We start from the raw sequence: 144179 nt of genomic DNA, 5'->3' as shown, positions 1-144179 counted from the left end.
ATGTAAATATATGCTGTATCTCACGGGACCTATTCTATATCTAGGTTTTGGGACTTTGTTAGGAAATGAACCACCTAGAATGGAATTAGAGAATACTATGAAAGGAAAGCTCTCACCCAGGTAATGAAGCTGAAGGGTTGACATTCCACATCTGCAGTCTCTGGAGACAGTCTGAAGTGAAACATGCTGAGGTGGTACTCATTGCATTGATTAGGTTGGTATTGGCAAATGCAGTATTATTTGGAATGCGATATTATTTGAATTGAGAGAAGCATGCAGGAAAGTGCACCCTACCCTAAGGTTCTTGGACTGGGGGAAATATAGGCTTTATAGTGGAAATGTGAGGTTCCTGCTGTCTTAGGGTTCAAGAAGACAATAGATAGTTATTGTTATAATCACATTATTTGGTAATTGGGTTAACTTTGAAAAATCCCTTTGTTAGGATTTGCTATATAATACCCAACATGACCGTAATTTATGTCCTTTGACATTTTTTGTATATAGCTGTATCACCAGTTGCTTCTGTTCTCCTTGGTCTAGGCTTTTGAGAAAGTCAACATAGCAAAGACTCAGTCTATGTATTAAAAAGACTCAGTGTACTCTAAAAAGTTTGAGACATACTATCAATTTTCCCCTCTCATATTAATTAAATAGTGATTTATATGACTACAAATTAATAAGAGTGTACATAAACACCATTCCCACCACCAAAAGACTGTATCTCACCCCATGCATTACATATTAATTTTGAGTGTACAACACTCCTTCATCTGAAGCAGAAGTAAAAACTGATCAGCTTTTACACCTGTGCCTTTACAAACCAAATAAAAATGGGAAAGTATGTCTCAATTTTTCATTTCTATTTGTCTTAGCCTGCTATAGTCAGACATCATTCTGATTGACCCTTGGTTGATTATCTTACTGTAAGTTTGAACATGACCTTTTTCCAAAGTGGAAGCAGAACACACACACACACACACACACACACACACACACACACACACACGAATTCAAGAAAATGGTCATTTTAGTCTACAAATAAAATCATTAAAGATAAAATATTGTATGTGTCTGTCCCTGGTCACAATGGCTATGATCATACCTGCTACTTTCCCTAGGCCACCCAGGACTCAGGAAGATGAAATGTTGCTAGTTTCCTTTTGCTACTAAAACAAATTACTGCCAACTTTACAGCTAAAACAATAACCCCTTATTGAAACCCTGCTGCCCCTGCTGTGAGACAGAGCTCTGATTGGGCTCTAGGTCCTGTGCTCCATTTCACAAGACCAAGATTAAGGTGTGGACAGGGTTGTGTTCCTTACTGGAGTCTCTAGAGGAGAATCTACTTCCTGGTCTCTGGTCAGATTCAATTTCTTTGGCCATAAGACTGAGATCTTATTCCCTGCAAACTATCAGCTGGGGTTGGTTTTTGCTCTTCTAAGCTACTAAAATTTCTTGTCATGCTTTCCATGTGGTCCCTCCAACAGTGGGTCAAGGCACAGTCTTGCTTCAAATTGTGTGTTCCTTTCTACTATATGTTTGACTCCAGCCAAAGAAAGTTATTTGCTTTTAAGGGCTCATGTGATTTAAGTGCCCCCCACCTGCCAGTCCTCCCTGGAAAGTGTGGATAACTTCCCATCTTAATGGAGAATGAGGACAGAAAGGTAGAAGGTAGGCTGGGAAAATGCACAGGGACTGTGGGAACAGTCCAGAACAGAGACCTGAAGCTTCCTGGGCCCTCTGAGCAATACTTAGGGCAAGGAAGAACCAGGTCTCAAAATTAGTCTTCTTCCACGTGGAATAATGTCTTCAAAGAGAAATTAACTTCAGTTTGATTTATGTTCCTAGAATGTCAAACACAGTGAATTGAAATTCACACTTAACCATGGACAGAGAATTCATGTAGTCCTTGGGTAAAGTGGTCAACTTTCATTGATTTAGGAAGTCTCGGTTTCCACTGTGTTACCCTCTGATTAGGAAACTAGAGTCCTATGGGTTAAGTCTCACATACTATCTGTTTTTATAAATAAAGTTTTACTGGAACAGGTATGCCATTTTATTCACATGTTGCCCATGACTACAACAGCAGCACGGAGTAGATTCACAGTGGGCGAGCTGGCACTCACTGCAGAAGGCACTTATTGTCCTTTTGGAGAAGTTGGTCAGCTCTTGCACCAAAATCTCCTTGACTTTCTTACCAGCTGCAGATTCCAATTTCCTATTCACTTAGCCCTGCTTCCATTTGAGTTAACTCAGTGTACAGCACCACTAGGAACAAAGTTGGCATTCAAAAAGGAAGCCAAACCCTTGAGTAGGCCAGGGAGCTCTTTCTCACATACCACAAAAATTCTGCAGACTTCCCCCTCCAATTAGCCAAGAGGACGTGCTCCAGTCACAGGGCACTTGTACCCACTGCTGTCCAAGAAAAACGACATTCTGATTCCCTCCTATCACTCCATGGTCTGCTGGAGTCCCTCCCTTCCTCCAGCACTTCTCACAACCCTCCCTTATCCTGTGATCCTCAGAAAAGGCTGAAATGTAAAGAGAAGTCTCGGTTTGAGTTCCACATGGAAATCTGCTCCAGCCGAACCTCCACCCAAAAGCACGGATGCCAGGAGAAAGCCCATGTTTGTCTCTATTAATCACAGGCAGAATCTGCAACTTGAGCCCCGTGCACCAGAAATGAATGGAAAAAGTGCAACCTGACCACAAAAGTATTATTTTATAAATAAGGCCCTTCAGTAGTGGTTAATTGGATACACATTTTGCAAGATTTGGGGAACATTAAAACTATCATACTCAAATTGACTGGCTGGGCTCAGATTACTGCAGTGGGCATTTTCTGTGCAATGTCAGGCCCTGAGTTGCATATATTTAGCTCAGAAACTTTATTTTTCCCTTAAGGATGTCACTTCTCTACCCCCACCATGAAAAAGAGAGAGAGAGTGAGAGCAAGATTGATTTAGTGTATGTTTAATGGCTCCATAAATCACTCAACATACTTGAATCTCATCAAAATTCTGCCAGAAATGATATTCACTAAAGCAGATGGCCTGTTTGGGAAATTCATTTGGCAAGCTCTTATTTCTATCATATTTCCGTGAGCTCCTACTGTGTGTCAGCAATACACCTAGCACTGGAAGGAACCCAGGAAAACTGTGTCCAATACAGAGCTCTCCAGCTCAGAAGTGAGAATTGCGAGAAAGGGGTAGGAAAAAATGCTCAAGAATACAAGAAATCAGCCACACAGATGGGAGACCAAAGTCATGTTCCTGCTTTTCCGAGGCAGTTTTTTATTCCTTTCTTTCTTTTTTTCTTTTAGATAAAGACATATAGGGATAGAGAGAGAGAGAGAGAGAGAGAGAGAGAGAGAACACAGCTCTGAAGCTTCCTTCAACTTAGTGGGGATTGGACTCAAGCCTCTATCACACACAGCAAAGCAGCACTGTGAGCTATTTCACCCACCTTTTCTGCAGCATTTTAAAGTTCTCACCTTGGGTGCTGAGTGATGGCAAATCTAGCAGAGTGCACACATTACTATGTACAAGGGCCCAGATTCAAACCCCTATCCCTACCTGCATCTGTTGTGAAGCAGTACTTCAGATGTCTTTCTTCCTCCCTCTCTCTCAGTCTCCATTTCCCCCTTTCCTCACAATTTCTCTCTGTCTCTATTAAAAAAAATACTACCAGAGGCAGTGGATTCATTGACTTATCATGTAGGCACTAAGCCCCAGTGATAACCCTGATGGCAGTAAATTTTCTCTTATATAACATAGCATACATAACATAACATAACATAACATAACATAACATAACATAACATAACATAACATAACACTCACTTTCTCATGGAGACAGAAAGTACAATCCAGATAAGCTTTGACTGCCACCTCCAACTTTCTTGTGTGTTGCAAGGTAGCATGGAGAGAGTAAAGAGGCCAAGCTTCGACACACCTGCAGGGAAGAAAACTAAAAGAAAGGGTGTCAGGCGGAGGAGACCAGAAACTTTATGGGCATCACCTCCCTGATTGCTCAAAACAACCCAGTAAGGTGAGTGTGATTGCTATACTCATTATACAGATGAGAAAACCAAATCTTTCTGGTGTCTCAACTCTTCCATCAAAGCACACCTGGTGATAAAAGACGAGAGGCATAAAACTGCCATGGTGTGGGTGGAGGGTGTTAGGACAGGCTTTCCAAATCCACCTGATGCAAAAGAAACATTTCATTGACAGTCTGCTTTTGATGTTGATTTGTTTTTCACATTCTGATTTGTGAAATATTTGTTTCAATATAAAATTATTTTACTTATTTGTGAAATTCTATTCCCCACACCTCCCCATGCACAAATCAACTTCTAATAAAATTAAGCTTCCCAGAAGATGCACTTTATTTCTTTGGGGGGTTTTCTTATTCCTTCACACACTGAATTTTATCTAGAGGGGATTTTGGCACTTTTTTTTTTTTTGTTGTTGTTGTCATTTGCCTCTGGGGTTATTGCTGAGGCTCAGTGCCTGCACTATGAATCCACTGCTCCTGGAGGCCATTTTTTCCCTTTTGTTGCTCTTGTTGTTGTTACTATTATTGTTGTTATTGCTGTAATTGTTGTTGGATAGGGCAGAGAGAGATGGAGAGAGGAGAGGTAGACAGAGGGGGAGAGAAAGATAGACACCTGCAGACCTGCTTCACCACTTGTGAAGAGACCCCCTGCAGGTGGAGTGCCAGGGGGCTCGAACAGGGATCCTTACAATGGTCTTTGAGCTTTGTGCCACGTGTGCTTAACCCACTGTGCTACCGCCCGGCCCCCTATGTATAGCTTTTTAAAATTCTTTCTCTGTCTCTCTCTATATCTCTGTCTCCCTCTCCCTCTCCTCTCTGTCTCTCTCTCTCTCTCTCACTCTCTCTTTCTCTCTCTCTCTCACACACACACTATCATTATATCTCCAGATTCTTGTGAAAGAGTCCTCTCAAATAGCTATTTGATTTTTTAAATTTTTTTAAACTTTACGTATTTCATTTGAGAGAGCAGAGAGGAATTGAGAGGGGGATTAAGAGAGACAGAGAAATATTGACACTGCTTCACCTTTCTTTCTTTCTTTCTTTCTTTCCCCCTGCAGGTGGGAACCAGGGTCTTGAACCTAGATCCTTGCTCATGGTAACACATGTGTTTAACCGAGTGCACCATTGTCTGGCAAAATGGCTATTTGTGACTCTGAGCAATGGCAGCCCTTTTTGGAGGGGCACAGTTTTGGAGCTGCCACAGTCTTACTTTCTGGTGTTTTATATTGAGTCTATATCATTGACTTATATACTCATTTGGAGCCAGAGGTATTTAAGTATGTGTTGTTGTCTTAGAGACATTGATATTGGGGGGGTGCTGAAAAGCCATGAAGACAGAAGGGACCCCAAAAGGAAGAAAGCAAAGTCCATTCACAAAACAAACCTTCAGGGCCATGTCAGCATGGAGAGGGGAAAAGTTCCAAGGGCACTCAATGAGGCCTTTTTATTTTTCACTCTGCCCCTGATGCTGCTAAAAGTGATGGATTAGAGAAACTCGTTTCTTTGGGGTAAGGGGGAAAAAAATCCCAGAATGCTGAAGAAAAAAACCAGTGTTTGGTAAAACATGGAGGAATGACGCAACTGTATTTGGATCCCCAAAATGGAGTCGTTAATTGCTTCCTTTCCCGGGATGCTGAGGAGACCCCCCTCTCATGGACTCAGTGTGTTTGTCAAAGAAAGTATCAGCCCCTCCATAACTCTCTGAAATGATACAATACATCACTTGAAAGTAAGCTAGGATCAACACGTTGTTAACTGTTTGATCTCACAAGTCAAAATTAATGATAGGTATTTTGCACAAAGAGGGGGGAAAATGAATGTTAAAATCCTATTTACATTAACTAAAGACATCCCTGCAGCATCAGGGTTGAGTTGGAGGCGATTTCCTGAGGCACAGCTGGTCCACGTTTGTTAGTCTGCGGGTGGGTGGCAGCAGGCAGTAATCAGAGCCAGACTTGAGGGTGCAGGAGCTGAAATAATGGGGCACAGGAATCTTCAGAGAGAAAAATCCCTGTGACCCACTGGGAGTAGGGCTAGGGTTCAACACACACTCATTTAGAGCTTTAGAGTGAGCCAGGCATCAGTTTCTTTGTCTGAGAAATGGATTTCGTTCATTCATCCTGAAAATGCTCAGAGAGCTTGGCCTGGCCACAAGAGATACAGTGGGGAACAGACCAAGTAAGTATCTACCCACATGGATTTTCCCTTCTGGACAGAAAACCTGAACTCATAAGAAACATATTAACAAATAAAAACCAGGTTGTGATAACACTGAGAAGAAAACAAGTTGAGAGGAATATGCCCAAAAGGGACTTCCATAGGTGGTCAAGGAAGGGCTCTCTGAAGAGGTGACACTGAAGTTGAGCCCTGAATGGTGTGAGAAACAATGAGCTGTGTAAACACTCCAAGAAGAATGTTCCAGCAGAGGTCAAAGCTCATAAAACTGTCCTGAACCAGGCAAAGGTTTCAGGGTGTTCAAGCTAAGTGATCCCTGTGCTGAAAGCAGGAGAAGGAGCAGAGTGGTGGAAGAAGCTGGAAAAATGGCTCATTCATTTGTGGAGGCAATGAGACTGGTGGTAGTTCTGAGTGTGAAGATGCCATTAGAGGAGTCTGAATTCCAGTAAGGAAACTGAGTTTGCATTTTAAAAAATCTCTATAGTCCTCTATAGTTAGAGAACAGACCTTAGATTCTAGGAAGGGCAGGGAGAGAAAGAGTAGCTTATTAGAATTGTCCAGGCACACAGGAGACTAACTGACATGAGACAGACCACCTGGCTGCCCACACTCACCATTTCTGGAATGAGGGGCGAGCCCAGGGAGGCACTGAGTTCAAACACAAAGTTTAATTTAGGATTGGCATGGCCCAGCTCAACCAGGATCAGCATGTGTTTCTCCTTGTTACTAATGTTCCCAGTGCTTTGGGACCCATGGCGGCTCAGTACAGCACCCATCCTATTTTTATTTAAAGTTTTGATTCAGGGTCATGGTGGGTATTTTTATAATACTTTCCATTTTAAAAAAATATCACATTAAAATACAATTTAACAGATGACAGAATTTGGGGGTGACTCTCAGTCTAATCCCACCCCTACTGTCAGCACTAAATAAATATTAGCAGTTGCTATCTCTCCTCTTATAATTTGACTTACAAGCAAATAACCTAATGCTTACCTGGCCACCAGGCAAGGCAGATACAAGATGGTTCCCCAACACCCTTGCCCAGCTGAATTTACTGATGGAGAGTGAAGCCTTGAGAATTATCTCTGTGGGGAGTCTCTCTCATCTGCAAATGACTCAGGTGAAGGGAGATCTATGGAACAGAGCCTAAGAGGGAGTTGGACCTGTGTTGGCCCCACCTGAGTATCTCCTGGGGGAACTTCCAGGTAATTCAGCTGTTCAGTCACACCTCAGGCCAATGAATGAAACCCTCAGGGATCTAGCCTGTGTTCCTTGGTAATTCCAACTCTCAATCAGGTTGGAATCCCATCAGTCTGAGCAAGCCCTGGTGAGGATGCATATATGGATCTCCACTCAAAGACTCAAGGGAAGATACAGCCAGAAGATGATCACACTAGGTAGAGCCTTTCTGACTGACCCAGTAAAGTTCACATGTTTGGGATGCAGCAGGGGATGCAGCAAGGGATACAGTCCAAAAATGGCTGCCAAGGGGCTTCAAGGAAAGGTGTGGGATGATAAGGTGAAGTGTATTCCCAATGCTGTCTGATTTCATTATATTCCTCATCTCTGGGAAACTAGAAAAAGTCTCAAAACATGATACGGAACAGGCACTCTCATTTAGGACCTTCCCAATTCTATTTATTCTGTTATCAAGTGTTGGTATAAACTCATGAAGTTCTACCATGCATTCAAAATAACATTCTTATATTGAGAAGGATTTACATCTGTGTGAGTTTATTTTGATGCTCCCTAAAGACTGCACTGAGCATTGAATCCCTCTGGTGGTATACATAATGGTTTTAAGTTAGACGTAGGCTATATTTTGTATGTGTTTACTTTTAAATGCATTAGAAAAACTGTATAACAAGCATGTCAAACATATCTTAGAGATATTTTCTTAAGTTGAGGTTAAATTTGGCATTTACATGAAAAGAAAAGATATGAGGGTAGAATTATTTTAAAGGTAAAATTATTATACAGCTATCTTATTAGTATAGATGGACATCATGAAAATGAGTGGCTGAATTTTGGAGAACGTTTTCTCAGTTGATGGCTTTAAATTCTTTTATTTTTTTATAATTGGATAGGGACAGTGAAAAATTGAGAGGGGACAGGGAGATAGAAATGAAGTGAAACAGAAAGACACTTGCAGCCATGCTTGTGAAGATTTCCCCCTGCAGACAGAGACCAGGGGGCTTGATATGGGGTCCTTATGCACTGTAATGTGAGGACTTAACCAGGTGCTCCACTGCCTGGCTTCCATGGCTTTGAGGCCTCAAAAATATATATGATGTGTGCTATTGTCTTCATGCGGTAGATTATGACATAGACAGTGGGCAGGGGGTGCGGAGTGGTGGCGCACCAGGTTAAGAGCACATAGTATGAAGCTCAAGGACCCATACAAGGATTCTGGTTCTAACTCGAGTCCTTGGCTCCCCTCCTGCACGAAGGGTCACTTCACAAGTGATGAAGAAGGTCTACAGGTGTCTTTCTCTCCCTCTTTCTATCTCTCCCTCCTCTCTCAATTTCTCTCTGTTTTATCCAATAAGTGTGGGGGGGGGCAGGGGAGAGAGTCTTCTAGGAGCAGTAGACTCATAGCATTGAGCCCCAGTGATATCCCTGGAGGCAAAAAAAGAAGAGAAAGAAAGAAAGAGAGAGAGAGACAGAGAAAGGGAGAGAGAGAGAGAGAAAGGGAGAGAGAGAGAGAGATAGGAAGGAAGGAAGGAAGGAAAGAAGGAAGGAAGGAAGGAAGGAAGGAAGGAAGGAAGGAAGGAAGGAAGGAAGGAAGGAAGAATTCAGGGAGAAGCATGTCATCACACATGGTGATGACAACCCAGGACAAAAATGCTGAACTCTTGGTTCAAAATATGATCACCTCTACTAAACTGAGATATAATTTGTCACTTTAGCATGTGATTTTTAAAAAAATCTGCCTATTCTAGTGTTTCTCAAGATTTTCCTAGAAACAGAAAATATGGTAAAATGTGATGTTCATCACTTTGTTCTCATCGTTTCTTCTGAAGCAGTGGTTCTCAAACCATGACTGATTTTGCTCTCAGGGGGAGCTTTTAGCAATGTCTGAAGACAACTGAACAAGTGGGTGAGAAGGGACATAGTGAGGAGAGGCCAGGGACAGTGCTAACCCTTCAGTGCAGATGACAGCCCCCAGATCAGATGAACATTCAACCTCAAACATCCATAGATCATGCCAAGATTAGGAAACTCTGGCCTCTAATAATCAGGACCCACCCATCTCACTTCACTAAATCAATCTCAGGCTGCACAACCAAAAATCTTTTCTTTGCTACACTTCTAAAGTTTTCCCTAAAATTAATATTTTTGATTGTCAAAAGAATAATGAATATGTTTTCATGAATAGCTGTCATGTAATAATGCATTTAATAAGAGTTAATGTTTTATACTTTAAGGGTTCATGTTGTCCCAAACACTGTCCCAGTGTCTTGGCATGCAACCCTCACAACCACCCCAGCAGGTAGCTACAGAAGAGAAACTGAGACACCGAGAGGTGAGAGGTGAAGTCACTTGCCTGATGATTTACAGCCTATTTGGAGACAGAATTTGAGTCCAGGCAATCTGACTCTGCAATCTTGACTGTGCTGTTATTCAAAACGGTATGTAGTATAAATTGTAAGCTTATATATATATATTCTATGGGACACACTGTAACAGCTTTCATCATTAAATAGGGAAAAAATGCCATCCATAAGATTTTTATTTTTCCTGAGTTGGTCTCTATGAAGCAAGAGGACACATCACAGCTCCCTTTATTCTCCTTTATAGCAGTTCCTTCTCAGTAATTTCTCTGTTTGGTCTTCATTTCCTTTCATTTCTCAAGTGCCAAATAAATGAGTCTAAAGGAGTTCATGGAGAGGGCTTCTGTTCAGCTTCCCAAGCCCAGGACATACCAATAGCTTGTCGAGCAAGGTTTTCAGGCTTCATGGTGTGCATGGAAGTGTCTAGAAGTGTGTACAACTTTTGCTTCAGGGAGCTTGATTCAGCTAATATGTTATATATTCCAAGTTCAAGTTCAGCCTTAGCATTAAGCACAGCACCAGCCCACAAAAGGATTCTTCTATACACATTAAAATTGAACAGGGGTATCTGTGCTGATTTGTGACCCTCTTTGTTTTGTTTTTGCTCATCACCAGAGCTTCCTCAACAAACCAACTTTTTACATTTTTTTAAATTTTTATTTATAAAATGGAAACACTGATAAGACCATAGGACAAGAGGAATACAATTCCCACCACCAGGACTCCATATCCCATCACCTCCCCTGATAGCTTTCCCATTCTTTAGCCCTCTGGGAGTATGAACCACGGTCATTATGGGGTGCAGAAGGTGGAAGGTCTGGCTTCTGTAATTGCTTCCCCTCTAAACGTGGGTGTTGACATGTAAATCCATACTCCCAGCCTGTCTCTCTCTTTCTCTAGTAGGGCAGAGCTCTGGGGAAGAGGGGCTCAAGGACACATTGGTGGGGTCATCTGCCCAGGGAAGTCCAGTTGGCATCATGGTAGAATCTGGAACCTTGTAGCTGAAAAAAGAGTTAACATATAAAGCCATACAAATTGTTGACTAATCATGAACCAAAAGGCTGGAATATTTCAGATGAAGATTTGGGGTCTCTATTTTGGAAATAGCTAGTAGGTCTATTTCAACTTTTTAAGATAGGAAGATAGAGACAAATGGAGCGAAAACTACCACAGCACAGAAACTTCCTCCAGTGCGATGCAAGGGGTCCTGCACATGACAAAGCAGGCATATTAGCCCCATAAACTGTCTTACTGACTCCAATGACCCATTTTTAAAATTGAAGTTGTGAAGTTTCTCAAGTTGATGCATGATTTTAAGCCTTGGTGACTGAGAGGACAGGCTCTGCAGCCAAACTACTTGTGTTGTTAATCTCAGTAGTTGAGAGCTGAGTGATTTTAGGCAAGTTGCTTAACCTATCTGTGCCTTGGTTTTCACAACTATGAAATTAGACTAAAAATAGTACCTAGCTCAAAGGATTGTTGGGAAAATTAAATGAATGAATGTGAAAAGTGCTTTGTCCATTTCCTGGAACACAATAAGCTTTTTTTGATGAATTAGTTATTTCTTTATTCTTTTTACATGGACCAAATATGTCTTAATTTATTTAGTTTAACTTTTCATTAAGCAAATTGCCAGGAACTGGGATTTGAAACCAAGACTGTCTGCATGAAGCCAGAGCCCATCAAGCTAATCAGGTTGAAAGCTAGTTGAGCTAATAAAGTCATGGGTCCTTTGGAACATACCTAAAATAGACCTACTCCTAGCTATGTCCCAAATCTTCATCTGAAATATTCCAGCCTTTAGGTTCATGATTAGTCAACAATTTGTATGGCTTTATATATTAATTCTTTTTTCAGCTACAAGGTTCCAGATGCTACCATGATGCCAATGGACTTCGTGAGCAGATGACCCCACCAATGTGTCCTTGAGCCCCTCTTCCCCAGAGCTCTGCCCCACTAGAGAAAGAGAGAGAAAGGATGGGAGTATGTATCAACTTGTCAACTCCCACGTTTAGAGGGGAAGCAATTACCGAAGCCAGACCTTCTACCTTCTGCACCCCATAATGACCCTGGTTCATACTCCCAGAGGGCTAAAGAATAGGAAAGCTATCAGGGGAGGTGATGGGATACGAAGTCCTGGTGGTGGGAATTGTATACCTCTTATCCTATGGTCTTGTCAATGTTTCCATTTTATAAATAAAAAATTTTTTTAAAAAAGGTAGTTGAGAAGCTCTTAACAGCATGGGAAGTCAAAGAGACTTTTGAGCACCTGACTTGCTACCCTAGAATAGTCTTAGACTTAGCATCATAGTTGACACATACTTTCACCTTTACCCAAATCATCTCAGTTTAATCACTCGTTAGCCTCAGTTTTCCTTTCTGCAAAGTGGGACTAGTAAAAGCATCTAGTGAGAGGATCATTGATAGGATCTGGTGGATCCAGATATATCCACATGGATGGACTTGCTGTGATCATCAGGTCTATCAAGGAAGAGTACAGTCAATAAACTGGATTTTTAAATATAAATATTTTATTTGTTTACATTTTAATGAAAGAGAAAGAGGAGAGAGAGAAAGGCCAAAGCACTGATCAGCTCTGTATTATGGTGGTGCTGGGGATGGGACCTCAGAACACTGAGTATGAAGGGTAGGCAGACCTAGACACCCATCCCTCCATGTGTAGGTCAAACACAGGGCAAGAAGCAAGAACCTCATCTGAGGGGACAGGGGGCACCCAGGCTGTAGTAGGAGGGGACCATGGAAATGTACATAGTGCAGATAGAAGCCAAAACCCCACAGAACTATTGCAGTCTATGGTGGTGGGGGAGGGGAACAGAGAGGCAGCCATGACAGTGGCTAGAACTGGACCAAAGCCACATGACCCTGAGAACTTGGGCCTTCTGTCCTACAGGTGAAACATCAGTCAAATCCTATGGTGTCAGCTGAGACCATAGGGTAGAGAGGTCCCTAGTAGAGTGTTTCTCATCCATAAAATGGAAATAATAGTAGCTACCCAGTGGGGTGATTGTCAAATTTCTATGTGTTCTGTGGCACCTACCTTAGACACTGGCACAAAATAACCACTGAACAATGTCAGCTATTATCTTTACAGTCAGCTAGACAAAGGGATCTGATGGCTGAAAGAGCTGTTCTGGCTCATAGATGAACTTAACACTCTTTCACAGCAATCTTCATTTTCTTCATGAACTTTAGGCCAAGGTTCCATATTTCCCTTGTGTAGCAGGATCTGCTAATTATGCAACCTTCCCAGTGAGACTTCACAGGTTTCAGTTTCCTGGTTTATATGACAGGTGGTACCAAAGAAAAACTACCTAGCAGTAGTGATAACACAAGACCGTAATCATGAGGTCACAAAAGCATGTTGCATATAGAAAAGGTAAATAATTCCATCAAAACAGTGACAGAGGATCTGAATCCACACTTCTCCAAATGGGTTGTGCAAGTGAGCACCAGCAATTAAAAAGAGATTCAGCATCATGAGTCATGAGGAGTGAGAGCTGCAGACACACTGAGGAGCCTTTCACACTCAATACAATGGCCAGAACCCGAGACAAAAACTAGATCAAGTATTGTCAAGCATACGGCGAGATCAGACCTCTCAGATGCTGCTGATAAGGATACCAAATGGCACACTCACCTTAAAAAAAAAAAAAAAAGGAATGAAACATAAAGTTATTATCTGACCCAGCAACTCCACTCCTAAGTATATACCCAAAGGTGTGTGAAATCCATCCACACAAAAATATGTACATGAATATCTGAAACAGTATTTTCCCCCTTTGTTTGATAGGACAGAGAGAAACTGAAAGGGGGGAAGGGAGATAGAGAGGGAGAAAAACAAAGAGATGCTCGTTTCTCCTCTTGTGAAGCAGACCCCTGCAAGTGGACAGCAGATGTTCAAACCTCTCTGTCCTATCAAACAAAGGGGGAAAATACTGTTTCAGATATTCATGTACATATTTTTGTGTGGATGGATTTCACACACCTTTGGGTATATACTTAGGAGTGGAGTTGCTGGGTCAGATAATAACTTTATGTTTCATTCCTTTTTTTTTTTTTTAAGGTGAGTGTGCCATTTGGTATCCTTATCAGCAGCATCTGAGAGGTCTGATCTCGCCGTTTGTGTACATGATAATGTGTGCACTTAACCAAGTATACCACCCTCTAGATGCAGGATTGTTGTTGTTGTTATTATTATTAAAAGGATTGAAAGGCAAAAAGAGTGAAAGAGACCACAGCAGTGAGCTTCTTTCAATGTGGTGGGGACCAGACTCAAACCTCACACACATGGCAAAGCAATGCATTATCCAAATGATCTATTTCAGCAGCCCTCCATACCAGTACTATTCATAATTGCACCAGAGTGCAAGTAGCCCAAATGCTCAGCAGCTGATGAATCAGTAAACACAATGCAGTCTAGCCATACAGTAAGCATTACCCAGTGATTATAAAAATGAGGATAGAACAGGCTACAACACAGATGAATCTTAAAAAGATTATGCTGAAGGCAAGACACCAGTCACAAGAGACCACCTCTGGTCCAGCCCACTTGTCAGAGCTGTCCACCATATGAAATTCATAGGCACAGACAGTAGGGGAGTGGTTGCCAGGCATGGAGGGTGGGCTGGAAAGGAATGGAGAATGACTAATAATGAGTACAAAGTTTCCCTTGGGGGTGATGAAAATGTTCTGGACATAGCTGTGATGCTGGTTGCAGGACGCTGTGATGACACTAGAAATAGTGAGTAGTGTACCTTCCGTGTGAGAGCTGTGTGGCAAGCAGTGGTTTTGAAACGTGCTATGCGAATCCCAAAGAGTTGCACAGTGACCATGATGAGGATTCCAGTCCACTGCCCCTACCCCCAGCCCCCCGTTCAGCCACCCTCCTACCCACTCATGCGAATGCATGCACATGTGCACACACTCACTTGTGGGCCTGGCCGCCTGTGAGTCTGCCCTGCACCACTTCCTGCTGGATTCATTCACTGTGTTTATTTTTTATCTTTAGGAAAACATACCCCATGCCAAATCTTCCAGGGAGAGGCCCCGAATAAATACACCCACTAGGAGGAATCCCTCCTTCCGACTGCTTATTCCAGTCTATGTTCCAAAGCAGACACAAGTCAGAGCGTCTCTGGCCAGATAGCACATGGTGTGAGCCCCCCAGGATCTCTCTAGGGCAGGGACAGCTTTCTGACCTGACCATGATCCTTCTCAGTTGACAGAGGACTCAGGGCAGTGGTACCTGAACAGGGGCTTCCCAAGACAGTCAACACTCAGATACAGTGGTGGTGACTCCAGTGGGATCATCTCTGCTCCTCCTCTCTTTGTGTAGCTTGCTCCCCGCCTCCCTCCAGCCACCTTACACTTGTCCCTCTCTGACTATTTTATTCTCTCCCACCATCCCTATGGTTATCACCTCATTACTGCTTGATACTGGTTGTAGCTCCAGGCATCACACCTGTAGCTCTAAGTAGGAAGGAAATACAGAATATAGAAAAAAGAAATATATAAATTTTTCTTAAAAGATTCAATTTACTTACTTATGTAAAGAAGTGAGAGTGTTACTCTATCATATGCAGTACTGGAGACTGAACTCAGGACCTCATGCTTATACGTCCAGTGCTCTATCTGCTGCAAGACTTTGTAAATAACATGCAGAAGAAACTCTGATCATGCCTCAGAATATCTTTTCCAGATATTTGTGACTGAGACACAAGTGGATAAATGCTTGATTACCCCTTCTTTTATCTGAACATCCCAGAAACACCATCACTGCAGAGGAGCTCAGATTTTATTTACACAACTATCTCCCCTTCTCTGTGCCCTTAAAACAGCCCAATCTGAATCTGACCTTTTATGAAAAAGCAGTAGGTGTCTTGGCTGAGGAGATAGTGCAGCTTAGAGTATACCAGACTTTTCATGCCTGGGACTCTGGAGGTCCCAGTTTCAATGTCAATACCACCATAAGACCAAAAAACAAAAACAAAAAAGACAACATTGAACCCCCCCCTTTCTCATCTTAATAAATAATGTTTTCAGAAAGGAAGTAGAAGTGTGTTGATAGGGCTGAGGGTAATGCATGAGACAGAAGAGGGGAAAACAAATTCAGCTTGGAAAATCTAGGAATCAAGTTCTGTTCCCTTAGTACCAAGGGTTTCCACTAAATCTTCACTTAAGTCCAACAATATCTAATGTTTTGGTTCGTTCATTCATTCATTCATTCATTCATTCACTTCACCATTACTTCCCTCCCTCATATCAACAAAAGTTAAGACTCATCGGTTGGATAGCCTCATACCTCAGTCCCTCCCCCACAAGTATGTAAGCCCCTTGGGTCCCTCCAGAACCAGAGGTCCAACAGCATATATGATGGACAGATGAGGGCACACAGTGGGTATCACTGTGTGCTTTCTCTGGAGGATCCTGACAGAGAAGAGTCCATTTACTCATAAACCCCTGGACCAAATGTGAAGGAAAGAATGAATATTCTTGGTCAGCAGTTTCCATGACCCCTGGGCATGGCAAACCTGCTATGACATCCTTGCTGGGTCCCCTCCACAGTCAAGACCTACAAAGCTTGGCAGGTTCTCTTCTAGCAGTTGTGACTCTTACAAAACCAGAGCATTACCTTGGACAGTGGAGACAGGTGGAGATGCTTTCAGGTGTGTGACTGGACTCCACCCTTGGACACACATACCCTAGGACCTGCTGAGCAGCCCCCAACTTGCTGTGCATTCAGGATGGCAGCAGTGCCTGGACACCACGTCTGTCTAAATGGGCAGACTGCTTAGCTGAATTTCACTCCACTGTGGGCTCTCTTAGCTGAAGGTTGGCTAAGGGTCTGCTCTTCCCGGTGCCTCCCATACCAGTTGGTGACAGTTTCCAGCAGTGTGGAGCAGTTTCCACCAGCAGTCAGGTGGAACCCTTGAAGAAGGGCCAAACAAGCCTGGTAGTTATAATAAGTGTGATAATATCTGTCATTTCCCACTGATTATGCTCCTTATTATCAGACTATGCTAAGCATGTGGTCTTTATTTGCCTTTCTCATCCTCACAACAGCCCAATGAAATCAGTGCTATAATTATACCCATTCTGAAGATAAAGAAACAGGCTCAGGGAGGCCAAGTAACATCACCGAAAATTGAGTAGAGCTGGGATTTACTGTAAAGGGCATCCACCATCAAGGACACTGGAATGGCGCGTGGTCCCCACTGGCCCATCAGCTATAAACTTTGCCCCCACCACCACCCTTCTTGTATGGTTCTCCACTCTCTCTTTGTATAAATTCATTTATTCTAATGTGTGAATGGCTGCTAAGCTCAGCTCATCCTAAAATCATTTAAAAGCTAAAATTATATGCCTCTTTGTTGTGAGTTCATACAAATGCTACTAAAATGTGGAAAAGCATCAAGGAGAAGACACCTCCATGTACCACCATGTCCAGGGAAATCCCGAAGGGTGACATTAAAGCAGACCTCCTGGTTCCTCTTCCATCTACAGGCCCTGTAGCAGCAGAGACGTGAGCACCTCACCTCCAGCCCTGCCCTTCCCCTTGAGTAAGCTCTTTCAGGCTCTTCCATGACAGTTGTTCATCTCTAGCAGTCAGGTCTGTTCACTGCTCTTTCAGGTCTTATTTGGACTGGAACAATTTTAAATGCTCCGGTCTAATTACAGAGGTGGTAGAGGCGGGAACCACGGGGCTTGCACATGTCTGCTGCAGCCAGCAATTTCAGTAATGATAGTCATGCCTGTTGTTTATCTTTGGGGTTTCCAGAAATACAGGGACTTTTCCAGACACTCATGAGTGTCTGCAACATAAGTGATTTGGTCCACATCATACTCTGAAGTCGCAAGAACTCACTCCCTGCATGAACCAGATTGCCATCAGTGTGCAGGGGACTTGGAGCTCACATGGGGCCAGGCAAGTGAGAGAGCAAGGAGGTTCTGAAATGGCAATTAAAGAAGGGTAGTTTTCCCAGGTCTGGGGGTTTCCTGATATCCAGGACTTTCTATTTTAAAACTAAGAAAGTTACTGGTAAATGAGAACATCCCATTCCCAGTGAACCTAGGGAACTGAACAAGTGCACTTTTTGTTCTGTATAGAGACCTTTCTAATAAAATGAATGAGTTTCTAACTAAAGATATAAGCCTAGGAATGATAGGAAAAGAAGAGGGGGTGACTACAGATGAAAGACACCCACACAATATCTAATAGATGGAGACATTCCATGCAGCTCAGAAGACCTGACTTCTCAGAAGCATGGGGGAGGAAGCAGGAATCCATAAAGCTAAGCTCTTAATTCCATGCCCACCCCAAAAGGAGATGGGAAGGGTTCTATCCTACAAGGAGATCAAACCTCAGATTCTCCTAAAACAGGGCACAAAGGTCAGTCCCCCACCCCATGGAAACAATACTCAAGAAGTGCAAGTCACAGAGTCACAATGGACACAGTCTCCCATTCTTCTGTCACAGGACATACCTACCCATTGAAAACATAGCCACAATACACAAGAGAAAACAGCAGAGGACAGAACAAATGAACAGAAGGTCTGCTTAAGAAAAACACAGTTAGTATACTCCTAGAGGGGATGAAGAAGATAGTGTATAATGCAAATTTATACGAAAAGAGGTCCATGCCTGAAGATCCAAAGCCCCAGGCTCAATTCCTTGCACTGTCATAAACCAAAGCTGAACAATTAAATCTGGTCTCTCTATATATGTACCTTTTTCTTTATATCTCCCTCCCATTTGTTTTAAAATAAAACAAATTAAATGTAAAAGTATTTACTTACAGAGATAAAGAATAAATGTGCAAAACAGAAGAAAATACTAGAGCATGAACACTTTCTTATAAGTTTCAATAAAAAGTCAACAGAATAAATAAGAGATAAAGATAAAGAAATAACCCCAAGAAAAGTTGGCATAAAAACACTAAGGTTGGGGTGATCTCCGTTCTGTAGATAGTAGGCATATTTTAGTTATATTCCAAAGGGCCTATGACTATATTAGTTTTTTTTCTCCTGAGCCTGAAATCTGACATGCAGGTGGATCCTAGTTATTGTCTGGGGAGATGATGTCATGACTGGAAAAAGGACCGGAAAGCTGGATCTGGGAAGAGAGTAGCCCCCAACTCTTCAACTGCACTACTCCAGCCTTTAGGTTTATGATTAGTCAACAACTTGTTTGGCTTCATATGCTAACTCTTTTTTCGGCCACCAGGTTTCAGATGCTAGCATGATGCCAACCAGACTTCCCTGGACAGATGACCCCACCAATGTGTCCTGGAGCTCCGATTCCCCAAACCCCCAACCTACTAGGGAAAGAGAGAGGAAGGCTGGTAGTATGGATCGACCTGTCAATGCCCATGTTCAGTGGGGAAGCAATTACAGAATCCAGACCTTCCACCTTCTGCAACCCACAATGACCTTGGGTCCATACTCCCAGAGGGTTAAAGAATAGGAAAGCTATCAAGGGAGGGGATACAGAGTGCTGGTGGTAGGAATTGTGTGGGGTTGTACCCCTCTTATCCTATGGTTTTGTCAGTGTTTCCTTTTTTATAAATAAATAAATAAAACACTAAGGTTGGAAATTAAAAGTAAGAAATAACAAAATGAGGAATTTCATCCTGATACCATACTTCCAACAACCAGGAATCTTAGAATGAATATATAATGGAGGGAACATTATAATAATTTTAAACATTTTCAGGTGGCTGGAGATAAAGAATACACTCCAAGTGTTCAAATTAAAAAAAAAAAAGGAAAAGTTCATCCAGATGAACAAGAATCAGAATAATCCTGAATTTCTTAACAGCCCTACTGGAAGTACTGCAACTATGAAGAGTATAGAGCCAAGTCTTATAGTCTTCAAACATCTGGAGATAAATTATTCTGAAACTAGAAAATCATATTTGGCCAACAAATCAAAGTATGAAGTAGAATAATGATGTTTTCAGATATTAACTTTCAAAACTCCCACATAACTCATGCCAGACATCTCCTGGAGAATTTGTTCTGGCCACACAACAGTGTCAACCTCTTCATGGAATCGGGGGGTCGGGGGAAGTCTAGGGATAGGGGATAGTGCAGGAAAGACATAAGAGTCAGCTCCACAGTGGTGTGAAGAGAAGTTCTAGCAGGATAACAGGCATTGCCATCTCAGAGCAGAAACCAAGAGTATAACTTTAAAGATCAGTGCAGAAGGGCCAGGCAGTGGTGCACCTGCTTAAGTGTATACATTACAGTGCTCAAGGACCCAGGTTCATGCCCCTAGTCTCCACCTGAAGGGGGAAAGTTTCACAAGTGCTGAAGCAGTGCTGCAGGTGTCTCTCTGTTTCTCTCTCTTTCTATTTCTCCCTCTCCTCTCAATTTCTCTCTGTCTTTATCCGTTAATAAATTTTAAAAAATCATTGTATGAAGACAAGGTAGTTAACCTGCTGACCTGGTGCATATTAAAATTTTAGAGTTCTTTCAGAGAGAGGTGGAAAAGGACATAGTGATAGATACAAAGAAAACTAACTACCCAGATTATTTTCTAATTTTTTTCTGTAAGTGCCAGGAAAACGAAAGATCATACTATAATATACTCCATGGTGTAGTGGCAATATTTTCATGGTCATCATTTTCTAAACAGTATGTATTCATTTCATCAAAATTTAGGGTCAATAGTCAAGAAGATATGGTGATAAAGAACTATGTAGGGAGGTAATATATATGGAATAGAGAAGGAAAAGAGAGAAAATAAAATAATCACTCTAGCCCATGTGATGCCAGGGAACAAACTCAGTTCTTCAACCTTCTAAGCCAGTACACCACCATCCAGGTCAGATAGTCTTTTTCACATGAGAGGTCAATGGATACTGTACAAAATAAGAAGCCCAGAAATAATAATGAGGGCACTATTTAGAAACACAGAGGCATGATCTGGGTTGATAGTATAGTGGTTATACAAAAATACTCTCATGCCTGAGGCTCCAAAGTCCCAGGTTCAATCCTCTGCACCACAATAAGCCAGAGCATCTCTGGGAAAGAAGAGAGAGAAAGATAGATCAATAGAAAGAATGGAAGAACAGAAGGAAGAAAGAGAGAGAAATATAGAAGCAGATGGGCAAAATAGTTCACTTGGATAGTGAACTTGTTTTTATCACATTCAGGACCCAAGTTTGAGTCCAGCCTCCACTACCCTAAAAGAAGCTTTGGTGATGTGGTGTCTTTATGACTCTGTATGAAAATGTCAGCCTAGAATGGTGATTTCCCAGTGAATAATAACAACAAAAATACAGAATCATATGTAAAAACAAAAAAAAAAAATTTAAGTAAAAAGCCTATCTGTGACGTTGAAAGAAATAACTGCAGTTGCAGCTTCCAATGGAGGGAATGGGGACATAAAACTCTGGTGGTGGGAATGATATAGAATTATATCCCTGTTACCTCATAATTTTGTAAATCAATATAAAATCACTAACAAAAAAGAAGTCAAGATAGAGTTGTGGTGAGTAGTGAATCCATTTAAATGTTAAACTAATGCTATGGATTGTGGGAATTATGCTTATGAAACTGAAAATAAAAATTTTATGCCATGTTAAAAAAATAAAAAAGAATTTATGCCATGTTAAAAAAATAAAAATAAATAAATAAAAATAAAGATGGCATAACTGGTTGAGTATACATATTGCCATATACAGGTTCAAGCCCCCTAGTCCCCACATGCAGGGAGAAGCTTCCCTCTCTCCTTTTTTTAATTTTTAAATTATATTTTATTTATTGGATAGAGACATCCAGAAATCTAGAGGGAAGGGGTGATAGAGAGGGAGAGAGACACCTGTAGCACTGCTTCACCACTCACAAATCTTTCCCAGGTGGGGACCAGGGGCTCAAATCCTTGTCCTTGTACATTGTAACAAGTGCACCCAATCAGGTGTGCCACCAGCCAGCCTTCAAAGCTTCCTGCTCTATCTCCCACTTCTCTCTCAATTTTTCTCTGCCCAATCAAATAAAAAAAGTAAGGGGAAAAAAAAAGAAAGAAAATAAAAAGTGGTTTCCGTCAAGAAAGCACAAGTATTCAGATTTAAAGTGTTCATCAAGTGCCCAGTGCAATAAATTTCAAAATGATGGCTACTAATCTCTATATGCCCTCACTGGAGTTAGGAATCCCTGCTGAGAGGAGGCAAGACTGACTACAGATGCTTTTTATTAGCAACTTTGTATTGCTGCTTGACTTTTTATTTACCTCCACAGAAACTGAAAAGGTAACAAAAGGACAGTTTTCTACAGAAAGGAAACAGAACAAAAGAGACAATGGGGATCATTGTTATACACAGATGACGACCCCAGAGATGATCTGGTGACAAGGAGAGCTGAATCCAGGAGCTCAAAAGAAGCCACCAATGGCTAGAGTGACAACATTAGCAAGTATAAGACACATGTTTGGATAAGCACAGAAATTCCTGCTCTCTAAGAAAATCTATCAACCTAGTCAAAGCAGTGTGATTGATCACTATAGGGAAAAGATCTAGGTTTTCTGACATTCTGAGCTGACTTCTCTGTTGTTTGGCGTCCTACTTGGGTCTACCAGATGGCCCTTCTGATGTCAATGTGGTTGTCCCGTGCTGGGTACCCAAGGTGATGGGTTTCAATGCTCCTTTCTGAAAGCATATTCCTCCAGTTTTGCTTCTAATCTCCTTGTTTTTCATATGTTTCAGGTCTTTTATTAAATCTTCTACAGAACTTTTTTTTTTTCTTTTTTGGAAGTTGTCCACATATAAAACCTAAATAAATAAATACATCACTTGCTTTCCTACAGCTGGCACGGCCAGAGTGGTCTCCATGGCACATCTGCCAAGCTTCCCTGTGGGCTGGGACCCCCAGTGCAAAGTGCATTCTCTAGCCTGAGTTCTCTGAGTTCCTGGGCTGGCCAGGGAGCAGGACCACTGCCAAACCCCTTCTTCTTGCTGTGCTTGGCGTGACCATCAATGAAGTCACTTGCTTTACCCATCATTCATCCACATGCAGATTTGGACAAGAAGAGGTTTTTTGGGATTCTGGTTCAAGTTCTCAGATGCTGGACTTTTTCCTTTTTTGATGCTTAAGACCTTGGACAGATGCCAAGAAGGACAAGAACCAAGCACTGGTCTGTGGGAGAAGGCTCATCTGGGTCTCTGAGCAGAGGATTGTTCACTGAAGGATGAGTGGCTTGGGGGGTGGGGGGAATAGCAGCGGGATTTGGACTAAGATGAACCTGAATTTAAATCTCTTGCTCCTGACTATAAAATACTGACATGCTACTCACTTTGGAATCCAATCCTTTGCTTCAGGACCATTCCCATGTCTGTCCAGGGCCAGCGCATTAACAGAGCAGGGATGACTCCTCCACAAAGCTGGGGGAAGTCAATGCTACAATGGAAGGAGCTTTGGGACTGTGGTATACTTCCCTCTTTCTCCATATATATCCACCATCCCAGAAGTTTCAGCAAGACCAAAAAGTGTGGTTTATAGTTAATAAGATACTGTCTCAGATCCTCTGAGATCACAGACTCACTTTTCATGGTAAGAACATTAAGGGTCACAAAAAATATTACCAACCTAAGGTCTATGGCAGAGATGCTAGCCCTAGCTAAGCTGCCTTTTATTTATTGATCCATTGTGGTCAAGTTCTACTCTTCCTTGGCCTTAGTGTGTGTGTGTGTGTGTGTGTGTGTGTGTGTGTGTGTGTGTGTGTGTGTGTGTGTGCGCGCGTTTGATGGAGGGGAGATAGATACTGGATTGGATGCTCCCCCAGTGCCCTCAGCAGCTTATCTGGGACACATCAAATTTCCAGGTCTCTATCTACTAGGCAGGGGAGAATAAAAGCTGTGCCAGGCCACCCACCACTCAAGTGCAACCATACTTCAGATATGACCCTTTGACTGTGTTGCTCAGTGTGGTCTCCCTTCCCTGCCCCAATGTCACTGAACAGCTTCATAGAATAACACATATAGGGAAGGTATCAATAATGATGGTGGTGATGATGGTAACAGTAATAGTGACAATGGCAATGTTGGTGATGTGATGTAAGTTCTAGTTCTGGTGATGGTGGTGATAAGTGATAATGGAAAAGTGGTGGTGGTAGTGGTAATGACAACAGTGGTAGTGATGGTGGCAACAATGGTTGTACTGATGATTGCTGATTGTATTTACTCAATCTACCCTTTGTTTGAACCAAGCACTTTATTGATTTGTTTAATCCTCAAACACTCCTGTGATATTGAAAAGCAATCTAAGTGTCATTTTGCAGCTGAGGGAATCATAAACAGTTCTCAAACTATGAATATTAACTTTTTTGGTCCAATTTTCCCTCTACATTTTCATTTTCTCTCTCCCTCTTCCTCTCTCCCTCCTTCTCCATCCCCCCCTCCACCTCCCTCTCCCCCCACCTCTCTCTCTCACACAAGTATTTTAATATGAAAGAGCTTGTAGTTAACTTTTGTAACCTCCTGTTTTCACTTAAAAATCACAAATTCTACTTGCCCCAGGTCACACAGCTGCTAAGTGATGGAGCCAGTATATAAACTGAGGCAGGTCTGGTGTTTGGTATCAAGGTGTATGTTTAGTACCTATAATAGGTACCTGTAACAGACAGCCCCCAAAGAGAGTGCTATGGGGGGATTGAGTCTGGGGTGAAAATTTTAATTTGTAAGTGAAAACTTTTTATAACTTCCTAGTAATAAAAGTGGATTATGACCCACTTTGTATTAGAGGGCAGGGGTTCAGAGAGAGGCAGAGAGGCAGAGGCACATGCTAGGGGAAAGTCAGACAAAAAGTCAACTAGTCTTCATAGTTTTATATCCAGTAAAAATGAAAAAAAAAGTTGAATTTTGAGCATCTTTTATGTGTGCTGATCATGATTTCCATATCTAGAATCTGGAATAAACCATATTAGACAAAGGAATATTCCTGATGCTGAAAGTCTGGCATTGGAAGTGAGCACCCTCAAGCCGACAGCAGAGCTGGGGAGGTCAGAGCTGGGCAAAGTCCCCTTCTAGCTGTCAGAGGTGCACATTTGCCTAATGGTTCCCAAGCTGGCTGAGAGGGAGTTCTCAGAAGTGGAGGCAGGTCTCTGGACATGTGAATTTTGCTGAGTGTCATGGCTGGGGTGTGCCAGGCTCCACCACTGACATTTCACCTGCATAATCAGCCACTCAGCCCGCCAGGCTATTTATACCCATGGAATGTCACCAGGCTGGCGGGGAACCAGGGACCCTTGCAAGACATCCAGCATCTTGTGGCCTGGGGCTTCCATGAGGACCTGTTCAGCTTTATCAGCAGACCCACTCCAAAGATAAGGAGCCTCTGCTCAGCCCCACTAATGGTATTATTTTAGGGATCACTCAGAAAGACGGGATGGGCTGGCGGGCCCAGGTCATCTGTCATCCTTTCCTTCATCAACACACCAAACAAGGGTTGAACAAAGACTGGTACTTATTTCAAGCTGAAGCTAAAAAAAAAAAAACCTCTCTCCCCAAAGGCATCTGGGAAACTAATTTGCCCAGAGTGATGATTTCCATCCTTCTCATCACACTTTTTGGGTGACCTCTCCTACCTACCCATCTGTGGGTCAAGATGAGGTCAAGGTGGAGGGAGAAAGCCCTCACCCACCAGTTTCAGGCTAGACAAAATGTAAGAGGACTGCTGCTACACCCTCCTAAAATAGAGAGAGATCAGGTCTGGATTTGGTTAGAAAGGGTCAGAGCTCAAATATGTAATTTCTCTGTTGGCTTTAAGAATTAAAACCATTTTTATTCCTCATTTCTATAACTGAATTAAGTTGGAATTATAACATTGAGGGTCAAGTGCAAAGGTGGAAACTCCTAAGCAAAATAGTGGCCAAGAGATCTATTCCTCCTGTCCCTGAACCCTCTATCTTCACCGCCACTGTCCCTCTCTCACCCCACCTCAGCCTTCACACACATAAACTTCTAGTAGGAATTATTTAGTCTGTCATCCAAAGACTGTGGAGTTAAATAATGACATGAGTTTGGAAGAAGACAAACTAAGGTCAGATTCATCATTTCCAATCCTCCCCTAGTCTCTCCCACCACTTCCAGAGGAGGAAAAGTAGAGAAGACAGAAACAGCTACAGGGATGTAGATGAATGCTAGCAGGTGGGGTTGCTGCCCCTGGGGACACCTGAGGACTGGTCTCTCTGATGATCCCCAAATGCTGCCCTGCTGCCCATATACCAGTCAGCTGAAATCATCTGGATAATTTAGACATTCAGTCTGTGGGTGGTGATAGACATCCTCGAGAGAAAGAGAGAGGCTGGGATAGGGACAGCCATGATCAGGGGGGCTTAGAGCCCAGGTCTGTGCACAAAAAGATGAGGGGCAACAATCAGAAGGAGCTTAGTGACCAGCCCTGCTCTGTCTGGAGGGGCAACATTCCTGGCCTAGGACAGGATGGAGCTGGGACAATGACTACTTTGTCTGGTTCAGGCTGGACAGTGCCTGAACCGGACAAAGTAGTAAGGAAGGGGAGGCAACAGAGAGCATCTGAGCAGAGAGGAGACAGGGTTGGGTGGGGAAAGGCCCAGCAATAACCCTTCAAAGATGTGATGTCTTAACACCTGGGACCTGAGCTCCATTCCCCTATGAGTAACAGATGCTAGTTAGCATCAACTGTTTCCACTCACACTTCTGACACCGTGTGTGTGTGTGTGTGTGTGTGTGTGTGTGTGTGTGTGTCCAAGAAATTCTCCACTTTCCCAGATATTTCTGGTTTTAATCCAATTCATTGCAGTTGTTATTCAAATTACCTAGTGTCAGCAGAGACTTCACAGTTCAGGACTCAGTCTCCTGCTTCTGAAACCATCTGACAAGCACAGTTCTCATACCAACTTCTCGCCACCTGACAATAAATTGTGATTTCCGTGACTCTCTCCTCAGGCTTTATAACTTGCTAGAACAACTTACAGGCTTTCAGAAGACATATTACTTACAGTCATGTAAAGAAGGGTGCAACTCAGGAGCAGCCAAACAGAAGAGATGCACAAAACAGAGAATGAGAGGGTGATGTAGTGCTTCATGCCCTCTTGTGGTGCACTACCCTCCCAGCACCTTCATTTGGAAGTTCCTCCAACCCCACTGTTGAAAAGTTTTGATGGAGGCTCCATCACACAGGTGTGATTGAGTACATTATTGGTCCTGGTGATGAACTCTCCAGCCTCCAGCTCAGACAGTGAGGTAGGAAGTTCTAGTCTCCCACAGCTAGTCCATTCTGCTCGTCAGCATAAGATCAAGTGTGGTTATAGTAGCTAGTTCTGAATTTCAAAAGATACTCCTAAACTTTCTTCTTTCTCACCACTCAGCAAACTTCAAGGGTTTTAGGAATTCTTTATCTAGAACCTAGAACAAAGACCACACCTTTATCTCTCTCTCTCTCTCTTCTTTTTTTCTTTTGCCACTAGGGTTATTGCTGCTCAACTCCAACGTTCTAAGCAACACATTTTTCTTTCTTCCTTCCTTTTCTTTCTTTCTCCTTCTCCTTCTCCTTCTCCTTCTCCTTCTCCTGCTCCTGCTCCTGCTCCTGCTCCTGCTCCTGCTCCTGCTCCTGCTCCTTCTTCTTTTTGGTGAGAGCTGCAGCACTATTCCACTACTCGTGAATCTTTCCCCTGTAGGTGGGGACCAAGGGTCCAAACCCATATCTTCACACATGATAACATATGTACTCTACCAAGTGCACCACCAGCCAACTCCCACATTCTACTTCTTTTTATATCCTAAGCAAAAGGGTGGGGGAAGGAGTCATGAAGAAGCACAGGAGTCCACCCCTCTGGTCTTGCAGTGGTGAAAAGGACTCAGTCCTGGAGTGAAGAGGGTGAGACTCTGGACATAGAAGCAGAGGCTTCATGCAGAACCTCTAGCCCACTTTAGATCCCTGATTTTTGAACTATGAAAACACATACATCCTGTTTCCAGGAACCCTTTTTGTGGTCACTTGTTGCAACAATCATTGGAGATGTGTAGGAGACATGGATGATAGAATGTTTTTGTTACTTTATGCCAAGCAGGGTGAGGTTCTCAGTGGACCTCTTGTTTAATAGATTGCCCTGGTCGCTGCCACCAGCTAGGTGCAGGGGATACTCCTACTCTGCTTCCACTAACTTGTATAATTCTCCTGACACCCTTGGATGTTGTTTTCCTCCACTTTACAGAGGAAACCGAGATCTCAAGGAGTTTAAGTGAATTGCTGAGTGGCTTCGTTCCTATGTTCTTCTTTGCAGAAGAAACCTGAGGACTTCTCTCCAGTTCCCTCTCACTCTAGACATGCCTTTCTTTCAAATGTCCCCAAGAACTAAAGCCTCCTGGCACCTCCTGCAGCCCAGGTAAGGAGGCAGACCCACCAGAGGACAGCTCTTGGTCACCTTGTGTCAGGCTGGATGTCACTAAGGGTCTCCAGGATAGAGTCCCAATACCAGCCCACTGTAGTCCTTAAATGCTTCCCTTTGCTCCTAGGTTCCTGCCTCCCTGGCTTGATTTTGGCTCCTCCCACTTGACAGTTCTCATCTAGAAGACACTGTGTCCATGGGAGACATTTGGCACCACCTGGGAACATCAGTGGTTGTCACAATGAAGGACACTACTAGCACTATATGGTGAGGGCCAGGGGTGTGATTAACATCCTACAATGCACAGGATGTCCCCATAGCAGAGCAGTCTCAGCCCCACATGAGAGCAAGATCAAGAAGTCCACTTGTAGGTTAAGCGCACGTGGCACAAAGTGTAAGGACCCGCGTAAGGATCCCAGTTCAAGCCCCTGACTCCCCACCTGCAGGGGGGGTCGCTTCACAAGCAATGACGCAGTTCTGCAGGTGTCTTTCTATTCCCCTCTCTGTCTTTCCCTCCTCTTTCCATTTCTCTCTGTCCAACAATGACAGCAATAACAACAATGACTACAACAATAAAAAGCAAAGGCAACAAAAGGGAAAATAAACTTTTTTTTTCAAATTTTTTTTTTTTTTTTTTTTTTTTTTACCAGAGCACTGCTCAGCTCTGGCTTGTGGTGGTGCAGGGGATTGAACCTGGGACTTTGGAGCCTCAGGCATGAGGATCTCTTTGCATAACCATTATGCTATCTACCCCTGCCTGAAAAAAATAAACTTTTTTTTTTAAAAAAAAAAAAAAAAGAAGTCCACTTACTCATCAACCTTCCCCAACACAGCTCTGCCTTGAATTCTGCCCACATCCCTATAAGCTAGACCACTTTCTTCAACCTTGGGTCCTCACCTCCTACTTTTCAGAATAGCCTTCCTACCAGAACACGGTCTTCTACATCTAGATGCTCACAGTGTACTTAAACAAACTTAGTGGCACTTAGGCATGATGCTGTAGTCCTTGTTTTGTCCTCTGAGCACAGGATAGGTTATAGAATCGGTGGGGCCTGGCCCAAAATGCTGACTTGTTTCAAAGTTTCAAAGGCATCATAAATTTCAAGAAAGAAGCAGAAGTATGTTTAGGCCAACTTGGGCTCTTCTGAGCACAGACAAGGCCCTGTGAGGCTGTGCAGACCACACACTGCTGGTTTCTACCATCTTCAGCTGCTGGTGCTCTCATCTGACCTGCGTGCACACTGATAGTGGCCACACTTGGCTTCACAGGGCTGGGTCTGACATTCTGTGGAGTTGGGGATTGTGCCCATTGATAGGAGTGTCTGGGAAGGTGGATGCCAGCAGAGCCAGTGGTGAAGGACACTCACTCTTTAGCCCCTTCTCTCCAGGTGCACTTTGCCTTCATCCAAACAGCTGTCGCAACTCCAAAGAGTTTGGAAAGTTTTGTGTTTTTCCTCTTCTATTTTTAATTTCCTTAAATCTGAGACCAAGAGAAGTTGGTGCCAGAGTCTTGAGAGGGTCTGAGCCAGGAGGAACTGAGCTGGATGTTAAGGGAGGGATATCTGACAGAGGTCACTTGATAGCAGAGTTTTGGGCCTGGCAATATAGCTCACCTGGACAGTGCACTGACCTTGTCACATGTGGGACCCAGGCTAACCTCTATCCATCCAGGGGGAAGTTTTGGTGCTGTCGTATATTGCCGTCTTTTCTTATGTCTTCAAGTAATCAATAGCTCAGGTGGTTCTGGCAATAGCTCAGTGGCTAGAATATTGAATTTAAAAGCATGAGTCCAGTCCCCAGCATCATATACAGAGTGATGCTCTGGTCTTCTCCTTCTCTCACATCTTAATAAATAAATAAATTTTTGAAAAAAGTTATTCACTGGGAACCTTGAGTAAATGTCTTCACCTCTGTGCATCCTTTCAATGTAGCAGGCAGTAACACTGGGGCAAGAATTAGAACGACAGTGTCTGATACATGTGCTTGGTCTGGAGAAGGGACATTGGAACCACATACAGTCCACAGTGAATACGACTGGGAGGTGGGAACTAGGAGGACAGAAAGGGAAGGTTAGATGTGGATGTCTTTGTTGCTGCTGTCACAAAACCCCCTATAAACAGGGGCCCCAGTTGAAGCCAGGCAGGATAGTAAGCCTGGGGTGAACAAAGGAGTGTCTTCACTTCTCCTTTTTGAAGCATGTGGTCCTCTTGGCCCAGCCCTCAACTGCCTGCTCTTAAGAGAGACACAGGTACAAATAATAGCTACCTACAAGACCAAAACCAGTGACCGATATCCGCCTCTTTGCCTAAGAGATGATAGGGAGAAGTGTAGACTACAGCAGCAACAGCCCTTCAGTTACTGCCAAGACCTTCCACACAGGAATGGGACTCAGAAGGGCCAGATTTGCTGATTTCTCAAGAGAAGACTGATTTGGGGATTTTGTTTCTTCACCCCATTCTTTTGACTGCCAAAAACATGCTGCCAATAAATCCACTTTATAAACCCCATGCAGAGGGAGTATAAGACACATCTGCAGGCCACATCTGGCCCTCTGGTTGGTCGTTCCAGTCTCTGGCCTGGAAACTAGAACAAAAGTACAATCGCCCATCAGGACAATGACAGAAAGGTTTGGAAATCACAAGGGCTGGAACTTGTTATAGGGAGCAGCCCCTATGGTGGAGGCAAAAGGGGAGGAGTGAAGGGCCTGGCAGGCAGGGACATGGATTCGAACATCTGTCAGGCAACCTTGGGGTACACTTCAAAGCCAGAGGAACCTGAGATGGTGCACTGTAATGTATGGCTGAGCACTGCTCTGTACAGTTAGTTAGGCAGAGGTTCCCAGTTGCCCTCGTGGGCATGCTGTGGCTCAGGCAGGGCTTGTGCTGGGAGTCAAAGGCAGCTCCCCACATTCCCTGCCCCCTCCAACCAGCTCCAAACCCATACACATACCTCTAATTTTTATTGGACAAGGTTGGCTTTGGATGCCTGTGCTGCTTAAAAGTTTTGGGTGTAGACTCCCCCCACCCAACCCCACCCTATCCTTGCCCCCCTTTTTTTTTTCCTCTTTTTTGGTTGGGCCTCTATTTTATTGGAATGACTAAATCTTTCAACTATGTTAGCAGTAAACACAGCTAATTTACCCCCTGCCTCTCTGAAACAGCTGCTGACAGCTGCACTGTAATTCAATCAAGGATCTTTGTAGTCAAGCCTACCAAATTCACATTTGCTGTTTGGCTCCATCTCCCTTGCCCGGAACCCCAATGCAGCTGCACCCAAGACTGCAGAGCACTGTCCCCACCCACCATACCTCAGCCACAAAGCCTGGATGACAAAGGGCATAATAACTTGAGGTTTGTGTGTGTGTCAGTCAAAGACCTTAGCTGCCTGAGAAAATGCTAATGTCCAGGAATTGAGGGAGAGAAAGAAATAATAATAATAGTAATAATAATAATAATAATAACCAACAACATACACAGGCCCAAGAACCAGAACCAAATGTCTCCTTTTATTATTGCAAAGCCAAAAAAGCCTTTTTACTTTGTCTATTTATACATGATTTTCACTGAAGGCTGCTCTGTAAAACAGCTAAAGGTACATTTGTCCAATCATTAATAAATAGTCTTAAATAAGAAAACAAACAGGTTGAAGGGAAGCAAGCTCACTGTGCTGAACAAGGAACTGAAGGAGGGTCTAAAGGGCACTTCCAAGGGATATAAATTATTCTTTGCTTTGTAACAACTATTCACATGTTTAAATGTACACATGGCGCTGCCAGAGGCCAGCAGGGCATAAATGTGAGAAAACTTGCACCAGAAAAGGGAGTCACAGCAAAGCATCAGATCTGCCAATAGACTAGACAGTACAGAAAATGGTGACACTTTTCTGGTAAACTGACTGAATGAAGACTGCAGCCCAAGCTACTGGAGAAGAAAAAAGAAAAAGCAAACAGTACCCCAGTATTTCCAGAACCTAACTTAGTCAGGGGGTAGCCACAGCTCCCCACTAGGCTGGATTCCAGGGGCCACAGGCCTCGCCCAGGTAACCTCAGTCCTGTATCCTTGTGCTACATCTAGAGGTTGGGCACATACCATTTAGGAGTCCAAGGCAAGGGAGCCAGGTTGAGTCAGAACACTCAATTAGAAAATTGGCCTCAAAAGGACTTCTTGGTTCTTCCACTTGAAATTTTCTTCTGGCACATCCTGCAGCCAGCAGACATCCCACCAGGTTGTCTTTACCTCAGGAACCCAATGCATTTTTTGCAGAACCCTCTACTGAGGTTTGCAGATGTTAGAGGCACTGGTTGGAACCCAGATTTCAGAACATTGCTATCAACAAACAACAGGAAGTACTCATTAGGAAAGTACAAGAGTACCTTGTCCACTCAATCTGAGAGCTGGCTTCCTTGACATTTCTTTAAATTGGGTTAGATTTCAGAGTCAAGTTGTAGCCATTTTACATTGATTCCCACCACAGAGAGGAGCTGGGAAGCCTGTGCTTCTAGGTCCATGAGATTTCAAATTCTGCCGCCACACAACCAACTGAATGACAAAACATTTTCCATTCTAGGGCAACACAGCCCTTCGTCCAGCAGACATTCTATTTCCCCTTACAGTCACAGCTTGAATTTGGGCAAATCTCCGTAAGCAAGTTCTGTAAGCCTCAGACTGAAACTGGAAAGGAGTGGAGAGGAATCCCTCCTCCCTCTGCTGGCCTCAGCTTCTGTTTATGAAATCAGAATAAACCAAGGAATGGGGATAAATTGTTTAGGAAATATATATCTGTAACATCCTAACCATTTTCATTCATTCGTTTTATTGTGACATTTATTACAGGAACTTCCACGTCAGCTTTCCTTTAGCACAGACAGCAACATGCCCGCCCCTGGCTGCACCCCCTTCTCCCAGCTGCTGGGTGGCCTGGCTGGATGATGCTCAGATCACCCCCAGAAAGGAGTCTATGCATGTCTGAGATGTCACAACTGATGACTGTGCCCAGGTGACTTCTCTTCTCATGGACTGCTTATCTTCTTAGGTTTTGCCTTCAGGAATTTGTAGAATCTTGCCTGCAGGATGCTCTTGAGGGGGAAAAAATGATCAAAAGCCACTGACCTCTCAAATTCCTTAATGCTCCTACACCATTAAAGGTGGGGGGGGGGGCGGATGACGACATAGGGACAGTCTTGCAAAGGGTGATTGGTCTACTGGCTCCATGCCTACATGGGGTGTGGGAGATCAAGAATGCAGAAACGCTGGCCCAACAGGGTCTGACTCCCAGGAGGGGCTAGTGGCAGCCACAGGCTCGTACAACCATGTTTCGGTATTTCTTCAGGATGACGTTGGAGCTATCATCAAAGTAGAGGACAGAGATAGCATTGAGTTGAGTGGGAGCACAGCAAGGCTTGGGCACTGTTTCTGGGTTGATAAAATGGACCTGCGACACACAGAAATGACAGTTAGTGAGAGGCCAGGAAGCCATTCTTCTCAAGCTGCAAATGACAGGTACAAACACATCATAGGTAGTTTACTCAGTTCACCCCCCTCCCCCTTAAGCAGACAGGGACTCACAACACAAGCTGCACAGAGCTCACAGCTAGTGACTCAGTGAGCACATCACTATATGGGGGCATCCTGAGCAATATGTCCCAGTATCACCGAGTCTACCCAAGGTAAGTCAAAGGCACTCTACCCAAGCACCTAGTCCTGACAATCCCAGGCATTATCAAATGTCCATTGATGGTCAAACTGAAAAGCAGTGAGTTAGACCAGGGTCAGTCTGCCTCCTCTCCTCCACCACACAGTCCTGACTGTTTTTGTGAATAAAGTTTTATTGGCACAAGTACATGGCCACACCTTTACATATTACTTATGCTTTTGCATTACCTAGCAGAGTTGAGTAGTTGCAACTAACAGAGACTTTAGGCCTTTTGAGATTGAAAGCATGGAATATTTACTCTGACCTGTTTCAAGAAAGCTTGTTGTCCTCTGGGCTAGATTTTATCCTGGTCAAGTACAAAACAAATCATGTGAGTCCTTTAAAATGTTCTAGTAGGAGCCCAGCAAAATCAGTTAGATAATTGGCTGCTTTGTGTGTGTGTGTGTGTGTGTGTGTGTGTGTTTCTCTGTCTCTGCCTTATTTTGTCTCTATCTAATAATAAAGAGATAAATAAATAAATAAACAATAAAATAAACTGTTCTAGTAGAAGATGGGAAAGTAAGTCAGCAGTAGAACTCTGCACCCAGGAGGACCTGAATTCAATAACACAGGCCACTTGACAACAACAAAGGTACAGTGTGTGGAACTACATGGATAGTAGAACAGTGCTTTGGTCTGTCCCTCTTTCTCATGAGTAAAACAAATTGACCCAGGAGTCGGGCGGTAGTACAGCAGGTTAAGCACACGTGGCGCAAAGCACAAGAACCACCGTAAGGATCCGGTTCGAGCCCCATCTGCAGGGGAGTCACTTCCCAAGAAGTGAAGCAGGTCTACAGGTGTCTATCTTTCTCTCCCCCTCTCTGTCTACCCCTCCTCTCTCCATCTCTCTCTGCCTTATCCAGTAACAATGACATTAATAACAACAACAATAATAACTACAACAATAAAAAAAAAAGGGCAACAAAAGAAAATAAATACTTAAAAAGAAAAAAAAATGGCCCAGGGAGATAGGTCAGTGGTAGAGTAAAATATTTCTGTGTGAAACTCTGGGCTAAATCACTCCCTGATCTGCATAAGAAAATAAAATGAAATGTCTTATAGTTGGTCGCATTTGCTCTTTTAAACAAAAAACAAACAACAACAACAAAATGAGCTAGGGGTCTCACATGCACAGTTTTGCTGATGACCCCTCAGGCCCATTTTTCAACTCATTCATTTATTTATCTACTGAGGGAGGGGAGAGAGGTACCACAGTACCTTTCTACCACCCACAAAGCTCCCCTCGCACCCCACCCCCCCTGCACTGATGCTTCCATGTGGTATCTGGGCTCTGAGACCACACACATGGTAAGCTGTAGTCTATCAGGTAAGCTATCTACTGGTTTCAACTAGCCATATTTGAAAAAGAAAAAAAAGTAATGTGAATGTAAATAATGTATTTAACATAATGCAATATTTCAAAAATATTTCAACATGCATGACATAAAACCATCATTAAGATAATATTTTACTTTTTTTTTTTTGGTGCTGAGTCTTCAAAATCCAGCCTGTGATTTATAAGACTTCTCAATTCAACCAGGTCATATCTCAAGTGTTCAAGAGTCAAATGTCAAAGTGGCTACTCCATTGGGTGGCACAGACCTATATTAGATTAGATTAGCTAGTTCCTTGAACAATTGGGCAAATCCTTTATTGTAAGTCAGCAATAAAAGGAAATCATCCAAAAGGAAAAAGCTCAGAGGTGAAGATAAAGAAAGAAGCTAGCCAGTGGCTCAGAGTTATGGATCTGTTTCACATGTGGGCTTCTAAACACCTTACAGATGATGGGGGTCAGGTACAAGAGCTATCAAGAGGCTAAGCTGGTCAGGAGCACAACAGAAACTCCTGTTTCCTGGGACTAGCTCCAGGGATAAAGGACCAGCTGACTTCAGCCAAGCAAAGCCAGTGTGGCCATATTCAGGTGTGTGGCATGCTCAGGACCCTTCAGGCATCCGATTCTCTTTTGTTCTGTTTTCATATAGCAAACAATGTGTACCCAGTGGGGGAAAAAAAAAAAACAGTCTGTGGATGACCACCTGCTCATAGCTTCTGGTCTGTTGCCTCTGAGGAGACTGGGCCTCTTGTAAACTGTTTTTATGATAGACAGTTTCAAAGCTTACAAATCTAAACCTTCCCTCATCTCTTTTACTCTTCAATACTTTCAAAGGAAGTCACAGACGTTGTTCATTTCCTGTGCTTTACTAGGACTTTCGAAGGCAAAGATTCATTTCTTTTTAAATATTACCACAAAAGCTTAATTCAATAATTGGAGCATTTATTCTGAAGCCAGAGATCTTTAGTGAAGTGGAAGTAGTGTGGGTGATCCTGGGGTGGTTAGACACCTATCCCATGGACTGCAAGAGCAGAGCACCCCTGTCACTTTTCAGGGTTCTCAGTGCAGGACCTTATAGGAAAACAATCACAGAAGAGCAGACGTGAGACAGGAACAGTCTGGGAATGGCCTTTCAGGCCCAATTTTCAATTCTTTACTTAGGTAGAGAGATTGTAAGAGGGATAGAGATACACGAAAGAGAGTGACACCATAATGCTTCTCCACCACCCAGGGAGGTCCCCCAGTGCCAGTCATGGTGCTTCTGTATGATGCCCAAACCTGAGGATGAAAGATATGGGTCGTTCAACTCTATTCTGAAACTTTCAGTCACAAATACGGTTTCTGAGGGACTGTTGAGGAGGAATGGGAGCCTGTAAACATAATGCTAATAAAAAGATTTCTGTCCTCAAACACGTGTGGTTTTAATCTACAGATTTAATCAAAAGCAACAGGTAAGTCTTCTTCTGATCATAACACACGGGCTATAGACAAGATAAGAGGGAGGCTGATGACTGAATAGAAGGAGTGTGAGGTTCCCTAGGAAGAAGAACTGGAAGAGATGGTCCTGAGCAGTGAGCTCTTTGTCACCAGAAGGCAGCTGGATGACCAGTTGTCAGAAAACAACCAGAAAATATTTATGGCTGGGAACTATATAACCAAGATCCTTGAACCCCAGATATTAAGCTAAAAATCTCTAACTCATCACTATTGCTTGTGGTAGAATAGTAAAAAGAGCATCTCTCAAGTGTCATCAGATCTGGGCACACTGTTACGAGATTTCATCTTGGAGTCATACTGAAAATTTCAATGAATGGCGCCAAGAATGGTCAATCTGAAAGATCCCCATGGCCAGCCACTACATATTTCTCTATGTCATCTGCCCTCTTCCTAGCATTTTTACCTCCTCTGAAGCTTTCTCATTTGCTTACTCCTTCCCAAAGCCAGAAACCACATCTGTGTTGTTCTCTGAAGTATCCTGAGCTCCCAGCACAGGGTCTATACACAGTAGGTGTTCAATAAATATACCCTTGAGTGAATGAAGCATGCCAGTCAAGGATGGGAGGCAGAGACAAGAATCCTGGGAGATAATCGTGGCACTGACAAGTCTCGCACAAAACCCAGAGAAGTTAAGATATTGGGGAGCACAGGGGCTATTGACCAGAACAAAGTTCCTTCCCTCCCCGACAGAGACAAGACTAGGAATGGCTTTGTCAATAGGCTCAGGGACCACTTCCCACTATACCTCTAGCCCATAAGACTGTTGTAACTTCTTTTATAATTAGAAGAATTGAGTTCACTTTAGGGTTAGAGATTAAACTCAATTTTATGGCAATAATTGCAACATACAATTTAAAATATTTTTTATGAAGTATCCAGGACTCATGAAAGCCATGGAGCAGACTACATGTACTCTGGCTCTAGCTGGGAGAAGTAGGAGACAGGACACTGTGATCCTTTTGGCCTGGCCCAGCCAAAAGATGGCATACATGTCACACTCACCAGTGTCTGCACAATGGCGTGGTTGGTGGCATTCATGTAGGAGTTGAGTGGGAAGGCACACTCCCCCTCACAGTAGTAGGCAGCATAGCCTTCGGGAGCAATGATCCAGTCCTGCAGGAAAGAGGAGAGCAGTGAGTTGGGGCCTGTATCCAGAAACATATCTATAGATAGCATGAGCTCAGGGTCCCTTTTTCACACCCCACCCCACCCTGAGAAACCATGGGGCCTATAGAGGCAGGGGGAAAGGATAGTAGCCTGTCAAGGCAAATCAGAAGTCTATAAAGACCATGGTGAGGCCACAATGAGTCCAGTGTGGACACTAGCATGAAGTGGCACAGAGAGGAATGACCAGTGATGGCATCAAACTTGCCCCTCCTAGGCGATGAGACACTAGCAGCTGTCTTAGGGAAAACATCGTTGTGTCAGTTCATCTGCCTGGGAGAGACATTAGTAACCCACAGTTGCTCAAGTTGGAATTAAGTGACTGTATTTGAGCCAGTACAGTGCCTCATATATATATATCTACTGCTCAATAAAAGGGGCCAGGCAGTAGCACATGCGTGCATGGCACAAAGTGCAAGGACCAGCTGGTTTGAGGCCCCAGCTCCCCACCTGCAGGGGAGTTGCTTCAAGAGCAGTAAAGCAGGTCTGCAGGTGTCTATCTTTCTCTCCCCCTCTCTGTCTTCCCCTCCTCTCTCGATTTCTCTCTGTCTTATCCAACAACAATGATAGCAACTACAAAAATAATAATGGCAACAACAACAATAAAGGGGGAAAAAAGGGCAACAAAAGGGGGGGAACCACCAGGAGCAGTGGATTCACAGTGCAGGCATCGAGCCCCAGAAATAACCCTAGAGGCAAAAATAAATAAATAAATAAATAAATAAATAAATAAATAAATAGATGCGCAGAGCTATGCACACCTTCAGGGTTAGGCTAACAACAGAAATATTGTTCTAGCAGTAAATATATCCCTCACTGATGCTTAGGTATAGGAAATCTTCCCTCTCAGGTCTCTGGAGTTTGGGGTGTTCTGTTTCAGCACTGGAACACTCCTGGAAGGATGGACACTGTCAAGGACAGAATCTCAGGGCCACTTCAAGCTGGTTGTGCATATATGTGATCCAAAAGACTACCTAGATGCTCCCATTTGCTTTGGCAGTCTTATGACAATGTCATAGCCAGGAATATTTTAGCTGTTGCATCCTCAGGGCCTAGAAGAGGAACCCAAATGTTCTAGATATCTATATCATTGTGAGATTGTATGGTCCTAACTCCTTCTCTGGGGGTTATCTGCTGCCCTGTCCCCTACTCCATTCAAGTGGTTCCAGAGGGAGCAGCCATGTTCCCATCACACAGTCCCATCCCTAAAACAGCTGATAGGTTCAGGGCTGAGCACCTGACCAAAGCTAGACTGATAAGAAACAAACAGGAGGTAAAGTCCCTCTCCAGGTAGTTGGATTCCAGATCACAAGCTGAATCACTTCTGAGAGTAGTCCATTACAGGAGAGTCCCACACAGAATGAAATTCAGTGTTGATTGTTTTTTTAGGGGGTGGTGTTTCTGGTCCAGGATTGATTCTTAATTACACTTGAGCTCTTGGGTTTCATAAGATATCTCTGCTCCACTAGAGAAAGAGAGACAGGCTGGAAGTATGGATCAACCTGTCAATGATCCTGTTCAGCAGGGAAGCAATTACAGAAACCAGACCTTCTACCTTCTGCACCCCATAATGACCCTGGGTCTATGCTTCCAGAGGGTTGAAGAATAGGAAAGCTATTAGGGGAGGGAATGGAATATGGAGTTCCAGTCATGGGAATTGTATGGAATTGTATCCCTCTTATCTTATGGTCTTGTCAGTGTTCTCATTTTATAAATAAAAACTTAAAGAAAAAAAAGATATTCCAGACTGACTCACTGCACATCTGAATACACTCCTTTTACCCTGGAGGGAGACTCTGGGGAAGCCCATCTCAAAGACCTCCAACCTCTGGGGCAAATCTATTAAAGCCCCCTTACCTGCCAACCCAGGTCACGGAAGCTGACATATAGTTCATGCTTCTTACAGGCCTGCCGCTGGTCACTGCTGCTGTTTTCTGCATTGACAAAGAGACAGGGCAGCAAAATGAGGGAGAGAAGGGCAGCACAGGGTAAACTGTCCTTCAGGTCAGGAATTCAGAAAGGTGGCTGGTGGGTGGCTTTTCAGACACAAGGATTATTCAAGATCCTGTAGGCTTAAAACTCACTTCCGCCCCCCCAGCAAATGGTCTTGAAGACAGGCACAAATGCCTCTACTCCTCGTTCTTGGAATCTCAACTCACAGTCCTTTCTGAATCCTTCTGTGGACATTGGTTTCTTTCATGCATTAACTGCTGTTTGAATGTTGATATCTGTCTGGATTCCACATGGGATGAGGTCCCTTACCCCCCAACCCCCACCCCACAGCACCAGCTGCAGGAGCCTGCTTGGAGGGAGCCTGGGAGGCCAGCTTGCCCCACATGCTCAAATGGAAAGGGGAAGGCGATGCATGCACAGGTCCTAGGACACAATCCCCATTACCACTGAGAAATGGGAGGGCAAAAGGTCAAATCCCACTGACCAACCAGAAAAATACTACTGAGGTTTCTCAAAGGGACCATAATTACATACTGGGGTTTTACAGAAGTAGGCAAGTTTGTAGATATTTGGGTCAGGAACAGAGCACTTGTAAACAAGGAGATCTCTAACACACACACACACACACACACACACACACGCACGCACGCACGCACGCACGCACGCACGCACACGCACACACTTGTCACTGAATAATCTCCCTTCCATCTAGCAGCTGGAGACACTGGTTGTGTTTTTTTTTTTTTAACCCTAACCTGTTCTACTCCCATATAAAACTTTCCAGAAGTTTCCTACCACACTTAGAACAACGTCTCAACTCCTGCCCTTAGCTTGCAAGGTCCCATGTGGCCCCAGTGGTTGTCTCAGTCACACCAGCCTTCTTCTGTGCCACTAACATGCTGGCTGCCCATCCCGTCTCTCACATAGCTCCTGCACTTGTTGTTTTCTTCTACTGGAATGTTCCTGTCCATCACCTTTTTATGTCTAGCTCTGGCTCAATAGTCAAGCTTCATCTCTACTACTACTACTTCAAAAAAGGCCTTTGTGAAGACAGTTGGATCCTCAAAGCCCAGCATCAACTGATGTTTATGGAATGAACTTAAATAAAGGAAAGGCTTATGTCTTAGCTTCTTTCCATGTCCAAGTCCCTTGAGGTCTCAGAATCTAAGAGGTTATGCTGGCCAATTAGTGGGGTCACAGAAAGAAAACAAGGAAAAGCCAAAAATGAGTGGGATTGTTCTTCACCTGTTCTGCTCCTGGGACACCTCCAGGTGTGCTGTCTGGTCAGCTCTCCCAGGTGTCCAGTGGGTGGCATCCTGGTGTGTTCAGTGTGACCCCTTCCCTTGTAAATGTGAGGACTAAGCTTAACAGATTACATCCTGAACTTGGAGTCAGAATAGTCTCAGGGAAGACCAAGGGACACTTGAATCTCAGGAATCAAGTGTGAGTGTCTGGGAAAAGTGTCCTTATTCCTAGGTAAGACCTATGGGAAGAGCTATTGGTCCTGTTCCCGCTATTCTCTAGAGACAGAAGAGCAGTGGAGTTCCAACCACGGCATGCAGTCATGGCCTTGAGATAAAGCCAATGCCAAGGATAGTGGGGAGTAATAGAGCTGAGATCTGGAATTCATGGACTTCCGTGCCTGCCCAACCTCAATTCCAGAAGTTAATGAAAAGCTATAAACCCATTTAATCTGGGTTTCTGTAACTTGAAGTCAACTCAGCCCAATGGGTCATATGTGCGAAGGTTCTCCTGGGAGTGGTAGTTAACTTGAGTCAAGGTATAGATAGATGCCAGAGGTGTAAGTTGCAGAGCATGCCAGCCCAACTGGAGTCTATCCAGTGACTGTCCACTTCCAGGCAAGGACTGCTTGAACTCTGCAGTCAAAACCTGCCTTTCCCAGACCTCTGGGGCAGCCTTGAGTACTCAGGTCAGTTCAGTCTGGTGACTGGCTAAAAGTAATTAGCCCTTCATCACTACACTTCAGAGAAGTTTACTTCTACATATATTCCTCCTCACTCGCACACCCTTTAGGCAGTTGGAGTTGAAGACAACTTCCTCCAAGACCGTTGAAAAATCAGCAGAGTTCACTTTGACAAGAAAGTGAAACACCTTTTAATTCTAAGTTTTTCCCTGATTTACAGTAATTCTGTGTGGTTTCTTGGTTAACAAGAAATGGTATGGTTGAGTCCTCTTCCCTGAGCCTCAGTTTTTTTCATCTATAAAATGGGACCTGGAAAGTCTTGGCAGACAGCCCCCAGAGCTAGCCTAGGCTGAGAACAATGTTGAAACAGAGGGACAGAGGGGGTGAAAGTGGGAAGTAGGGAGAAAAGAGGGATGCACAGGGTTGAGGAAAGGAGAAGAGGATAGTGGAAAGGAGAAGAGGATAGTGTTTGTCAGAAAATGGCCTCCAACAGCCTTTTCCAAATGTTCTGGGATGAAATAAGCATTCACAGGTACTTGGGCTCAATCACATGGGACTTCAACTTTCATTGGCTTTTTGGGACTTGTCCCAATTTTCTACATATCTTTACAGTTTAGAAACTAAGTGGTTTCTCAAGTGGTATGCAGTACAGCAGGGACATAGCATTTAATGGACTGTGACAGAATTGCATGCAAGTTTCTGGAAAAGAGCCTGGCACTTTGGAAACACTCAAAAGTCACCTTCCCAGGCTGGGGGTGCCCAGAGAACTGGCTTGTGGAGAGGTCTTACCGCCGCCTGATGTCTGGAGCATCATTCACCCACTGAGACACATTGTCACAGAGTGGCCACTGGTCAACAGATGCTGTTTAACATGTTAGTCACAGGTGTGAACAAAACAAAAGTCCGCCACTAGGAGGGCATCTAATGAGAAGAGTGGATAATGAACAAGGAAATGTGAATTGCATTCCATGGAAAGGCGTACACTGGAGAAGTCAGGTAGGAGGACAGGACAGGAGGAACATGCTGCTAGTAGAGCTGTGCGATACAGGGGTCAATGGAAGGGCCTTCTGGGAAGTGACATTTGTGAAGAAATCTGAAGGGAGTGAGGGAGAAAGTCCTCCAGCAATGAGAACATGAAGAATCAGCATTGGACATCAGCAAGAATGAGGACAGGGATGCTGGTGAGCAGGGGCACTGAGAGCTGGCTCTAGAACCATCCAGGAATAGGGAGGCATGATTCAAAGTCAACAGCTGGCAGTATGGTGTGTGTTATCAGGGGGAAAGGAAATGAAGAAGAGGTAATGAATGTAGAACAATGAGGTATCCTGGCTCCCCCACCTCTGGACCTGGTGGCCCAAAGACTATGAAAGTCAGCCAGCTGCAAGGTCAGTTTTGTGACAAAGAAGGTTCATGGTGAGAGTCAACATTGCTAGTCCCTTGCTGTACTGAGAAAAAGGCAAAATTATAAGAGGGCCAAGTAAGGGTAGGGTAGATAGCATAATGGTTATGCAAAGAGACTCTCATGTCTGATACTCCAAAATCCCAAAGAAAAAGGAGGAGGAGGAGGAGGAGGAGGAGGAGGAGGAGGAGGAGGAGGAGGAGGAGGAGGAGGAGGAGGAGGAGGAGAAGGAGAAAAAGAAGGCTGAGTGAGTAAATGAGAATAAGGCATCATGATTGATTAGCTATGTCTGCCATAAGCAGAGGAGGATAAAATAGGAGCTTGAGTGCTACCCAATATTAAAGCAAAGAAATAACATTTACCTTAATGCTATAAGCCAAAGCCAAACAGGCCCAGGCTTCCAGCAGCTATGAAGGCCACCCTCTGACATGTGGGTGTGGGCTAGGCACTGGCTCTGATTTCAGTCAGGTACCCTATAGCCCTATACTGGCTCTCAAGTCTTCTAGGATTTCAGCTCCTCCAAGAAGAAAAAAATCCAGAACACTTGTGTTTCACCACTCTCTCTCACTAGAAAGGGGAGAGTACACCTTTTTACCAGTCATCTCTATCAGGAACAACACAATAGACCACTTTGTGGGCCCCCATAGAACCTTGCCCTCAACTTGGATCAACAATGGTAGAGAATGTTCCATCTTCCGAAGGGAGGATGGACAATATACTCTATGCTGCACCTGAGGAAGATGGGTTGATATTGAGGCAGCTTGGAATGTTCCTACTCATGACCACAGGATGTGAGCTCAGATCTACAGGGATGCAGAGGTCACATAGGCTCCTAAGCTGAATATGGGCCCCAGACCAAATCAAATAGATGGGGTTTACAGTCAACAATATTTATACCCCTTTCCCATGATAGGGAACTACTCTCTTCCCTGATCCAGCTTTCTGTCCCTTTTCCAGCCATGATATCATCTCCCCAGACAATAACTTGGATCTACCTGTATATCAGATTTCAGGCTCAGGGGAAAAAAACAAAACAAACAACAACAACAACAACAAAAAAAAAACTAGTATAGCCACAGACCCTTTGGAATATAACTAAAATGTGCCTACTAGCTATCTACAAAATGGAGGACCCCCCCAACTCTTCATCTGCACTATTCCAGCCTTTAGGTCCATGATTGTTCAACAATTTGTTTGGCTTTGTATGTTAACTCTCTTTTCAGCCACCAGGTTCTAGATGCCAGCAGGATGCCGACCAGACTTCCCTGGACACACCATCCCACCAATGTGTCCTGAAGCCCCACTTCCCCAGAGCCCCACCATACTAGGGAAAGAGAGAGGCAGGCTGGAAGTATGGATTGGCCTGTCAATGCCCATGTTCAGCGGGTAAGCAATTACAGAAGCCAGACCTTCCATCTTCTGCATCCCATGAGGATCTTGGGTTCATACTCCCAGAGGGTTAAAGAATAGGAAAGCTATCAGGGGAGGGGATGGGATATGGAGTTCGGGCGGTGGGAACTGTGTGGAACTGTACCCCTCTTATCCTATGGTTTTGTCAATGTTTTCTTTTTATAAATAAATAAATAAATAGAAAAGGGAGAGAAAATGAGATGCTTGGTGGGTAGACCACAGCTCCCTATGCTTGCAGATCCACCCCTCTCACACCTGCAGCAGTGGCAGGCAAGCAAGTCATGAAGTGGAGGCTTTATCCACCTCCATACTGAGCAGCCAACAAGTTACAACCTGTGTGGGATGCCACTCTTCACTCCTCACTGCCACCAGATCATCCAGAGAAGATGGTTCATCTCAAGGCAGTTAGGGCTAAATGTGGGTGGGAGAAGGAAGTGGAAGGACTAGGTTTCTCAACCCTGAGCCACACCATCTGAAAAGCAGTGGCCCTGGGAGATTAGCCCACAGGAGGGAAAGCTTATAGGTTGCATGCTGGAGCCTGCGCACTGGTGATTCTTCTTGTGTGGTCCTACAGAAAGATTCCCTGCCCACATGGGTGTGTTCACACGTGTGCACGTGCATACACATCCACACATGCATGCACCCACATGCTGGTTTACTAAGCCTGTGGTGGGGCCCAGGGTTGGGTATTTTTCTTATTAAATTTCCTGGCAGGGTTTGGAAGGACTTCAAAATATGGCCAGGGGGTAGAACTCACAGGAAGCAGGCAGATTCCAAGCAAGGTAGAGTAACTGCCATGTGAGTCCCATCCTGGTAGTTATGGAAAGTGGAGACTCAGTGTGGAAATCAGGCCTTGTATTCTGAGACTCTGATGTTTGGTCCCTCCCCTTTCATCCCTAAGATGCACCTGATAAGCCTCCAAGGCACAGGAGACATTACTGGGATGGAATTCCCTGGCACTTCCTGTCTGCTTCAGGCCTCTCAAAACAGCCAGAATGATCTTATCACCCCCACCCCACACCATAGCTTGGAACTCTGCAAAGCCTTCCAAATGTGCTTTGGAGGGAAGTCAAACTCAAGATGTAGCTCTCAGGACACTTGACTCTACTCACCCCGTCAGCTACAGCCCTCCACCGTTCTAACCACCAGATGCAGAGACAGTACTTATGGGGGCTGGGCTGTGGTGCACCCAGTTAAGTGCAAAAACCAGAGTTAAAGCCCCTGCTCCCCACCTGTATAAAGTCTCTTTATGAGCTGTGAATAATATCTGCTGGTACCCATCTTCCTCTCCCTCTACCTCCTTGTCCATTCTCAATTTCTCTCTATCCTATCTAAAAAAAATATATTAGGAAAATAAAAAGGCTGTCGGGAGCAGTGGATTTTTAGTGCCAGTACTGAGCCCCAGCAGCAATCCTGGTGGCAATAAAAAAAAGCAATAATAACAAAAGGCAGTACTTACCATGGGAGGAGAAGTGGAGACAGGGAGTGGTGTGCACATGTAGTCCACAGCCCCCGAAGTTATCCCACCACCCCTAGGCCATCACATGTCATCAAGGTCATCAGTCAGCCCAGGAGAAAATGTGACCTCAAGTGTCCCTACATAGGGTTCCACTGTCTTGAATTGGCCTTGCAGGCGCCCCTGATCCGGTGACTCAGTGGTGGAAGTCTCTGAAGTTCCCCGAAATATGTACTGGGTCCCTGTCACTAAGCCCTCAACATTCAGGCCTGTTATTAACTGTGACTGTCAGTGATGACTACCTCTTGCCTGCCCAAATTAGCTCCACGTTGGCAGCTTGTGGCTAGGTGTTCACTATTGGATGATAGTCCCTAGAGCCCAGCTTCAAGGAGAATCCGAATGTGAATTAAAGCATTCAGTTGGTTATCAATTGGGAAGGGAGATTCAGAGCCTTTGAGAATTATTAGGCTTCTCAAAGACTCTGCATTTCATCTCCTGCTCCACATGGAAACATAAAGACAGAACAAGTGGAACTCCATAGGTGGCAGAACTCTGCTTTAATCTCTATCATAAATAAATTTTAAAACAAAAATTAGGCCAGGGAGGTGGCTCAGCAGTACAGTACATGGCTTCCATGAGGCCCTGGCTCCATCCCCAACACAATATAAAATGTAAAGTTGAAAGTACAGTACCCCCAGCCCCTCAAGCAGCAGCCTCCAGTGGGGAGTTCCTGTGGAGTCTTCCCACACATGCTTGGTGGTTTGACTTCATTGATTTGTAACCACTAGGGTAGTCATTGTTTAGTCTGTTTAGAAATTTACATGGGATCTTGTTATAACCATGTTTTACTCCTTGCATTTCTAAATGGTTGTATTAATCTTACACAATGAAAATGCTGAGCTCTGCACAGGAAGGGGCTAGGGAGGCTTTGCTCCCTGCTGCATTGGTCCCAGAACCATCTGCTGAGCACATGAATGAATTGTGGGTTCCACCTGGCTGGCAACCTACTAGGGTCCCTGTGGGTTCCCTTCCTGTGGGTCAGCTGTCCCCACCATCTACCTGCAACGTTGGCCACCCGCAGAGCTTCCTGATTCTTGGGTGTCTTGGAGCGGTTCTGGCTGCGCTGCTTGCCCCCCGTGGAGCGGGCGCTGCGGAGGTGGACTTCAGTGGCCTTAAAAAAAGCCACCATAAAGGGTTGCTTGTTCTGGGGCCCGTGCCGTCCAATCAGACCCGCCAACTTGGGGTTGATGCTCTGCCCTAGACCGGAAGCAGCCAAATGCATAAGTGGTTAGAGGAGAGGCAGTGAGCTGGCCAAGGGCAGCACAGCCCCATATGGCTTCATCCATGCTCACCATACAGTCACACTCCAGTTACTTGTCAGTCAGCCAGTGTTCATCCAGCATTTACTTTACACTGGATTGTCCCAAGAGCGTAGAATAGCAGGAGGACCACTCAGACAAAATCCCCTGTCCTCTGGGAATGTGTGCTGGGGTGAAGGAGGGCAGGAAACAGAACACAGGTATCCTCCCAATTCCCTAGACCAAGATGGGCTTGAAGTCAGACTGAGGTTAGCATCTATGACAGTTGGAGTTCTACCCACATCTTGTTGGCCCAGGCAGGACATCACCTTATTCACCTAACTTCAAAGAGGTGGGGCAATCCCGTTCAATGTCAAGAGGGTGGGGTCAGTTTCAGGTAAATGTAATGACTACTTTTGTAGAGAGGGGACACTGGAGCAGAGAACTGAATAGCAATGAAATGGAGCCACATGGACATTTGAAGATAGGGCATTCTGAATAAAAGTTACTGCAAAGAAAATGCCTAGGCAGGGACCTAGGCAGTGTTCAGCAAAAGTGAGGATGCTAAGCGCTTCACTGGGGCAGAAACCATGATTGAGGGGGGCTGTAAGGTAAGTGCTGGAGTTTTAAAAGAACAGGAATCTGAAGGCATCAGTGAGCATTCTGCCTTTACTCTGTTCACTGGGTTGACATTTTCCTCCAAAAGTCATGTCCCAGAACCCCAGACTGTAACCTCATTTGGAAATCACATCTTCTTTGCAAATGTAATTAAGATAAAGTCACACTGGTTAAGGGGGGATCCTATCTGAGTGTCTAGTACATCAGAAGAATGCCATGTAACACACACACACACACACACACACACACACACACACACACACACACACACACACACACCAAGGTCTCCTGGAGCTACCAGGAGCTAGAGGAAGGAATTTCCCTAAATCTTGGAAGAAAAGTCTTGGAACAATGTGATTGGGAGCCTCCAGGGAGTGAAAGAATAAAGTCTGTTGTCTTAAGTTCTCCAGCATGCACCAATTTGTTGTCTCCATAACAAGGCACTGCTTTTTGGGAGGCAGAAACTACTAGTGTGGTCTAGTTGAACAGTGGGTGACCGGAGTTGACTATAAAAGATCAATCTGCACTGGGACTAGTCTTCAGTATCAAGGAGGGAAATGGAGACCAGGCAGAGTTGATTAAAACAGTCCAGGAAGGGGTGGCCTGAGAAGATCCATGTGGCAGGAGCAGAGTTTACCAGAAATGGTCAGACCCCTGATAATTCATTGATAAACTCATTTTTGAGTGTGTGTGTGTGTGTGTGTATGTGTGTGTGTGTGTGTGTGTGTGTGTGTGTGTGTGTGTGTGTGTGTGTGTGTGTGAAAGAAAAGGGGGAGAGGCAGACACACAGAGAGTCAGAGAGATAATGGGTGCCTCTTCCATATATGATGCCACCACTCCCAGGCCAACTTTATTCTTTTAATTATTTTAGAGGAAGAGCTGTCAAACTTTCTACCATTCTGCCATCCCTGAAGCCTCCCCCAGTACTGTGGTGCTCCCCTGTGAGTCATCTCCTGGCCTTCTACTTTATTTTGACACCTTGCTTTGAAATAATTATAGAAACACAGGGTGCTTAAATAGTAGTGATGATGATGATGACCATGATGACGACGACATACCAGCAGGTCCCTGTTCCATTGGTACACTTTTCCCCAAAGCACCTATAGCTAAAGTTCAAAGTCACAGCCAGGAAAAAAAAAAAGGCTGTCAGACAGTTGGCTGGGGAACTGAATGTGAAAGGTGTGAGAAATTAAAGAGTACACTTGTCTTTCTGCTCTTGGTATGAGCATTTGTTAAAAAGAAGGGGCCTGGGAAGATGACCTCACTAATGTGTCCCGGAACCTCATCTCGCCAGAACCCTATCCCACTCGGGAAAGACTGAAACAGGCTGGAGGTATGGATCAACCTGCCAAAGTCCATGTCCAGTGGAGAAGCAATTACAGAAGCCAAACCTTCCACCTTCTGCACCCCATAAAGAATTTTGGTCCAGTTTCTAGCTGGCTGTGCTGTGGAATCTTCAGAAATTTGCTGCTGCCAAAATTTGAGGACGAGGTACTTCAACTGAATTTAACCAAATTGCTTATTGAACAAGAATTTAAAAAATAACTATAATACCCAGAGAAATAGAAACAAAGGGTATTACAAAGCTTCCAGAGATTATACTACTACTGACAAAGGAGAGAGTGAAGTAGTTTGAACGTCTGCTGTGGCATCTACACAGCTGGGAAGTTTTCAGCGAACTCAAACCTTGAAACGGCACCATATAAAGACCAAGCTCAGAGAGGACACTATGAAGTTGCTGAAATGAATAGAGGATATTATTCCACCCAATGATAGACATACATTCAAAACAACCCAGACAAAGATGGACTGGGAAAAAGTAGCTTTTTATGATTTTCTGGAGAAATGTGCAAATGCAAGTGGTTACAGAGCTCATATAACTTGATAAAGTATCACACAATGAGAGAATTAGTTTTGGATGCTAAGGAGTGTACTGGAGAATCCTACAAAATGGAAACAGGCAAAAGACATCCTGACTTGCTCAAAAAGCTCCTGACCTCTTATCTCAGATTCTTTAAGAAACAGAGACCCCAGTATTCCTAAATGTACTCCTAAACATAGCAATCAGGAAGTGACCAAGATCCTTTCTGAGAAATACAAGGAGTTCCTAGAGCAGATGAAGCTGGAATACATCCAAGGTTTCCCAGAGGATAAAAAGGAGTATGAGGAGAAAACGGCTCATTTCAGGGAGAACAACCCTCATCTACTCCTGAAGTCCAAGAGCTCTCATATCTGCAATAGGAGGCCCACCAAAGCCCAAAAGAAGATTCTGGGGAATGCAACAAGAAGAGACAGCTCCCCCTGAAAACTATTCCAGCCAGGAGATGAGATTACTTAGGGAGCCCCCAGAACCCCCCTGTGAACACATACCATAAGTTCCACATGGATGTGAGGTCAAGCAAGGAGCTGCAGGGCATGCAATTGAGGGCACGGGTGGTGGAGATCAGCAGACGCTGGTATCGCGTCCTGCAGAGCCAGAGGGAGCAGTAACAGGCTGAGGCTGAGTTGCTGCAGAGGCAATACTGGGTGGACCTGGGTCGCTGGCTCAGTAGTCTCTCCCCTGAAGAATATGCTGCCTACAAAGAGTCATCTTGTGGAAAAGGAAAGTCCAGGGCCAGAAAGAAGACCCGTCCACCTAGATCAGACCTCCAGACCTGCAGCCTCCAGCAGTGAGGAGTGCTCAGGAGGGGCTGGGACAGAAGGCGGCTCCAGAGAGTGAGGACTCATCAGATGACACTAAGGATGATGCTCATGCACCCAGGAGAAAAGCAGAAAATAAAGAGAATGTGAGTCCTCAGACTCCAGTAGGGGGGGATGAAGATGAGGATTCAGCAGCATTCCAAGATACCTAGCTTAAATTGAAGGACTTCCCTCCTCTTTCACTCCTGAATGCAAAGTGTTGATAGATTTGTTTGAGAGGTGTACTTTCTGCCTCCTCTCTGTCCCAGTACCACTCTCAGAATCTCTTGCAATTAAAGCTCCTGAAATGAACATGGATCCTATTCAGGAGTGAAGGAGACACTGGATACTAACTTCTGGAGGGGAAAAGTTATGCTCTTCTCAGCCTTTGTCTGCTCAAAGTATAGGGGAAATCCATGAGCCAAGGCCCTTGATATGGTGTGGGCCTTTGCCTCTGGGCACATGCAGGACAACTTAGAAGGCAGGGTTGTTTGACTGTATGGAGAGTCGTTTTCAAGAAACATTTATCTAACTTCCTGCTCTCTGAAGTAAGGAGAGGGCAAGGGCATGGGGACAACACTTCATTGTGGGTATTTAATTTTAACTGTTTTAAGTTTTTTTAACTAATAAAAATTTAGAAATTAAGGGGAAAAAAAGAATTTTGGTCCTTACTCCCAGAGAGGGATGAAGAATATGGAAGCTTCCAATGGAGGGGATGGGACACAGAACTCTAGTGGTAAGAACTGTGTGGAATTGTATCCCTGTTATCTTACAATTTTGTTCATCATTATTAAATCACTAATAAAAAAAAGGAAGGGCCATTTCTGAGGTGGAGAAACTGAAGCAGGAGGGGTGGCAGACTAAGAAATGCAGTATGGCTTGGCAGCTCTTGTCTGATCCTCCCTGTTGACCTGAGGGAAGTTGGCAGGTGGGCAACAAATCTGCTGGGTATGGCTCCCAGTCCAGGCAAGATACATTGAGAACCAAGATGCCTGTGGCCAGATGCATGGCTTTCAGGTTTCAAGTCCCATCTCACTACAGAACTTCCACAAAGAAAGTGCTGGGGGATGCAGGGTAGGGCAGCATGAACTAAGCCCTCAAACTGTCTCTGCCCCTGAGAGGTTAGAGGGTGCTGCTAAGGTTGTATGAAGGTTCTGAAGCATCTAGGGCAGGAAAAAGGAAGTGACTAAGAAGTTCTGGGGTAATCACCATGTCCTGTGCTCAGTCAATGCATCAAGGGTGATGTGGATCAAGGAAATCTATCAGCTCTGATACCAACATCTGCTCTAGCAAGAATAAGACAGTTGACCATTTAGTATTCTAAGGGAGGACTCAGCAACTAACAGATGTATAGAAATCTACCTCTATTATTAAAAAACAATTTCAGAAAGGGTGGGTAACTGACCCAAGGACACCCAGCTTAAAGACAACAAGGCAGAATCAACCCAAGTGAGGCTTCATGATCCTAACAGTTATGTCACCCCCAAGTTAGATGATGAGATTGGGGCCAGCACAAGCAGTGCTTCTGGAGCTCTGGGCCCCTCCACATCTGGAACTAACTTCACCTGGAGTTCTCCTGATAGGCCAAATGTCAGAAATCCTGGTCTTCCAAGGATTAGCTGAGCACCAGAGAATTTTCTGTGATTTTTAGCAATTAATGTGTAAAGGAACAACCTTCCACAGTCCACCCCCATTTTACCTTCATCCCTCTTAACTGTTGACTTTCCTGCATTCCTTTGTGGGGTTTCCTTGAGTTCACTCATCTATAATTTGAAAAAATCTATAAAAGAAACCATTAAAGCTAAACCCCTAGGAACTGTGTTTTCCCCCAGAAGGCTTTCAGGGAAAAATAAAAATGCCTCGCCAGAAAAACCTGAGGCTGTTCTAGAGACAGTAATCCAAGCATAGCACTCTCTCTTTCTTTCCACTCTCCCTCAGGCCAGAGCAGATACCCACAGTCCAGGTTGAGAAATGGGTGGACAAACACAGGATGGGATTGTCAAGGGGTCCAGACCTATATCTGTAGCTGATGCCTGTGGGGGATGAGAAAGAAAGGTACATGCTGGGCCTTGACTCCCTCATCTATAAAAATGGGGGTGGTACCATTAATGTCACCCAAGCCCCCCTTCCTTTGTACCCACTATTCACTTAAGCAGCTGGTCTTTAGCAGACCCCATCCTGGCCATAGGCATGGAGATTGAACCCTAATAAGTAACAAACCCCTCTACCTCCTTTATAGGAGTGATCACATGATCCAATTTAGTCAATGAGAGCAGAAGAGGTATCCTCTCTCTTTTGGAGTCCAGAAACAACCATATCTCTTCCTGAACAGGACTGAGGGAGGAGGGATGGATTAAATTCCAGAAAGAGGTACCACAAGTGGACAACATTTTCAAACAGACTGACCTAGTGGAGGGAAGGGCAAAGATATGCACATGTGGGGGTGGGGGCATTCCCAGGATTAGAATCTTGCAGCTAGAAAGGGACAACGCCAGAATTCAAACTCTGGTCTGTTGGAAGTCAAAAACCCACACTTTTAGCCAAGACACTGGTGTGTCCTCATGCTGCAAATCCTGCTTTTGGAGATCAGAGTGATTTAACCTCATAAAATGTGTTTGGGAGTGTTCTCTCTTGCTCTATTTTTTGGAAGAGTTTGAGGAGAACAGTTGTTAGTTCTTCTTTGAATGTTTTATAAAATTCATTAGTATAGCCATCTGGACCTGGGCTTTTGTTCCTGGGGAGGCTATTGAGTACTGTTTCAATTTCTGCACTTGTGATTGGCCTGTTAAGTTCATTTACTTCTTCTTGTGACAAGATTGTCAGTTGCTATGACTCCAAGAATGTGTCCATTTATTCTAAGTTTATATACTAGGTGTGGGTGGTGGGGGTTTAGGTTATGTTTCTTGTTATTCCTTTGCGCTGTTTCATACTCTATGTAGTGTGTATATGTGGCTTCTCTGTACAATTTCATTGTGAATTCAAGCCGTGGGAAGGTTGCTACTAGATGGTAGTTGTGCTTGAAGAAGGAAAGTTCAATTTACCATTTGGCCATCAGGGATGCCTACTACCTTTTAGCTGCCATCTGCTGCAAATTACCTTCTGTATGTATGTCTGCCTTAGTTTGTAGGGGCAGACAAGACTGCTCAGGCAAATCCCTAGCTACTGCGGTGTGGCCACGCCATCAATTCAGCCAACTCACACCCATGAAGACATGGGCCAAAGCTCAGAGGTTATCCCCTCTCACAGTCAACACCCTACGCAGCCTTGATTGCTGTTGCTCAGAGGCAAAATGGTACCATTTGTTGCTGGAGCTCCAAACCTCCACATGCTTGGCTTCAATCCTGTGTCCCTTCTGACCCTGTCCATACACACCAGCTCTCACCTGAGGCCTTGGTGTCTGCAGATGTCCCAGCTGCAGTTTAATGAGTTTTTAGAGCTTATGGTTGTCAATATTTGTTGTTTGGGGGAAAGTCTTTGCTGTTCGCTATTAGTCCATAACCATGCCTCCTGAAACTTCCTCAACCTGACTTTAATTTTATTTTTTTTAAATAGATTGAATACTTCAAGTTTTTTTTTTTAGATGTATTGTCTGTGTTTATTGGATAGAGACAGAAATTGAGAGGGAAAGGAGAAAGAGAGAGAGAGAGAGACTTGCAAACCTGCTTCACAACTCATAAAACTTTCCCCCTGCAGGTGGGATCGGGGAGGATTGAACACAGATCCTTGCACATGAACCTGACTTCTATTAAACATACTATTGACAACTTTCTATCAGTGAAGCACAGTGACCTCATTCTCTGGTCCCAGAGGAGCCTTTTATCTACTAATTCCTGGGCCTCACCCTTCCCCACTGATGGGAGATTTAGGTAATGTGTCCTAGGCTTGAACAACCACTTTGCTCATTTGTTCATCTTAGTTCATTCAACAACTATTTCTACGACACTCACAGTATGTCAGCCACTGTGTTAGATACAGACAACAGTCACTACAGCTCCTAGAATCAGATAGGTGAAGGAGGTAAGCTCAGGGGTGCAGAGTGCCAATAACTCACAACAGTGAGGACTCTCAGGGAATCAAAACAAGACAGGGGCCCCTGGGAAGGCATCTTCCAAGCAGAAAGAACAGCAGTTCCTGTCCCAGAGGCAGGAACATTCATGGTGTGTTTTAGGAACAGCAAAGAGGGAGGAGGGCTAAAGAAAATAAGGGAGGGGAGTCGGGCAGTAGCACAGTGGGTTAAGTGCACGTGGCGCAAAGCACAAGGACCGGCTTAAGGATCCTGGTTCGTGCCCCCGGCTCCCCACCTGCAGTGGTGTCACTTCACAGGTGGTGAAGCAGGTCTACAGGTGTCTATCTTTCTCTTCTCCTCTCTGTCTCCCCTTCTCTCTCCATTTCTCTCTGTCCTATCCAACAATGACAACGACATCAACAATAGTAACTACAACAACAATAAAAACAAGAGCAACAAAAAGGAAATAAATAAATATTTTAAAACATTTAAAAAAAAGAAAGTAAGGGAGACAGGTAGGGCCAGATCAGCACATTTTAGGTGTCACAGCAGGCACAAAAGACTTGATAAAAGGGGACATGACCAGAGTTCCATGGGGAGAGGCCCATGCTAGTTGGTATATGGGATCAGACAGATCAGAAGTTAAGAGAGGAGGTCCAGATATAAGTCCCTTCCCTTCCCCATACCCTCCTCTGTCCCGACCCACTTCACCCCCAGCCTCCAGTGTTATGGAGAGATCTCTCTGACCCATGGACACATTGTGGCATAACCCAATAAATTCAGCAATTTGGGATGATAATCAGCTTCACCCCAGCATGGGAGAGAACAATAAAATTGGGCCCAAGCCACATCCACCAAATGGTTAACCTCCCAACAGTCACATTTCTCCCTTGGCCTGGGGATATGAGCTATAGGGCTGGGCTCAGGGCTGTTCTGGGCAGTGTGCAGGTGCTTCAGCAGTTTTGGGTTCTGCCACTCCCCACATAGGGACAAAGCAAAAATGTTACTAGCCATAACCCAGAGCCTCCCTAAGGTGTACCCCACCAGGGTTAGAGCAGGATTTTTATATATACTTTTCTAAATAGCAAGATGGGCATTCTGTTCCCCCATGTTCAGGGACATGCTTAAAGACGTGGAGGTATCAAATGGCATGTGATCAACCTCAGTATACAGGTTAGTGGAATCAGGAGGGGAAATGTTTAACTTGTTGATGCTTTCACCCAGGGCTAGGCAAACTAAAACCCACAGTCCAAATTCAGTCCACTGTCATTGTAGTAAATAAAGCTTCACTGGAACACAGCCAGAGGCCTCATGCTGATTGTCTGTCTGCCATGAAGCTGTAGCAGCACAATGAAGGGGCAGCAACAGGACAGGCCCCTAAGAACCCCAAATATTTGTTCTCTGTACTTGCAGAAAGGTTGGCTGACCTCTGTTCCAAACCCACCACTTCCAGCCTTGTGACGAAAGCCCCAAATCTCCCCCTGAGATGAGACACCTTTACAGTGGCTTGTCTCCATTGTTGGTTCTTAACAAAGATGAGACACCATTCTGGTCTATTCCATGCAGGAGTTCAGGTAAGACTCCTTAACCCATGTTTACAGAGAACATAGGCCAAGGCACAGGTGTGAAATCACCTCCCAGGGAACCACTGGAAGTGAGGACACAGAGGGAGAGTGGTCCCAGCCTGGTCTAGCTAACTTGAACCTACACACTTTACAGCCATTAGCCGAGTGCAGGCTAGGGATGTGTGTGGGAAAATCAGATGAGAGACAAGGCCTTGGCACCAAGGCCCAGAGGGGAGATCTTCCTGGAAGAGAATCAGATGGACAGAGATGGGAGTGCAGGATTTGGGGATAAATAACTGAGGTCAGAACCCAGCCAGAATACAAGGCCCTGAAAGGCAGGCCTTGGGTGGGCTTAGCCCCAAGGAAGGTTCCCAGAGTACACACAGAGCACAAAATGGCCCCTCGAGAAAGACGGGATGCTACTCGCCCACAGAAAGGGTGACATCTTGGCTTTGTTGTGGCTTCTTTGTTTTCCAGGCCTGGGGCCATCAGCTGCCCTTCAGAGGCTTGCAACAGCGTAAGTGTTTCTCGTTAATTGTGCAAAGCACATTGATTCCAGTCTCTTCTCTCCGTGGACAAGTGAGAACATGGTTAACACTTGTGATGGCAGCCTGGCCCAAATTATCCAATGCTGCCCCACCACCACCACCACATGGTCATCAAGTGCTCTTCTTGCTCTTTCTCTCTCCAGCTTCTGAACAAACAGGATGCGAAGCAATCACAGGGGCGAAGGCACCTGGGAGCCAGCTGTGTGGTGTGTGGGACCACACGCCAACTTTATGGGGCTTAGTCTCCAGAGTGGTGGGGGGTGGTGGTGGTGGTGGCTCACCTCCTGGTTTAATCAGTCTCCCAGCTATCACAACCCGAACCTCACACCTGAATAACAAGGGCCTTCAGTTTTTTGAATGCCCTGCAATCCCATTCAGTGACACACAGGCCTGTCCTTATGTTCTCACACCCAAAGTGTGCACAGCTTGAATGTATGTTAGGCTTACAAAGGCAGGGATGGATGGAATGGGTGGGTGGGAAACCCTTGTTCTGGTCTTGGGGCTCAGAGAGTGGGTGGTTGGAGGTCCCAGTTAGGAAGAGTGAGATGGGAAAATGAGGCTGCCAGATCGTCTTCCTGCACCAGAGAAGCAGGAGGAGGCAACACTGTCCTTCTGAGCCTCCAAGTGATTCCTCTGTGGACAAAGGAGTAAAGGAAATTCCCCAGATAACAGGAAGGTTTTGTTATCTTCATCCTGGAACTAAAGGCAGATGCTTCCACATCAATAAGGATGAAAATACCTCCAGTCCAAACCCTCACCTCCCCGCAGCTTGGGGCTGGAAGGCAGCGCCTGGAAAGAAAGAAAAAAATCAAGAAACAAAAACCATGTGCTTGGATCCACAGTGTAGGTAGAAAGCCTTCTGGGACCATCCTCAGAGACACAGAACTTGTCTTCATGACCTGTTCCCCATCCTGGCACACACAATCCCTGCATGCTGGCCACTTCCTGTGTAACAATATGAAAGCACTGTATTGTCCTGCTTGGACCCAACTGCTCCCTGGCATGTCACAGGTATCTGAGTGTTTAATGAGTAAGTGACTGGCAATGCAAGTGGAGAGACTCAACTTCAGCAAGCTGGTTCTTGCATTCAGGGGCTGGAGTGAGGGACTGCCCAGGACCATTCCCCAGTTGGGGGCACAGGGCCTGGGTGACCAGGTCTGTGAGGCACAATGCCCAGGGCCCAAGGTATTCTCAAGGACCTGTGAAAATTTTCTGATGGCTCTTAAAAATCAGAAGGTAAAACATGAAATTTTGGGGATCAGAGAACATTTTTTTAATTTTTTTTTAATTTTGGCAAGGTTTGTATTTGGCTTTATACCCACATGTCATAAAACATATTCTTGATTTTTTTTTTATGAAGAGAAGAATCCAAGAATGTCAAATGCAGCCCAGGCCACTTCTGTACTTAGCTTTTTCAAACAGCCAGAGAGGAAGCCCACAGACCTCTGCATCCTTTCCTTCTCAACAAAAGGATGCAGAGGAGACCAGCCAGACAGGAACCAGGAACCAGTATCTAGGGGGTCCTGGCATATCTGGCTCACAGCCCCCTTTCCACCCCCTCCCCACCTCATGTTCCCAGCAAGGGATCATTAATTCCACACTGGCACTGCAAGTCTGGACCCTGGTGACCCCATACCTTGAAAGACTTGCCAGCAAAGCATCAAGGGGTTAGATTCACATCTGCTGCAAAGTCCTGGAGAGCCAATGACTAGATAACTTCCTTGACCTTCTTGGTCAAGTTCACCCATCTATAAGAAGTTAGAACTCGGACTACAGAGACAGTGTAATAGTATTGCAAAAACACTTTCATGCCTGAGGCTCTGAGGTCCCAAATTCAATCCCCAGCACCACCATAAGCCATATCTGAGTGCTCTGGTCTTTCTCTCCATGTCTCTCTCATTCAAATAAAATACTAAAAATTAATAATAATAAATAAAAAGAGATGTTGAGACTGACATTGCATTCCTGGGGCTGAGTCTTTGGGAGAACTAAATGTATCAGTGACACTGAGGAGCTCGGGCAGGGTAGCCGACTCTGGGTATGGCATTCTACATGACATCATCCTTCCTACTACCTATAGAGCATGTGATATTATCCTATACCTGGAACAGATTAAAAAGGGATAAGGCCCCAGAAACTGGAGCAGCTACTCAAGTTAACACTGGGCTACCTCTAGAAACTGTCATCAGACTGGGCTCCAGAGTTCAGGAGCCACAAATTGTCCCAGGTCCTGGGCCAGCAGGAAGTCCACACCTACATAGCCTACTGTGAGGGCTTACACAGCCCCTGGCCAGCTGGCCAGCCCTCCTTCCTGGGCACCCCTGTGCTAGCACCAGACCCCAGGGAGGGGGAGAAGGACACTGTGTGGTCAGTGGGTAGAAGGAGTGTCCTCTTCTCTCCCCTCAACTGCACAGAAAGGAAGACAGGCAGGCACCAGGGCCAGTCCTCCACCCAGCAATGTCTTTCCTTGGACACTACAAGCTCCCCCAGTCAACTCCATGGAATTTATGGGAATCTCCCTGCTGAGGTGCAAACAGGCCTCTGGAAGAGTGACACCCAAAAGGGCCATAGACTAGACCACAGGCTTCCTGCAGGCCACATGTGGAGACCTGGTAACTGGGGAGGAGAGGAGGGATTCTCTCAGGCAAAATATAAGGCTCTGGTAAGGTCTATGGTATTTGTGCCTCCCTGGGATGGAGGCTAAGTTGGCTGTATTACCATCACCAGCATGTTCATTGTACAAGGCAAAGAAGTTGAGGTCCCTACAAGGGATTCTCCTGGGGACCCTCTCCTCCATGGAGAATGTGACTTCACAGTTGCAAGTTGTTGTCCAGAAGACCTGGGATTAGGAGCAGCTTCCCTGACTTGGTACCCCATTCCTGCTGCTTCCAAATGGCATCCTGGGGGGTTGGCACAGCTGCTGCTTCACTGAGGCTTCGCTTATTCAGGTGCCTGCACTCCCAGGTCAAAAGGCTCATGGACCATGTTAATATAGGTGAGTCCCTGGGAAGGTTGGCTGCCCAGCAAACAGAGCCCAGAGTCCATTTCACTGGAGAAGAGTCTGAATGGAGCCAACAGCCCAGGCACCATCTCATTAACAGGGAGACCCAAATACTCAGCATGACTTTACCACAGCATGTTCACTGGTAACTTGGGGCAGGCCTCAAGTTACCGAAGGAGCTTGGGAGAAAAGGCAGATAACTGGGCCCATCCTCTGACTCACATGGGTGGGGTTAGGGTTGAGCCCAGGAATCTGTATGCCCAGCATGCCTCTGGGGGATTGATGAACACCAAGAAGGTACACCTCTGTAGTTGGGAAAACAGATTTCACAGTTAGGAGCCACAGGTCTCAGGATGGCTGGGTTTTCTGCTTATCTCATCCTCCAAAGGGCCTCAAACTTCATAGGTCCACCTGACCATTGTACAAATTCCCTGACAGAGTGAGTGGGTGGTCTCTCTCTGATCCACATTCATGACCTTTATGTGCATGATACAAGTCCCAGGGTGACAACACCCATGCCAGCCCCCAGTGCCTACCTGGGAAGGGATGGAACAGGAGACCAAATCCCTGCCCTGACTCCAGATAGCTATCCTGAGTCTATACACCGCTAAAGTAAAGAAGGGTCCCAAACTGGTGCTCAGGGGTCTTGTCCTCCACACTTGCACTCTGGGAAAGCTAATGGAAGCACCTCCCTCCCCAGGTAATCTTGAGGATCAAAAGGAGACAGTGGCAGAAAGCACTTGCTCTGTGCATAAAGGCTACCACGTGTTGACCAATTAAGCTCTGCACTTGCATGAGCGCATCACAAGCAGGCTGGGCAGTGGAAACTGTTATTAACCCTTTCCAGTTGAAGGGCATTAAGTGACTCACTCTCATTCACGTGCTAGAGGCTAATGAGAGCTCCTGGTTGGTTCTTGAGCCCCCAGATCTACCCATCAGGCTTTTTTTTTTCACTAAATGCCAAGCCTGGCCCATCACTTCTGGGCAGCAAATGCAGGGGGCAAAGGAGCATAAAGATTCTGACTTTGTTCTGGAGAGAAAACTAGTGGCAGGTCAAGTACTTGGGCAAGTGGGCTGAGTGTCATTTAGGAATAAAGGGCTGGGAGATATCACAGTGGTAATGCATTAGACTTGCTCAGAAGAGGTCCCAGGTTCATTTTTCAGCATCAATAGCCAGAGATGAATGGTACTCTGGCCAAAAGAAATAAGAAAACCAAACCTATCTAGCACCAGTGGGCAGACAGCACAGCACCCATGGAGATCAAGCTGGGGAGTCTAGCCAGTATATACAAGCCCAGAGAAGGGGTAACTCCCAAGAGAAGACTCTTATCTTAGCCTCATCCCAATAGATTTCACTGGGTGTTTAAGGAAAAAAGAAGAGTAGAAAGATTATTGTCAGTTAGTGTGTGATTTTTTTCTCTGCTATCAGGGGACTCACAATGAACATAAGCACAATAAAAGCTCTGAGAAGTCATCCAGAGAAACCCAGTTTGTTTTTCCTACCTGTTTCTTATACTGAAATGAAATGAAACCATCCCCATTCCCTTCATGGAACTCTTCATGGAACATAGTTTGAGAAGTTTGAGAATACACACTTTTCCTATAAATGCTACTTCTAGCTTCTAGCTACTTCTAGCTATTTATTAGCTATGAGCCAAATAATAATATCTAGTAATAAATAAATATCCCTAGATATTTCTATTCTAGTAATTTTTTTGGCTTTGTGGACCCCAGAATCTCTTGCAGAAACTCAATTCTGCTGCTAAAACTCAAAGCAAGCCTAGATCATATGGAAAGCAACAAGTGTGGCTGTGTGCTAATAAAACTATTTACAGACATCAAGATGTGGAGCGCACATAATTTTATGTGTCACGAAATATTCTTCTTTTGATTTTTCTCAACTGTTTAAAAATGTGAAAACTATCCTCAGCTCACAGGCCACACAAAAACAGGCATTGGACTGAGAATGGTCCAGCAGGAAGAGTTTGCCAAGCCAATATAGAACACTGAAAATTTCTTGCACTTTCTACCACTCTACCACCCCCACCCTCCCCACTCCCAAAGGTGTCAGGGGTATGGACAGTAGAAAGAGGTTGGGAGGTAAAGCTGAGAGACAAATCAGTAGAAAGAAGACCAAACTGGAAAGAAGTCAACTATGGTTCTAAACTCTATGGCACCTCCCACACATTACATGGTCTTACTGAATAATTCTGGTATCTTAAAATTCAGGCAGAGGAGTCAGACCAAAGCAGTGGCCTCTGATAAGAAAGGGAAAGAGGCAAAATACAGGAGTGATAAGGAACCTTGTAATTAAATCCAGCTCTGCTGACTAAATGCACTTGGTAAGACACATCATTAAATACTGTAAAAAATAATAAAAAAATAAACACCACAGGAAATATTGCTGCTCAAAATCTCAAAGGGGTGATTTTATTTTTATCAGAGCACTGCTCAGCTCTGGTTTATGGTGGTGAGGGGGGACTGAACTTGGGATTTTGAAGCCTCGGGCATGAGAGTCTCCTTGCATAACCATTATGCTGTATCTCCCACCAGGATGAGTGTTTCTAGAATATAAAGAAAGAAAAGACCAGTGCCTTATCAGAACAATGGGGTGGGGATATAAGAGCTGCTGGTACACAGGGAAGAAATGGCAAAGGGCACCTATATGGAATGGCTCAAACACACACATGAGAGAAGGCAAAGCAAACCTGCACATCCCAGCTGAAATATCTTGGATCACAAATGGTGACAGACAAGCTTGAGAACTTGTACTGGCAGAGAAGGGATAACAGGTGTTTTTAGTAGGGGTGCAAGCGGATGATCTCTAAGGAAGGAAAATAGATGAAAATCTATCAAAAATACAAGAGGCCATGCCATTCTCAGGAATTTATCTATAGTTACATTCACTCCACTTTACAATGGTCCAAACATTGAGGATTCCCACTGTAACCTCATTGGCAAATGCAAAGACCTGAAAACACCTATATGTCTATCCATTGGAAGGGAGGGTTGAAGAAGCCCACATGGAAGAATTGCAATTGTTTTAATGAAGACAACTCTCACTTAGGACATGTGGACTGTGAACCAGGTCCTGGTGTCAGGCATCCTTATTCCAAGTTTTGCCCATGCCTCACCTAGTGGCAGGCTGGAAATGTTCCTGATCCACTGAGTCAGAATCTGAATTTATACAAGAATCCCAGGCAACACCTATTACATAGTAAGACACTATTTTTTAAAAAAAGCCTTTTTTATTTTTTATTGCCCATGTGTTAGAGACAAGGAAGAAAAGGATCTGACAGATTATGGAACTTGTGCAAAGCCAGACATAGCTACATACATATACAACAGCCATTAAACACATGAGGAAGCTCTTCAAGTGGCTGAAAAGGACTAGGCTCCAAGATAAGTTGTCAGGTACGAAAAACCAAGGTGAAGTGACTATTTGTGGGAGGGGAGAAACAGAATCCACATGTAATATCTTAAGTACCCAGCTTACAACATGGAAAAAGCAGTTTCTCTGGGAGGCACAATCAACTACTGTAGGGAAAGAAGCTAGAGGGAAACTATTCATACTGCATATCCATTGGAACTTTGGAATTTTGAGTCATGGACATACATTACCTATTCTGGTATAAATTACTTCCTTCCTTTTTATTTCTTGATTCCCCCTCCCCACTACCACCACTAGGGTTTCCAAAGCTGCACAATTCCTTCACTCTTGGTGATATTTCTCCATGTCTCTCTCTCCTCCCTCTTTTACAAAGTAAGAGGAAAAGGAGCTAGGTGGTGGTGCACACACATTACAGTACAGTGTGCAAGGACTCAGGTCAAGCCTTTAATCCACACTTTCAAGGGGAAGCTTCACAAGTGGTGAAGCAAGGCTGCAGGTGCTCTCTGTCTCTTTCCCTCTCTAACTCCTCCTCCCTTCTCAATTTCTCTCTATCCTTAATAATAAATAAATAAATATATAATTTTTAAAAAGAGAGGAAGAGAGATAAGCAGGGAAAGAGAAAAGATACCAAGAGATACCACAGGACTACTTTACCAGCAGTCAAGTTTCCCCTATGCATGTATTCCCACATGGTGGCTGGGAGCTCAAACCCCAGTCCTCAATAATGATAAAGTTTGTGCCCTACTGAGAAAGCTATCTCCTGACCCCTCATCTTTTTTCCTTAAAGCTGATGTAAAAAAGATGCTGCATGCCCCCTAACCTCCCTTCCCCCACTTACTAAAAAATTACACTTTGGGAAAAGAGAACTTGGGCAGTCAAGCCCATACTCAGTTCCCAGACACTTCCTATTTGTTTTGCTCAGAAACTGATGTGCTTGTGTGAAATGGTGTATGTATGTAAAGTATGAGCTAACGGTGAACTCTTTAAGTATTTGGGACACTGGCCACATTCAGTATCACCTGGGAATGTGTCCATTGCCTTGCACATGGCCAGTGGTCCTTCACCAAGGGGCAATTCAGCCATGCAGAGAACATCTGACAACATCTGAAGACATTTTGCATTGTTGCAACTGGCATCTGGTGGACAGAGCTTAGGGACACTGTCCCACATTCCTATGGGCACACGACAGCTCGAAATACCCTGTGTCTGGCAGCTCTAGAGCCTCCATCAGCAAGTCTCAGACCATTCCATGCTGGGGTATCACTCATGCCTGCTGCTGAACTGTGGGTTCTGATATAGCAGGCCTGGGACAGAGGATAGCCTGCATTTCTAACAGGGAAGGTGTGACCTTTGCAGATGTGAGACCACACTTTTAGCAATGAGGTCTTACCTAACCCAGCTGCAGCCAACTGTACAATTAATTGTCTTGTATAAAGTGTGTGACACTTTGGGTTTGGTTTCAAGATCTGGGGGTTGAGTGGGTTGGGGAGTGAGTAGGGGAAACCTGTTCTTTTTTTTTTTTAATATTTATTTATTTATTTATTTTCCCCTTTGTTGCCCTTGTTGTTTTTCATTGTTGTTGTAGTTATTATTGTTGTTATTGATGTCTGATGTCATCATTGTTGGATAGGACAGAGAGAAATGGAGAGAGGAGGGGAAGACAGAGAGGGGGAGAGAAAGACAGACACCTGCAGACCGGCTTCACCGCCTGTGAAGCGACTCCCCTGCAGGTGGGGAGCCAGGGGCTCGAACCGGGATCCTTACAAACGTCCTTGCGCTTTGCGCCACCTGCGCTTAACCCGCTGCGCTACCACCCGACTCCCCGGGAAACCTGTTCTTAAGAGAAACAAACATGAGACCTTCTGAGTCCCCCCCCCCCCATAAGTTTATGAGCAAGGAATGCATCAGAACTAGCTGGGATAGTCCTTGAAGTAGTATAGTGAATGAAGTGTTGGACTCTTGAACAAGAGGTCGTGAGTTTGATCCCTGGCACTGCATATGCCAGAGTGATTCTGTGTTTTTCTCTGTCATTTCATTAATAAATAAAGGTTAGAAAAAGGAGGAGGAGGAGGAGGAGGAGGAGGAGGAGGAGGAAGAGGAAGACACCTAACCAGTATAGTAGCAGGGAACCTACCGTCCAGAGTTTCCACAGAGAGCTGCAGACCAAGGTTGTGCCGGGGGTTGACCACCCAGTGGTTGCTAGTGGCCGTGATGTCAAACACCAGCCAGCCTTCCTCCGAGGCCCAGAGGGTGCGGCTATCCAGCAGGAACAGGTCTGACTCCCTGAAAGGAACAGAGAAAGGAACAGAGGCATGGGCTTCAGGTCAGTTAGGTCATGTCTTGGACAACCAGCCCAAACAGCTAGACACTTATGGAAAATAGAACATTGTAGAGTAGGAGAGGCAGGAGAAGAGCTGCCATTCCTCTCAAAGTGGTGTTATACATATCACTGCTTTCAGTACTCATATTTCTAAGTCGTAGGGTTTTCTTCTCTTCACTGAATGCATAACTTACCCAAAATCATTTAGCCAGGAAGTTGCAGCACTGGGGTTTGAGCCCAAGCAGTTGAGCACTCATGCAGACACTCTTCATTTCCACATTATGAAACTTCTTCACTAACAGACAGGAGGTGGTCTGCTAGACTGATATTACTAACAGAGGTAGCCCTTTGATTCTTTCTTCCTCAAATTTTAGTAGCAAAATGGGTAAAACAATGATTAATTTTGAAGTTAATGGAAGATGGATGGAAGGATGGATGGATAGATGGATGGATGGGTTTTTATATTGCTGAATAGTATAATTCTAGTATAGAAAATATAATGTCTCTCACACTTTTTTTCTTTATTGGGGGGATTAATGGTTTACAGCCAACAGTAAAATACAGTAGTTTGCACATGTGTAGCATTGCTCAGTTTTCCACAGAACAAGTCAACCACCTCCAGGTCCTCCTCTGCCATCATGTTCCAGGACCTGAACCCTCTCTCCACCTCAGAGTCTTTTACCTTGGTGAAATATATCAAACCCAATCCAAGTTCTGCTTTGTGTTTTCTTATTTTTCAAGTTCTTTTTTATTATTAGTGATTTAATAATTATTGACAAGACTGTGGAATAAGAGGTACAATTCCATACAGTTCCTACCACCATAGTCATATCACATCCCCTCTATTGGAAGCTTCTTTTTTTTTTTTTTATCCCACTGGGAGTATAGACCAAAAGATCTTTATGGGGTGCAGAAGGTGGGGAGGTCTGTTTTCTGTTTTTGCTCCTCTGCTGGACACGGGAACTGACAGATAGACCTATTCCCCCATCTCACACACTTTTAATTATAAGAATTCAAAGGTTTGATATGTTGAGTCCTTCAGTTGTCAATTAAAATACCTGAACCCCTATATTGTACTGGTCACTGGAGTATAGTTATGAACAACATCCATAAGATAGGCCCTGGCTCTAGGACACTGACAACTCTGTAAGACCAGGAGTAATCTCATTTTCCTGGGAGTGCAAAGGAATTGTCTCTGCTACACATAGACACTCCAGGCATTTTAACAGCTTACTGAGTATTTCACATGTGTCAGGTACTGGCTTAAAACGTCTGACTAGCATCATGTTGTTGAGTCCTTACCACAACTCTGTGATGTAGTAGTCTTTACCATACTCATCCACCTTTGTGCAAATCTCAAAGCTGAGGCTCAGGAAAACAAGCTCATTTTCCCTGCTGGCACACAGTCAAGGAAGGGATGGAATCCACTCAGGCTACCTCTTAGCCCAAGCTTGCAGACATGCATAAAGGTGTTTCTCATGGGCATGCCCTTTGCTTGGGTATAGTAACCATCATTTCAGAGCCTTTAGCAGAGCAAACTCATTGTGAGATAATCCACTAAGCTGTCAACTGAAATCAAGCAGCAGATTCCCTTTCAAACTATACCCCCATCTCCAACTCTCTCTTCTAAAACTACCATCCCTGTGAGTCTTTCCTGTTTTGCTAAAACCCTCCAAGTTTATATAGTCAGTTGAACTGAAACTCTTCTGCATGCAATAATACCTAAGACACTCCTCAGCCATGTTAATATGTGCAAGATTCAAGAGACAATAAAGTAAATTAGTAATGATAGTGTCTCAAATTTATCCTAATTCAAAACCCATTGGGAATACTGGGCTGTTGAAAAAGCCATGATGCATTTTTGCATAGAAAAAAATATGTCATGTTTTTTCCAACAACCCAGTGAATTTGTAGGTTAACAGAGCATTCAGAAAAGTCTACACAGGGATGGAGAACAAGGCTTAAGAACAGACAAGGGCTAAGGCAAGTTGTACAGGGTTCTCATATAATACAAGAAGGAATGAACATGACATGTATTTCTCTCCATCTGAAAGTCTTGGGACAGAGAATCAATTTGATATAGTGAAGTCCTTACTCCAGTCCATGTCCATGGTGAAGAATAGCATCAATAGGACTACAAGATGGAAATGAGGATTATATACACAGCAGATGCTCTTCCCAAGCCCACTTTTCAAGTAAGACTCAGCAATCAATGCATCAATTCAAAAGATTTATTATCTTATGAATTGTATGTAAAAAAACCAACTTCAAATATTAGAATCAACAAGATGTTCTTACAATATAAGACAGCACACTGCCTCTAAGTCAAACTGTTCCTTGAGATCTTTGAGAAGCTCTTACCTCTTGAATACAGTGATTATAGAATCAAGGAAGTTCTTTTACAGCTACAAAGAATTTTGAAAACCCCATGCTCAATTTTCATCTCCAAACTTAACTACAATCATGAAGTGATGTATCAGGATCCGTTTGGACATGAAGAATGTCCACATTAGATTTTATTCTTGAAAACAAGAGTTTCCTTCTATCTTCATCACTAATAGCTTGATAATTTCCTGGCTGATGGACCCAGGAAAGACTGCCAATGAATCAGCCATTTTCGATAACTCACAGGTGAGAGAGGACACATCACAGCCAGAATGACCAGGAATCCAGGGTCCTAGGAGGAAAAGCTACACCATGGCATAGAAGTCATAAACCTCGGTAAGACTTTGCTAGAAAATTGTCCTTTGCAGTATGACATGATCAGAGATTTGGCATGGCCTTTACAGACAGTGAAACAATGAATAGTAGCGTAGGAGATATACGTGGCCCTTTGAACAGTGAGCACCTTGTTACAGTCCATGACAACAAGGCCCAGATGTTTCAGGTAGGGTTGACTCATCCTACACTAACATGAAGCACTAAGCCTCCTCTACCTAGTCACTTTACAGTTTGACCCAATGACGCTTGGAAGAACCAAACCTTCCTTTGGAGGCGATGGGGCAAGAAGGATGTGCAGCTGTGGCAAGAGTGAGGCACTAGCAACATAGGCTCTGCTTTTAGTTTAAAAGGCCATGCTTGCAGGCAAGGGACACAGACAGACCGAGTCTAAACTGACAGCTGGAAGAGTGAAAATTTCTAGCTGCCACCTGAAGTGTCTCACTAGAACACAATGATTCTAACAACCTAGAGGGACTACACAGGCCTTTTGTGACATTCTTTGAATATCTTATTTATCTTCTGGCCCTTTCTTATGAAATTAAGGCATCATAGTGGATACACTGAGAAGGTAAGGTTGCTTTAACTCTACTGGACATTTTAATTTCCATATATTCTTCATATTTAACATGAAATTCAGTTTAAATGATCATTAAGTAAAATGTATTTTTGAAGTTATATATATATACATATATATGTATATATACACACATATATATGTATATATGTGGTACTTGGGGTTGAGTTTTGAACATTGTACCATATGAGAGTGACAAGCATATAGAGAAGCTCCAGCTTTCCTCTCTCTCTCTCTCTCTCTCCCACCTCCTTAAAGTAAAAGCAAAAACAAAATGAAAATTAGCCTGGGCATGATGAAATGGAATGTGGATGAGGTACTAGCCCTAAAAAAAATACAAATATTTTAATACATGAATTACATAATGAAAGACCGAGTGGTATTGACTAATCTCTCTCTATATATATATAAAAGAGTATCTTATTTACATTTAACAAGCTGGCCTCCCTGACCCAGCCCAGATGGAAGCAAAGGTGGGGGAGGTATACGGGTGGCACAGGCATCTTTTTACATCCTTTTATGCTTTGCCTAAGCTGGAGATCTAGTACTTGTCTTGCCTTGGTTTTCTGAATCTCTTCTTCTTCTTCTACTTCCTCTTCTTCTTCTTCTTCTTCTTCTTCTTCTTCTTCTTCTTCTTCTTCTTCTTCTTCTTCTTCTTCTTCTTCTTCTTCTTCTCCTTCTTCTCCTTCTTCTTCTTCTTCTTCTTCTTTTTCTTCTTCTTCTTCTTCTTTTTAATATTTATTTATTTTCCCTTTTGTTGCCCTTGTTGTTTTATTGTTGTAGTTCTGAATCTCTTCTAACAGCAAGATTACTTGTTCTTATTTTACAGAAGAGGAAAGTGAAGCTCAGAGGCAAGCCCTTTTGTCTAGTTGCTATACTTCCTAAGTGACTGGACCAGGACATATGTGGGAAGTCTGGCTCAAGCATCTAAGCCCTGTTACTTCCTTAACCCTTCAAGAGATAGAGACAAGAAACAGAAGGTTGACTTGTATGATATGTATTACTCCACACAATATTGCCAAAGAATGAGAAAATATTAGAGGGGTAAAATCTGAATGGCAGGTAATGGGGCACATTGATAGGTCAAGTCAGTTACTTCCTTAACCTTAGTTTTTCTTTCTGTAAAATGAAGATAATGCCATCTTTAGCCATTGTGAGACCCAAATCGCTATTAGGCTAAAGATACAATCTCAAGGTTCCCTGGAACATCTTTATAGCTACCATAAAAATCTACTACTACTACCACCAACTCAGCTAAGTGTTTGGTGTGTACTCTTTGGACAGATTTTAGAAGACTTAATATCTGAGTTGGCTTCCTGAGATCTGTAAGTGAATAAATTGCACATTCATTCAAGGAAAGCTTACCTAAGACTCCAAAATTCATCAGGATGTTCAGAGTTGTGTTAGACATTCTGTAAATATGACCACCAATAGTACCTCCATAGGAAACTCCTTTATAAATTGTCTATTCCTCACCTCAAGTCTGGGCTAACCTCTTGTATGTCAGAAGCTCAGCAGTTCTGGATTTGCTCTCTAAGAAACTAGCCACTAGATGGAGAAATCTGAATGCACTGCTAAAGAAAGAGACCACATGGCTTGATTGAAGGAAATGGCCTAAAGAGAGATATAAAAAGAGGGGGAGGGGGAAACCAAGCCAATCTCAGGTGAGGTACTATCTTGGGTGTTCCAGTTCCAGCCAAGCCCCCACTTTCATCAGTGATGCAGCAGACACTACTAAGAGAAACACCATGCTGAGCCCTGCCCTAATTCCTGAGCAATAAAATGACTGTTGTTGTAGCCACTACATTGTGGGTGGTTTGTTCCACACACAGAGAGAATCCAAACAAGTCACATTGTTAACAACTGGAAACTGACCATTTACTAGGAGGAGCTAGTAAAAACATTATGGCTCATCAAATGTCATGAATCTACTTCACAGAACTAGATAAATCCATACTTCTTGACAAGAAGAAATATTGTATTAAGCAAAAACAGAATGGGCTGGTAACTGGGAAGATTGTTCAACAGGTAGAGCATCAGACTTGCATGTCTCGGGTTCCTAGTTCAATTCCCAGCACCTCATGTGACTACAGTGGTGTTCTCTTTGTCTCACATGAAACTCTTATACGTAATAAAATAAATCTTTAAAAGGAAAACAGAATGTCTTGTATACAAATTTCTAGGGAAATACATGTGTTAAAACCAGTGAAAAAATTAAGTAGAATGTCCGAGTCACCTAATATGCAGTAAAGAATTATGATAGGAATAAAAGGCCTTGCTCTGCTTATTAAATCATCAACAGATAATTCCTTATACAAAATGGTTATAAAAAAAAAAGAGGCAAGTTGAGAACCTATTAAAGCCAAAACTAGCATGCTATTAGGCCAATGTAAATAGATATTTCTCAAAAGATATATAAACAACCTTGGGGCCGGTGGTAGCATACCTGGTTAAGTGCACATGTTATCAGAGTTCAAGCCGCTGGTCCCCACCTGCAGTGTGGAGAGCTTCACAAGTGGTGAAGCAGTGCTGCAGGTATCTCTGTCTCTCTCCCTCTCTAGCACCCTCTATCCTCTCAATTTCTCTATTTCTATCCAATAAATAATAAATATACTTTTAGAAAAACCAAACAACCACTGAGCACACGAATAGGTCGTCAACATTATTATTCACTAAGAAAATGTAAATCAAAATCATAAGTGGTTATCCTCTCTAGAATGACTAAAACCAAATGCATAATTTACAAACACTGACAAGGATATGAATGGGTTAGACCTCTCATACAATGCTGGTGGAAATGTAAAATGTGGTTGCTACTATGGAAAACAGTAAAGCAGTTTTTTTTCATGATTTTTTAATATTTATCTATTTATTTTCCTTTATCTTGCCCTTGTTGTTTTTTGTTGTTATAGTTATTAAGTTATTATTGTTGTTGTTATTGATGTTGTCGTTGTTAGATAGGACAGGGAGAAATGGAGAGAGGAAGGGAAGACAGAGAAGGGGAGAGAAAGAGAGACACCTGCAGACTTGCTTCACTGCCTGTGAAGCGACTCCCCCACAGGTGGGGAGCCGGGGGCTCGAATCAGAATCCTCCCGCCGGTCCTTGTACTCTGCGCCACCTGCACTTAACCCACTGCACTACCGCCTGACTCCCAGCAGGTTTTTCAAAAGGTGTCCATAAGAGTTACAGATGATTCTACCATTTTACTACTTAAAGACCAAATATTATGTATGTTAATGTATATACACTGTCCAGAAGAAGCAAATTCACAGAGACAGAAAATAGATCAGTAAGGATCAACAGCTGGGAAGAAGGTGACTGCTATAAGGTAAGGAGTTCCCTCTTGGGGTGAGAAAAGTGCTCCAAGATTAAATAGTGGTGTTGATTGTGCAATCCTGAATATACTAAACTCCCCTGAACTGTACACGTCACAAAGCTGCACTGTATAGTATGTGAATTCTATCTCAATAACATTAGATCCTGAAGGGAGTCGGACAGTAACGCAGCAGGTTAAATGCATATGGTGCAAAGCACAAGGACCAGCTTAAGGATCCCGGTTCAAGCCCCCACCCCCCGACCTGCAGGAGAGTCGCTTTATAGGCAGTGAAGTCGGTCTGCAGGTGTCTATCTTTCTCTCCTCCTGTCTTCTTTTCCTCTCCATTTCTCTCTGTCCTATCTAACAATGACAACATCAACAACAACAACAATAACTCCAACAACAATAAAAAAAACTAGGGCAACAAAAGGGAAAATAAATAAATATAAAAATAAGATTATATCCTGAAAAAAATGTTATGATAAGGCCAACATAAATCCACAAGGTAGAGTGTGGTGTTGTTATGAGAATCCTTTTTATTGTTTCCACACCAGTATGAAAAGCCAGCACTCAGACAACAACTAACTCTGAAGTATGCTTCTTCCTTAAGTCTACACACACAGGTCTCAATTAGGTAAGCATATTCTATTTCTCTTTTTAAGATTAGTTTTAGAGGGTGGAGAGAGGGAGAGAGAGAAGGAAAAAAAAACACCAAAGCATCTCTCTGGTACATGTGATGCTGGGGATCAAACTCAGGACCTCATGCTTTCAAGTCCTAGTCTCTAGTCATTGTGCCACCTCCCTGGCTGCACACATTCTATTTCTGAAAGAAGCCAGAGCTGCATGTAAGCATCATCTTTTCATCCACTAGTTGATCTCAGAACCAACTTGGCCAGGTGGTTAGTCTGATGTATTTCCCACCCTTCATCACCACCTGCTGCCTTGTGGGTAGGAGTCATTCAGCCACTCCCTCAGTCCAGAGTGGTAACTGAGCTATGTTTGTGTGTTGGGGAATGGGGACAAACAACGGAAGGATAACAATCACTTCGCCTTCTCAAGCTTCTTCTGATGAAAGAAACAGAAGCTGGTCCTAGAAGGTCAAGTTCCCCTTCTGAAGCACAGGCTCCCCTAAAGTCCTGTTCCCTGTGAGGCATGAACCACCAGTGACCCCAACCTCATGGCCTTGAGGGGTGTTAATATTTAACTACCAGCTTGGGGATGGAGCATTGCTGGGACTTGTGGGTTCCACCTCCCAGGGACACTTGTGAGCTGAAATCTTACCCATAATAAGCCAGAGAAAGTAGACCTTTGGAGCTAAGTTTCCAGTGGCTCCCAGCCTACCTTCTACTGAAAAATTCTACCACCATGGAAAAGTAGGTATTTTAAAATCTAACATGGGAAGGTGGAAAACTTCTATCACTCAGGGTCTTGTAGAGACTGATCTCAGGGGCCTTCACCCACCATGAACTCCTGAGTAGTGAAAGACCCATGAAGAATGCCCCCACCCCACACCCAATATACTGGCTTGGCTCAGAAAGTCTGAGTATTTCCATAGCCTGGACCATAGCAGCCAGAAGCAGCGATCTTCAGAGATAGTGGAACACAATGGATCACCCCTGTCCCCAGGGCTGACTTCTGGGACAGTTCTGTCCCATCTCAGGACCCAGTTCTACCGTTCTTCCCTCTGCCCTGCAGGATCTTAGGAATGAATGGCACCACCTCCTGTTAGTGGGCTCAGTAGTCTAGGACTGTCACAGTTTAACAGGACTTTGGGAAGGTCCCCAGCCACTGTACTTCAACTTGCAAGACCATAGTGTCTGGTGCACGAGCTGTTGGTGTCTATGTGGGAATGACTGGGTTGCTGGAAAAGTCATGACACATTTTTTGCATAGAAAAACATTAAAAAATATGTCATGAGTATTCCAACAACACAGTAGAACCCAGCTCTCAATCTTGGGTTGTGTAGTCAAAAACATTCTTGCCCACCATAGAGCAGAAATGGCAGGGACTGCCCTACTCTCTGAAGGGAGGCTGGGTCAACCTACTCTGCCACTTGAGGAACATTGGTCCTGAAATGAGTGCAGCCTAGAATGTCCCTAGCTGTGACCATAGGCTGTGAGCTCAGACTGACAGGGATGCAGAGGTTACACAGGCTCCTGTGCTAAATATGAATAGACATGGGCCCGAGGTTAGAACAATGGGGTTAACAGTTAACGGTATTGATATACTCTCCTCATATTTGGGAGCTACTCTCTGCCCTAATCCAGCTTTCAAATCCTATTCTCAATTCTGGCACTATCTTCCCAGACAATGCTTTTAGTCCACCTGCATGTTAGCTATGGGGGCTCAGACAAAAACTACTATGTTCCCTTGGATCATACCTAAAATAGACTTCTTAGCTTCTTCCCATACAAAGACCCCTAGTTTTATGTGCTCTATTCCTACCATTGGGTTCTTGCTTATTAAACAACTTGTCCTGCTTTATAGCTTATGGTCTTTTATCCACCAAATTATATACCCTACCATGACACCATCCTGACTTTCCTGGGCACAAGACCTCACCAATGTGTCCTGGACCTCTAAGTCTCGAGAGCCCTGCTCCACTAGAAAAAGATAGAAACAGGTTAGAGGTATGGGTCAAGCTGTCAATATCCATGTCCAGCAGAGAAGCAATTACAGAATACAGACCTCCCACCTTCTGCATCCCATAGTGGTCAGCTTATTATGCCAGCAAGGTGAATAGAGTGTCACTCTTGAAGTCCACCCTGCCCAGAGACCTCTCAGAAGGATAAAAAAATAAGGAAGCTTCGAATGGAGGAGATGGGACGTGGAATTATAGTGGTAGGAACTACATGAAATTATATCCCTGTTATCTTACAATCTTGTTAATCATTATTAAATCCCTAATTTCTTTTTAATCCTTGCCATTACAATCTGAAACCCAACTTGACTCCCCCAGGATCCATCAGACACAGCCTCACTTTCAGGGAGCAAATGCAAGTTGAAGGCTGGATGGGTCTTATTTGGAATCATCCTGGCTGGCAGGTGGGGGCTTCAGCACCCCAATATAACATCCTGGGCACCAAGAACACACCATGTTCTCAAGTGACACGGACAGACATACCTAATCCTTCCTCTTCCACGAGGCCTTATAGTCACAATCCCCACCTAGCAGCAGGGTAAAATGAGGTGCAAGGACGTTTTAAAAAAACACCCTAAGGTGGTAAGCAGCAGGATCCAAAGGAAAAGGACCCACCCTTCACAGTAGCACTACCAGAAAGACAGAGACAGGAAGGAAGGAAGGAAGGAAGGAAGGAAGGAAGGAAGGGAGGGAGGGAGACAGACAAAGAGAGAGAATGGACCAGGAAGAGGTCAGTGCAAAGTGGTCCCTCCATCAAAGAAAAAGAAATGAAGGTCAGATTGTGTGGGCAAGGGTAAATAGCATAATGGTTATGTAAAGGAACTCTCATGCTTAAGCCGCCAAAGTCCCAGGTTCAATTCCCCACACCACCCTAAGCCAGAACTGAGCAGTGTTTCGGTAAAAATAAATAAAATTTTAAAAATAAAATAAAATAAAATAAAGGTCAGATTATGTGACAGGCAGAATAATAGCCCCCTCACATCCTCAGATCTTGTGCCATATTTTCTTGTGGATTTTTCAGGTCTGACTAAGAGAAGGATCCTGAGAGAAAAATGTCTGGATTGTACAAGCGGGTTCATGTAATCACAGGGTTCGTATAAATGAAAGGAAGCAAGGGGGTCAAAGAAGCAGATGTGGGGGTGCAGAGGCAGAGGCAGAGGCAGAGTCAGAGTTGGTTGGAGCAGAGAACCATGAAATGTGAAAGCCTTCAGCAGTCAGAAAAGATCAGAAACTCTATTTTCCTCTGGGGTCTCCAGAAGGAACAAATTAAGGGGACAATTTGATTTTAGCTCAGAGACCCTGTGTGGTCTCAAGTCAATATGTTAGTGGTCAGTTTATTAAGGCAGCCAGATGAATAGAGCATCACTCTTGAAGTCTGCCCTGCCCAGAGACCCCAAAGGCAACCAGAGTAGGAGGGAGCTGTGGGCTCCAGGCTCTGAGCCCATCACACACAAGACTCTCTGCACCCTTATTCAGTAACACAAGGGAGAGGTGGGAGTCCTCTGGGCCCATAAGACAAAGGAAAAGAAGCCAAGCTGGGGTGCAACAGTATGAGTAGGGAGTATGAGGATGCGGGCCAGAGGAATGAGCAGGGTGCTTATGGGGGCAAGGAGAGGGATCTGGCAAAAGGAATAGAATGTATGAAGTGTGATAGGGAAGGTGGACAGGGTGACTGAAGGTCCAGAGGTAGGGTGGCCATAGAAGTGTGCAGGGTCTCTGGCCACAGGGAGGTTCAGGTACTAAGAGGACATGGGAGCTGGGAAGTTTCTTGCTCCCCCCCCCTTTTGTTGCCCTTGTTGTTTTTTCTATTGTTGTTGTAGTTATTATTACTGTTGTTATTGATGTCGTCATTGCTGGATAGGACACAGAGAAATGGAGAGAGGAGGGAAAGACAGAGAGGGGGAGAGAAAGGTAGACACCTCCAGACCTGCTTTCACCACCTATGAAGTGACTCCCCTGCAGGTGGGGAGCCGGGGGTTTGAACCAGGAACCTTAAGCCAGTCCTTGAGCTTCACGCCACATGCGCTTAACCCACTGTAATACCACCTGATCCCTGGGGGCTGGGAAGTTTCAAACAAGGCAAGGAAATAATCAGCTCCAGGCTAATTCTGCCTCATACCTGCTCTGATCCTTACCCTCACTGAGTAGCTCCTGAGAAACTACAGGCAAGGATGTTTCAAACCCTGCATGTTGTGGACATCTGTGGGGCTTCTAAAACATATCTCAGAAGTTAGAGAGCAGATGAAGAGAGAGAGGAGAAGGAGATTCCCCCGGCTGGTGTGATGTGATGGAGGCACTGCCTTGGAGGCTGAGTCAGGCCAGCACAGGGTGCTCACACTGGCCCTGCAGGGAAGCAGGGAAGAGATCAAAGGAACCCAAGAGAAAACTGGGTGTGGCCTCCAGGTCCAGGGAGTGCCTCTCCTAAACCCTGGGCTGGGCAGGACCCAGCCAGGTCCCCACACCACACCTGGGGTTGCAGGAGATACCCTGTCTTCTTCCCTAGTCACCCAAACTGTTCCTGGTGTCCTCGTGCTGGTAAGATAAAGTCAGGGAGATCAGAAGCTTTTTAAAAGTACATTTTCTTTTAAAAAAAAAAGGACATTTTCTTTAGAAATGAGAGTATCTAGGAAGAATAAAATAAATTTAGAAGGCAGGAGGAGAAAGACATGGAAGGCATGCTATCTTCCTCCCCTAGCCAGAGCTAGGGCAAGTAGTCCTCAGTATTGCCAGGACCGTTGTCTGCCTCTCTGCCTCTCCCTTTCCCCTACTAACCCACTCTACTCTACCCCCAAATATTTACAAAAGGGTCAAGAACACTAAGTGATTGTGCTCAGTGATCTAACTAAAGAGGTGAAGGACAGTGGTAGGGTAGATAGCATAATAGTTATGCAAAGAGACTCTCATGCCAAAGGAGCCAAAATTCCAGGTTTCACCTGTATGTGGAATATAGATAATAGGTAAAGAAAATGAACTTGCAAAAAAAATAAACTCTGTGTGTGTGTGTGTGTGTGTGTGTGTGTGTGTGTGTGTGTGTGTGTTGTGTGTGTGTGTACTTATACACCTATATAGTAATCTAGCACTCTTATACTCTGGGAAAACTATGGTGGTTAATAGAGGTAGCACAGGAACTTTGGCAGTAGAAGCAGAGAGAGGACTTTTCAGGCTCTCACCTATAAAACTATACTCCTGAAATCCTCGAAGATTTTGAACCAATGTTAAATCAATAATAATCATTTCTCAATCCTTTAAAAATTATACACACTGGAATGACATTCCAGAACTTTTATTTTTAACAGATGTCAAGTGACAAAATATAACAAAACATAGAATGTCTCACAATAAAATCTAATGTCCAGGTAAAAAGAAAAAGAAAAAGCACACTCCTGTTCAGTTGCCAGAAAACCTGTTTTGTCTAAGTCAGGAAACAAATCAGCAGTCATTATGCCCTGGGCCTTCCTTTACGTGTTCGCGAGACGAAATGTCTAGAATATACCAAGGTCTAAAACACTGCCTCCCATGAATAGTGTTTCCAACAGTGATGGAAAATCAAAGAGGTTCTGTATTTAAATGCAGTTCAGAGGTGTCATAACACACATGCACTCTTTAATGGCTCTGAGAAGCTCTGCTGCCAAGAAATGTTACCCCAGCAAGGGAGTGTGACTGAGAGGCTCTCAAACTTGTGTGTACATGCAGAAGGAGGAAAGAGAGAAGGACTGCAGTGGGGAAAGGATATCTTGGGTTGCCTGAAAAGTCATGAGGCATTTTTGTACAGAAAAACAAATCACAATTTTTCCAACAACTCAATATCTTCCAGCTGGAGAAAACTTGAAATCTAGAGGTCTGAGTGGAGCTCAGGGTCCTCACTGTGATGAGTTCCTGGGTTTGCCCTTCAGGTTCTTTTACTTGTAGAGAGAGAATAAAGATGAGGCTTACTAGGGGTGGGATACATGAGATGACACAGTAAAGGTGCCGCACAAAGTCAAAGATTCAGGCCAGGTGGTGGTGCACCTGGTTGAGAGCACATGTTACAATGCACAAGGACCTGGGTTCAAGATCAAGGTCATCTCTATCAGGAAGAACAAAAGAGACCCCTTTTTGGTCCCCCATAGGACCTTGCCCTCAACTTGGATCAACAATGGTAGAGAATGTTCCATCCTCCAAAGGGAGGATGGACAACATACTCTATGCTACACCTAAGGTAGATGGATCGATATTGGGGCAGCTTGGAATGTTCCTACTCATGACCACAGAATGTGAGCTCAGATCTACAGGTATGCAGAGGTCACACAGGCTCCTAAACTGATTATGGGCCCAAGATCACATCAAATCAATGGAGTTAACACTCAACAATATTTATACATCTTTCTCATAATAGAGAGCTATTCTCTTCCCTGATTCAGCTTTCTGTTCCTTTTCCAGCCATGATATCATCTCCCCAGACAATAACTTGGATCCACCTGCATATCAGATTGCAGGCTCAGGGGAAAAAAAAAAAAACTAGTATAGCCACAAGCCCTTTGGAATATAACTAAAATATGCCTACTAGCTATGTACAAAATGGAAGATCCTCCCCCCAACTCTTCATCTGCACTATTCCCACCTTTAGGTCCATGATTGTTCAACAATTTGTTTGGCTTTGTATGTTAACTCTCTTTTCAGCCACCAGGTTCCAGATGCTAGCATGATGCTGACCAGACTTCCCTGGATACACAACCCCACCAATGTGTCCTGGAGCTCCAATTTCCCAGAGCCCCACCCTACTAGGGAAAGAGAGAGGCATGCTGGGATTATGGAGTGACCAGTCAACACCCATGTTCAGCAGGGAAGCAATTACAGAAGCCAGACCTTGCACCTTCTGCATCCCACAATGACCTTGGGTCCATACTCCCAGAGGGATAAAGAATAGGAAAGCTATCAGGGGAGGGGATGGGATAAGGAGATCTGGTGGTGGGAATTGTGTGGAGTTGTATCCCTCTTATCCTATGGTTTTTTTTGTCAATGTTTCCTTTTTATAAATAAAAGAAAAATAAAAAGAAAAGAAAAAGAAATAAAATAAAAAATAATTCCAGATGAGAACATAGAGGCACAGTACCCCCACCAGTACCAGGTTGAAGGAATGTGCTAGTATATTCAGAGTGTTCTTACTAACCCAGGGAGACTTTACTGGCTTCTATAATCTATATTATTAAAAAAGAGACAGTAGGCATTAGCTCAAATGACTCAGGTGCCTCCAAAAATGAATTTGTCCCATTTCCTTGCCCAATGGCCTGCCATCCCAACCAATGCCCACTGGAACCAGGCTGTCTTGTCACACACAGTGGTCAGTCCCCAGATACCCCATGCTCCCACCTCCAAAGAAGCCTTCTGTATAATCAGAAGGTGGTCAGTTTCCTTCCTGAACCCAGCCCTAGTGGGTATCATCACTTTGTCCATAGGCATCAGAAGCCAAGAGGACACAGACAGGCAGAGAGCCACTGCTGGGATGAAAGCCAATCTCAAGTTCATTTTTGGACACAACTCTTATTTAAGATCTCAGGATCTGGGCCTCAGGATTTCCTAAAAGCTGAAGACCCAGGAATTCCATCTCATCTCAGTACAAATCCAAAGGACAAAAGGTGGGCCAGTGAAATAGCTCACTTGGATAGTGTGTTGCTTCGCCATGTATGTGAGCCAGGTCCCAGGTTCAAGCCTGGCCCCTACTGCATTGAAGGAAGCTTTAGTGCTGTGGTCTTACCCTACCCTCCCATCCCTATTTCTATCTTAAAAAAAAAAAATTGAGAGTTGATGTCAATGGTGACATCAACACTCTGACACTCTGAGCTCCTGGAGTCCCCCAGAAAAGCCCAGCCTTGGGGAGAGTGTGGCAGAGCTGCTGAGACAGTCTTGGAAATCCCACGCTGCTGGGCAACCCTGTGTCTGGCATGGAGAGGTGGGCGGGCGAGGCGCCAGGGAGAGGAGACTCATGCTCTAAGACTTGCCCCAGCCGCCCCCACTTCCCCCAACCTCCAGATCCAGATCAAAATAGCACAAGGCTAATGCAGCCTGCTCCACTTGCACACTTGGGGGGATAAACAAGCATGGTGTGCATGCTGGGGCTTCTCTCTAACTTGATTTTTTTTTTTTTTAAGAACCACAGGCTGTTTTAAAATTATTTAAGAGGCAGGGCAATCAATAAAGTGAGACAAGCAGAGAGTAGAGAAAGGAAATGAACTTCACAAGGCAGTTTGCAGAAAGAAGCCAGAGTCACAATGGTCAAGTTCAAAGTTAAAAAAGAATAAGAACTCTATGCAGAAGATTGAGCTCTGACCTTGGACTGTTAAGGAGTGATGGCAGCTAAAGCGACAGGTGGAGGAGAGTGTTCGTGCCAGGGGACACGCGTGTGTCAAGGCATTCATTCTCCCATGGTCTCCACAGGTAGATATGCATCTTTTCAGAGTTAAGGAACCTTAGAGACAAAGACAAAGCCCATGTCCAGAATGTGAATATAAGTACTCTGTTTTGAATTCAGGATGAGTGTATGGAGTGAGGCAGAAATAAAGAGAAACCAAAACAGGGTTCTGTGGGCATCAGGAGTCCAGGGATGCCATGTGAACAATGTTCTGTGTGGATTTTCTTGGGGATCCAGGAAGTTGAAGAGTTCATCCATCTGTCTGCCAGCAAAAGTGGGTTACTCAGGGAGTGTTGTACCCTCTTTCAGCCAGAGAAAGCCCAGGGGAGAGGGCATTTTGAAGATCGCAGCTCAACTGACTCACTAAGGAGGGCACATACCCAACAGAGCTCACAGCTAGCCAAGTCAACATGATGGGGGCCTCCATCCTAGGCAGCTGGCCATGAGTGGGAGAAGATATTGCTTCCTCGAGTCTTGACACCACCCAAGATGATCCATAGGCAGAGTGTTTGTAAGAGAGAAGATGATGACACTGGGAGGCTGTGGGCCTTCACAAACCCAGGAATAAACTCCAGGTTTCACAGACTTGAAGGAATTCAGGATCCTAGAAATATTCTGTGTTTGAGGTGAAGGACTAGGATTTATTTAAAAGAAAGGTTTTGGTTTGGGTGTGTTTTGTTTTTTGCTCTGGTGGTGGCAGAAAATAGCTCACTTGGTAGGACACATGACATAAGTGAGGTCCTGGGTTCAAGTTGCAGGACTATGTGGAACACCACTGTACCAGAAGATGTTCCACTGATGGTAGATTAGTGCTATGGTCTCTCCATCTCTCTCTCTCTCCCTCTCCCTCTCTCTCTCTCTCTCTCTTCCTCTCTCTCTCTCTCTCTCTCTCTCTCTCCCTCCCTCCCTCCCTCTTTCTCCCTCTTTCTCTCCAATAAAAAAAATTTACATTGGCTCAAGAGCAGAGGAACCATGCAAATGTGAAGTCTGACAAAAAAAAAAAAAAGAAAGAAGAAAAAAAAGAGAAAATGGGGCCAGGTGGTGGCACACTGGGTTAAGCACACATAGTGCGAAGTGCAAAGACCAGTGCAAGGACCCCAGTTTGAGCCCCCAGCTCCCCACCTACAAGGAGGTCAATTCATAAGTGGCAAAGCAGATCTGCAAATGCATATCTTTCTCTCCACCTCTCTATCTTCCCCTCTTCTCTCAATTTATCTCTGTCCTATCCAACAACAACAAAAAAAATGTAAAAAAAAGAGAGAGAGAGAGAGAGAGAAAGTTTTCCAAGGATATCTCCATGTCCATTTCTGTGCTAATGACAAATTTTCCCAGGAGTTCCTTGGTTCAACTCTTTGGACCCCAGGATCAACTTCAAAGAGGTCCTAACTGGGCCATGAGGAAGTCAGAGAAAAGAAATCCTACCCTTGCAGAGCCTCTTCTAACCCTGTCTTCATTCAAGAAGCAAGACATTTATGCCATGCCAAGTACTGGAAGTTGAAACCCAAAAAGTTACAAGGTGCCCTGGATACCAGCCACCCAGCCTCAGAGGACAGAGGGACCACAGACAGGGAGGTTTGAGCTGGACTTTAGAATAAGTGAGACTGAAAAATCATGAGAGGTTTGTCATAAATGCTGCAGGGTGTCCATGTCATCAGAAACAAAGGCCAAGAAGTTCCAAACAAGAGATGCTGAAAAGGACACACTAACTAGATGACACTTGTTGTTTTTGTTACTGGGGCTTCACTGATCTGGGCTGACATATTTCAAACAGGAGAAAGATCAAGGCAGAAACAGAAAGGAAAAGATATCACACATTGAAGCCTCCTTCAGTGCATCTTAACATCTTCTTAACGTGAAAAAAAACTGAGAAGTCACGTTCATAATAATTATAGACTCACATTGTCTCTTTAAGGACAGAGCATACACCACACTGATGCAAGATGTCACAGTGGGAATCTGGACATGGGATGTCAGGAGCACTCCCATCTGCTCAAACTTCCCTGCTGATCTGAAAACAAAAGCTGCTGATAAAAGGTAAAATGTTTAAAGTTTTAAAATGTTTAAAGTTTCTGAGCCAGATAGAGAATGAGACCAGTGAGGGGCTGGGGAAACAGGGAAGGAAAATGGGGAGAGGAAAATCAGATGTGAGAAAAGAGATAGCTCTAGAGAAAGTCCAACCTGTGTGTATATGCATGAGTCTCTGTGAACACTTGACCTTGTGTGAAGTACTGTGTATTTACACATGACTGTGTCTGTTTTTGTGCCTATGTACATAAGAAAGAGCTGGTAATTATTTGGGGTCAGTGTGTGAAAGACATGCACTCCAGACAGGCAGGTCAGAGTTGCACGGTACAGATGAGAAGCATCCAAATGAGTGCAGGCATTTAGAGACCTGCACCCAGGAAGCTGGTAAGGCCAGTCAGCCTCATGGGTTGCACCCATGCATTCCCACAGGGTTCCACACACAGAGCTAACACTCTGTTACCACTCTCTGAAAACTGCCCTTATTTTTAAACAAAGAATTTCATGTTTTCATTTTACACTGGGCACCAGCATTTATACAGCCATCCCAAGAGGTTCTTTTCTTTTTAACGATTTATAATAGGAGCCTCATAGTGCATGATTCCAACTTTGGGATAGTCTGGGAAAGGCAGAAGAGTGGAGAAAGCAGAAAGGTTAGGAGGCTAAGAAGGTGGGGACACAATGAACATAGAGTGTAGAGGGTTTAATTGTCATGAGACTACCGTGCATGACACATTAGTACAGACCCATTAGATGCACGATGCTTAGAGTGGCCCTAATACAAACTATGGGCGTTGGGTAATGACAGTGTAGTGCAGGTTCATCAGTTGTTACAAATGGACCAAATGGGATTGTGCAGAGAAAGGAAGCTCATTGGAGGAAGCTGTGCACATGTGGGGACCAGGAGTACAGAGGAAATCCCCGTACCTTTTTGACTTCCTGTGAACCCAAAGCTGTTTAAGATAAATAAAAAAAAAAAAGTCAAAACTAACAAAGATTTGTAGTAGCCCCTCCACTATACCAGTCAGGGTTAGCTCTAGAAACCTATATTCTTCTCTTTCAAGGTGCTCCTGGGTGGTTGTGTTTTCATCTCAGTCTGCTCCCATCCTAGACCACCGCACCAGCAGCTGCCTATGTCTGGACAGATGCCAGTGGGGTGCAGCAGTACTGGAGGGGTGCAGAGTGTTGAGCAAGGAAAGGCAGTAAGAATACAAGGATGATGCTGCAGAACTGCTGACTCTGAGCATGTCTGGGGAACCACAGTATCCCTGTGGCTTATTCAAGGCACAGCAGCTCCGATCCTCCTACGTGGGCTCTGCAGTGCTGGTGGGCTTTCTTGTGAGGCCCTAGCACCCACTTCACCTTGGGCATTGGACTGAAGCCCCTCTCTCCACTCCAGAGACTTTCTCCCTTCCTGGAGGGACATATCTTGAGTCATTCCAGAGTGATCACACTTTTCTAAGTGTGGTATAGTGGACAGAGACCATCGATGTTTCTGAGCACATTCCCAGGCTCAGACTAGCCCCTAGAACTGAGAATGGGTCATTCCAGATGACAGCAGTGCTATGGCTAAAAAACTCCACCTAAAATGATACCAGTGATAAAGAAGTATAAACACATCAGCCACCGGGATCCTCTGATGGGAGGAGGGTTCATCTCCATCCCCAGAAGCCCCAGAAGCAAGAAAGAGTCACTGTCACCATCTCTGGGAATCTCTGTGACCTGGCTGCCTAACATGCCTGGCCTGACCCATTTCCCCACACTCCCACCTTTTCTGAAACCATTCCCTAATCATTCACTTTCACACATGATCCTCATCTCAGGGAAACCAGACCTGAGACCAGGGCCCAGCAAACTTTACTATCCTGTCTTTCAGTTATTAGGATGGCTCTACTGAGGATTCATTGTGGTCAAGTGCAGGTTATGCAGGGAGAAGTATTGTGATCCATTAACCATGCCTGCCTTGGCAGAATAAAGTGTTGTAATCTATTAGCAATGCCTGCTTTGGGTCCAAATGGGTGTGGAGACAGGCATGCTGGAATGCAAACCAGGTGTCAGCTTGCCTTCCTCCATTATTGGAGTGGCAAAATGGAAAGCCTTGGGCATAGTGGAGGAAAGAGAAGAAAACAGTGCTGGCAATAGAAAGATCAAGGAAGAGCCAGTGCTTGGAAGACCCTCAAACAATTATCCAGATGCCTGTTTCCATCTTGAAAGTGGAAAAACCAAGTACTTCCTTAACCATGGTGGACTCCTTTAAAACATTATCCTCCTAGTAAGCCTGCATTCCCTCATCCTAACTGAGTTCACATCTGAGCAGGCTCTCTTCTTCCCAGCTACAGATGACTGTTCATGACCAAATTGAAAAATATTAATTCTCTTTGTTTCCTGCCAAAAAGGCTAAAGCAATTACAGACCCTGATATGAAACACAGATGTTAATACATTTGGAAAAAAAAAAAAAAAAGAAAGTTCCTATAGGCAAGCAGAGGCTCAAGTACGAAGTGCTTTTGGAACTGATGTGCCAGATGAAGTTATATGGCCACACACACATACCCTCCTATATACTAAAGCCCTTCTTTCCCCAAATCCATCTATGTGTAGTGTGTAGGACACTCAAGGTCACAGTTCCCAAGCTGACATTGCCTGGATCACAGATGAGAACTAATCTCTACCCATGGGCACACCAGCTCCAAATAATGTAATTATAATCATCACAGGAAAACTTCACTAAAATTGAAAAGCATTGTAATTATAGGCAATTTTCACTTCTTTTTTTTTTTTTTTTTTTTTGAAATTGGGCTCAGATGCTGAAGAAAGACTGCATACAAGGCACTCTCAGGTTTCAGTTCTGGAAGAAAGTAGGCAATGGAAGATTTGTGGGAATAGCTAACCCAAGGCAGAGGATGCTGGGTGATGAGAGGCAGGGGTCCTGTGCCCCTCAATTAGCACTCATTCATTCATTCATTCATTCAGCAACAGGGTATATATCTTTCACGGGAAGTACTTTTATGCAGAAGGCAACCATGTCCTGCCAATCCAGGAATCCCACATCTGGACAAGGTCTGATCATTTTTCCAGTCATCCAAGCACATGTTCTACATGTGCCTACTACGCGCCCGGCTCCAGGGACAAAGGACGCAAAGGGGAACAAAGCAGACCAAACTGCTGCCCTCATGAATATCCATCACCGCTGTGTCCACCACTAAGCAACCATCACAGTCACATCACAGTCAAGGTAAATACTATTCAGCCTTTCATTAAGGCTAGATGAGACTCAGCAAGGGCCCACAACCAGTCCATGCTCTTGGGTGCATTGGACACCAACCCAAGTATCTTAAATCCAGATCTTTAATCCTTACCTCCTCACTGCACAATAATGCTGGGACAAACTGGGAAATTTTCTATTCCTTCCTGCCTCAGTTTCCTTAGGTATTGCACCACAATTGCCCGATTCCTTGGATTATTATGAAAGGAAAGGGAGACATGTTTCCTCCAAGCAAGGAAAGAGAACAGATATGACTGGAGAGAGAAGCAAACTTTCTTTCTCCAATCCACAACCTGGTATTATGTGCCTCTGGTTCCTTGTCTGGAAAATGGGAAAGGCAATGGTTGTCCCTCCCCCTGGAGAATTGACTAAAGAATGTCTGTTATGTATTAACACTCAATGTAATTAGCTTTATAACCATTGCAATTCCAAAAGGCAGTCATCTTTTCTTGCAGTTTAAATAGTGGTGTCAGTGTGTGTGTGTGTGTGGGGGGGGACTCCAAGATTACACTGTGACTTTGGAGGCATCAGGCAGATTAATCAAGACATAACAGGGGGCCAGGTGATGGTATACCTGGTTGAGTGCACATATTACAATGCACAAGGACCCAGGTTCATGTCCCTGGTCCCCACCTGCAGGGGAAAAACTTCACACAAGGTGAGGCAGGGCTGCAGGTATCTCTGTCTCCTTCCCTCTCTACTTCTTGCTGTCTCTATGTAATAAATAAATAGATAATTAAAAAAATTAAAAGACATAACAGAATAGTCATGGGACAGGGGAGATAGCCTAAAGGTTATGCAAACAGACTCTTATGCAAACAGACTCTCATGCCTGAGGCTCCAAAGTCCCAGGTACAGTTCCCCAAGCCACAGCTGAGCAATGCCCTAGGGGAAAAAAAAGGCAATGGGTTAGCAATGGTTAGCAGGGGACCACTCCACATGTACATCTACTCAACCTGAACTTCATGGTCCAGCATCAGATCCACATGTAGGAGCAAAGTAGATGTGAAGGATGGGTTTTGCAAATGTTCCTTATTGTTATCACATGTCTCTTCTCACCAAAAGTCATTCTGGCTCCCATTCACTCACCTTGTGAAATCCTACCTATTACTACCCAGCACTGTTCATAGGAAGCACGAAAAAATAGAGCCTGTGGTCCACAAAGGAGCAGGACAGAGCAGGAAACAAGTCCACTTAAAAAAAAAAAAATCCAAGATAGGAGTGAGGGATAGAGCTCAGTGGTAGAACCCAAGCATTGTATGTTTCCTTGACATCCTCTGAAAAAAAAAAAAAAAAAAAACCAAGGTGATACCAGAATCAATTACATCAGAGTCCTGAGGGTGCAATGTGCACAATGTAACTGGTCTCTAAGAAATGAAATCTATCATCAGTGATTCCTCAACTACCATCCCTATGTTCCTACAAAGCCAGATCTGGATGAATTATGGCAGGAAATAAAATGTACAAAGATTAACAAATTACCAAGCCTACCAGATGGCCTTAGTCACAGACCAGGAAGTCTATGGGTCATTTGGCTCTGGGGTGCCCACTGCTTCGAAGGCACGAACTGACCTGGACAGAGAGGCTTGTGTGTCTGCCCATCAAGATGTCAATGAATGAAGATTTTGTCTAGAATGAGTCCTTGGGCCATGTGAGAATATCCCAAAGGTGGAGGGAATTCAAGAGGTGTTGAGGGGCCCCTCCCTTTGCTCTAGTGTCTCTGAAGGAAGGCTGAATGAAAAAGTGCCAAGATGTGCCTGAGTGGGCTGTATTCCCCACTGACTTTCCAGAACATTCCACTAGTGCTCCAGCAGCCAATTACTCCTTCCTTGCCCTCTGGAAATGCTTCTGGGGCACTGAACCAGCAATTCTTGAGAAAGAAGCTCGAAACTAGAGCTCATGGCCCGAGGCTCAGGTGTAGTGCTAAGTAGTGGAAGCAAAACGACAGACAGGGAAGCAGGCACTTAGGCCATCACAAAAAGCATGAAGGTTCCAGAAGTGTGCAGAAGTCTCCAGAGTCAGGGCTCAGAAGAGACCTCTACCTTCAGTCAGATCCTTTCTTTGTTTCCCAGGAGTTGATTAGGTCACACACTGGGTTCAGCTTCTTGGGGAAAAAAAAAAGTCACCTTTGAAAGGTCAAGTTGAAAGAAACATGAAGGCTTATGTTACACACACACACAAAGAAAAAAAAAAAAACAGCCCCCACATCCATTTCCATCTCTTGAGTATATGAGACATATAGCTCACAGATAAGAGAGGGCAGCTTTTAGCCACCTGTCTGTGCCCAGCTAGCTATGCAGGAAATCACCTTGGAGCTTTGAAAGGCACTGTTACCCTGCACCACCTCAGGCAGCTGGAGTTCTCTGTCTACGTACCTTCTAACTCATTTCCATGGGCAGAAGTCATGCCAGTGACTGACACTTGTCAGAAATGTAAAAGCTCAGGTTCTACCCTAGTTGACTGACTTAGAACTTCATCTCAGTCAGGCTGGTTCCAAAAGTACTGTTGCTAAGCTGGACTGTTAAAGGATGTCAAGAATGTCACCAGCCAGGATCAGGAAGTGAAGAGAGAACAAATAGGAGCTAAGGCAGGTAGGGGTGTGTGTGTGTGTGCGTGTGTGCGTGTGTGTGTGTGTGTGTGCGTGTGTGTGCGTGTGTGCGTGTGTGCGTGTGTGCGTGTGTGTGTGTGTGTGTGTGTGTGTGTGTGTGTACTGAATAGTGGAGGCACTGAGTGAGGAGACTCAAAATGCCTCTTCTGCTTGGGGAGCCCCAGGGAGCAGAGTCCCACTCAGAGAGCATGGAGACACAATTTCCCTTAAACAGAAGGGACCTAGCGAGCAACCCTAGAGGACACTACTCTCTTCCCCAGAGTGACTTGGGCTTGAACTGATCTGATGTTGGACCTCTGTCCAACATCATGTGAGGCCACTCTGAGGTCCTGCTCCTGGCAGCCAATATCCCTGGGATATACTGAGGAATATTTTTCATCAAGTTGCCAATATCATCTCTACCTTGGCAGTGATGAACTCACTCCCTTGGGGCATCTTTTGCTGCCCTAGTGGACCTTTGACACCTCCTCCACACTCCTAGTATCTCACAGAGCAACTGTGTGCCCCACCAACAGGACCAAAAGGAGACGAGAAGAAGAGGGTGAAAAATGCCCACTCCAAGTTTCACAAATGGAAGTGGCTAAGTAACAAGACCCCCCAGCCCAGCACCTTCATATTCTACTGGGGGGGGGGGGTCTACTGTTCCTGGAAGCAAAGCCCAGACCTGGGATTCAGAAAAGAAGGACAAGACTCTGGTCCTTGTTCTCTATGTCCCCAGAGCAAGGCCACTGGAGCCAAGGTCACCATCCCCAGACCTGCCTTTCAGCCCTTAAGGGCCCCACAGCCTGCCAAGGGCGGCTCCAGCAAGCTGCTCCAGCTGTATAGGGCCAAAGCTGTGAACAGAGTCCCAGGGCGGTGGACAGCCTCCAGCTCAGCTCATTATCGGAATTTAATCTGGATTCCGAGAGATCAAGAGGACTTGGTGGAAAGTGGCTGCCACAAGGGGAGAGTCGATGAGACCAACCCAAAGCCAGCTAATCTCCAGCACCCCTGGGGCTTTCCTGAAGCTAGGCAGAGAGGCTGCTCTTGCCAGAGAGCCAGATGTTCCCAGCTCTGCACAGCTGGGTGGCCTGAGGCAACAAGGCCATAGTTCCTCAGTGAAGAGCAGGCAGAACACACAGTGGGGTGGCAGAGGGGGATGTGGGCTCCCCTTGGGGATTGGGTCAGCCATAAATCTACAGTGTGGAGAAACATGACCCCAGGTTGGGGCATGCAAATAAGAGTTCCACCCTGCTGGAGGTAGATAGCATAATGGATATTATGAGAGTCAAAGAGACTCTCATGCCTGAGGCTCCAAAGTATCAGGTTCAATCCCCTGATCCCACCATAAACCAGAGTTGAGCAGTGCTCTGGTAAAAGGGGAGAGAGAGAGAAGAGAGATTGAATATTATGTTAGCTATGTATCAAGTTCCACCTCCATACAACTCAGGCCTTTGTCCTACCAGAAGACTGCACCCAGGAAGGGACTTAACAGAATTTGGAACATTCCATTTTCCTAAGACCATCTCTCCCCTTCCCTTCAGTGATCCCAGTTGAAGGGTAGTGGGCTGCTGGTGCTTCTGGTGGTGTTGATGGTAGCGAGGCAATATTGTTGTTGCTGGTAGTGGTAATGATGTAGTTAGTGATGGTGACGGTAGTGATGGTAGTGTTGGTGGTGGTGGTGATGATGATGATGATGATGATGATGATGATGGTCATCATACTAGAGTATCTTTGTCAATGATACTAAAGTAACTCAGTGAAACTTTGTCAAGTGCCTCCTGTGTTCTAAATTACTGTGTCAACTGCCCCTCCCACCTTGTATCCCCATCAAAGTCCTGAGAAGTAGATTCATTACTCCATTGCATAGAGGAGGAAACTGAGCTCGAGGGATTACCACTGGTGTGTGGTGTACAGATTTGAATTTGCTTTCATACTAAGCAGCTTATGCCACCGAGCAATTACATGTTAAGATCATCTTGTTCATGGATTAAAAACAAAAGCTGTCCATCCTGGGAAGACAAATCATTTAAAAAGATATTTTGACCTTTGGGCATTGTTCATAGCTTCTCACTCTACTTCCTGCCCTAATCCATGATCTAAACCCACTGCATTATCTGCATGTCACACCTACTGCCCTTGTCTGAGCTGGGACTTCAGTGTAGTTCCTTCTAGTGAGGCGCAACATAAAGTCAGTGCTCAGATATTTGTGGATAAGGACCTTAACTCTTCCAAGAAGTCAAAAATCCCAATGGCATGTGCTCAGTGCTAGGCTGGGCACTCTTGAGATCAAGCAGTTTAAGGGCAACCTGTTTTGCCCACCCTGACTCTTGCCAGGGAGTAGAGAACATCTGTATCAACCATTCCTCTACCAACCAGAGGGACTTGAGCCTTCTCTTCCCTACCCCCTCCAACTTAAGGACCCATCCCCTGGATCTAAAGAGACAGTCACTTTAAACCATGATGGGACAACTATCCCATCAGCAGGTTAACAGAAGCAGATAAACCGAGCAAAGTCAAATGGATTTGTTTGTCTTACTTATTATTTATGTATTGGATAAGGCAAAATGAAATCAAGAGGTAAGTGGGAGGTAGTGAGGGAGAGAGACAGAGAGACACCTGCAGCCTTTCTTCACCACTTGTGAAGCTTCCTTCCTGCAGGTGGGAAATGGAAGCTTGAACCTGAGTCCTGGTGCATTATAACATGTGCACTCACCCAGATATGTTACTATCCAGGCCCTTCAGACTCATGTTTCATTTAAGTAAGAACTGGGTTTCTTTTTTAAAAAAAATATTTATTTTCCCTTTTGTTGTCCTTGTTTTTTATTGTTGTTGCAGTTATTGTTGTTGTCATTGATGTCATCTTGTTAGGTAGGACAGAGAGAAATGGAAGAGAGGAGGGGAAGACAGAGAGGGGAAGAGAAAAATAGATGCCTGCAGACCTGCCTCACCGCCTGTGAAGCAACTCCCCTGCAGGTGGGGAGCTGGGGGCTCAAACCGGGATCCTCACACCGGTCCTCACACTTTGCGCCACATGCACTTAACCTGCTGCGCTACTGCCTAACTCCCAAGAACTGAGTTCCTAACTCCCTTGCTCCCAGTATCATCACCTCCCTTCTGCTTTTTCTGGACTTACACTTACTCTGCTTTAGGACCATGGCTCTTGAAGTTCCCAAGAGAATCACTCAACTCAGTGCCAGATCCTTCTTGGCATTTCAATGTCCTCAGCACAAGATGGGCACCCACCACCTCCCAGTCATATCAGGCCCTTCAATCTATATTTGCTAATGCATTGGCTGTCCATCTCCATTTCCTATTTTGAATTGAACTGTATCCCCTAGAAATACACAGTCATTCCTGCCACCTATGAATGTGACCTAATTTGGAGACAGGGCTTTTAATTTTATTTATTTATTTATTTATTTATTCCCTTTTGTTGCCCTTGTTGTTTTATTGTTGTAGTGATTATTGTGGTTGTTACCAAGGTCGTCGTTATTGGACAGGACAGAGAGAAATGGAGAGAGGAGGGGAAGACAGAGAGGGGGAGAGAAAGACAGACACCTGCAGACCTGCTTCACCGCCTGTGAAGCGACTCCCCTGCAGGTGGGGAGCTGGGGGCTCAAACCTTACGCCAGTCCTTGTGCTTTGTGCCACATGCGCTTAACCCGCTGTACTACTGCCCAACTCCCGAGACAGGGCTTTTATACATGTAACTACTGTCACATATTGCACCCTGATGCATCATCAACAGAGCACATGTACAATGGCGAACCCCAAATCCCTATTGCCTACTGGCCTCCTAGCACATTGTCAGTGCACAATAGCAGCAATAAGAGGGCATCGGTGACCCAACTCCTCTTCCAAAATGCCTTCCTGAATTTTTATGCCAGTAAAACAATATACATATTGTTATAATATATAAACAACAATATATTTTTATATATAAACAATATATATTTATAAATATATACTTATAAAAATATTGTTTATAAATATAAACAACAATATATGTTGTTTTGTATGTTAACAACAATATGTATTGTTTATAAATATATATTTATATAAATATTGTTTATAAATATAAACAATATATGTTGTTTTATATATTAACAGCAATATGTATTGTTTATAAATATATATTTATATATACATTGTTTATAAATATAAACAACAATATATGTTGTTTTCAGAGCACAACATATTCTATATGGTTCCCAGCAGCGGGAAATTGCCTATAGACACATTTCTCAGCATATGTTTCTGTTAAGGGATCAATGACTCTGGATAAATCAGATGAGGTCATACTGGAGGAGGGTGGACCTCTAATCCAAGATGACTGGTCTCTTAATTAGAGGAGAGAGACACAGAGAGATTGCCATGTAACACAGAGTCATGTGACAATAGAGGCAGCGGCTGGAGTGGTGCTGCAATAAGCCAGGAGGTCCAGCAGATGATGATGGGCGGCTGCCAGTCCCTCCCCACCCCACCCCACCCCACCCCACAGAAGTGGAAGATGCTGGAAGTATTCTCCTTCTAGCAATGTGAAAGAAACTTCTAAGTGGGGTTGGTTTTAGTCTTATGGAACCCAGTCCCACCACTGCAGTCCCCTTTTTTTTGCTCATTCAGATGAAGCTAGAGAAAGAAAGGGAGAGACACCACAGCACCAAAGTTACTGCATCTTCTCTACAGTTCTGGGGTTCAAAGCCTGCTCTCTCACATGACAGTGCAGACACCCTAACCGGTGAGTTACCTCTCAGCTTTGATTTCTGGTTTTTGTTTTTGTTTTTTAATACCTCCCACCCCGACCCTATCCCAGTTTCTGGGTAGTCCCAGGAAACTCTATAAACCTAAACAACACTTGAGACAAGTCACGGCTCTTGCAACTCTCACTTGTTCTGAGCCCAGGTCTGAGAGCAGTACCTGGCACCAAAGTACTCAGGGTGGCTCCTGCATCTCCCTGCAAATGCAGTGGATATGCCTCCGCTGAGAGGCAGGGAGGGTGTGCTTCTCCTAAGATGTAGAACACAGTGCATATGCCCCAAAGAAGTAGGACCAAGGTTGGGGGATGCCCTCACATTCTAAGCAGAGCCCAAAGATGATGAAGAGTCCCCTCTGTAACACCCCAGTCATCCTCAGTGATCACCAGCCAGGGAGCATGTATGTGTTCCTGCACGGAGAGCCTGGAGGCTGAGCTGTGCAGGTGACACCCACCAACCTCTTGGTTTTGCTCTGTCAAGTGCAATAGGGGCAGACACATTTCTAAGGTCAGATCTCTCAAGGGTGATTTTTGAGGCAGGTTTGGGGAGCCTGCCAGAAGGCCCAGGGTGTGAGCAGGGCTGGACCAATGAGTGTTATTGATGAATAGCCTCTGGGTCCTGGCCTCACCCCCCTATTAATCAGCCTGCATAAGAAAAGGCAAACAGATGGTCTAGTTCAAGAGTCCCTGGTTATCTGTCAGAGTTTGGAGCAAACATGTCGCACCCTGAGAATGAACTCCACTCTTCTTGTAATTGGGCCTAGGGGCCAGCCATAGCCCACCAGTATTAACTGAGGCACCTGTACGCCGTACATAAAATTCAGAAGTGATTGCCAAAGTCATGCAATCCCCAAGTCAAGTCCATGTTCCTTCCTGACACCATCTCTTCCAAGCAAGGCTGGAGAGAAGAAAGAGCCAAGGGGCTCTACAACACAAATGCAATCGACACTGAGATATCATGTGTCACCCATCAGACCAACAAAGAGACAAAGAATACAACAATTTTTATAAGAACCACTTTGGTAAACACATAGGGAAGTAGTTTTTTGTTAGATGGGGAGAGGAGACACTGACACACCTTTCAAAGAGAGCAGTGGCCCCAACCCCTTTGGAAGACTGTATGGAGAGTCCTTAAACAAAAATGGAATCATGGTAGCATCTACAACTTGGTGGCTGAAAGGTGGTAAGATATAAAGCAAGACAAGTTGTTTAGTAAACAGGAACCCAAAGGCAGGTAGGAATACAGCAGATGAAATTAGGGAATTTCCACTGGGAAGAAGCTAGTAAGTATATTTTAGGTATGTTCCAAGGATTCCATGACTTTAGTAATTTTTGTGTGAGCCTGATAGCTACCATGCAGGTGGACTAATCTTATTGTCTGAGAAGAGGGTGTCAGAGTTGAGAATAGGGCTAAGTCTCACCTCTCCAGAGCCCTACCCCCTTAGGGAAAGATAGAAACAGGCTGGATTGACCTTCCGGAGCCAATGTCCAGTGGAGAAGCAATTGCAGAAGCCAGACCTTCCACTCGCTGTCTGCACCCCATCAAGAATTTTGGCCCATATTCCCAGAGGGATAAAGAATAGGAAAGCTTCCAGTAGAGGGTATGGGTCACAGAACTCTAGTGCTGGAAATTGTATGGAATTATACCCCTGTTATCTCACAACCTTGCTAATCATTAAATCACTAAAAAAAATAAATAAAGATTAAAAATGGGATTGCCTTATATTCATTTATTTGAAGGACATCAAATAGTAATTGGAAGGGACAAATGCACCCCTTTGTTGTTCATAGCTGCATTATTCACAATAGTCAAAGAGTAGAATCAGCCTAAATGCCTATTAACAGATGACTAGCTAAAGAAGTTATGGGATATATATTCCATGGAGTACTATTCTGCAATCAAAAAGATGATAGTGTATCGTTTGGGACAAAACGGAACTGGAGGTGATTATGTTTAGCAAAATGAATAAAGAGATGAAAGACAACTACCAGCTGGTTTCATTCATATGTGGAATCCAAAGAACTGATACAAATGAAGTTGGGAGGAAAATACCCAGAAGCAAGCTAACTGTTTCTAAGACTTGTGGGAACTGTGACAGTTATCTCTGGAAGCTGGGAGGGAGGGGATGTAGAACTTTGGTGGTGGGTGTGGTGTGGAACTATACACCGTGCTATCTTACAATCTTACAACCTACTATTAATCACAATTTTTTAATGGGGAAAGAAAGCAAGCAGTAGCCCCAATCCATCCCAAATTTGTGCACCCTCAAAGCTGTGATTCTGTTCTAGAATGTATCCTACTAACAATACATACAAATGTGGAAGAAAACATCCAAGGAGGTTATTCCCACCCTGTACATCATTAGTGAAAAAATAATAATAAATTAAGTGGAAAGTCCACCTAAACCATGTTCCTATAGCATCTGGAAGCATCCTCATTATCAAAACATTCCAGAAACTGGAGACACATCTGAACAACAACCCAACAGTGGACAAGTATACGGTGATGAAAAGAACAAGGGCACTTTGTATGAAGGAATATGAAAGGGCCATCAAGGTTTGTGTTCAGCGATAAAGGGAACACAAGGTGAGAGTTGTAGGTGAAACATTTGTGAAAATACGTAAGTGTAAAAAAACACTAGCTGTTTTGAGAAAGTTTGAGAAACCAGTGTCAGAACCTGAGTACAATACTGGGCACTGGAGCTTGGGAACAGAAAGGGGCTTTCACAGAATTTTTTTTCTTTTCTTTTTTAATTGTCATCAGGCGCATGATAAGTCCACCACTCCCAGCAGTCATTTTTCTTTTCCTTTTTTTTTTAAATTTCTTTATTGGGGAATTACTGTTTTACATTCGACAGTAAGTACAATAGTTTGTACATGCATAACATTTCCCAGTTTCCCATATTAACAATACATCCCCCACTAGGTCCTCTGTTATCCTTTTTGGACCTGTATTCTCCACCACCACCACCCACCACCGAGTCATTTAATTTAGTGCAACATGCCAATTCCAGTTCAAGTTCTACTTGTGTTTTCTCTTCTGGCCTTGCTTTTCAACTGCTGCCTGAGAGTGAGATCATCCCATATTCATCCTTCTGTTTCTGACTTATTTCACTTAATATGATTTCCTCAAGCTCCATCCAAGATGGGCTGAAAACGGTGAAGTCACCATTTTTAATACCTGAGTAGTATTCCATTTTGTATATATATATATATATATATATATACCACAACTTACTCAGCCACTCATCTGTTGTTGGACACCTGGGTTGCTTCCAGGTTTTGGCTATTACAAATTGTTCTGCTAAGAACATATGTGTACACAGATATTTTTGGATGGGTGTGTTGAGTTTCTTAAGATATATCCCCAGGAGAGGAATTGCAGGATCATAGGCTAGGTCCATTTCTAGCCTTCTGAGAGTTCTCCAGACTGTTCTCCACAGAGGTTGGACCAATTGACATTCCCACCAGCAGTGCAGGAGGATTCCTTTGACCCCACAACCTCTCCAGCATTTGCTGCTGTTACCTTTTCTGATGTATGACATTCTAACTGGAGTGAAGTGGTTGTCTTTATTTGCAATTCTCTAACAATCAAAGATTTGGAGCATTTTTTTCATGTGTTTCTTGGCCTTTTGGATCTCTTCTGTGGTGAATATTCTGTTGATGTCATCTTCCCCTTTTTGGATGGGGTTATTTTCTTGTTGTTGAGTTTGGCAAGCTCTTTATATATTTTGGTTGCTGAACTCTTGTCTGATGTAGAGCATGTAAAGATCTTCTCCCATTCTGTGAGGGGTCTCTTGGTTTGGGTAGTGCTTTCTTTTGCTGTGCAGAAGCTTTTTAATTTGATGTAGACCCATAGGTTTATGCTTGCCTTAGTCTTCTTTGTAATTGGATTCATTTCATTGAAGATGTCTTTAAAATTTATGCAGAAAAGAGTTCTGCCAATATTTTCTTCTAAGTACCTGATAGTTTCTGGTCTAACATCCAAGTCCTTGATCCACTTGGAATTTACTTTTGTATTTGGTGAAATATAGTGGTTCAGTTTTATTCTTCTGCATGTTTCAACACATTTTTTCCAACACCATTTGTTGAAGAGACTCTGCTTTCCCCATTTAATAGTCTGGGTACCTCTGTCAAAGATTAGATGTCCACAGGTGTGGGGGCTTACTTCTGGGTTCTCAATACTATTCCACTGCTCAGTTTGGCTATTCATGTTCCCATACCAAGAAGTTTTGATGACAATGACCCTATAATACAATTTAAGAACTGGGAGTGTGACGTCTCCAGTTCTGTTCTTTCTTCTCCAGACTGTTTTGGCAATTCTAGGTCTTTTCTGGTTCCAGATAAACATTTGTAGCATTTGTTCTATTCTCCTAAAAAATGTGGTTGGGGTCTTGATGAGGATAGCATTAAATCTGTAAATGGCTCTGGGTAGTATATTCATTTTAATGATGTTAATTCTTGCAACCTATGAACATGGGATATCCTTCCACTTCTTTGTGTCTTTTTCAATTTCCTTGAGTAGTGACTCATAATTCTCAGTATACAAGTCTTTCATTTCTTTGGCTAGGTTTATTCCTAGATATTTTATTGTTTTTGTTGCTATAGTAGAAGGAATTGACTTCTGGATTTCAACTCCTTCTTAGTGTTTGCATAGAGAAATGCCATAGAGAAATGACTTTTGGATGTTAATTTTGTAGCCTGACACCTTACTGTATTGCCCGTTGATTTCCAAAAGCTTCTTGCTGGATTCCTTAGGTTTTTCTATGTATACTATCATGTCATCTGCAAATAGGGAGTTTGACTTCTCTTCAAATATGTGTCCCTTTAATTCCTTGCTGCTGCCTGATTGCTATGGCAAGAACTTCCAACACTATGTTGAATAGTAATGGTGATAGTGGGCATCCCTGTCTAGTACCTGATCTGAGGGGAAATGCTTCCAGTTTTTCACCATTGAGTATGATGTTGGCTGTAGGTTTACTATATATAGACCCCACTATCTTGAGGAATTTTCCGTCTTTTCCCATTTTTTGTCATGTTTTGACCGTAAAGCGATGTTGTATTTTGTCAAAGGTTTTCTCTGCATCTATTGATGTAACCATGTGGTTTTTGGTCTTAGTTTTCTTGATGTGGTGGATCACATTGATTGATTTACATATATTAAACCAACTTTGCGTCCTTGGGATAAACCCCACTTGGTCATGATGAAAAATCTTTGTAATATACTGCTGTATCTGGTTGGCTAGAATTTTGTTCAATATTTTAGCATCTATATTCATCAGAGATATTGATCTGTAGTTCTCTCTTTTGGTTGTGTCCCTGCCTGCTTTTGGTATCAAAGTGATATTGGCTTCATAGAAGCTGGCAGGGAGTATTCCAGTGTCTTCAGTCTTCTGGAAGACTTTTAAAAGTAGAGGTATTAGTTCTTTGAAAGTTTTGTAGAATTCATTTGTAAAACCATCTGGTCCAGGACTTTTATTCGTGGGAAAGTTTTTGATAACTGCTTTAGTTTCATTAGCTGTGATGGGCCTGTTGGTGTTATCTAGTTCTTGGGAAGGTTTTTGATAACTGTTTGTGTTATATACTTCCTCTTTACTTAATTTTGGAATTTCATAGGTATGTAGGAAATCGTCCATTTCATCCAATTTATCTAGTTTGGTGGCATACAGTTGTCCATAGAAGACTCGCTTGATATGTTGAATACTGTGGTGTCTGTTGTGATATAACCTCTTTCATTTATGATCTGATTTTTTGGGTCTCCTCTCTTTTTTGTTTTGTGAGTCTGGCTAAAGGTTTGTTGATTTTGTTCACTCTGTTGAAGAACACCAACATTTACTTTCATTGAGCTTTTGTATGGTTTTATTATTTTCAATGTTATTGATTTCTGCCCTAACTTTAGTGATTTCTGTCCTTCTGGTTGCTTTAGGGTTCCTTTGTTCTTCTTCTTCTAGGTCTTTAAGATGTGCAATCAGGCTGTTTATTTGTGCTTTTTCTTGTTTCCTAATGTGTGCTTGTATGGCTATGAACTTCCCTTTCAGTACTGCCTTAGCTGTGTCCCAAATATTTTGATAGCTTGTGTCTTCATTTTCATTGAACTCTCTAAACATTTTGATTTCTTCCTTGATTTCTTCTTTGACCCAGTAGTTGTTAAGTAGTGTACTATTGATCTTCCACATTTTGGGATTATTACTAATCTTTTGTTGATTGTTAAGTGTTAGTTTAATTCCACTGTGGTCTGAGAAGATGCTTAGGATGATTTCAATGCTCATGAATTTGCTGATGCTGTCTTTGTGGCCTAACATGTGGTCTACCCTTGAGAATGACCCATGTGGACTTGAGTAAAATGTGTATTCCAGTTCTTGGGATGAATGACTCTGAAAATGTACAATAGTTCTAGTTTATCTATCTCCTTATTTAGCTCCCTCATGTCCTTATTGATTTTCTCCCTGGGTGACCTGTCAAGTTGAGAGAGTGAGGTGTTGAAGTCCCCTACTATGACTGTGTTCTTGTTAATATATTGCTGTAGCTCTTTCAGTAGATGTTTGATGTATTTAGATGGTTTCTCATTGGCTGTATAGGTGTTAATAGTTGTTAAGTCCTCTTGATTGATTGATCCTCTGAGCATTAAGTAGTGTCCATCCTATCTTTTTTAATTTTATTTATTTTAAAATCTATCGTGTCAGATATGAGAATACCATTTCCTGCCCTTTTTTGTGGGCCATTGGTTTGTATGATAGTTTTCCATCCTTTCACTTTGAGTCTGTGTTTGTCTTGTTGAGTTAGGTGGGTTTACTTTGTTGGGTTGTGTTTTCTGATCCATCATCCTACTCTGTGTCTCTTAATAGGTGAATTCAGGCCATTGACATTTACTGATATCAAAGATTAAAGATATTTTATGGCCAGTCTTGTAGATTTTTAGAATGTTCTAATATATGGCATATTTATGGTGGTCTGACTGTTTATAGGAGAACTTTCAGAACTCTTTTCAGGGCAGGCTTGGTGATAGTTGATTCTTTCAACTGTTGCTTGTCTGAGAAGGTTTTATGCCTCTATCTAGTCTGAATGACAGTCTAGCAGGATACAGTAATCTTGGTTGGAAGCCTTTCTCATTGAGCACTCGATAGATATCTTGCCATTCTCTTCTGGCCTGTAGTGTTTGTGTGGAGAAGTCTGCTGCTAATCTTATGGGTTTTCCTCTGTAGGTGACTATTCATTTTTCTCTGGAAGCCTTCAGGATCCTTTCTTTATCCTTAATCCTTTCCATTCTAAATATGATATATCTTGGTGTCTTTAAGTCTGGGTTAATTCTGTTTGGGACCCTTGGGGCTTCTTGAACCATTATGTCTTTGATGTTGTCTAGACTAGAGAACTTCTCTGCTATTATGGCCTGAAGAATGCTTTCTTACCTTCCCTCTCTTTCTTCCTCTGATAAACCAATAATGCATATATCATTTCTTTTGAAGTCATCCCACAGTTCTCTGTTGTTGTTTTCAGTATCTTTTAATCTCTTTTGAGATCTCATACTTCTTTTTTAGTTGCCTCTAATTCGTCCTCAATCTTGCTAATTCTGTCTTCAGCCTCATTTATTCTATTCTCTCTCCCCTCTACTGTTTTCTGTAGTTCATCTATTTTGTTTCTCTGTTCTGATACTGTTTTAGCTTGTTCAGCTAGTTGTGTTCTTAGCTCAGTGATTTCAGCTTTCAGCTCTCTAATAACCTTGAGATAGTTAGTGTTTCTTTCAGAGTCTCATTTGTTGTTTTTGAATTTCTGATGACAATTCTTTGAAACTCTTTACTCACTCCTGTGATTATTTCCTTAACTAGCATTTGGATGTTGACCTCATTGTTTTGTGCTTCAACCTTTGGGGGGTCTTTTAGCTGGATTCTTGTCTTGGTTCATTTCTCCAATATTTCTTCTTGTTGGTTTAACCATTTTAAAAATTATGTTATGAGGTCCCTTTCTCAGTACTTTTCAAATTACTGATCACTCTTTCCTGGATTGAATTGTGTCTAAGTAAGGTACTAAAGTGTTTACAGCTGTGGAAATTGACAGTTGTTTCAATATTATTTTAATCCCTGAGTTGGAGCACAGAGGCTTAAAAGCCTCTTTTATTCTTTTTCTTCCCTGTAGGCTATGGGAGCCTGAGGGCTTTTAAACTATAAGTAGGCTTCTTAGCTTAATCACTGACTCCTCCCCAAGAGATAAAGGAGGGTGGAGCCGAGATAATACAGTGGTTATGCAAAGAGACCCATAGTCCCATAGTTAGGCCACCAAGGTATAGATCATCTCCTGAGTTTCCTGGTTAGTTCTTTGATCCTGGTGTCAGCTCAGGACTTCCCCTTTGCTCCATCCTCTGAGGACAGTAGCAATGGAAACTCACAGTTGCATTTGGTGAGTCATAGAGTCATAAAGGAGTCCTCTCCTCCCTTCAGCCATCTTTTTGTTGGTGAAACAGACTGGAGGTTGTGTCTCAACTGGTAAACTGCCAGACTATCCTTTCTTTTCTTTTAATAGAGACAGAGAGAAGGGCTAGGTGGTGGTACACTGGGTTCAACATATACATTATCATATGCAAGGACTCAGGTTTGAGTCCCCACTCCCTGCCGTCCTGGGGGACACTTCAGGAGCAGTGAAGCAAGTCTTCAGATATCTCTCCTTCTCTCTCTCTCCCTCCCTCTTTTTGTTTGATTTTTTTTTAATATTTGAATTTTTTTTATTTTTGATCTTTATTTATTAGATAGAGACAAGAAAACGAGGTTAAGGGAAGAGACAGAGAGGCACATTCAGCACTGTTTCAAAACTCGCAAAGCTTTCCACTTCCAGGTGGGGACCAGTGGCTCAATCCCAGGTCCTTGCACATTGTAACATGTGTGCTCAATCAGGTGCACCACCACTTGGCATCTCTCTTTCTCCCTCTCTATCACCCCCTATCCTTCTCAATTTCTTTCTGTCCTACCCAAAAAAAAAAAAAGAGGCTGCCAGGAGTGATGGATTCATAGTGCTGGCACAGAGCCCCAGTGATAACCATAATGCCGGTGGGGATGGAGACCTTGCAAACATAATTTGAGGGGCCAGGTCATGTCACACCTGGTTGAGAGCATGTATTGCAATGCACAAGGACACAAGTTCAAGCCCCTGGTCCCCACCTGCAGGGAGGAAGCTTTGCAAGTGGTGAAGCAGTGCTGCAGGTGTCTCTCTGTCTCTCTCCCTCTCTATCAGCCTCTTCCCTCTTGATTTCTGGCTGTCCTTATCCAATAAATAAAGTTTTTTTAAAAAGAAAAAAAGAAACATAATTTGAAAAGAAAGAGACAGAACGATAGACAGAGAAATGTAGAGGGAAAGAGGATAGAGAATAAAGAGAAACACCTGGAGCATTGCTTCACTTATTGCGAAGTTTCCTCCTTTCAGGTGGGGATGGAAAGTTTAAATCTGAATCCTTGAGCCTGGTGACGTGTGCACTCTGCCAGGCGGCCACTGCCCATCACTGAGGTTTTAATATTAACTAGAGCAGTTTTCCTGTTTTGACATGTTGAACCATGTTCTCATACACATTCAAAACAAATGCTTCTGAGAAATATTTTTCGCACGCCTGGGTTCCAGTCTTGATTTGATCACTGGGTGGCCTTGGCTTTCAGGTCTTCTTTCTCCCCATTTCACCAGTGTCACTCCTTAGAGGTAATTGGCAAGCTAAAATGAGATGATGAGTGCAAAAATCTGGAGAACCTTAGAAAGTTTGGTTTTCTCTGTATTTATGACAACTACACAAAAGGTAGTACTTAGCAAGTGAAATGGTGAGACTCCTTTGTCCCTGATGTGATAAAAAATCATCTTCCAACAGATGATGTAAGCTGTCCATCAAATGGTGCCAACACCTTCCTTGGGATGTTAACCACCAAGGAATGACATTCAGGGGAACAAAAAGGTGACATCCTGAGATGCCCAGGGCCTAACAACTGAGTAACACAACCTTGATTGTGTCCTCCTCAGGACTGTAGTGTGTCCTTTCTTTCTTTCTCTCTCTCTCTTTCCCTTTATTTTCTTTTTTCTTTTTTCTTTGCCATACCTGGGGTTTCACTGATCTAAGTCAACATTTTCAAACAAAAAGAGAGACATGGTAAGATATATATATGGAGAAAGAGAGAGAGCAAACACAGACATCGCAGCATTGAAACTTGCCCTAGTGTGCTGGGGACCAGGCTCAAACCTAGATCACACACATAACAAAGCAGGCACACCCCTAGGTAAACTATATTGCTAGCTCCTGTAGAGTGTCTTCATTATATCCTCTAGTCCATTCCTTCATCTTCTTACCTCTTCAAAGGTAAGAGGTAAGGAGGTATGGTTTTAGTTTAAATGTATGGTAATAAATAGAAGTTACACCAAGAAAAGACTGGTAGCTTTGTCATAAGGTCATGTCATAAAGAGATAAACTAATAAAGATTAAGAGAAGTTCATTAACTTGCCAGAGGTCACACAGCAAAAAGAATATCAGAAATGGGGCCAGGCAGTGGCACACCTGGTTAAGTGCACTCATTACAGTGCACAAGGACCCAAGTTCAAGCCCACACACCTGCAGCTTCACAAATGTTGAAGCAGGGCTACAGGTGTCTCTCTGTTTCTTTCCCTCTATACCTCCTCCTCCCCCCTCTCAACTTCTCTGTGTCTCTATACAATAATTAAAAAGAGAGAGAAAACCAGAAATGAGATTTGAAAACAGCTCTGTCTCCAGCTTCTGTGTTCTTGCCACTTTATAGCATTTTAGCATCCCAAAGAGAGGTGAAGTTGCAGATATTAACTATAGTTGCAGGTCACAAAAATCAGAGAAAGAAGAAAGAAGAAAACAACTAGGAGTTTGAGAACTGAAATCTCCAAGTAATTACTTTTAGAGAGCAGAAGACAAAAAGAGAGCTGGAGATCCTTTGACATTAAAGGGGGTCCCAAAAAAATAAACTCTTTCAACATGCTTCTTGAAAAAGACTGAGAGTTCTTTGCTGTGTATTTCAGTTAGAGTCTTTTTTCTTTTTTCCTTTTTTAAACCCTTAACATTTCTGCAAATGATCATCTCCATTGGTTGTCTGCCTTCCTGTGCTGAGTTTCAGGGTGAATGGAAGAGAGTCAGAACTTCAAAAAATGTCTCTTCCTTCTTTCCCATCCTCCTCATCTTTCCATGTTCCTAGGCCCAAACTACCCAGAATTATATGCACATACTCAGGCCTGCCTGGCCATCACTTGAGACTCTATGCTGAATTTACTGACAGTAAGGATTTTAAGAAACAGTGAGGTTCACCATACATTTTCCATACACGAGATATTCTTCACAGGGCCTGGCTCATGGCGGGTGCTCTGTGGAGGAAGAAGTCATGACCACGCCTGCCCCAACCTGGCCCACCTGCCCAATCCTCTGGCTATGGCCCCATTTTCTCCTCAGTAGCACCCCCTCCCAGTAACCAGCATGGCACCCACCTGCCCAAGTGCTCCTGCAGCACCTGGTAGACACTTATTCGGAAGGTCTCATTGTCAAAACGTTCCCGGATGTAGTCCTTATAGATTCGGAATTCAGCGGCTGTCACAGCTTCTCCTTCAGGGATCTTAGAAAGATCAAATCGGAACTCCCGGTGATGATAGCGTGGGTGGAAGAATTCTTTGTCGTGCTCCACTGAAAAGGGGAGAAAACACACACCACCACCAAAACCCATTAGTAACTGGGTTACACTCCCATTTAGAGTTCAAGCATCCTACCTCCAATCCATGGAAATATGCCCATGTCCTTTGAGCCCCCTCAGTCTATACCGTGCAGACAGCTGTGCATGGAAGGGTGACAAACAACCCCAAAGTCACCATAAACTCAGAGTAAGGACTCACTCTGATCTATTCTACTGGGAAGAGTAAGGCACAGGAAAACATACTTCCCAGATGCCCTAGATAGAGTTCCAGGGACTTGAGGCTGGATTCAGAACTATCTCAACTGCCATCCTGTTGAATGAGCCTTAACAGAGTACCAGGTAACCTCTGAAGATCTCAATTTTCCCATCTAATAAATTGGGATAAGCAGCCTCCTTTGTTGTCAAAGTTGTCAGAATCAAATGATTGGACTGCTGGTAGCACGAGGCCACTGTGAATTAGGTGGACAAAGCTCATCCTTACTCTGCCTCACCATTCCTAGAGCCACTTAGGCTGTGGTACGTAGCTCTGGCTGCAGGTGAGAATCACCTTGAGAGCCTGAGAAAAACAAGATTGATCACCTATCCCAGTATGTTTCAGAATGGACTCTCTGGGGCCCCACCTGAACTGCCTGCCAATTCCCATTTTGGCAAATTTCAAGTCCTCAAAGTGGGGTCCCTAAAGATGAAGATGAAACTAACCTTAGTTCTCTGGAACAAGACTAGTTCTCACCCAACTTCACCTCTTAATTAGTCAAATCAATACCTCTGAGGAAGGGGCACAAAAGTGGTATATGCTACAGCAACCCATGCCCAATGAGCAACCAACACTGGCAACCTTATGGCCTTCAATAAAAGCAGAAAAATTGGCCAATGGCATAACTGGGGCTAGAGGTGCAGTTTGAAGATGACTTCCAGACAAAATAAAATAAAGCCCATTCTCTTCTGCTCTAGAGTAAGACAGTATGCCCATTTCACGAGTAACCAATACTAAAGTTATGCTAAACCCAGGAACAGTGATGCTGGAAATGAACCTATAGTCTCAAGACTCATGCATCCTTTGGACCAACAGGGAGCAGGGCTGAATTCTGGTGTAAGGACGGCAAGATGAGAAATGGCTAGAGCCAGACATGTTGGGAGCATCTGAGGAGGCCTCTGGTCTCCTGAGAGACACAGTCCCATCTCCACTTTCTGCTTGCAGAGTGAGAGAGAAGGACCTCAAAACGTGTTCAGCCAAAAGAGCACATGCCTACTTTGCTTCAGCTTGGGATCCCCAAGTGGCTGTAAGCAAGATACAAATGCCATTAAGGAAGGGATTTCACAGCACTGGTGGTCCAAAGGTCATTCCTATTTGTTATATATATATATGTGTGTGTGTGTGTGTGTGTGTGTGTGTGTGTGTGTGTGTGTGTCTTAAGCCTTAATGATAGCTGTTAGCTACTGGGGTAAGGGCAGATGGCATTGAGGAACTGTCTTCTTATTAGGCTGGTTGTTCCCTACTGGGCATAGGGGACAGGAAAGTGCTTAAGTCTGGGGAGGAGGGGAGGATTTGGGCACAGGCATGGCCTTGCCTCTGCATAGGTCTCAGAGTCCTCCAGCTGCTAGAGTCCTGGGTCACAGTGGGAAAGAGAAAAACCACCATCCCAGGATCCCCTGCGGATTACAGGTATCTTGTTCTCTCTCTCTCTCTATCTCTATCTCTATCTCTGTGTGTGTGTCTCTCTCCCAGGATCCCCTGTGGATTACAGGTATCTTCTCTCTCTCTCTCTCTCTCTCTCTCTCTTTCTCCCTCCCTCCCTCTCCCTCTCCCTCTCTCTCTCCAAACACAAGCACACACACACACACACACGCGTGTGCACACACATAAACACGCACACACGCACTTCTCTGCTAACCCACTCTTGGATGAGATTGAATTTAATGGCAAAGGGTGGTGTGATAAGGATATCATCAGCCCCAAAGGAGAAGGGGTCTTGTACACTAACTTTTAGGAAATGCATCCCATAGGAATCAAGTGAGCCTTAGGAACCCACCCCCACCCCAGGGAACAAAACTGAGAGTCTGGCATCTGTCATTGTAAAAATATCACCTGGACCAGATTTCTGTCACCTTTCCAGCTCATCCAACCCTCACTTCTACCTTAAGAGGTGAGTATAGCACCATGGTTTGTGGGGGAGGCATCTATGCCCCCAGGAGGTATTAAGTAGGCTGTCCAGGCTCAAAGAGAAAAGACTCAAAGCCAGATCCCACCTAAATGGAGGTCCTAATTTTATCCCTTGGCTACCAGGCAGCCACTAGGCAGGGAGAGCTCTCTGCTTGTTTCTAAGAATTGCTTCATTGAATGCCAGTGTAAGTGAGTATCATGGGTGCACAATCCACATGTGCACAGCTCAGCCAACTATCACAATAAGAACACCCAGTGGGAACTTCTTCTTCTGCCAGTTTCTTAAAACTTTGCATCCATTTTTTTTCTTGTTTGGGCAATTCATAAACAAAGAATAATGTGGCTTACATTCTTTCATGCCTGGCTTCTCTAATTCAACAGTGGATTCACCCATATCACCGTAGATGTAATTCAGTCTCACTGCTGTATAATAGTCCTTAATTTCATAGTACCACAATTCACTTAGTCATTCTATGGTGTATAATACTTGGTATAAATGGCCACTTTTATCCCTTAGAGTAGCATTGCTACAAATATTCTAGTACTTGTATTTTGGTGACTAGTATCATACCTGCAACTGTGTTCGGCAACAGTAATATTGCCAAGCTGTTCTCACAGAGGACTGCATCAGAAAGATGGAGTGGGGAGAGCATCTCTGTCCTATGAAGGAAATGGGCACATACTAGGGAGAACTTGTGGTAGCAGACAGTGAGGTGAAACCCCCTTGGGTGCATCCCTGTATCTTTACATCCCCAGTAATAAGTCAGTGTGCATACGACCCTAGTAAGGCCAATGAGTGACTCCGAATTTTTAACAACAATCTCCCAGTCCCACCACCTCATCCACTCTATGGCCACAGGGACCAACCCATAACTCCACTCATTCTCACTTAAAGACACAAGATGATGGGTGTGAAACACCACACTATGCAGCCTGGGTGTGTAGGGTGTGTGTAATTAACACTCTACTAAAGTCTCACAATGAAAACATGGTTGCCTAACAATACAACTGCCTCAGAACATATCCCCTTCATTAAATGAAAGCTAGCTATCGATGGGAAAGATGTTCTATGGTCAGCATCTTGCTAGACCATCAGGAGCACCATGAAAGCCTCTTCCTCAAGTCTCTTGGTTCCCCCCCCTTACATTTCCCTACAGTGTTCTGGCCACCCTGTGAAGCATTCCCTTCAATATCCCTGCGTAGGCCCTGTTAACATAAATCTGGGGGACATTAGAGAGCATTCCACAGGCCAATTCTCCTTGCCTCCAGGCTGACAGATTGCACAGATAAAACCTTCATTTCCAACTAACTTCCCTTCTCCTCTCCCAGCAAAACTGAACCGCCACAGGTCAGGAAGATGTTTTAAGTTTCACTTCAGAGCAAATCCTACCAGAATATAGAACAATCAACAATCAACCCATGCAGAGAATGAGGATATGGAAAACCACCCCCCAAACCCCCACCCCCAGATTATAAACAAAGGTGTTGATGAACCCATCGGTGCAAAAAAAAAAAATCATTTTGCTTACTCTGTAAAGTGTCTCCATTGAGAGAACTCTTAGCCATGTCTGATTGATATGGATGAGGAAACACAGGCTTGCCCAAGGTCATGTGTCATGTGAGTGGCTGAACACAAAACTCTTGGCCTTTATGCTATCTACAGCCAGGTGGTCTGGGCTGGACTCTCAGGTGTGCCATCCACCAAGTGTGTCATCTTGCTACATGTCACTCTACCCTGTATGCCTCCTTCCTACTAGGAATAACAATAACACCCCTTTCACTAAGGATTCTCAGGAGATCACAGGAGAAGCCACTTGCATCAGTGAGCTGGGATAGGGCAATCAGTGCAGAACACACAATATGGGAGTGGATGTTCATACACAGTTCAGCTGTGATGACTTTATTTGAAAAAAATGCATTAGATCAAATAATAAAGTAATATTTGAGTAGTATGATATTGGCATAGGCACAATCACTAAAGGCGAGTGCAATGAAAAAAGAAAACATTGGTACAGAATCACAGAGTGTGTGTGTATCCTTTTCATGTATAAAACAAATCTTTTTTATTGACTGTAGACATCAAAGGTATAAGTTTCCTTTTCAAAAAAAGTAATACAGGGAGTCTGGCTGTAGTGCAGCAGGTTAAGCGCAGGTGGCGCAAAGCACAAAGACCGGCATAAGGATCCCGGTTCGAACCCCGGCTCCCCACCTGCAGGGGAGTCGCTTCACAGGCGGTGAAGCAGGTCTGCAGGTGTCTATCTTTCTTTCCTCCTCTCTGTCTTCCCCTCCTCTCTCCATTTCTCTCTGTCCTATCCAACAATGACAACAACAATAATAACTACAACAATAAAACAACAAGGGCAACAAAAGGGAATAAATAAATAAAATAAATTAAAAAAAAATTTTTTTTTAATTAAAAAAAAAAAGTAATACAAAAACATCAAGTGCCCAACTGTTTCTTACAAACACCTGCAGACTCTTTGGAGTGGTCTTCTGAGTAAATTTTCTTTATTAATTATTGTAATAGTGTGCATATTTTGAAACCATGTCAAATACTAGACTACCCATAGTTGGTACTAAGATACTCAATCACTCTCCACATTCCACTAAGTGGACAGTAAATTTGAAGGCCTATTTTCCTAATCAAAGTCCAGACACACTGAAGCTACTTTGGAAATACCTTCCAAAACTTTTTGACTGTGTTGTTTCAGATACAAAAACACTGTAGGTGGTGTGTTATGAATGGATTATGAGCCTAACAATCACTATCATAGTCTCTTTTTTAAAAAATTTATTTTTTATTGGGGGATTAATGTTTTATAGTCAACAGTGAATACAACAGTCTGTACATGCATAACATTTCCTAGTTTTCCACATAACAATAAAAACCTCTGCCATCATGTTCTAGGACCTGAACCCTCCCCCCAACCCACCCCAAAATCTTTTACTTGGATGCAATACACCAACTCCATTCTAAGTTCTGCTTAGTGTCTTCTAATCTTGTCTTTCAACTTCTGGCTATGAGTGAGATCATCCCATATTCATCTGACTTATCTCACTTAACATGATCCCTTCAATTTCCATCCAAGATGAGCTGAAAATGGTGAAATTATTATTTTTAATAGCTTAGTAGTATTCCATTGTGTATATAGACCACAACTTGCTCAGCCACTCATCTGTTGTTGGACACCTGGGCTGCTTCCAGGTTTTGGCTATTACAAATTGTGCTGCTATGAACATAGGTATACACACCAAGCCCCAGCAATAACCCTACAAGCAATGAAAAATAGAAGATAGATAGGTGTGTACCTAATTAAACAAATAAATGATATAGTGAAATTTAAAAAGCAAAATCAGAAACACAGAGAGCATATTTTAAACAAATCCACTGAATAAATTAGTGTTGAAACTTTGAAAGAATTTGAAAGCTCTTTAAAGGTCAGTGAAGAAAGCACCACCTGCACATCTTCCTCTCAATTAGGAGATCATTAGTGGGAGCAAAAGAAAGCCTCACCACCAGATCCAGAGTAGTAGCTCAGTGTAAGTCACTGGGCAGAGAGTCCTGAGGACCTAGGTTTGAGCCCCATCCTCACAATGTGACATACTTGGAGCCTGCATCCAGGAGCTTCCTAGCTGGGAAAAAGGGGGAGGGAAAGGGAATGACATTTGCCTTCCACAGAAGGGGGATACTTAGCCCAAACAAAACTCTCCCTATTGCTTCCTGAAGGTGCTCTGCCGAGCAGGGCTAGAAAGAGTTGATAAATAAGTAGTTAACAACTTAACCACCCAGCAGCTCCTCCTAAAACTTAATAGCTTCCAGGAAAAAAAAAAATCTTGGTTAACCGTCCAAATGCTGTTAAGTTATGAGGCAAAATTAAACATGTCTTCAGCAAAGAGACACTTTTCAAGTAGGAAAATTCAAGGTGAAAATTTCAAGTCCAGCAACCAGAACTTTGTATCCTTGCTTAGAGTCTGGCTTCCACAAGCTCAATGTCATCTGAAGAGCTCCAGTTAGGCACTAAGGAAAGACCCCTGAAGTCCTTAAATGAAGATGACATTCTGGGAAACAGCAGAATCAACTGAAGTTCACAGCACAGCCAGAACTAGAATTAGGCTTTCAAGGATCCTTGAGTGTGAAGGAAACCACAGCCCAGAATCTCCCCCATCCTGATTTCACTCTGAAACTTCCAAGCCAGTCTCCTTCCTCTCTTCAGGGACACATTTCATCCGAAAGGTTCTGGCACACATTATGTCAGTCAGAACTACTGGAGGTGACTTTACAGTAGACGGTTTCTGGCCCCACAGCTTCAGGAATGTGAAATCGGATGATGGCTTCATTTGAAGATTTACATGGGAGGAGATTAAGAAGTTGCAAGAGTCACTAGGGGCATGCCATAAATTGGGAGTTCTGGAGAACAGAGTAGACAGATCAATTGCAACTCAGTTACCTGCCTCATTCCTCAACTAGCTAACAGTCACAATTTTTTAAGTTTGCATTTTATTTTTTGAATATTTATTTCTTTATTTTGAATAAAGAGAAAATTTGAGGGGGGGAATGATAGAGAGGGAAAAAGAAAGAGAAGCACCTGCAGTATCTCCTTTCTTGTTGGAGACAGGGGACTTGAACCCAGGTCTTTCTGCAGTATGATACGTGCACTCAACTGGGTGAACCACCACCTGACCCTTTTAAGCTTGAATTTTCAACTGCAGTAAGAGACACAGGACTTGAAAATGACCATCTTAACCAGGTTTAAGTGTGCAGCGCAGTAGCATGAAGCACACTAACAATGCTCAGCAACCAATCTCCAGAACATTTCTGATCTTGCACAACTAGTACGCTGTCCCCATTAAGCAACTCCCCTTTCCCCAGTACAACCTGGGCCACCAACATTCTACTTTCAGTCTCCTTGAATTTGATGACCCTAGACAGGCAACTCATTGAAATGGAACTGACATCATATCTTCAAGGTAGATCCATGTGTGGCACGTGTCAGATTTCCTTCCTTAATAAGGCTGAATAAGATTCCATCATGTGAACCAGAGATACCTAGTTTATCAACTCATCTGTTAATAGACACTTGGATTGCTTCCACTTTTTGTTTTGTAAATAATGATGCTATCTATGGTCACAAGTGTACAAATATCTCTTTCAGACCCTGATTACAATTCCTTCTGGGTACATATTCAAAACTAGAATGGCTGGATGACATAGTAGCTCTCAATTTTTGAACAACCACCTTACCACTTTACACAGAAGGCTGCACCATTTTCTATTCCCAATAGTGCATACAGGTTTCAGTTTCTCCACATCCTTACCCATACTTGTCGCTTCTTATGCTTTCTTTTGATGGCAGCCATCTTAATAGGTGTGACTTAGACAGCCACCAGTAGAAAACATCCTTATGCTAGTTTGAAACACAATGTACACATCACATATACCCTCTCATTGGCTCCTTATAAAACTGCTCATAAGTCAGCATGGGCTTTGTGTTCACTTTACAGATGGGAATAATGAGACTCAGGGGGCTCAGAAAGGTTAAATCACATCCCTTGGCCTCACAGAAGACCCAAACACTCAAGTGGTCTCCTTGACCTAGTCTCTCATATTGGGTACCACTTATAGCCACATAACTTGTAAGAAAAGTAAATAAGAGTGCTGTACTGGCCTTCTGCAACATGTCCACAACATGAATCTTCTTAAAGGCAGAACAAGAGAGAGAGAGAGAGAGGGTCAATGTCAGCCTGGAGGGAGATGGTCCGTGTGAAGACAGTGTAGCAGGAATCAAGCTGCCCAGCATCCCCCTCTAGTCCCCCCCCCCACAGTCAGGGGGCAGGGCCATGCTTGCTACAGGGCACACAAGGAGCATTGTCTCCCTAGCAACACACACGCCCCCGGAGCTGTGGCTTCAACTCTCGAACTTTCCACCCAGTGCTTCGCCTGTCAACAGAACCACCTGGAGTCCCAGCTTGGGTGCTCCAAGAGAGTCTTGAGACACACTGCTTCCTTGTTAGATACAGGGGGAGTTGTGTGTGTGTGTGGGGGGAGCCAGGCAGCAGCTCTCTGTCATCCGCCTGGCAGATGTGGGGGTGGGGGTGGGGCAGGGAATTACTGTACCACAAGATTAAACACTTCAGTGTCAACATGTGTGCAGTGTTGCTGGAACAATGTTATCATTGTGAAGTGAATGGAGCCCAGGGTTGAGGGTATGGGCGGGGAGAGGAAGAAAAAGATGGGTTTAATTATCTCTAGGGCTGAAGCCAGTTGTTTGCCTCAAAAGCCCCAGACGCTGGTCGAAGTTGAAAAGAAATGAGCTGTAAATGTTATGTCGGACTCTCCTGCCATAAAACCAGGCTTCCATCCTTCAGCTATGGGTGCACCATCACCTCAGGGATAACTGGGTCCCAAGCCAATTTCAAGGGATCGTTGAGAATAAGGAGAGAGAATGTACATGAGTAAGTACGTTCAGAGAAACTAGTGACTGTCAACTAGGGGCAGCACTGTCTTCTTCACCCAGCCAAGAGAAACCTGGGCAGTGCCTGGGTCCAGTTTTGCTTGTCACATTTGGGGGAGGGATGACATCTACCGTGTAGACCCCAGAAACATGGCTAATCACCCCCAACCCCACCTAGACACCTTCATATTAAAGGAAGGACCTATTGTATCAGTCATGCCAAGCTGAGAATCTTTGAGTAAAACATAAAATTCTCAGGTGACTTAGTAAGCCTAGGTCCTGGCCCCCACTCTGGGTTCTAGACTAGTATCCCTGGACCCCAATCTTTCTCTTTAACAAAAGGAATGAATACACTGGCTTGGTCTGAAGGCCCATTTCACTCCTGCCCGGGTGTATGCTATAAAGTTGTCAGCATTCTACCAACTCTTCTTGTATATGGTTTATCCAGATACCTTTGAACTTGACCTCTACCCCTATAAACGGTGCTGTCCAGCAGGGTAGACATTAACTACGTGTCTACAGAGCAAAGGAAATGTAGCTGGTGTAACTGAGGACATACATTTCTATTTGTTTCCATGAACTTACCTGAAATCTACATTGCCTCAGATGGCATGAAGCTCACTCATAGAACAGTGCAGGCGTCAACATGCCCACACCCTCAAAAAGTCTTTTTTTTTTCTTTTTTTTTTTGCCTCCATGGTTATCACTAGGGCTTGGTGCCTACACTTTGAATCCATTGCCCCTGTGGCCATTTTTTCAATTTTTTTTCAATAGGATAGAGAGAAATTGAGATTGGAGGGGAAGATAGAAAGAGCGAGAAAGAGAGATACCTGTAGACCTGCTTCACCACTTGTGAAGCGAACCCCCAGCAGGTAGGGAGGCGGAGGCTTGAACCAGGATCCTTGCACAGGTTCTTATGCTTCCTACTATGTGCTCTTAACATGGTGCAACAAACCCCCCACCCACCCACCACCCAAGAAAGTCTTAACACGGAGCAGCAACCAATAAGATGGTCTGTGAAGAGCTCATTGCAGATTAGCTTCTAGATGCTGGTTCTTTAACACAGAAAAGATTCTGCCATGTAGAGAAGTTCTGAGTGTGAGAATTCTGTGAAGGAAAGGAGGATTGAATCACAGTCAATTGAGGTGTCAGGGATGAACAGTGTAGTTTCTGTGTCTATAGGCTGATATGATGTCCCCTACACTGGCTACAGAGGCCACCTGGGGAGCTTGTCACTCATTGCGTGACATCATCATGCTGGATGACCAAGCTCAGGAACACTGGGGTCTTCCTTCCAGTAGGCAGGGCTGGGTGGGACCAATCATCATCCCTGAATGTCTTTTCCCTGTCCCCTGCACTCTCCCCTCTCAATTACCTCATTTCCTTCCTAGAACTAAATCCTCTGATTTCTTTCCTTCTCTTTCTCTCTCTCTCTCCCTCTCTCTCTCTATCACCAGGTTAATTGCTGCCGTTTGCTGTCTGCTCCTGGCAGCCATTTCCCCCCCCCCTTTATTTGATATCACAGAGATAAATTGAGAGGGGAGGTGGAGATAGAGAGGGAAACAGACAGAGAGACACCTGCAATATTTGTTATACCTCTTGTGAAGCTTTCTCCCTGCAGATGGGGACCAGAGTCCTTGTGAATGGTAACGTGTACACTTAGATGTGCCACTGGCTGGCTGCTTCTGATTTCTTTCTTGATTGGTCTGTTGACCTGTTATTTACCTGTCTTTTAACTCCAAAAAAGTAAGAACGGAATGAAGAGACAGAACAGAAAAAGGCTCAATCAACCATGAGGCCAGGCTGGAGTGTGGAGCCTGGCTCTGCCATCTACTAGCACCTGGGCAAGCTGATGCCTGCTATCACATGACAGTCTGAAGAGAAATAATAATCAACTTCATCTGAGAGCTGTAGTTTAAAATAGATCAGGGATTCTCCAACCTGAATGCACTCCAAGATCATCTGAGCATTGGGCTGACTCCCTGCCATGGTTCAAATATGGAGATCTGGACTTGGTGCCTGCATGACAAATCCACCTCTCCCAGCAACCATTTTCTCTCTCCCTCTCCCTCTCCCTTTCCCTCTCTCTTCTTTTTACTTCATAGGACAGAAAAAATGAGAAGGGAGGGGGAGATAGAGAGGGAGGAAAAAAAGAGAGAGACCTACAGCCCTGATTCATTCCCCCTTGCAAGTGGAGATCTGGGACTTGAACTTAACTAGGTGCACCACGCTGGAATTTCTAACAACATATGCTCAGGACTTGCCAGTAGTCTTCCAGCCCCACTCTGGGAATCAGTGAGAATCAGTGAGTCTATATGGAAGTCTTGAACGAGATTAGTTGTTGTTCCTTTGTTGTTCTCCTCTGTGTCAACCCACCTGGCAGGTTCTGAATTGCCTTGGAGAAGAAACTTCGGAAGCTTTCCCCAGGGGATCCCAAAGAAAGATGTACCCCTCAGTGAGCTCTAGAAGCAGTTCAGAATTAGGAATCCAGAGGTGCCGTGGGGCCTAGAAGCCCCAAGCTGAACCCAGGTCATGACAATCAACAGCAGTGATTCAGGACAAGTTAGCCCATCTCTGGAAGGCTGTCTCCCCCTCTAAAAAGTGATGTAATTAGGGAAGCTCAGTTGCAAAAATTCAAGGAGACCATGGCTGGCAGTCATGGGGTGTGGCAGGGACTGTTGCCTGTCTGCCAACAGACTAGAGGAGCCCCTGGAGTTGCTTAAGGTGGGAAGAGAAGCTTCCGAGTCCCTCCCCTCCCCACTCCAGGACAGCAGGGTGCTGTTCACACCTCCACACCACCAACACACACACACACACACACACACACACACACACACACACACACACACACGGCCAGAGACTCCTGGGTCAGCTGGGCATGCACAGCTGGTTTAAGGTATTTTCGAAGCAAATCAAATCAAATGAGAATTTATAATCCTTCCTGAGGTCTGGGTTCCATCAACCTAAACTCATTAGGCCCTGGCAGTGCAGGTGCAGCCAAGGAGGAGATTGTTCTGCCTTTCCTTTATGCTGGGGTCCCATCTCCCTTTCAAAGTAAGAGTCTTCTCTAAAGCCCCGTACTTGGGTCCAAAACACCTAGCATAGAGTCATCAGGGTTCATTTCCACACGAGAAAAAAAAGTTAAGTGTTTCTACATAAAAACGCATGATAATTGCACCAAAGCAAGCATCTCTGGAGTGTGAGGGGGAGGGATGGGAGAGGGCAGAGAGATTTTTATGGTCCTGGTGCAGGCTGAAGGGAAAGGACCTGAGATGGAGGTGAGAATGTTTTACCAATATCTGTCAAAGGAGATGAGAAATTGTACCATGTGTCACCAACTGTACTGTAAACCATCATTTTACCAATAAAATATAAAATTAACTGAAATTAAAATAAAATTACACAAGGGCATGGAGGTGTATAACACTACACCAAGAGCTGGCAGGAAAGTGGTAAAAATGGGCAAGGTTTAGGAGTTTCATTCATTTCATGTTCTTATTTTATTTTATTTTATTTTATTTGCCTCCAGGGTTATTCCTGGGGCTTGGTGCCTGCACCACAAGTCCACTGCTCCTGGAGGCTATTTTTTCCCTTTTGTTGCCCTTGTTGTTTTATCGTTGTTTTAGTTACTGTTGTTGTTATTGCTGTCGTTGTTGCATAAGACAGAGAGAAATCGAGAAGGGAGGGAAAGACAGAGAGGGGGAGAGAAAGATAGACAACCACAGACCTGCTTCACTGCCTGTGAAGGGACCCCCCTGCAGGTGGGCAGCTGGGGGCACGAACCAGGATCCTTGTGCTTTGCACCGTGTGCGCGCTTAACCCACTGCGCTACCGTCCGACCCCCTCATGTTCACATTTTAACACAGAGAACTTGAACTAGGAACTAGAACACCTCTAATTTTGCACTATTATCCTTTGAACTTATTTGTGGGAAGAGGAGAGTCCAAGGTCAAAGCAAAGAATGATTCTGAAATTCCACTTTAAACTCAGTTGAGTGTAACCAACTGAGCCAAAAACAGACTTGCAAAGTGAATGTGCACGAAATGCTTCTCCATGCACACACAGATGGTCATCTCTTCAAATTATTCCTCCCGTGATGCATCTTTAAGAGAATTTACATAAAGTTTAACACTCGCACATAGTGAGCTATGCTATCAGAAGGCAGGATGCTGGTTACCCCTGGACAGAGGCAGAAGAGGTTATGGAAGCTGGTCAGGTTGTGTCTGCACTCACGATGCTGGTTAACCAATTTGGCCTGTCCCTGTGCACTGTTCCATCTACCACATATTCAATAAACAATTTTGTTAGTAAGAAGTGTTGATCCAGGAAGATAGTTCAGCATTAAAGCACAAAATGTGCATACCTCTCTCTCTCATCCACACAAATAAATAAATGAAATTTAAAAAGATAAAGATTAGTAAATCTAAAAAAAAATTAAGCACTTACTGATTTTATTTATCTCCTGCTCTATTCAAAAAGCGTTGGCCACCACATTTCATCTATTTGTAAGAAATGTCATCAATTCAATGACAGTTCTTTGGGGGAAAGGTATTCACACCTTTATCAATGTTAAGACATCTTGTTCTCAGAAATGTTGATGGTGGTTAAATGGGGTATCACCTTTAAAGCATGTGACTGTAAAATGCTTCCGTGGCTACCAACTGCCCTCCCATTAGCAAGTGTTTTTACTAACTGCCCTAAACCCATCTTTGGAGCCTGAGAAACAGTTCCAGACCAGATCTAAGCCCCCTACCCATGGGCCCCAATCTGCAGGAGTAGGGTTTCATGAGTAGTGGAGAAATGCTGCAGGTGTCTCCTCCACTCAGTCTCACTCTCCCTATCTTTCATTCATTGTCTAAAAGAAAGAGAATGGGGAGAAGGTAAGGGGGAGGAGGGAGGAGGACAAGAAGGAGAAAAGGGAGGAATCAGGAATATAATAGCAGCCCCCACCCATCTGAACTGACTGTTACGAAAATTGTGTAATGAGGAATCCAGTGGTGGCAGATCCAGTTAAGTGTACATTACTATGTGCAAGAACCCAGGTTCAAGTCCCCCACTTGTGGGGTGAGGGGAGCTTTATGAGTGCTCCCAGTGTCTCTCCCTCCCCCATTCCCTCTCAATTTCTCTCTGTCCTATCAAAATAAAAGAAAGAAAAAAAGGGGGGCATGGAAGCTGGGATCAATGGACTCATTGTCTAGGGACTGAGCCCCAGAGACAACCAAGGTGGCAATGAAAAGGAAGCAAAAATGTAAAAGTCATGGAGTAAATATAAAGAAATAGAATAAAGGGTTGTTGGCATACAGGAAGACCCTGGCAAGTGTTCTATACTAAGATTATGATGATGATCAAAGACCATCACATGTGAGCAGTGATTGTGTCACCCAAGCCCCTATCCCAGACACAAAGGGATGGAGGCTGACTGCCACACACCTTGCATGATCTCACAGACCCAACTGATTTATGAGTGAATAAGTGATTCAAGCTGTCTAAGATTCCCCCTCCCCCCAAGAACTTTAGTTGGGTACAGTAACACCATCAAGCTATCAAGAAACCAAGCTTCTCCTGTCATTTAGTTCTGCCTATGTCTAAATGCTGACTTGTAATCATTAGACTTGTTATCTCATGACCCTAAGATGGCCGCCCCAGCTCCATGCAGCACAAATTCAACAAACCACATCTATGGCAGGGAAAGTGGGGAAGAGACAAAAGTTCTTCTTCTTTTGCTTTCACTCAGAGGATATTAAAATATTATTAGAACTACCTCCCACCCCATTCTACCTCTAACAAATTTGCCTCTTGTGTCATTGATTAGAACAGATTACTGTGGCCACCCCAACATGCTCAAGAAGCTGAGAGAGCAAAATATGGTTTGTGAGATCATCAGAACCATCAGTGGTCCTGAATGCCCATTTTTCTCCCAATAGGGTAACAGAGAAGCCTGTGAGGTTGAAAGGGAAGAGGGAAGCTTTTCAGTGATAGAGAGGGGGGGTGAAAAGAATAACCAAGATTCTCTAAGAACTTCTTTGTTACTGATGTGTCTTTTCTCAGCATTTAAAAATGCATTGATGGGGGTCGGGCGGTGGCGCAGTGGGTTAAGCGCATGTGGCGCAAAAGCGCAAGGACGGGCATAAGGATCCCGGTTCGAGCTCCCGGCTCCCCACCTGCAGGGGAGTCGCTTCACAGGCGGTGAAGCAGGTCTGCAAGTGTCTATCTTTCTCTCCCCCACTCTGTCTTCCCCTCCTCTCTCCATTTCTCTCTGTCCTATCCAACAACGAATAGCGTCAACAAGGGCAATAATAATAGCCACAACGAGGCTACAACAACAAGGGCAACAAAAGGGGGAAAAAATGGCCTCCAGGAGCGGTGGATTCATGGTGCAGGCACCGAGCCCAGCAATAACCCTGGAGGGAAAAAAAAAATGCATTGATATTTCTCTCTCTCCCTCTCTCTCTCTCTCTCTCTGTGTCTGTCTCTCTCTCAAGCTTAAACTAATTTGAATTGATCTACTGTTGCTTGCAATCAAAGTATTCTGTTACCTTTACTTTTATTCATATCAAACACACACTACCTAGAAACAATCATTGATAATACCTTTTACCTACTTTTCCTCTCATCTCTTTTGGAGCAAATGTCTCCATAATCTATTTATTGGGAAGGTTCTTGCAGGCTCCCAGTATACCTACAAAATGGGAAGCATTTCCCTCCCAAAACAACCCTCCACACTTGGCCAACAAGCCATGGCATATATTTTGTAAATTGTCTTGAGTATTTTAATATATTCATCCTCTCCCCAGAGGGAAACAAGAGCCACCTGTCCCACAAACAAAAGCCAGACCAAGCCCTCTCCTGGCTGCTGCTTCCTACTGAGGACAACTCTGGGCCTTTTCAAAACATTTCCAAGAACTTCTGCCCTATGCCTAAGGAGATAAGGAAGTTTCCACAGGTAAAATAGGGTCTATTTTCAGCAAACAACTAGCTTTTGGTTAGTCTCAGTCTTCAAATTTAAGACTGAAGGTACCAAGCTATTAGACCAACTTATTACAGCTTAAGTAAAGAGAAACTAAACTCTCTCCACAACTGCAGAAGGTCTGATAAACTCATGGAAGCATGCAGATTTTTTTCTACATATATTGCAGGGGTACACTAATATTTGGAGAGCTTGTAGACTAACTTAGGACCTCAATTTGTTTGTACTTATAGTTCAACCAAGTGACACGTGCAAATGACTTACATAAATCTGACTAGTATAGCTTAGTGAACAACAAAGAGGGAGAGAGAAATGGATTCAATTATTTGCATGTTGCTACCCAACAATCACTGCCAACACTTTTCCCTCAGTCACCTCCCACTGTGTTAGCAAGGGATCAGTTTCATAACTTCTTAAACTTTCTTGCAGTAGGACCCGGACTTATGAACCATTTTGACCCAAGGGACCTAAAGAGAAGTCTTCCAGGGAACGTCTAGAAAACCAGATAGATAACAAGGAGAACTCTTTGGACTCTTTGCTTTTACCCTGCCTTGAATGTGCCGTGATATGAGGATGCGATGTCTGGGATATAGCAGTCATGCTGTAGCCATGAACAATTAGAGAATGGTGGAGAAAAGTGCAAATCTCATGGGTACCTGTATATCATTCTGGAGCTACAACCCCAATGTGAGAATCAGTTTGCCTGAAAGATTGAAGTTTGAGGAGACAGTGGCACTGTTTTTAGCACTGAGGCTTCTGTTACAGGCAATTCTGTGACTTAACCCAAGTCATAAAGGAGACATCATTCCTCCTTACAGAGGAGGGAGTAGGCTGTGGGAAGTATAGATTTCACAGCACTTCCTCTACAGAAGAATGATTTTATGGCTTGAGATAAATACTTTGGTACAATATAGGCCCTGAACATAAAGTCAGTATTTCATATCATGTGTAATGGAAGAAATAGCAATATGCAACACTGGAAGAAAGGCCAACAGTAGGGACGTAGCATACAAAGAGAGAGTGTGTTGCATCTCCAATATAACAGCTTCTTAAGGGACCTCAAGGGTAATTTTCCCTCTGTTCCATTATTATTCTACTCACTACCTTCAGCCTGGCCCCCCTAGAAGGAGAGACTGCAGCATCATTGTTTGTTTTGTTTTTTCCAAATGCCCAGCCCCTTATCAAGATCTATGATAGGAATTGAGTAGCATAAGTACCTTTTTTTTTTTAATGCAAAGTCACACAAGGAAATACATAATCCCAGATATAAACTGAAAGCTGGGTTTGGAGAGAAACTTCCAGGTGTCCCCTGATGAGTTGCAGATGGAAGACTATTTATAACATTAGGTCATGGTCCATCATATTCACAGAAGGGCCTAGAAGAGACCCTGGTCAGATAGCTCCATAAGTAGCCCCAGGATCAGCCCCACTCAGCTCCCTGACAATTTCTCATTTAATCACAACTGCACTGAGCTACTTCATTTTAGGGGAAATTTTCTATTAAGTGACTCAGGTATCCCTCAAATTCCTAGGCTGAAGTCCTAACCTCAAACCTCAACAGGATGGTGTGAGTATGTGGGCCCTCTGGGAAGTGCTTAGAGTTACATGAGGTCAGGAAGCTGAGGTCCTCTAAGAAGAGGAAGGAGCTAGTTCTTGCTCAGTCTCTGCCACTGTAAACACAGCAAGAAGGAAGCTATCTGTAAGCCAGGCAGATACACAGAACATGGTGATGCTGACATTTTGATCTTGGATTTCCAGCCACTAGAACTATGAAAACTAAATGTTAATACATTGTTCATGGTCCCAGACTGTGCTATTTGGTCTCATCAGGCAAGTTGTCTCAGACAGAAGTTGAGGCCTATAGCACTTGGGAGCCTTCAGCAACTTACCAGAGGTTATCCACCAGTGAGCTGGGACTCAAAGCCACAAGGCTACTAGAACTGCTGTCCCGACATCAGGAAAGTGGCTTGCCATTCCTTGGGTGCTCACAAGCAGGACCAAAGAATTGTGCTATTTAGTGAACAGCTAGCTTGGGTGGATCCTCTCTTAAGAGGGAGAAATGTTAGTTGTCATTTTCAAAATGATGAACACAGGAAATGTGTCCCCACTATGTCTGGTATACACTGGACTTATAAGTAAAAATAAAAGGAACAGTAAATTTTACTGTTAAGTTTCTCTTGGTTTGATCACTTACTTATTCACTAATAGGTCAGTCCAGTGAATTGTCTACATTCAAGAGTACTAGTGCCCCAGCTGGCAAGTGCATGAGAGCTTTCAGTTTCTTTAAAACTCAGAAGCATCAGTAAACACAGACTGCAAAGATCACAATCTGCAAGAGGCAGCTTTCTAGAAGAACAGGATTTGAAATAAGAAAACAAGCTTCCTGCTTTAACTCAAGCCCAGATCAACAAGTAGTATCACAGCTAAAGGAGGTTGCTCCCATCTAACACCACAAGGCCTCATGCCCGGGTCATTCACATCCCACTGCTATTGCCAGGATGAGCTGGCCAGCACATCCCACAGCCTTGGATATCTAAAGGAGCTGCTCTTGGGCCTCTCCCAGGCAGGCCATCCCAGCGTGATCCTAGCTAGCATCTCACTAGCTAACAGCACTGGCACTTCCTGCCATGTGATCCCTAAGCTCAGGTCCCCTCCTGTCTTTGCATGGGGTCCCTCACAGCATTGCAAGAGACAGGTGCCAATATAACCCAGAAGAAAGAATGAGGACCCAAGGATGAATTGCCTGTCCAGTGTCAACAAGCTATCAAGTAGCAGAGGTGGGATCTAGAGTCACATAGTCTCAGCCCAGAGTCTTTGATTCAACTACTAATGGAGATGTTTTAGGGAACTTTTTTTGCCACCAGGGTTACTGCTGGGGCTCAGTGCCTGCACAACTCCACCAATCCTGGTGGCCATTTTTCTTTCTTCTTTCCTTCTGATAGAGAGAGAGAGAGAAGGAGAGAAAGAGAGAAAAGGAAAACACCTGCAGTACTTCTCCACCACTCATGAAATTTCCCCCACTATAGATGGAAACCAGAGGACTAAACTTGGGTTCTTGTTCATGGTAATAATGTGTGTGCTAACCAGAAAAGCCACCACCCAGTCCCAAGAGAACTTTGTAAAAGCAGAATGTGGGGACAGAGTGCTAGTATCTATAAACATCGAGGAAGTAAGTTGTTTCTCAGTGTGTGTAGAGGGGCAAAGGGGGCAGATGAAACATATCAATGGATTTTTTTTTTAATCTTTTCCCAGGTAGAATGTAGACAGCTGAAATCAGAGACCTGAGAACTTCTATCACAGACCAAGTGATTCAGACTGCAGGCTTTAGAGAATGTACTCAGGTCTCTGATGTAAAGTCAACCTCTTCCCATATTGCAAATAAAATATTCTTCAAGCTCTAAGATCCCAGGTTCAATCCCCTATAGCAATGTAAGTCAGAGCTGTGCAGTAGTGCTCTGGTTTCTCTCTGTATCTCTCTCATTAAAATAAAATAAAATAGTTTTACGTATTCTCCATTTAAATAGGTATCAATCTCTTTAAAAAGTAGTATAGGGTCAGCAAGACAGCTCCCTTGGATCGTTTGGTTGCTTGTCATGGGCATGACCCAAGTTTGTGTCCCATCCCAACCACACTAAAGGAAGCTCTGGTGTTTTCTGTCTCTCTCTTTTTAAATTTATTTATTTATTTGATAGAGACAGAGAGAAATTGAGAAGAGGAGAAAGAGAAAGAGATAGAGAGAGAGAAAGAGAAAGAGAGGGAGACAGATACCTGCAGCTCTCTTCACCACATGTGAAGCTTTCCTCCATGCAGGTGGGGACCAGGGGCTTGAACCTGGGTCCTCGTGCATTGTAATGTGTGTGTGTTTAACCAGGTGAGCCAGCACCTGGCTCCCCTTTCTCTCTGTCTCTCTATCTCTGTCTATGTCTTTATATCTGAGAAAATCAGCCTGGAGTGGTGAAGTACCAGGGGTGAATGAATGGATGGAGGAAGGAAGGAAGGAAGGAAGGAAGGAAGGAAGGAAGGCCATTCTGGCTCCCTGTATGCACAAACTCAGAGAGCAAGTTGGATTCAATTCTTAGGCTGTGTCCTCAGTCAAGAGCTCCCTGTTTTCAAAAACTCTGAAGTGACAGTGGGCCTCAGAAAAGGCAGCTTCTCTGTTTACCTCTTCCTGTCTCCCTCCTGCCTCTCTATGGTGACCTCCTGAAATAAGGACCAAAGGAAAAAGAGAAACTTGCCCAACTTCCTCCTGAGAGAGGGGCCAGGCGGTAGCATACCTGGCTAAGTGCACACATTAAAGTACATACAGACTCAGGTTCAAGCCCCTGATCCCCATCTGCGGGGGGAATACTTCATGTGTTTCTCTCCCTCTCTATCCCCCCTCCCCTCTCAAGTTCTCTCTGTCTCTATCCAATAATAAATAAGTAAAATTAAAAGAGAGAGAGAAAGAAAGAAAGAAAGTAGAGAGAGAAGGAAAAGAAGGCCAGGCCTAAGTGTGTAAAGGTTCTTTAGTTTCCTCAGGCAAAAGGCAGTGTAAAAATATTCCAGAGCAAGGCAGAGGAAATAGTATAATGGTAATGCAAAGACTCATGCCTGAGGCTGCAAAGTTCCAGATTCATTTCCCTGTACCATTATAAGCCAGAGCTGGTGTCTTTTCTATTTTTCTTTCTCTCTGTATCTCTCTCTCATTAAAAAAAATGAAATATATTTACAAAAAATATATATATTCTGGTGTCCAGGAGATGAAGCAATGCCTGCTTTTGGAGATCTGACCTTTTGTCTCCAGGGTATGTCAAATGCATTGGGGGCTGTGTCTCCAGGAGAGGGTTCACTGTGAGGATGGTAATCTGAAAATCATTGACCCACCTAGAAAGACCACTTCCTCTTCCTCCCCAGGATGATGGTTTTCTTGAAATTAAGTCTCTCAAATCAGTGCTAATCAACTGAGGGGGGTGTGGTTTTGCTAAGGCCTATTTGACATCAGAAGACAAATGAGGGTATCACAACTTGGAGAACTTATCTGCTATCAATGTCAACCTGCCAATGCTGACACACCTTGTCCTCAGTCTACCTAAAAAGAGGCCACTTGCATGCCTTTCAGGTATTAAGCCTCAAGAGGCACAGTGATATCTGGATCCCAGCATCCCTGCCCCCAAACATATTAAGGCAAAGAGGGGCCCAGGTCTGAGCAGGTATAAGGCATGTCACTTCATTTATTGTTTCCTCCTAAAGGAAATGACCAACCGGTGCCTCCACCCTATAAACATTTACTAGCCCTGGAAGGTTCAGGGGCCTCATTTCTTAAGGGCCTCTCTCTCTCTCTCTCAACCAGTGTGAGGCCAAGTCCATCAGAAAGTGGAATCTGAGAAGGAGGCCAGTTTATAAAGTTCGAGACCAAGAGGAAAATTGAAAGACCTCAAAGGCCTCCCGAACCCCTCATAAACAAAAAGGCGGCTGTATGGAAGCATTCTATGAACAGGGGCAAAGAGAGTTTTAAAAGTCTCAGGGACCATCCCAGAAGGGCTTTCATTTGCTGGCTGAGTCCCCATCGAGTTTGTGGGTCTGTAGGTTGATGAGTTATTGGCCTTTGGGGTGTGATACTCTGAACACACGCCAGAACCCAAGCTTTGGAACCATGGGCACCACGAAGAGTCACCTCCAGGCTGAGCTTCTGGCCAAGATACTCCTGTCTCCAGGAGAAGGGTTTTCTGGTTAACTGGGAGCTTGGGGGAAGGAAATAGCTTAGTCACAATGAAGAATGCAGAAGGGGGAAAAAATCTAACAAATACCCAGGCATCTATAACTAAAAATTAATAAGAGGTAATATTATGGGTGCTCCCTTTAAAAAAAAATCGAAGTTTTTTTTTTATGGCAGAATAACTTTCAATTTGTAAAGTTATAAAGATAGTACAGCACTCCCATGTACCCCCTCAGCCAGTTTCCCCCAGAGTGACATCTTCTATAACCAGAGGAAAACTTGTGAAAATAAAAGCATGAGCATCAGTGTTTTACTATGGACTGAATTCCAAATGTCTTTTTCACAAGTTTTTCCACCAATTTTCACTAGTTTTTTCCAGTGATGTCCTTGTTTTGTATCCAGGATACCACAATGCGCTTCCTATAGGTTTCTTCCTATTAAAAATAAATAAATGAAACAAAAAAATATGGTTATTTAAAGCATCTTCCTATCCTCTGCCTTCCCTGCCTCACATAGAAGCATTTCATGAATTTGATTCCCTGACATCATTATATGTGTGAACCCACAAATGATCACGAGTATTCTTTGGCGCATGTGTGCTAATACAATGGCAAATGGTTACACCTTTTTCACCCTTCTTTCTTGCTCTTAACATTCTGTTTTGAGTCTATGTTGATATATAAAGAAAGATACTGGGGGCCAGTTGGTGGAGAACCTGGTTAAGTGCACACATCACAGTGCACAAGGACCCAGGTTCAAGCCCCAGGACCCCACCTGCAGGGGCAAAGCTTCACAAGTGGTGAAGCAAGCTGCTGTCTCTTTCCCTCCCTATCCTGCCCCTTTCGATTTCTCTCTGACTCTATCCAATTATAAAAATAAATAAATGTATTTAAAAAGTAAATTAAAATAAAGAAATAAGGGATCAGGGCAGTAGCGCAGCGGGTTAAGCACAGGTAGTGCAAAGCACAGGGACCGGCTTGAGGATCCCAGTATGAGCCTCTGGCTCCCCACCTGCAGGGGAGTCACTTCACAGGTGGTGAAGCAGGTCTGAAGTTGTCTATCTTTCTCTCCCCCTCTCTGTCTTCCCCTCCTCTCTCCATTTCTCTCTGTCATATCCAACAATGACGACATCAATAACAACAATAACTACAATAATAAAACAAGGGCAACAAAAGGGAATAAATAAATATAGAAAGAAAAAAAAAGAAGACCATGCATTTGAGCTACTGTATTACCAATTTATTTCTTCAAAATCTTGTTGATGGATATTTAGATTGCCTTATGCTATTACAAATAAACTACACCATGCCTCGGTCTCGCGTGAGCTTAATGTGCAGCTTGGCGATACGAGAATCCGGCATGAAGCCCAGCCAGTCTATCTTGGCATTACTCTCGATCGCACTCTGTCATTTCACAAACATCTCATAAAAACTGCAGCAAAGGTTGATGTGAGGAATCACATCATTCCAAGACTGGCCAGCTCCTCATGGGGCGCGAGCGCTTCCACACTACGATCATCATCTCTGGCATTATGCTATTCCACTGCAGAATACTGTGCCCCAGTATGGTTCCGTAGCCCCCATGTCTACTTGGTTGATTCCAAATTATATTCCTCCATGAGGATCATTCTGGAACCATCCGTTCCACCCCGGTTCCATGGCTGCCAGTTCTTAGCAACATCGCCCCGCCAGATATTCGTCGGGATGCGGCATCATCTAAGTTCATTTCCTGCGTCTACACTCGACCGGACCTGCCAATATACACGGATATCTTCGCCCACCCTGTCCAACGCTTGACGTCTCGTCACCCAATCTGGTCCCCTACGCCTACACTGAACTTCTCTGTTCCAGACTCTTGGAAACAGAGTTGGCAGTCAGCTGAGGTAAAGAACAAACACCTCATCACAGACCCCTGCAAGTGTCAACCCGGCTTTGACCTAGCACGTTATGATTGGGCCCTCCTCAATCGCTATCGAACAGGCCATGGCCGGTGCGCCGCTATGTTCCATCGCTGGGGAGCCAGAGAAGACCCGAATTGCCCCTGCGGCTACAGACAGACTATGACCCACATAGTCAATGACTGCCACCTCTCCAGATTCAAAGGAGGTCTCGAAACTTTACATCAGGCTTAACCTGACGCTGTTGACTGGCTACGGAAGAAGGGCAAACACTAGAAGAAGAACAAATAAACTGTAGTGTTTATTCTGGCACATATGGTGAAGATCATTTCCATAGTCTTTTCTATACCATGTTATGAGGTAAATTTGTTGAAATACTAGTCTTCAAAATTTCCCTGTCAGGTGGGGGGGTTTGTGTACATGTAAGAGCAAGCCCCTGGTACATGGGCACTGAGGATCTTTTGCCCTAAAAAATTATTTTAAACTCTTTCATTATTTTAAGTAGCATGGATAAAAGAAGGGAAATGTGTATACTGTTTACTTTCACCTCACTCTTCAGAACACCAAAACATAGCATCAAGGTCAAGGACTCAGTTTTTTAGTCTGGTGGTTTCAGCGCCACTATTCTTGAATCCCTTCACCAACCCCAACTCCCTTTATATGCCCAGCCCATGGGTCCAGAAGGAAAGGTAGGTTTTCTCTTCAAGAGCTAGATTCAAATGCACCATATCCCCACTTCCTAGCTATGCAAATGCAAGCCTTTTCTTCTCCCTCTCCCCAAAATGGGCAGGATACTACTCACTTTGCAGAACAACACGAGAATTACAAGGAGCCCAATAAAGAAAGTTACAGAAAGAGCTCAATCTTCCCTCTTATTACTGACTTATTTCAGTAATACATTTAGACAACAATGAGGTGTCTGAACTTCGTTTCTAGAATCAGCCACTCAAAGATCATGCCTGGACAAAGAAGTACCCTTGAGGTCTAGAAGGAAAAGCAGCTCTTGAATTCAAGGTGAGACTTCATGATGAGGCAATAACTTGCACAGCCCAGACAAGCACCAGCTCCAACAAGCACTGTTTTAGCCAAGACCAGAGTCAGGCTCCTTAATTTTCTTGGTAGTGACCCGGACTAACGCTGAAGCTTGCTTTTGCTGAAAGACAAGTTCTAAAGAGGCCAGTCATTTTACAAGTGAGAATGGAGACAAGTGGTTATTCTTGTTGAACCACATAAATACCTTGGTGATGCAGAAGCTTCTAGAAACTCTGGTCTCCCAGATGGAGTGCAAACACTTAGGAGAAGCAAGAGGGTGAAAAGATAGACTACAGATACAATTAAGTTAATTTCAAAAATCGATGAGTATCAAGGAAGATGGAATTTTCCTAGCTGAAATTCAACAGAAATGATTGTGTAACTGGTGAGAATAAAAACATAAAGTTCCTGTTTCAGCAATGTAGCCAACAATTCAAGCATTCCATTTCCATCTCTTTATCTTGTGAGATGGTCTTTAGTTATAAGAAAGCAGTGCAGTGGTAAGGGGTCCATTTCCCAGACTCTTTCTCACCTTTCTAAGTTTGGGGGGATAGAGTGATAATCTCCAGTATGTTTGGTTCAGATCTGTGACTTACCTCTTTGCAAGGCAATGTGAGCAGAGTCGTCATGTCACTTCTAAATGCCATGTTTAAAGCCTGTATTCAGTTTGTATTATCTTTCCCTCTAACAGAGTAGTCAGTGGCATTTGAGAGAAGAATAGCTCCACTGGCCTGATCCTAGTAGTCTCCCCACCCACCAGCCCTCAGAGACTCTGCATACTAGCCACAGACCCATAACTTAGTATAACAGAGAACAACAATTTCAGGGGAGTTAAACATCTAATTTGTGATGGGTTTGTCACTGTGTGACAACTTCATTCACGCTGACTTAGATGAAGGATCCCAGTAATCAGAATGTAGGAGCCAAATGGTGGAGCATGTGCTTGAACGCACCTGTTACAATGCCCATGGATCCAGATTCAAGCCCCTGGTCCCCACATGCAGGAGGAAACCTTCATGAGCAGGGATGCAGTGCTTCAGCTGTCCCTCTTTCTCTCTCCCTTTCTATCTCCCCCTTCCCTCTCAATTGCTCTCTGACTCTATACAATAAAATAAATATTTTAAAATAATAATCAGACCACAGAACCAGACTAGCAGCTCAACTGACCCCAAACTGTTAAACAACAAGATTTTGCAAGGTATCAGTAAACATCCCACCACATTAAAAATTCTAGTGATGGAAAAATGAAATGTGTGTTGTTAGTCAATTAAAATGGACACAACCAATTAATTAACTATGATACATTTGTTAAAGTATGAATTCATTAACACCTGAATTTTGCACTGTTTTACCGATTCCACTGAAATTCCTATTTTAGTACATGTTTTTTAAAGTGAAAACTACGACAGCATGGTACTACTTTTTCAATGTATTTTTTCCTTAGTGTGTGTACTCAAAAATTAGCTAGTGGGAAGGCAAGATCAAAAGGATTTAGAAGGCACTGCCTTAGAACACATTCACCTGATTCGAACACAAAAGCAACCCATATCTGAACACCTTCTGTGCTGTGAAAACTCCATGGCAGTGAAAAGCAGTCAGGAAAAAAAAAGAGTCATTTAATCAAAGGCCAAAACACAAGTCAAAGAAAGCACAGAAGAACTGCTTGTCTTTGTGCACACTGGGAAGCACAGGGCAGATGAGCACTGGGATCATTATGACGCCATTCTAGGCCAACCGTCATGCGAAGGGCTTAGATTTCTTTTTCTTCCTTCCTTCCTTCCTTTCTTTCTTTTTCTTTTTTCCTAAACTACATGAAAATAAGCGAGAGACAGGCAGACATTACAAGACTGTGCAAGCCTCACTTCAGAACTTAGAAACATGTAAGTCCTTGCTTTTGGAAACAGTACAACTTTTTTATTCAGTCAAATTTAATTAAGCCAGACAACAAAAGATTGAAACTTGAAAGCCACTCTGGGGAGATAAAGATGTAAAAGAATCACACGTGACCTTAAAGATGCAGAGAAACTTAATACTTGCTAAGTCAGATTTTTCCAGCCGTGTAGAAAGAACTCGGAGGCATTAGGGGAAGCTTGAATGACATGACCCACTCACAGGTCTTGGGCTCTACACACTTCTCTGGTCTCCAGAGGCTTCTAAAGACACTAAAGTCACATAGGGTTTTGTTGTGATCTAATCCCAGCTGAGGGACCCGGGGCAGTCTTGCACCTGCTCCCACAAAACGTGGGTAAGTTGTACTGCTCTGTTAATAAATGCTTTGGGCTTGTCACCCTCTTGAAGGAAAAAGACAATTTGTACTTTGACCATCTTCCAGGAAGGGGTGGGAAGAAATATTCCAAAAATGCAACTTTTTTTTTTTGAAATCAGAACTTTTTATTTTGGAATAATTTTTCAATTAGAGAAAGGCTACAAAGATGGCACAAAGAGTTCAAGTCTATATACCTCTTAATCAAGTTTGCCTCTCTCAGAGCAGTACTTTATATTTCACTTTAGGAGAAAAGAAAGAAAGAAAGAAAGAAAGAAAGAAAGAAAGAAAGAAAGAAAGAAAGAAAGAAAGAAGGAAGGAAGGAAGGAAGGAAGGGTGGTCCGGGAGGTGGTGCAGTGGATAAAGCACTGAATTCTCAATCATGAGATCCTGAGTTCAATCCCCAGCAGCACATGTACCAGAGTGATGTCTGGTTCTTTCTCTCCTCCTATCTTTTTCATGATTAAATAAATAAATTATTTAAAAAAAAAGAGAGAAAGGAAGAAAGAGACCAGAACACAGCTCCAGCATATATGGCACCAATAACTGAACCTGGGGCATCATGCATACAAGGAATGTGCTCTACCAGTCACTAGGAAAAAATATCTTTAAACAGATGCTAAAAGTCAAAGAACCCTTATTATATTTTATCACTCTCAAATAGATTTGGTTTACTCTTTCAACTTTATCTCTGAAATAGGAGGAAATATCTTTGATGTCATTTTCTTGACACCTTTAAAACAAAAGCCTAGGTGACTTAATCTCAAGATTTTAAGTATCATAAAAATTAAATTGGTAATAATATACCAAAGTGAATGTCAATTTGGTGACCATGGTAAGAACAAGAGCTAGCATCTTTTGTGAGCCTACAACGTGTCAGTCTCTACATATCATATGTGATATGATACTGTTTTCATGAGACTCTGGGGATGGAGGGGATTGTTATCCAGATCTATGCAAAGAGGAAATACTCTCAGAGACATCAAGTAATTTGCTCCAGGTCACACAGCTAGCATGCAGCCACAGCAGAAACAGGCATATGGGCTTAAGTTGTGTCTAAAGAGCATCTCTGTGGATACCATTCCATTCTCCCTTGCCAAATCACACTCTCTGCTGTCAATGAGAACTTCCGCTACAAGGCAGTGGAGCCCTCCCAACCCCCCACTCCATATATCACCCAGAATTAGCTGCAAAGTGTCAGGAAACTTGGCCAGGCAGCCCTAAGCATCAGCGAGGGCTGGAAGCCTTCACTGTGAAGCCCTTTATAGAAAGCCGCAGTTGGCAGCCCCAGCTCCTGCATGGGAACAAATTAACATTGGCATTCCAAACACAGGAAAGGAAGGAAATTGGAAACACAGTTTATACTTGGCCAGCCCTTTGAAATACTGTACCATGCTACCGACATCAATTAATGAAAAGCAGGGTTGTGCTGAGAGGCTCTGGTTTGGAAATGCATTAACACACGTTAAACATGTTTGTACAGGAACCGGATTATAAGCACCCTGGCTCCAAAACAATAAAGCAATTACCCTAAAACTGGTGCTCTCAGAGTTGTCATTAATTCAATCCACTCCATGCGGATCAGTAAAGGCTTTGCGCAGCTCCCAACAATGCCTTCCGACACAAATGTTGAAAGGAAAGCATCACACTTACTACTCTGAGGTTCACAGAAGTAAGTGTCAAACTTCATGCACTGCTAATATCCTCCCCACCATAAACACAGCCATTTCACATTGGGGTGTGGGCAAGTTTTCATGAGGGAAGGTTAACTGTGAAGTATCTGTTCCATATTAAGAAATACCAAATCACATTTTTTTGTCAAGTATTATTTGTCAAATGCCATTTGCTGCAAAACCCAGAATTCGATTGCAGCTAAACACACAGCTAATACTCAACAGTTCACATAATAGCCGTGGTCAGACATGGGATCATTTGCAATGAAAGAACCCCCTTCCTCTATAAACCGTTTCAGGAATTGGAAAGAAAAGCATCTGAAGCTCTGGAATAAATAAAGTACTGTGCCTTGAACTGCCCCACACAAAGGACCCAGCAGGCTGAGAGAACAAATTCCAAACAACAAAAAGATCAGTCAGTGACTGCCTAAACAACCTTGTACAAAGATTTAGGAGAAAAGATGTTTAACAACGTGGGTGCATCTCAGTGTTTCTTAGTTGTGATAAAAGCCTCAGCTAGCTTCTTGGGAGACTACCACCTTCAAGCACACACCACCACCACCACCACCACTCCCCATGAACAGACCCACCTGCCTCCAGCAAACCCAGGGTCTACACAGAGAACCTCAGAGATGTCACCACCCACTTCCCTCGCCCCAGTGACATCACCCTCAACTTGGACTTGATCTGGGATCCATCAAGTTGGAACAATTTGGGTGTGTAAAGCTCAATGTGTTATCATTTTCACCACAAATTAACAGTTTCTAAGTAAATATTGGTGTTTCCTCACTCCACGAAGGCGGTGAGAAGAGGCAAAAAAAAAAAAATGGTACCTGTGTATTTGCTCTAGACTAATTAAAAGCAGAGGACCGAACAACTCAATATATTGATCTTACCAGTAGGACTTCAGATGATTATAGTAAGTGTACACAGCTGCAACACCCTCCCACCACCACATTTTAAAAGGCTAATCCTTGCATTCCTTCTGACAATAACAAGACAGGTCCTACACATCCCTGCCAGTGCCCTAACCCCTTTGACACTGCCACAGCATATTAAGGTAAAGCATTGCAGTGGCTGCCAAAAGAAACAGAGTGGTGCCAACAACACTCCCCTACACCCTCCACGAACCAGCTCTGATGGATGATAGACCACCCCGCTCTAAAAAAAAAAAAATGCAGTCACTTGTTTAAAGGGCTCTTCATTCAAAGCAGACAGCTGGTTAAATCCAAGGGTGGGACCTGGGAGTATTAGGACATTCTGAGGCCTGCCATGGGCCAACTATGACCTTACCCAAGAGTGGAAAAGGAAAGATATTACAGCGATAGGAGCGATCAATCAGCTGAGGGGGAAAGGATGAAATCATCACTGGTCTCCCAGTATTGCTGTCTGCAGTATTCTCTCACATTGCAGGCATGCCCATGGTCAGGGGAGCAGCCCCCAGCAGTGCATTTCTCCCCAGCAGCCTGTGTCCTAAGAGCCTACTGCACAGAGGAGGGCCCCAATTCTAGCTCACCAAAAGCTGCGCTGACATGGATCTCTAGCTGGGCCACCTCCCTTACTCTTGGAATGGGCCACTTTGAAACCCAGAATCAAAGCCAAACACACACAGACACACACACACAAACTGGCATGCAGAGCTTGACCTTAACCTGACTTGATTCCAGAAGGGAAATACATAGAAGATCAAAAAAGTTCAAATCTGGGTCACATGTATCCTTGGGGTGGGGGAGGGGGGAGAAGATCTTTGATTTATAGAAGCAGGAACATGGAGTTTAAAAGAAGTGATTTTTTAAAGGGTTACTAAAAACACAGCTGTCAGTGCACTCCTTAAGCGAAGGCACTCTGCAGAAAGAGAGAAAGAAGGGGAAAGCCTGTGTGACATCTATATTAACCTCTGGCTGCTTACCAGTGAGGGCCGGCGCTCTGAGTGCTGGAATGTGGAACAGCCCCTTCCAAATTTTAACACAAGCCAGGTTACAGCTGCAAATGCCTGCGATCCATGCTCCTTTCGCAAAGTACTCCCTGAAGGAAATTTTTAAACTGTAACAGAATCTTTTTCTAATACTCTACAGTGGTAGGGCCTGTTCTGAAGGGGCAAAAGGAGAGATCTTAATGCCAAACACTTGTCAACAAAAAGAATGGCCAGATGGTATAAAGAAAAAGTCAAACAGCAGGGCTTCCTCCTGGCTCTTCAACTACATTAACAAAAGCCACTTTGATGCACCTATAATAATACCTTCCTAACTTTCTTGATACTTAATGTAGCTTTGAAGGTTAGACAAATTTGGGTCTTATATAAGCTACACTAGAAAACACATACACACACATACACACACACACACACACACACACACACACACACACAAAATCACCCACATAAATCAGCCAGCTTCTTTTAGAAGATTCTAAACGGAGCACTACGGAAGCAGCATAGTGGCTATGCAAAAGACTTTCATGCCTGAGGCTCCTGAGGTTCCAGGTTCAATCCTCAGCAGGACTATAAGCCAGGGTTCAGCCCTGCTCTGAAAAATAAATAAATAAATGAACAATGTTCTAAATTGAACTGCTGGATTTCTCCAAAGTAAAGGGAGGGTAGATTTCTGCAGAATTCACATTGCCTGGGGATAATTTGAGAGGGTAGCCTGTTTTAAATTCCAAAATTAAGTCTACACAAAGGAGTCAGGGACTTGTTAATCCAAACCAGTTTACAAATGTCACCACTGAACCGAAGGGACCCAGGCTGGGAAGATGTGAGATATTCCAGCAGCTAAGCCAGTGTTGTGTAGGCCTCGTTGTACAGGCTGGTCTTTGTCACAAGGTACAAACTGTGGTCCTCATACTTTGGACCTAGTTTTGTCGTAAATCCTCTGCTAGTTCTCTCTACAGTTGTGATCCTGGTCTGTCTGGCCAAAAGCTTGAATTCCAGGAACTTATAGGAACAAAAACCAGTTTGGCTGCGGACAGAAGGAAGAATAAAAAGCACTGGGTCTGCAAAAACCTTCAGGACTCAGGCAGAGAGCCCCCAGGCACTGCAGGACAACAGTGGTATGCAGTGGGGGCGGGGTGGGGGGAGAAGGAGGGAGAAAGTGAGTATCCCCTCAAGATCTCCATCAGTGGTCCCCCAAATGCCCCCCACCTCCCACATAATAACTAGTAGTGGTTTGATAAGGACCAGTGGTGTCTTCTTAATCATCTTAGGTGAAATATAAGACTTAATATACTTTCAGGAATCTTCATATATTATATTAATAGATATAGGGAGTTTTTTTGTTTGTTTGTTCTGCAATTTAAGGGGACAGCTTGCTTTCTCAGCTAACTCAGCTTCCAAACAAGTCTTCTATACACACCCCTCCACCTACACTACTACCCCCCAAGCCCTTTCCTGTAGAGAAATCCCCAAGCCACAACAGAACAGAAGGGATGGGAAGTTTATTCCTATGTGCTATGGAGCAGAAATTAAAGACCAGGCTTTGCCGTATCTACAGGAAAAGTCTTGCCAAATTGCCTGCCAAGTCTTTACCAAGTAATTACCTCAAGTTTTAAGAAATGAGAGAGAAAGAAAACAAGGTCAGCGAACTCTGTGAAAAGCCACTCTGCCATCTAATTTGGAGTGATGTCCCAGAAAGCAAGACCTAAGAAGTAGCGACAGTCCACAAAGCCCAAAGCCAGCCTGCCTGATTAAGAGGCTCAGACAAGCCAGTCTTTGTCCTTTCAAGATGAAAGTAAGGGGACTAACGGGGTTGAAAGGTGTGTGTACAGACAGAGGAGGAAAAACCACCCAGCTGTGGCTGTCCCAACAAGCCCGAGCCTGCTCCCACCAAGAGAAAGCCAGGTTCTCAGGGGCATCTAGTTTGGGGAGGGGGGGCAGCAATGGGGCAGCTAGCCAAGCTTCTGGTTCCTTAGCAGCAGGGTGCTTTCTGTCATGGGTTTCTACAAGGTTTACAAATACCTTTTTAATGACCTTGGTCAGGCTGTGAAGGCCATTTCTGGGGGTCTCATGTGCCCAGCAGAATGGAAGATGCCATAAACCCTTGGCCAGAGAAAAGGCCTGGGTGACCCCCTGGCTTCAAGACACTTTCTGTGCTACAGGGCTCTGCTTTAATGTATTCCTGCATGTGTATACTTGGAACTGTACTTTAGTTACTTGTATAGGTCATAAATCGACATTGTGAAAAATAATTTTAATTATAAAAGATCACCCAAGCAAGAGTGCAGACAAGAAATAATCAGACCCTAGTTCCACTCTCCAAATGGCAAGCCAGTCTGTCCTGCTCCCAGAAAAGTCCACCTCCAGTTCTCTGTGTCCTCTCCCACTGAGAAGGTGATATACAAGCTCACATGTAAGCTTACTTTTTTCCACCTCATACATCGTGGAGATTGATCTTAAACCAGGACATATGAGGATGCCTCCTTCTAACAGGCTGCTGAATAGAAGTTAAACTTTCTTCAAGTTATTGTGGCATCTAAACCTCCCTTCCCTGGCTCAATGAAATCTGTTGTACTATTTTGATTCTGGGATATTACAGACAATGATTTCCCTGGGAATTACAGAGACCTTATCTAGAGTAGGAAACTTTAAGTGGATCCCAGCTTCCCCCACGCCTCCCATCCATGCCCCAGTGGGGTCTTCGGTATCATTATTTCCATGCTGACAAAGCACCAGGGCTGAGTTTGTTGTCTTGACTCCGTTCGGATTTTCGAAGCAGAGTAGAATGAAAAGGCTCAGGGAAACAGCGCTACGGGGCGTGTGATCTCGGAAACCAAATATTTGATCATCAGACCTACAGCGCGCTGCCAGGGGTTAGTTTGTGCAAGTCTGGTGAATACGCGTGCACAGAGGCTGGGGCTGCCCTTCAAGCCACTGTGGAGCTCATGCCTTGTGTCCCCACGGTTTTCTGGGCTCCAGCCAGGAACCAGGCCCCCCTAGACACCTTCGGTGGCCTGTGCTCAGAGATCACGAGTCACCCAAACGCCAAAAGCGGTGGTTGGCGCGCCACACGTGATAAACGCTGAAAATGGATTCTGCCCGCCCAGGACCTATCATTAAATATTTAAAATAGAAAGCTCACAAAGGCAACTCTTTCCCAGCTCTACCAGAAGAGCATAGAGCAAGTGAGGGGGCATTGGGCGGCCAGGAGAGGGGGCCCAGGCGCTCCCAGAGCGCAGCACCTTAAGGCGAGCGCACCGCGTGGGAACAGGTAGGGCTCCCCAAAGGGGAGCAGGCAGCCTACAGCCGGGATGGCAGCTCTAGGCAGGGTGGAGAGGGGCCGGAAAAGGGCGGGAAGGTAGTTTCACAGAGGGGGGGGGGCTTTAAATCAAGGTAGCGCGGGAGGACTCACATGACCTAGCCCCACGCTTTGAACTGAGTCGCAACTGGCTAGGAGCCTCGAGCCCCATAAGGTGCGGTGGCTTTGGACTGTTGCCCCCCCACCCTACCCAAAACTCCAGCTGCTCAAATGAACCCGGTTCGCACTACACTGAGACGGGGGCGCAGAGCTTGGGGTCCAGTAAAGCTAAGAGGTGGGGAGACCCTCCAGTCAAAGCACTGCGGGTTTGCGGGGGATGTTGGGTCGGAAAGATGAAAAGGCTGGATATATTGATAAGAAATGCCTCCCCATCAAAAGTCTCCTCTCCCAGGCGCATGGCCCCTCCGTCCTGCCCTCACTCACCTAGGTTGACGAAGCTCATGACCATGTCGGCGTCAGTGAGGAAGTGGCTATCTTGCAGACTGGCCAGAGGGGGGCCCTGGGTACTGAAGACGGCCTTGTAGGGGTACGAGAAGCCCTGGCCGTCGGGCCCGCTGCCCTCCTCCACCGTCATGGCATTGTACAGGTCCAGCATGAACATGGGCGCCGAGTTATGCTTGCCCTGGAGGTGGGGGCGCGGACGATGGGGCAAGCCCAAGATGGACAGGATCTCCCGCTGCATCTCCCGCCGCTCCTGGCTGCGGAGGCGCCGGTGGATGAAGCTCGAGTGCACCTCGTTGTCCAGGCTGAAGTCCGCCAGGGCGGAGCGGAGCAGGAACAGGGGCGCCCAGAGCACCACGAAGCTTTGGGGCGCCCCGGCGTGCAGCGAGCGCACGTGCATTGCGCCGGCTCTCCGCGCCAGCCGAGCTCCGGGCTCGGGGTCCTCACCGCCCCAGGTGGCAGAGGCGGGAGGCGGCCGCCCACGCCGTCCGATCACTTGCTGCAAGCAGATCCCGCTGCGCCCGCGCCGGACATAGCCCCTCCCGGGCCGGCTGAACTCTGCCGGGACCCCCGCCCTCGACTCGGCGATGGTGCCTGGCCCCTTGCCCCTAACTCTCCCGGGCCCACTGAAGGGCTTGGAAACCGGCTGGAGCGAGAGAGCGAGCTAGGAGGCGGGCGCGGGTGGGAGGAGCAGCCAGTAAATCTAGGAGCCCGGAGAGCGAGCGCCGGGAGGCAGCTAGGCGGCGGACGAGTGAGCGCTCCTTCCTCCGGCTCCGCGCGCTCTGGTCCCCGGGCAGCGGCGACCCACAGCCGGCGAAACTCCGGCGCCCAGACCCAGGGCCGAGGGTCGCTCTCTCAGCGCTGTGAGCCTTGGTCGCAAGAGAAGTGGCCTCGCGAGCCCCTGAATGCTACGCGCTGGGGCCTGGGAGGAGGAGAAGGAGGAGGAGGACGGCCTTCCAGGGGCCCCTCCCGCGCCCGCGGCCTCCCACCTGCCCTCGGCCCCGCCCTCCCCCCAACTGCGCCCAATGGGTTCATTCATTCCTGCCAGTGACCTCTACAAATATTTACGGAGTACCCACGGGGTGCGGGGCTCCGGGATGCGGAGGGAGGAGTCTGAGCCAGTGCTGCCTGGGTTCAGCTCTCCCGTCTGGGAGGCGGTGGAGTGCGGAGGGAATGCGGAGGATGTGCATTCAGAAAAAGGTTTCGTGGAGGAGGTGACTTCAGCCCCTTTACACTAGCCGTGTGGTTCCCTGTGCACCTGCGTCTGTAGCCAACTTGTCTTTGAACTTGCCAGTCTCTTCCCCTCTCACTAGACTTCCTCTGCCTCCATCAGTGCCTAGGCCAGCCACCTCCATGTCCAGCCACCAAGGCACTGCTTCTTCCCAGAGATCTCCCAGACAAGAACTAGGGCACTGTCCCCTCCTCACCCCCTGCAGGCTTGCTTTATCTTAACACCTTACATCGTCTGGAATTACTATTTGATTCTCTCCTTTGTTTCATTACCTCCCACACTACAATTCCTATCCACCTCTTCCCCTTTGGAGCTCTAGTTATTTCCAATCACTTCTCATTCAGAGAGCTTCCATGGCCGTCTGAGATCCTCTTGGACAAACAGTCCCTCTAGACTGTCTTCCCTTCCCTTATACATTTTTTATTCTGTATAGAGACAGAAATTGAGTAGGAATTGAGAAAGCGAAATAGAGAGAGAGAGAGAGAGAGAGAGAGAGAGAGGCTTGCAAAAACTGTTTCACCTTTCATAAAGCTTTTCCCGCGGGTGGGGACTGGAGACTTGAACCTGGATCCTCGGGCATTGTAATGTGTAAGCTTTACCAGGTGCACCATCTCCCAGGTCCCATTCATTTTTTCTTAATGTTTATTCATTAACAAGAGAGAATCAGAGCATCACTCTGGTACATGTGGTGCCAGGGACCAAACCCCAGACCTCATACTTATAAGTACAATTGTCTATTCACTGTGCCACCACCTGGGATGCTCTTATCACATTCTTATATCCCAAAAACAACGCTGAACCATTCACCAGGAGCCCACAGTGGGAAAGCACACAAACAAGTGGGAACCACTGTGGAACCTTCAGTGAACTACTGCACTTCAGAGCCTCAACTTCTTCACCTGGGAAAAAAATGGGAGCAAAATAATACCTCTCCCATACTGACCATGAAGATATGAAGTATAAATTCCACTCCTGAGTCTGCCCCAAGGAGGCAGTCCTAGGGACAAGTGGTTGCCATAAGCTGGAAAATCCTTGATAAACATCAGTGTTCATCTAGATGAACAAGACAAAATAAACAACACCACCAGTTTTCCTGATGGTCTGCTTTAGGACCAAGTGCAGGAAAGCAAATTTGTTCAACTTTATCTGGAGCCTGAGTGGGAGACTGGTATTAGAGATGAAAAGTTGGGGTCAGATGCTGGTCCTCCTAGTTGAGCGCACATGTTACAATGCACAAGGACCTGAGTTCAAGCTCCCCCCTCCCCATCCTCACCTGAAGGGGGAAAACTTGGCGAGTGGTGAAGCAATATTGCAGGTGCCTCTCTGTCTCTCATTCTCTATTCACCTTCTGCATTCTTACTGTGCCCCAGACCCCACCACCAACCCCTGCCATCTAGGACCTAGGAAGATCTCTCTCCCAGAGACAGATCTTGTTTGTCCAGCAGCAAGCCTTCCCAGCACCCCCACACTCTTCCCTAGTTCCCCAGCCAGCACCCAGCACTGGACTCCAGGCTGTAACCTGATCAGCCTATCAGCCCCACACCTGGGGCCACCTCGCCTGAATGAAGGACTCCTGGAAATGTGAGGGATGTTATTGTGTCTGGCCAGTCCCAGCCCAACCCTAAGCTCACTGGCCTCCAAGCACTAGGCAAGGCGTTTTCATTTTATACCTCATCAGTCACATCTTGCTGCAGCACTTTTGACCAAGTCAGCATATGTCTCTAAGGCAATAAAAAGAAAGAAAGAATTCTGCTGACTTGCACATCAGCAGGAGGTGGGACCTCATCTCCATCAGCAGAGTTTTTATACCATCTGCCCTGGAGTAAGTTCAGCTGGCCTGGGGAACCACTGCACAGCCAAGGGAGTCTGGGGAGCTACTCCTTCTGGCCACAGCGTGATGATCTGAGCCTCAGAGCACAGCAGGGAATAAGACCTTGAGGGCCTCTCATGCATAGGTTTTTAAAGCCTTGTGTGCAAAGAGATCTATCCTAGAGAAGAAATTGTTTTTGCACACCTGTAATGAAATGCTTTTCATGCAAATCTTCCATTGAACTGAAAGTACAGCCTCCAGTTTGCTCACTCTAGGGTTTTCTTTGCACAACTTTTTAAATGTAGGAGTAAGATACAAGGCAGTGTCTATCAGTCTCAAGTTCATGTGGCAGTAGACAAAGTTCCAAATGGAAAACACAGGTGTACACACACACACACACACACACACCCCAGAGAAAGCTGATATCCACAGCAGAATCTACAGTTTCCCAAACTGCTAGTCGAAGCTTTTTTTTTTTTTTTTTTTTTTGCCTCCAGGGTTATTGCTGGGACTTGGTGACTGCACTCTGAATGCTGGAGGCCATTTTTCCCCTTTTGTTGCCCTTGTTGTTTATCATTACTATTACTGTTGTTATTACTGTCATTGTTGTTGGATAGGACAAAAAGAGAAATTGAGAGAAGAGGGGAAAAGAAAGATAGACACCTGCAGACCTGCTTCACCACTTATGAAGCGACCTCCCTGCAGATGAGGAGCCGGGGGGCTCGAACAGGGATCCTTACACCTGCCCTTGTGCTTTATGCCACATGTGCTTAACCTGCTACGCTACTGCCTGACCCCCTGAAGCTATGGTTTTATAAGCTGTGGTTATATATTTTCTCCCTTTACTGGAGGAAATCTGATTTGGTTTTGAGCATTTACTAGTCTTGGTTCAGTTTAAGTAATATTAGTAATGACAAAGTCCACCACCTGTTTACACCCCCTCCAGCCATTCCCCCAGCCCCTACTCTTTCCACTTGCTTGTTGTCAGTGTCTACTGGTTTGTTTTTATATTGTTTTATCATTCAGCAATTTAATTTTATTTTTGAAAATTTATTTATTTATTTATGAGAGAGAAGAGGAAAGATAGAAAGAACACCAGGGTATCACTTTGGCACAAGCAATGCTGGGGATTGAACTCATGACCTCATGCTTGATAGCCCAGTGCTTTATCCACTGTGCCACCCCCTAGGCCATTCATTCAATATTTCTGTATCTTTTCATTGCACCCATGAGTGAAATCATCCAATGCTTATCTTTTCCTTTGTGGCTTGTTTTATTTTGCATAATCTCCTTAAGTACCTTCCACTTTGATGCAAATGAAAAATTTCATTTTTTTTATAGCCGAGTAGAATTGTATTCAGATACGTATCTCTAAACCACATTTTTTATCATTAGTGATTTAACATTAGTTTACAAAATTAAAAGATTTCAGAGGTCAAGTCTTTGAGTGTGTGTGTGTGTGTGTGTGTGTGTGTGTATCTCAGTGAGCCTCCAGAGTTCCTATATCCCGCCTTCCCACTAATACACCACAGTTTATTTCATAAAGTTTAAGAGGCAGTTTATAAACCACATATTCTTTTTTCCAATCACCTGTCAATAGGAACTTTTAGAAAATACTTTATTTATTCGTTTGTTGAATAGAGACAGAGAAAAACTGAGAGGGAAAAAGAAAATAGAGAGGAAGAGAGATAGAGAGACACCTGCATCACTGTTTCACCATGCACAAAATTTTCCCCCTGCAAGAGAGTTCTTTGTGCATTGTGACATGTGTGCTCAACCAGGTGTAGCACCACCCAGTCCCTTCAGTTCTTTCTATATTCCAGCTATTGTATAAAGTATTGCAGTGAGCATTGGAATGGACATAACTTTTGATGTATTTTCACAGTCTTCTTGGTTTAGCCTCAGAGGGAGCCCTTTCCTTCATGATGTAAGAGTGGTTAGTTGAG

At 44.2% G+C, this 144179-nt stretch overlaps 1 protein-coding gene and 1 long non-coding RNA gene across 3 annotated transcripts; both read right to left on the bottom strand.

Annotated features, from left to right (window-relative positions):
• Positions 1-12369: 12369 nt before the first annotated feature.
• Positions 12370-17411, bottom strand: LOC132541808 (uncharacterized). Its single transcript, XR_009552888.1, has 3 exons — positions 17348-17411; positions 16444-16739; positions 12370-13449 (listed from the first exon to the last, which is right to left on the bottom strand). It is a non-coding gene; the product is annotated as an uncharacterized LOC132541808 (long non-coding RNA).
• Positions 17412-31659: 14248 nt separating this feature from the next.
• Positions 31660-140185, bottom strand: BMP7 (bone morphogenetic protein 7). Of its 2 annotated transcripts, XM_007525141.3 has the most exons (7): positions 139175-140185; positions 105163-105355; positions 65244-65392; positions 47063-47260; positions 39719-39795; positions 37700-37810; positions 31660-33606 (listed from the first exon to the last, which is right to left on the bottom strand). In XM_007525141.3, the coding sequence occupies exons 1-7, from the start codon at positions 139590-139592 to the stop codon at positions 33457-33459; spliced, it is 1296 nt and encodes a 431-aa protein (XP_007525203.1). In that variant the 5' UTR covers positions 139593-140185; the 3' UTR covers positions 31660-33456. The 2 variants fall into 2 exon arrangements, with proteins under 2 accessions (XP_007525203.1, XP_060040891.1); XM_060184908.1 differs by lacking the exon at positions 47063-47260.
• Positions 140186-144179: the final 3994 nt, after the last annotated feature.

The sequence above is a fragment of the Erinaceus europaeus genome, chromosome 1 (assembly GCF_950295315.1).
Source record: "Erinaceus europaeus chromosome 1, mEriEur2.1, whole genome shotgun sequence".
Classification (NCBI taxonomy): Eukaryota; Metazoa; Chordata; class Mammalia; order Eulipotyphla; family Erinaceidae; genus Erinaceus; species Erinaceus europaeus.
This window is presented reverse-complemented; position numbering and strand designations above follow the sequence as displayed.

Excerpts from the sequence above, each read along its gene's own strand:
- BMP7 (XM_007525141.3), bottom strand. The coding sequence starts at position 139,592 with ATGCACGTGCGCTCGCTGCACGCCGGGGCGCCCCAAAGCTTCGTGGTG. Across the intron at positions 105,356-139,174 it reads CATGAGCTTCGTCAACCTAG|TGGAGCACGACAAAGAATTC; the intron begins GTGAGTGAGGGC and ends TCCCCTTTTCAG. Across the intron at positions 33,607-37,699 it reads ACGCCATTGTGCAGACACTG|GTCCATTTTATCAACCCAGA; the intron begins GTGAGTGTGACA and ends TGTGTGTCGCAG.